Raw genomic sequence first — 108,694 nt, forward strand, 5'->3', positions numbered from 1 at the left:
ATTCATTATTTACACAGACACTTGATTTACTATCACTACGAATACTTAATATAACACGAAAACGCTTTCCCCTGATGTCTACTGAATACAATTTATGCCATAATCCAAGATCCATATATTATCAAAGGCACTTTTGAAATCAACAGAAACACCTTAATAGTTTCCTTGTGCAATGTCTGATAAAAACAGTTACGCTGTACAAAGAAAGATATTGTTTATTGTGGAATAGCAATTCCTAAATCTAGCTCGAATCTCGGATAGTAATTTATTATCAGCAAATAATTTGCACAGTCTTAAATATAACAAATGGTACTCGTTTTTTACCAAACACACCAACTCAAGTAACAGGTCTATAATTTGGCAAATTGGCTTTGTCACCTTTATTTTTCAACATTGGAACAATAACACCTTCTTTTTCAACCATTTGGTACAAAGCCAGTGTATAAGCACTTAACAGTGCAACGTACATGAACAAAACACTATTGAAGCGAGTAATGTTTCGGCCTTAATTATTTCACAACACGGGTTTATTTCATATAAAAACAAGAGAAAAAGCCATCTATAACAAACAAAAATATTTTTAACTGAGTGCCTGATAAATGAGATTTGGACGACGCGGGGCTGGGGTAGAGAATGGGGTCAAAATGAATTTGATATGCCTGAAAATAGGTACAACTACTTGTTACAAAACGGCAGCTGACCAAATCACAATTTCTATGTTAAAATTAAGGTTTAAATGAAATACATAAAAATATTTGTTAAAAATATAAATAAATATAAATAAAAGTTTCAATGAGTTTGATATCGCCTAGGCCTTCTGTGCAACTTTATTAGATCGGTATCGCAAATCCCTATGCATTTTAGTAAATATTTCCATATTTGAAACCGAAACTTTCGGAATCTAAGAGGTAAATTTAGAATGATCTAATTTGCATACAGAACGGATGGACGGACAGAAAAAGGGAATCATTGAATCCCCTGTCAGTGAAGCGTGTTCTAGATCATGTTCTAGATGAGAATCTTTCTCTGATGAATATCCGCCTTTGGTGAGATTGCAATGAATAATACCCCATTCCTGATCAGCCTTTTAAGATAAATAAATAAATAAATAAATAAATAAAGACGTTTTAAAGTATGTGTATGCTATTCGCCAGTATAGTTGGACTGAGATCGCTAGAACGATAAATAATAAGAGGTCTGTCTGTCTCTCTGTCTTTCACACACCCATATATATATATACATCGAAAATGAAAAATGGAATAATGAATATTAGACTATACAGCACATACTAACAGAGAATACACACATACAATTATGGCAGTAATCTCCTTCCATACAATTCTATTACGCAAGCTATCCCCGATTTGGTAGCCATTGATGCATATTTACGGTTCTGCCTGTTACTAAACGGGTGTTTACGACCGGTCTGTTTATATAAGGATCTACAGTGCTTTGCGTACATCATTTCGACATAGGTACGCGTGATAAGGCAAGTGAAGAATTATTTATATTGAAAACGCATTGAAGTTTTGCACAACTGCCAAGGATGTTTCGTGTACTTGGGATTGTGTTCGATGTATTCATATTTCTTACAGGTATGGTAGAATGTGCATAATTAATTGGCAGTGTAAATTAATCACTACTGAATAGTGATCTTCATTACAAGTAGTCTCCTGTTCGAGGTCCTAATAATGTATAGGCAATATTATCGGAACACTAAAATTTGTATAAAAGTGTTTAATTTAAATTGGTTAACTCAAACATTAACGACTGATAAGTATACAACTATAGAAAAATGACGAACTTAAAAATATCCATATATACTAAATTTTTCATCTCGTATTCGTCGCGTAAATTAAGCTGCATTTCATTTTTTGAACTATCATTTTCACTTTGAACCATTGTAGAGAAATGAAAACGTGGGGTAAAGCAATGTAAGTATTTTGCAATTTTAGTTGAATATTGATTTGTCCTCAACATGCCCAAACGTTTCAACTGTACGCAACGAACGGAAAGGATAGAAACGGTCATAGGTATTATGAGAAATTTAAATCTCGCACCTGTCATCAAATGAACATTTGTCGATGCATTATATTTATATTGTAGATTAGATATTAATTTTCACTTCTAGATACGAGCAAAGTCATAACCTTTCTCTTTCGTCGCTTTATAAGACTCAAACGTCACTCCTCGAGGTCTATACCAAACTTTTTGTCCCGCCAGAATTTTATTAAGCGAGCCTTAGTTTTCCGTACATACTTTTTATACGTGAAATTGTCATGGTCTGACATTACCTGTCACCCACATGGCGTTTTTTTTTTTTAACCACAAATTTTAAGAAGCGTTTATCGTATAAGACGGATTTATGATGAATTATGCAGCATATCTGCCAGAACGTTGTGGTCCACAGAGTTTCACGTGTGTTTACAAGTAACATTCTCTAGCCCCCCCCCCCCCCCAACAAGCCTGTTAAGCTCGTATATTAGACAATAAGGAAATGTATTAATTTAAGTTTTGCAAATTACACTTTGTATGTCTGTTCTACATTGATTATCACAGTTTCATTACAAATACACATCTGTTTACGACTCTAGAACGAATCCTAAAGAAGATATTATCAAATACTCTCTCTCTCTCTCTGTCTCTCTCTCTCTTGTTGACTTAAATCCCGTGCGCGCACGATGATATTGCATAGACCCAATGCACTATTCCCACTTGTGGTAAGATGACACCGCTTCAAAATTGATAATTTATTTCCATATAATTCAGGAAGATACAATTGGTTTCAGTTATATTAGAAAATGAATTAAATTCGAACTGGTGGCATAGATGGAGGATGCATATACAAGTAAATCTATTCCATAGTCTATACATCGTCTTCAAAACTCTCTAAATCTGGTACAGTTTGATTGGCGGACTTGTGAACAACCCTCATTATATAATTTTCTTTACTATGCCCACTGATTGTCTAAAACCCATATCTATATCTTCGTCTGCTATTTTGAGTTCCGCAACTATACCATTTACATCTGTCATTTGTGACAGAGTCCTACAAGGTTGGTTGTTCATCTTGTGTTTAGTATTAAATTTGTATGCAAGTGCTCAGGGCGCGCCATTATAATACAACCCACTGACCTACGAAAAGAGCGTTTATGTTATGTTATATATGCAAACGTTAACGGACAGGTAAATTAATCATTTGCTAGGTTGTACAGGAAACAAACCGCATCACGTTACCTAACGTAAAAATGTGCGGAAGAGTAGTCACTGTGTTCGATGTGCTGATATTTCTTACCGGTAAGTTGAAATTACTACCGCAAATTATTAATCACTTAAACAAGGTCTATATTTATTCATTCATATAGCGGGACGCCTATTATTTTTCCTCATGCTTTAAGTTCCATTTTACGATCACCAGACAGAATCAAAGAAAACGAAGGCCTTACAGGTAGACGGAAATATTTATAATTTTGTCGCATAAAGAGACTAGGATGGCCACGATTTGTCTTCTAAACACAATTGTGCGTATCACGGAATCTTTAAATTGTGTTTATTTTTCATTGCGTGATTTGGATTTTTTAATGTAGCTTTAACAATGTTTCAGTCATCTCGCGAAGAATCCTCCGAAGAAAAAGATTCTCCTATAATTTCACTTAGAATAATCTAACCTAAGAAAACTGACGTTTACGGATTCATTAGACTGGAACTTTTAATGTTCATTTCTATCATAAATAATGTAAAGTTATTCAGTAAGGGGCCATCCATTTAGTACGTACGCAAAAATCTGGCAAAGTTTGACCTTCCCCCTCCTGTACACATGCATACTTTTTTACACCCCCATCTGTGTATGTATGCTTGAAGCATCCTCCCCGAATTCTACAGAACTGCCTATTTAATCCACGCAGAAACCATACAGCATTAATAATATTAATGTGTTTAATAAAACAGATAGTCCACCGACGTTAAATGTATGGCTGCATCCAATAAATAAGCTGCGTAACTTTAAACAGTTTGTCTAGTGTCCGTTAAAATTTAAACGCTGACTGAACCCAGTCGAACAGGTTACGTATTAGACAAATTATTATCGCGGTTTCACCCCACCCACACCCCGTTTCCTATGCGTACGTACATTATCAATAGACCACCCCCATACGCAAGCCTTTTCATTTGGGTTACCCCCTCCCCATCCATGCGTACGTACTAAAGGGACGGCCCTTAGTGTATTCTGACGATCGACGTGGTCAAAAGGTCTTGTCTTTTTTTTTGTTTTTTTTTTTGTTTTTGTTTTTTTCTGAGCTTCCGGCCTTGTCTTTATATGTTCAAAGCACATATTATGTATATGTTATTGTCCTGATCTGTATAAGTCGGACCCAACTGCAAAATGTATAGACCAAGATTTGCCGTCACAAATGCACATGTAGATTTGAGTCCATGCTGTTTGTTAGGAGTAGTCAGTAAAGCAAATGTTCTACTTGATATGCAGAGGCATTATGGGATGGTCGATCAGGATGTTTGCTGTTGGACCCGACCTTTTTGCTGGTATATACGGTAACCATTTGCTCTAACAGTTTAATGCTTGTTATTTCGATAATACATATAAAACCAGTCCTCTAGGACATCAATCACCTAAAGTTTCTCTAACACACTCCTCTAGCATATCAACGATGCGTATTTTCTCTAGTAGTCATCTAGCATATCAACCACGTGTATTTTCTCTAGTAGTCATCTAGCATATTAACCACGTGTATTTTCTTTACCACATTCATATAGCATACTAACCATGTGTATTTTCATAAGTAGTCATCTAGCATATCAACCACGTGTATTTTCTCTAGTAGTCATCTAGCATATTAACCACGTGTATTTTCTCTAGTAGTCATCTAGCATATCAACCACGTGTATTTTCTCTAGTAGTCATCTAGCATATTAACCACGTGTATTTTCTTTACTACATTCATATAGCATATTAACCATGTGTATTTTCATAAGTAGTCCTCTAGCATATCAACACGTGTATTTTCTTTGGTAGTCCTCGACCATATCAACCACATGTATTTTCTCTAGTAGTCTTCTAGCATATCAACCATGTGTATTTTCTCTAGTAGTCCTCTAGCATATCAACCACGTGTATTTTCTCTAGCAGTCCTGTTGCATATCGACCACGTGTATGTTCTCCAGTAGTCCTCTTGCATATCAACCACGTGTATTTTCTCTAGAAGTCTTCTTGCATGTCAACCACGTGTATGTTTTCTAGCAGTCCTCTTGCATATCGACCATGTGTATGTTCTCCAGTAGTCCTCTTGCATATCAACCACGTGTATTTTCTATCCTACAGTCCTCTAGCATATCAACCATGTGTATTTTCTCTAGTAGTCCTCTAGCATATTAACTACGTGTATTTTCTCTAGCAGTCCTCTTGCATATCAACCATGTGTATTTTCTTTGGTAGTCTTCGAGCATATCAACCACGTGTACTTTATTTAGTAGTTCTCTAGCATATCAACCACGTATATCTTCTTTGGTAGTCCTCGAGCATATCAACCACGTGTACTTTATTAGTAGTTCTCTAGCATATCAACCACGTGTATTTTCTCTACTACAGACCTCTAGAATATCAACGACGTGTATTTTCTATAGCAGTCCTCTAGCATATCCACCACGTGTATTATTTCTAGTAGTCCTTTAGCATATCAAACACGTGTATTTTCTCTAGTAGTCCTCTAGCATATTAACTACGTGTATTTTCTCTAGTAGACCTCTAGCATATCAACCTCGTGTATTTTCTCAAGTAGACCTCTAGCATATCAACCTCGTGTATTTTCTCTACTATAGTCCTCTAGCATATCAACCACGTGTACTGTCTCAAGTAGTCCTCTAGCATATCAACCACGTGTAGTTCTCTACTACTGTCCTCTAGAATATCAACCACATGTATTTTCTTTACTATAGTCCTCTAGCGTATCAACCACGAGTATTTTCTCTAGTAGTCCTCTTGCATATCAACCACATATATTGTCTCAAGAAGTCCTTTAGCATATCAACCACGTGTATTTTCTCTAGTAGTCCTCTTGCATATCAACCACGTGTATTGTCTCAAATAGTCCTCTAGCATATCAACCACATGTATTGTCTCAAGAAGTCCTCTAGCATATCAACCACGCGTATTTTCTCTAGTAGTCTTCTAGCATATCAACCACGTGTATTTTCTCTACTATAGTCCTCTAGCATATCAACCACGTGTATTGTCTCCAGTAGTCCTCTAGCATATCAACCACGTTTATATTCTCTACCATAGTCCTCTAGCATATTAACCACGTCTATTGTCTCTAGTAGTCCTCTTACATATCAACCACGTTTATTTTCTCTAATACATTCATCTAGCATATCAACCATGTGTATTGTCTCTAGTAGTCCTTTAACATATCAACCACGTGTATTTTCTCTAGTAGTCTTCTAGCATATCAACCACGTGTATTTTCTCTAGTAGTCCTCGAGCATATCAACCACGTGTATTGTCTCAAATAGTCCTCTAGCATATCAACCACGTGTATTGTCTCAAGAAGTCCTCTAGCATATCAACCACGTGTATTTTCTCTAGTAGTCCTCGAGCATATCAACCACGTGTATTGTCTCAAGTAGTCCTCTAGCATATCAACCACGTGTATTGTCTCCAGTAGTCCTCTAGCATATCAACCACGTTTATGTTCTCTACCATAGTCCTCTAGCATATTAACCACGTCTATTGTCTCTAGTAGTCCTCTTACATATCAACCACGTTTATTTTCTCTAATACATTCATCTAGCACATCAACCACGTGTATTGTCTCTAGTAGTCCTTTAACATATCAACCACGTGTATTTTCTCTAGTAGTCTTCTAGCATATCATCAACGTGTATTTTCTCTAGTAAGGAGTTCAGACCCAGTCAAAGCTTTGTACTCATCTCGCCATGCGCACATCGTTTGTGTATGTGCCCTGGTTTTGGCCTTTTCTGGACCACCAAGACCCATCGAAAGCTTAGTCTCCGGTTCAGGGGACCACTCGGGAAGAATGTCACATGTATCATATCATTTGAGTAATTTAAGAACTATTTAAAAATAAAATCGAAATGAAAAATCAACAAAAATGAAAGAGCATTTTATGCATTTTTCTTACCTTTAACCTCCCCCAACGTGCATAGGATAACACAGGAACTTGATCAATCTAGTTGTTGAAACCATCTGTCATGACTTAGATAGTTTCTCAAAATTTCATAGTCATCTTGCCATTAACAGCAGGTACGGTTATTGGTTCAGTTGGCTTATTTTGCAAAAATAATTGAAATAATCTTAAAGATATAGCAGTTTGTTCATTATTTTAAAAGAAGTTAAACAGCATTCTTAACGCTCTCTGAAGTAGAAAATCAAAACATTCATCATCATTACAATTTTTTTGTGTAAACAAAAACTTAACCTATAAAAGGAAATAGAAACCAGAACATCCATCATTCTTACAGAAATTAACCTCTGATGAAATAGAAAACTGCGGTGGGAAAACTGTCAGCTCTATATGTATGCAAGAAAGTAGACTTACGGAAATACAATACATTGCAATACAATACAATACAATACAGTACAATACAATACAATACAATACAATACAATACAATACAATACAATACAATGTAATGCAATGCAAAACAATACAGTACAATGCAGTGCAATACAATAGAATGCAATGCAATGCTATGCAATGCAATACAATACAATACAATGCAATGCAATGCAATGCAATACAATACAATACAATACAATACAATATAAACACATTCACAAGCAGATTTGTGCTTAGGTAATCTGGCAAGTACACAATGAAACGTTTATAAGTCAATGGTGCTTATTACGACGAGAGGAATGAATAGGAAGAAGAGGACGATGATGAGGTTTTTGTGTGCCTTAAACCAAGTTTTGTTGAGGATTACAGCCAAAACATTATCCAATTTAAGATGTGAAAATCAAAGGTGATTTTTTTTTTCAATACTCGTGAGTGTTCCTTTCGCCATGATTGGAAATATCTGATAAGCATGTTGTACCTTTTTTTTACATCGTTGTTACTCAGATATACTATGGATATACTAACAAGAAGCAACTCCGGGCACTGCTCTACCATGGAGTACATGGCAAGGTTTACAGTATACGTGTACTAGAATTATGTTGCAGTCTTAAATTTTGTAAGAACACTAAATGCTTGCTACAGGCAGGAATCACGTGATTATTCAAGTACTCATTAACAACGATACAAGAGGTCACTCTTTCACATTGCAGACCTGGAATTACGTCGCTTAAAGCTCGTTAACGGGTGATTTCAGCCCATAGTTTTCTACACATATCAAAAATGAAAGTTTGTCAAGGATAGCTTCAATATTTATTGTAATATTTTCAGTTTCCGTATTAGCTGCCCTGCTGGCATTTGACCAATTAGGGATCAAGCCAACTGTCAATGGATTCTTCTGCCGAGACGTAAACCTAATGTATCCCTACAGATTAAGTTCTGTACCTGCGGAACTAGTAGCGTTTCTCTTTGTCTTGATACCCTTTGTTCTGGTTAGTATTCATTCTTTAAATTCTATGCTTGTTTTGGATCCGGGTGATGTGTTTCCCAAAGCTGATTTCTGCCATTATATTTTATTTAAGTCTCTGATATGACCATGACCGCTGAAAATACCAAGAAATATTATTTCTGGTGGGTTGGGTCGCGTAGAGGATGGGTGACAAAACTATACATATTTTTACAAAAAAGAGAGACAATGTGAAGAAAACATTGAAAATACACGTAGTAGTTAATGTCAAACTGACTGATTTTATCAAATATACGTATTTATCCATTGATATATGCATGGGAAAGAAATATAAAAACTAGTGACACGCCTTCCATATGTACCTATCGACATAACAAAATTATTTCTGGTAGATTAGGGTAGGGCAGAGTGTGGAGGCCAAAACTAAACATATTTTTAGAAAACATGAGAGAGGCAATTTGAAGAAAACATTAAAAATATATTTGTTAGTTAATGTCAAATTGAATGATTTTAGGAAATAGATGTATTTATCCATTGATACATGAATGGAAAAGAGAAAAAAATACTGATACGCCTTCTATATCTACCTAGTTATGTACGTATCTTCTCCATACATGCTTACATAAGGAGTAAGTAACATGGTTAAATACAAAGCTACATGTACAATTTAAAATGTGCATAAATAAATATACTTAGAGGCTGACAAAGTAAGATGAGTACTCACACTGTTCTTTTTCTGCTGTAACAGATTACAGTAATAGAAGCCATCCGCCACTACCACTTTAGACCAAAAGAAACTGGATGGAACTGCATTTGGTACTCGGACACCTGTTTCAAGACAGCAGGAGTGTTTTTGTTTGGGATGTCAGTTACAGTTCTTCTGGGAGAAATCACCAAATTGGCAGTTGGACGACTGAGGCCCCACTTTTTTGACGTATGCAAGCCTGATTATAACAAAACCAACTGCTCTAGTGACAATGTACCAGTTTACCTTGACGTTGGTGACCAACATTGCCAAGGCATTGAAGTATCTTTATTAGCTGATGCCAGGTATGAGTGTGTTTATATTGCAGAAGTCAAATGCATTGGATGCTTGATCAATTTACGCAATAGATAAGAAAGCATCCATCGTAATTATAGGGCTAAATCAAACCTTGAATAAATCGGTCCTTTTGTGCAAACTTTATTCCATATTGCGATAGTGGTTCGCATTAAAATAGATTTATACGTCTAAAATTGTCTTTTGGAAATTGATTTCGATTTGATCCCATCGAAACGTTTTTCCCAGGACAAATCAGATTTAATGAGTGACTCCTCGAGTTTTTTTAAATAAAAAAATCTTTTTAGAACTTTGCGTGAATACTATACAGATGATTGTGGCTTATTTCCAGATAATCCTAAATCTATCCTCATACTTGCTATGGAAGAAAACCTGTTTTCCAAAATGCATTTTTGTGGTAGTTCTTAGCAAGGTCTGCGTATAAACGTTTTTATAGCTCGAACATTTTCTTTGTGATGTTGTGAATCTCCCGTCATATAGTCAGTGTTGATGAATTCATATTAGAAGCGACGCATTTACATTTATTAATTTAATGATGGATTTGTCAAATGTTACATTGCAAAAACACCGACAATAGCAAAGACTAGAGTTCTATGTAAGGAAAACGATAACGAAAATGATTCACAGCTTACAACACGCTTCGTGAAATGAAATCCAATATCACCTGCTAGCCTCTTGGAAGAATAGGACGAATGCTTCGCCCACTAATTAGCAGAACCTTTGTTCGAAATTGGACAAGTTTGTCAATTAAAACAAACCTAATGATGATGAGCAAAAGACTTTGAAATGTGTGGTGAAAAGTTAGTAAACTTGGACGAGAAATTTAAAGTTAGAAAGATCTGAACTGTATATATTATAGAGCAGAAGATACAAAGGTGAGAAACTGGGCACCGTTTTAAAGACTTAAATGAGGCTAACACGTGGAATCTAGACGCGATTGATGTATATATGTAGGAAAGGATATATATATATATATATATATATATATATATATATATATATATATATATATATATATATATATATATATATATATAAAGATCTTCAGAATATATTTCGCATATTTGTTTCAGGAAGTCATTTCCCTCTATCCACGCAGCCATGGCTTTCTATGCAGTGGTATATCTTAACGTAAGCAATTGAAATATTGTCTACATATAGGATCCTTGAACGAAACAGATAAAGAGCCGATGTCCAAACCTGTCATTTAAGCAATATTGAGATAAATTTTGCAGACTCTCTAATTTATCTTAATCAGACAGTTGATATAAAATTGTAGGAAGCTATAAATATAATTATTTTATCAACGGAAACATTGAACGTAACTTGAAATAAATTCTGAAGCAATAAAACGTTACCAATTTAACAGTCAAATTAATTTTATTGACAGTACATTTACTAATTTCAAGAAAGCAACTAACATTGGGATCCGTTACAAAGCTGAATATTTAAAGTTAAATAGCTTGAAAGATTTCGTACCTGTTTCACATTTTCAAATTGTCTTCCGCCTCTGCCTCGCCGGAAACGATGAAGACGGACTTTCTCGAGAATATTTGCATCAGATGAAAGGGGGTTGTTAATTTGTTTTCAAGCTCCGAAGTCCATATAAATGTTTATTTCTCTGTTACATAACAGATCTATCTACAAGTTCGCTTGAAGTGGAGAAAAGTAATGCTGCTTCGACCAGCGATACAAGCCTTGTACATAGGTTTAGCAATCTACGTTGGGTGCTCAGGTGTTTCGGACCACAGACATTATTGGAGTGACGTAGTAGGTGGCGCTCTACTCGGTGCAGTTGTAGCCGTTTTGTCAGTACGTATCATCGGCTGCCTTTGGAAATCGTTGGCATTCTGTTTTCTTATCGAAGACAAGATTCTAGTGTTAATAACTTACATTCAGAGCGTTCTTAACTACACATAGTTTTGTGTATCACAATCTCGAAGGCGGGAAAATCAAATATCAAAGGAAAATAAAATAACTAGACCGGTAAGACTGAGGGTATTATTTCAAAAGTTATAAAAGGTCATAGACCTGTCATATTATTTTGCATCTTTATCTCGTTTTTGATACTAAAATAAAATTTAGAAAAATATAAATAAATACTGGATAACTCACACATTTATGTATCTTCATCTTGTTTAAGTGTACAAAAATATTTTGTAAAATGTGTTAAGATAACGGAGACAGACCGGTTTATGGATGTTTTAATCAAAATAAATAAAATTCACTTAACCACTAATAAGTTTGTATATCAGTATCATCATCTCGTATAGGGTCACGGGAACACTAAAATCAAACTACATAGGACCAATAAGTTTTGGGTGTGTTTTAAAATTTCTTTAAAACTCAGAGGACCAGCCAGGCTTTACATTATTTTAAAAATCATGAAAAAGAATTACTGAAATGGAGGTTTGAACCATAGTGAAATTTAAGTCAGACCTTGGGTTGTTTTGAAAGGAAAGAAAAAAGTACAAGACCAGCCAGACATGAAGTTATTTAGAAAATCGTAACAAATACTAATATCTGCTGCATAAACTAGTCAGGTACAAAACAGGAACACACATATTAAACGTCTCTGGACGAGCTGCTTAAATTGATACAGGCTTTGTCTTTGTCAGAGTTTACCATGAATTTTGTATGTATCCACAAATTGTACGTGATAAAAATGTGTGGTGGATAAGCTACATTTATATTCATGCTTCTGTAAGCATTTACTTGACATGAACAGCATTTATCCTCGTGCTTCTGTAATAATTTACTTGACATATACATCACCTATCTTCATGCTTCTGTAAGCATTTACTTGACATATACAGCATTTATCCTCATGCTTCTGTAAGCATTTACTTGACATGAACAGCATTTATCCTCGAGCCTCTGTAACCATTTACTTGACATATACAGCATTTATCCTCATGCCTCTGTAACCATTTACTTGACATCTACAGCATTTATCCTCATGCCTCTGTAATCATTTACTGGACATGAACAGCATTTATCCTCATGCTTCTGTAATCATTTACTTGACATGAACAGCATTTATCCTCATGCCTCTGTAATCATTTACTTGACATATACAGCATGTATCCTCATGCTTCTGTAATCATTTACTTGACATGAAGAGCATTTGTCCTCATGCTTCTGTAATCATTTACTTGACATGAACAGCATTTATCCTCATGCTTCTGTAATCATTTACTTGACATGAACAGCATTTATCCTCATGTCTCTGTAATAATTTACCTGACATGAACAGCATTTATCCTCATGCCTCTGTAACCATTTGCTTGACATATACAGCATTTATTCACATGCTTCTGTAATCATTTACTTGACATATACAACATTTATTCTCATGCCTCTGTAATCATTTACTTGATATGAACAGCATTTATCCTCATGTCTCTGTAACCATTTACTTGACATATACAGAATGTATCCCCATGCTTCTGTAATCATTTACTTGACATGAACAGCATTTATCCTTATGCCTCTGTAATCATTTACTTGACATATACAGCATTATTCCTCATGCTTCTGTAACTATTTACTTTACATATACAGCATTTTATGCCTTCCAAACAAATAAGTATTTTGTTGTGGTTCAGATTTCATTCTACCGCGAAACAGTGTAGTTCTTTTTCAGTTTCATTGATGTATGATATTGCTATGATTCGAGGAGAGACATACACAGTTTTGTCCAAATTAGTATTGATGATGCATACTGTTGTAAATCCCATCTATTAAGCCACTCTTAGTGATTGCAAATCAGCTACTCATTGTAAATTGTCGACTCATGTTCGAATGAAGACCCTCAGCCTATTCCGGACATCTGTCTATTTTGGACCCCTGCTTAATCTAGCAATTTGTAATGATTTTAAATTATATTTACGGTCTTACAATTTGTTCATTACAATTTGACAGAAATGACAAACATGACAAAGTTCCTCAGTCTGAAATGCTTGTGGAACAATATATTCTAGTAACTTTTCAGCTTTTCTTAAAATTTGAAACTTGTATTATTTATAGATTATCGATAAAAATTATCACCTTGTCTGATAATTATATTTTATCTGCAGGTGTGTTTTGTGACGACCCTTTTGGACAAGTGGATCAGACAAGACAAGCTTTGCAACATGCAGCATGATATTCAACGTAACACATACTACAGAGAGATAACCGTAGAGAATGACAATGCCAAACGCGTGCCCTTATTAGTATTTTAGTTGATTAATGCAGGTATCCCATTTGGTACCAGTGATTTGCACGAATGTGCAAAAGTGAAGAAATACTGTGACAAGTAGTGAATTTTCAAATGGTTTCGGTCAACATAAAACGTGATGCCAATTTAAATGCTAAAGATGTGCCAAAAGATGTTTAAATGAAAAAATATTTCAGATAAAACTGAAACAAGGAGAAAATTAGGTTACGTTTTAAATTCCGTATGGACTGTAAAACGATAGATAGATAGATAGATAGATAGATAGATAGATAGATAGACTGTGATGATTGTGCGTAAATAAGTAAATGTTCACCACGTGCATCTTTACTGCATGCAATTATATTGTAAACGTTTAATATCACACAGGTAAGAGCTTTTTTTTATAACACTGCGGCTTATCCTCGTGCAATACACAATCACGAAACTCGCACGCTTTTGTTAAAGATGTAAACTACAATTTGGTACAAGAGAAACCAACGTTTCAGTGTACCATTGGTACAACAGAAAGGACATTTTCAGTGTATCATTATGTTTCTGATAAAATGTTATCAGCATTTAATGTTATTAGAAAGAATTCAACTTGACGTTATGAAAGAAATGGATGAAAATTCTTAACAACTTTTATCTAGGTTGTAAACAGTATTTGTTTGCCCTACTCCCGTTTTCGGGGAATATTAACCGGTCCACATAACAGACTTGATAGTATGCACCGTTTGAGAGCAAAAGAGTGAAAAGGGAACAAGATATAGAAGATCTCAAATGCATAATGATTTAATACTGAATTTATGGCGCCAGTTGAGATTATTTTCATTATAGTTTTGGTTTGAATGCAAATAGTTCCGAGAGAAATGAAAGAACAAATAATTTCATTAACTCTGATTTAGTGCATTTTCATCTGTTGCGCGTAAACAAATAATCCCAGATGCAGTTCTATAACCAGTAACATTTAAAAGTAAGTATGCCTTTTGTACAATTTATAAAGCAAAGATCAACTGTACTTCCAAATAAATGAGTAATTTGACACAAACAATATCATTTTTCAACATTTTGAATCTATATATATAGTGTGCAGTTTCTTATGTTTGCTATTTTAACACGTGAATATATCGCTTTGTGTGATATTGATTGGTACAAATAAGCAAATTAAATTATTGTACAGTGATCTCTTTACTGATTGCCTGCGATCGTGGGAAAACCTTTTGACCCCACCTGCTGAAATTTTGTGTTTTTAATGAACATTTTGGAAGTCATTTTTCGATTCGAGGAATTGGAGAAAAATGGTATCGCCTGTCAGAATATGGCGCATTTCCCACCACAGGGTATCATCATCTCGTATAACATACCATAACATGAAAAATGGCCAAACCCCAAGACAAGAACAAAAACAAGAAGTAAAACCAAGGGTATTGCTTAGTTGATAGCGAGTGTGAGGTGGGGGGTGGAGAGGGGCGGTTAACCTTAACCTGTATCATGGAATCCACCTTATATACAAGCGTAGTTTAAACATTAACTTACAAAAGTAAACAAACTCACCGCTGTTCACATAAGAATGTGGACATAAACCGATCTGCAAACTGACAGAAGTGTATCCAGCCGCTGCATATTTACGTGGTAAATATATGATACAATTCCGATTCAAAATGAAATTTGCTTACATATTCTGTAGTCTACAGTTCCAAGTCAAACACTGCAACTATCCGGTCTCAAATATATTACAATGTAATGTTTAGTTGTGAAAGTGACATGTTAGGTTACGTAAACATGGATCGTCTAGTGCAGTTTAATGAGTGCTGCATCAAACAATGCGATATCACGCGCATTCGACATTCTGTGTTGAAAAATGATTTTGTCCGTGTAATATGTTTTGTTTATTCGGAAGTACGTTTGTTCTTTGACTTATAGTCTGCAGGAAAAGTAAAATCTACTTTTAAACGTTAATACTAGTTCAGTTTTGCTCAGTATTACTTTTCACGCACAACAAATGAAAGATGCAGTGTTTGTCAGATGAACGAAATCATTCATTTTTCTTTCTGTCTAAATAATTTCCATTGAAATAAAAACCATGTGATAAAAAAGCTCAAAGCTTGCAAAAGCTGGACATATATATATATATATATATATATATATATATATATATATATATATATATATATATATATATATATATATCAGAAGAGAGGGAAAATTATATAAATGAAAATGTTTGCAATATTTTATGCGATATAATTATTTATATATTGAAGATTTTGGAATTTATTCTAACAATTCTAAAGGAAGTCAGACCTGTGTCACGTAAAACCATGTGATAAAGTACGCTTGTTCTTTGACTCATTAGATACAATAGACTGTATAAACATTGTCATTTTTATATCTGAACAGGCAAGCTGGATTCATTTACGAACGTGGCTATTATTGTAATAATACTCTCGTAACGTTCTTGTCAAAATATGTATTGTATGAGGAAGGCAATTCATGTGCGCTCATACGTAATGCATATCATTGTATTCGTATTTAACGATCCTTCGTTTGCCTAAGGCTCAGCCATTGTATTTTAACCGTCTCATGGGAAAGGTTCCCTTGTGGCCGAGTTCAACTGGCTTCAAGTCTCTGCTCGGTCATCGTTGGTATGTGAACTTGCTATTAGCTTCTTCCCGTGGGTGAGTGATTCTTCCCGGGGTATTTCACATCGTTAAAACATTCTGTCCTCCACATATCAGCCTATCGTATGCTGAAAAATGGCGTTAAACCACCATAGCCCAAACTTAAAAGAAGGGAGAAAACAAATGTCATTAATAGTGGTATGATATGGATGCTTCTGTCAGTGGTGGCAATGGCTCGGAGACAGTATTTGTTTACTTGCAGTGAGATTTGGGACCAACGGATCTGCGTGGAAAACGGTTTATCAAAGGGTCCTTCAGCAGACTGAGAAGAGACGGTTATGCGTGGTTGCTTCTTGAACATCCGAGTAGAACCGTGGAACCGGAAATGCATAATGTTCTTTTACTGGGCGCAGCAAGACTGATATCATACGCCCATGTTTGAATGAATATAATTCAGTTTTGTTATATGAGTGAGAATTATTCATGGATCGTATTTGTCTACAAATCATGCATTGTTCGTATTTATTTCTAAATAATATACATCGATCATTGCTGATTGATCTATTTATCAGTCACATTTATTTATCAACTCTGTACAGTGATCATCCCTGATTGATCTATTTATCAGTCACATTTATTTATCAACTCTGTACAGTGATCATCCCTGATTGATCTATTTATCAGTCACATTTATTTATCAACTCTGTACAGTGATCATCCCTGATTGATCTATTTATCAGTCACATTTATTTATCAACTCTGTACAGTGATCATCCCTGATTGATCTATTTATCAGTCACATTTATTTATCAACTCTGTACAGTGATCATTCCTGTTGATATGTCCACATATCAATCCTTTTTATTTATTAATTCTCTACGTGGATTCTCGTTTGTTTGCACCGTAGAAGTACCATGTTCCGATTAGTTCAATTTCTGGAACGAAATTTTTTTTTTTATATCCGTTCTTGAACTCAAAGCGCATCATTCTGTTGAATCTGTTGCTGTACTTTATTTATATTGTCAAAGTCATCCATCGTTAAATTACATTATAAATAAACATCTCAATCAGGAAACTGTATTCAGTGTCTTCACTAGATCCAATCCCAATCGGGTTCATCCTGTTACATTGCGAAAACTGGACAGTGGCTCTCGCGTGTCGGTTCCTGTTTTGTTCTTCCTTCACAAAATATGCTGGCATCCATGCATAGCCTAGCATGTGCTGAAACACGCTATTTAAACCTCACAAAACAAAAATCACAAACTGTAACAGATACAAAAAAAAATATTGGGGAAAAACAGAATGTAGAAAAGATTTAACGTACTGATATGACAGATCTGTCAAAATCAAAGTCTGAGCATAAAAGCTTAAATTCAGTCCGGGAATCTGGAATCATAGCTGTTTGAGCTATTATTCTGACCATACCATAAAGAAATAAAGAAAACCAGGTCACAAGGCACTAATATGTTACGCTTACAAGGTCACATAACACAAGGCACTAATATGTTACGTTTACAAGGTCAAATAACACAAGTCACTAATATTTTACGTTTGCAAGATAACGAAGTTACTGCTGCAAACAAGACTGAGACACACACAACTATACTTTTATTGAGATGGAGGAATCGAGGTTACTGAACAGAAAAACTAACAAAACTGACAATAATATATAGTATTCACCACATTTCACAAAGATTACCATGCATAAAGACGTAATCGATAAGGTCGCATAATATTACTGAAACTTTTAAGACAATGTGAATGTCGACATTTACGTTTAAAAATGGTCTATATCAGTTGATATGGATAACAATTACCTAATGCAATTACAATTAACTAATGTAATTACAATTACCTAATGTAATTACAATTAACTAATGAATTTGAGATTGACAAACACTGACTTTCTCTTATCGAATTCCAAAGAAACGTAGCATCAATTAATGCTGATTAAAATAGTTTGAACATCGAGGAACTCAGCTTTGCATTATTTCAGTTGACGTTTGAGGTCTACGGTCGTCATACTACACGCGTTAAAAAGACTTTCAGTGTAGTAGAGTGAAATAATTTTTTTTAAAAACAATTATAGTGCTGGTTCATGCCAGTTAGTGTGCTGTTAACATTGAAATTTAGACTATTCGCCTTAACCAAGCTGAGACCTCTATCCTTGTTAAAGTGAGTTTATATGTACTTGGCAACTTGAGCCATATCTTTGTTGACTTTACCAAATTCATAATGAACTATATAAGGTGTTTGACACATGGTTCCTTAGCATTAGATTTATATCACCGCTGTCATGTTAAACATACATACATACATACATACATACCGATCAATGTGGGTATGTGAGAAAGCCTGCCAGTAGCTTCTCGTGGGTCGGTGGTTCTTTCCGGGGTTTTCCGGGATTCTTCCTCCACCATTAATACTGGCCGCCATGCATAGCCTATCGTGTGCTGAAAAATGGCGTTAAACTCCACAACAACAACAACATACATACCGATGGGTTTCGTTCCACGTACAGCGTTACTCACAGTGTATGGCTATAGCCCTGGCACTTTTGAAATATAGAATTTTTTCACTCGATGAAGTACGCACAAAGTGCTAGCAGTTGGGAGCCCGTTTAAACCGAGTTCACTAGCCGTGGATTTGACCACGCCCATAATAATCAGTGTTATTTTTCTTTATATAGTCACACTACAGATGAGACTTGTTTTGCTATCTGTTCTGCGTAATAAAATTAATTTAGTTCTACAAAGTCGGATTTATATCAGATAAAACCATTCTTCCGGACAGAATATAGTCCAACTCGGGTTAAAGATTTTATAAGTGAATATACATATTTAACCTAATTATTTCCCGAATGTAATAAGTGATGAGAAATGTTCTAGTGTTATCATCCATGGAGATTATTCTTGTCATATACAAACTTAGTTTTCATAATAATCATATTCAAGTGCATTTAGGTGAGGCATTTAAATATCAACTCTTAAATGATGATGATGATGATGATGATGATGATGATGATGATGAATAGGCCAATATTATTAACAACAACAACAACAACCCCATAAGTTCAGATAAAAATTTGCAACTACAGATAAAATCGCCCATTAAAAGTTAACAGATTTTAATCACGCAGTATTTTCTGCACCATAGACCTTTAACACTCGTACCTGCATCCAAAGAAAGCGTATGGCAGGCTTTATGAACAACTCTGCACTCGCAAGTTACTGAACTTTTGCTTCCACATGTTTCATCAGCTGTTATTCAATGTTAAGGTCGTGTGATTGTGTATACTTAAATGCATTACTGAAAGTTCTTGGGGGAATAAGGAAGATAATGTCTTATTTTAAAGCAACCTCTCCCCCATATTCACTAATTTCACTGTAAATACTGCAAAAAAAGGTTCAAGAATATGCGCCAAATTGTGAACATATATAACACATGACCTACCAGCTTGTGTAATTGCACGTCTTCATTATGTTCTTTAAACTGGTCTGTTGTTAACAGGTTTTCAGGTATATATATATATATATATATATATATATATATATATATATATATATATATATATATATATAATGGTCATTGCAAATGCACCATAAATGGATGAGGTCAGTTTATGGAGTCATTTCTCTTTCTCTATCGTGTCAGGTTTCCTACTGTGTTATAACTGATTGAGTTAACACACACACACACACACACACACACACACGAATAGAGCATTCCAAATGAATTCCAATGGTGTTTTCCAATGAATTGCAATCTTGAATGTACGTATGTACCAATAGCCAGAAATAGTGTTGATTCGCTAACAGTCTTAATGTATCATATGATATAATCCAAAATGTCTCTAAGTGATCTCACAATAACCACAAATAGTGATTTAGTTCGAAATACTTAACGAAGACTTTGTAATTCCAGTAAAAATTCCAGAAAAATTTCAGTAAATAAATTCTCTCAAATATTAACTGAACACATTTAAAGACTAATTCCACATCGTACGTTGAGATAGGAATGGGTATTTCTGTTTATCGCTACCTTTATATAAAAAACTAAAACACAATAACAGACCAAGATGAGGGACTTTTGTCCCATCAAAATCATTTCCAGAAGTTGTAAACAAGGTAAAGTCTCTTACTAAAAATTATTAAAGAACATATAAAAACATCGGAAGTTTTTTTTTTCTTCAAAGGGGAATACGGATCTCAGGAAAATAGATCCAAATAAACACGTTTACCTCCAACTAATAATGATCATAACATATAATCTATAAGCATGACAAGGATTAGGTGCGTTAATTTGTTGGTTACAACAGAAAAAGATACATTATTCAGATAGGTCCAAACTCATATCCCTAATTATCGACAAAGGTCAATCACACGATACAAATTAAATACACATAACAATTATCCTTGAAAATGTTGAAGTGCCAAATAAAATTGAACTAAACGCTTTAAAATATTGAATTGTTGTACTTTTTAGATTAGTTATTTTAGACTGTATGTTATTGATCTAGAACTAACACGAAAATAAGGACCTCCTCATACATGATACAAATGTAAACTAACACGAAAATAAGGACCTCCTCATACATGATACAAATGTAAACGCTAGCTTAAAGACTCGTTGTACAACAGAGCCAGCAATACGTACTCTACTCTGCAAATGATTAGAATAGACTCCAGTATTTTAGTAATTACTAAAATTGCCGTAGCGGTTATAAAATGGGAGATAAGAATGTAGTGTTTTTATCATCTTATGAAGAGTTAATTCCTCGATTGCAGGTAAATATATGTAGCATGTACTTGATGTTTTTTTATTCACCATGTGAGTATACTTTCAATCCGATTTTAGCATGCGTCTCACACACTGTTCTAGACAGCAATGTTCGAAAATCTTACAACAGGGTTAGCAATTACACGCTTGAAAGTCTCACTACCGAATCAGAAGCTACACGCTTAAAGGCCTCACAAACGAGACAGAAGCAGGGACGTCATTCAACTGTGTTGGGGGGGGGGGCGAAACTTGATTGGGTGGTAAACTTTGACGGGTTTGTTAATTTTCACTTATAGGCATTTGCAATTTTACATTTTATAGCACATGCAAATTCTTGGGGTTAGGGTATATGCCCCCACCCCCAATAACGTCCCTGGACAGAATTTACGTGTTTAAATGTCTTTATAGAGTAAAAAATGACACGATTGAAAGTCTTGCTACCGATTCAATGGGATTTCCTTGTCCCGGTGCAAACGCCAACACACACACACACACACACACACACACATATATATATATATATATATATATATATATATATATATATATAGCCACACATGCATACACATACATAAAAAAGAAATAAATGATAGGAGGATGCATGGGGGCGGTATTGGGACTTAAATTCCACCAATTATTTATCCTGAAAACGGGTTGCGTCTCTGTTTCACTTGTGGTTCAGTTGAAAATGACGCATGCCCCACCAACTGATTGGTGAATGAAGCCCATGTGACTGCTAAGGGGCTGTTCAGTTGGCCCTTTCGGGCTCAGTGCATTATCATAGCAGAGTAAGGTAAAAAGTCATTACATCACCCATAGATGTAGTTACCCAAGCAAAAGTAGTTTTATGGTTGAGTGTTTTTTTGCAGCACGTGGGAAAGCGAAATGGAGGAGACAGATAATTGAATTAAGAATGAAATTGCAAGGTGAGCGTCCATAGATTCCTTAATACATTCTTTATATTACTTAATATACTTAATAAAGCTAAATTGCTTGAAAAGTTGGGCTCCTACAGCCACAACAAAGAGAGGGCTTAGATACATCTAGCGCTCTCTGTGTGGCCCAAAACGAAGAAGACCCGCAGCAAGCAAGCAAAGCAAACCAGCAGGGAACGAAAAGAAAGAGGAATACTCAGATGCTGCCTAGCTGTGGACACCAATCCAGAAATGTTGGTATTCCATGCCACAGAACGCGACATGAAGAATGAAGTGTTGTAGGATGGTTACGTCTTCAGTGATCCCATATGAAGCAGAGTGCTCTTCAATGAACCAATGTGAAGTGGACTACCCGTATCACGTAGACGGCTCTGCCGGTCTGTGCACCCACTTGACTGGAAGAAGAAACATTGGATATGTGTAAAATGACCAAAGTCAGTACTGAATTACAAACTTGTAATTATATCGCTCAGGCATATATATTACTTAAGGGCATCTGACTACCACGTACCTAAGACCTGATCATGATTGTCTGATTGATCCTACTTAGCACTCTCTTTTGCTGCCCCAATCCAAACATTATGACTCTTGAATAATTGAGGATTAAAACCTCATAACAGGAGTGATGTGCGCAAGGCTTGGTTGATCTCCTGCCCATTTATGGGCAATCCCCCCCCCCCGGGGTAAGGATGAGTGGTCCCAAATGACAACCCCAAAGTTGTAAATATTAACGAAGCGCATGGACAAACCTTCCGACTCTATAAACAAAGAAGCCCTGTGGTTTGTCCCTGGAAATCTTGGCTATCCCAGAAAGTTATCCAGTCTTAATAGGTTGTTCCATGACGAAATGACAGGAGAGGTCTTGGCCAGTGGCGAGTGCTCAAAGGACTTTGACGTCTCGACCGGAGTAAAGCAGGGCTTGTATGCTTGCACCTGTGGTGCTCAACCTCTTCCTCGTCCAAGCCCTACTCCATGTAGTGAAGGATCCAGCCATTGGAGTCCACATCAAGTATCTGCTTGATGGATCCCTGTTTTACTTGCGTCGGCGCTCTGGAAAACAAAGACACTGGAAATAATACCTCTCGAAACTGTTTGCAGATGACTAGGGCACACAAGGAAAACCAACTACAGACAATAATCTGGACAAAACAGAGGTACCTCTTCAGCCAGCTCCTTACACAAACCCACCGCAACCCACTGGCATGATCGAGGAGAGACCATTGAAGAACGTGGTGAACTTCACATAACTGAGAAGCACAATGTCTTCAGATGGGTCGCTGAAGGATTAAATTAGAGTCAGGATCCAGAAAGCAAACAAAGCCCTAGGAAGACTTCGTGTCAGATTCCTGCAGGAAAAATACATTTGGTTGCCCACCAGAATCAAGGTGTATAAAGCTGTCGTCCCAACCTCCCTGCTCTACGGCTGTGAAACCTGGACAGTATACTGCAGGCGTGTGAAGCAGCTCGAGCAGTTCCACGTGCGCTCACTACGGTCAATCATACACATCCGATGACAAGACAGGACGCCCAACTTAGAAGTCCTCAACAGGGCCGCTGTTATTAGCAATGAAGTACTACTGCTGATAGACTCACTCAGATGGTCTTGTCACGTAGTGTGGATGGAGGAGACAAGAATAGTGAGACAGATTTTCGACGGTGAGCTCAAGTAGGGAAAGTGGAAACGAGGGCGTCAAGGAAAAGGTGTAAAGACAACCTTCAGTGTAACCTGAAACGGTGCGAAATCTAACCCAGCAAGCTGGAAGCCTAGGTCAATTACAGGTCTACCTGGCTTACGCTCATCGCAAAGCAAAGGTTGTTAAACTAACGGAGGATGGCCGGCGCCAACGCCTCACAGCCACGATAGAAAAATGGCACATGGCAGCACGTCTGAAGACGTCCGATGAACAAACTTTAACATCCTGTGTGCTTCCAGCTTTGGACTCAGGAGCCACATGCGTAATCATCGTGGGCCGCACAACTAGCGTCACCATCCGACATAATGGACAACCAAGGAAAAATATATCCCTATGTTGTCGCAACGAGACGATGGTTTGCAGCAAGACAAGCAAAACCATAATAAATTGTATACATGTATCCATATATGGGTGCATGGTCAGACGGAAGGACACACCGATGTATATATGTATGTGTCACAGATTAACGTTTTGACTTCTTAATTATTCCCTTAATGAACCTTATACAATCATCTATATATAAATCGTTGATAACATTCATTATCTAATATGGTTTTTAACGTGATAATGTTTCATATTGCTTGATACATGTATAATCCGTACAAATATTAGATGCAGATAATATTTTTTATTTGAGGACGACTATATACAGAAATGTTCTCTTTCCTCCAGTGATTGATATGACTTATCAGTAAATCACAGGTACAAAGTCCATAAACATTAACATCTTCAAGTGCACGTTCACGCGGGAATAGTTTCGTTTTGCGCATTTGCCATTCTACCATGTTATGTTGTTGTTATGGGGTTTAACGCAATTTTCAGCATTGAATAGACCAGTATAACTGGTGGAGGAAGAACCCGGGCAAACCCCGGGAAGAACCACCGACCCTCAAGAAGCTGCTGGCAAGCTTTCTCACGTACCCACATTAGCCTAGCACAAGACGCGAACGCACGCAGACAGAGGTTAGTTTACAGTGAAATTGAACGATGAGCGGCCTCTCGGGACCCCTCTACCATGTTATATCGAGTATGTCATTTTTTTTGTTGTCGTGAAGATATCTAGTCTTTATTTCGTATTGATATTACAGCGACGTTGCTAATACATTCTTCTTGGCTGAAAAAATGTTTAATTTGCTACTTTAACTGTTAATCAGATCAAAAGCTATTCTAAGAATATAGGGTTTTTCTAATATTTTTTGAAATCGATCTCTGCTACTTATATTATAAATATCGATGGCATATTGAACACTTGTCCAAGAGACCACGTATGCATTTAAAGAACACTGTCTCAGCCTGTAAGTTCATTGCTTAACATGCAAGTTCGTACTTCTCATTGTTTCTTTTTTAATTATTCATTACATATTTTTCTGTCTAAAAATATGTACCACGTATTTGCCATATCAAGTCATGCAATATATTTATCTTCAACATTGTAGTCTTGTGTCATTTATTTCGAACCCTGTGACGTACGTATGCACGTTTGTACACAAACATGAATGTACTTTTGTTTTAAATTCACACAAACTCCATGACACCATTAGGCTGTCTACAGAACACTTTCTCAAACTGTTGATATTATTTCATGCTTATATATTAAATCGAGGAAGTCATACCAAACGGTTAAAAATGATAATGGCATTTGAACAAGTGTGAATTATACACTTAAATAATGAAGAAGCACATCATACCATTAAGCCCAAAACGTTAAACATTTAGTTATAATTCCTATTAATATTCAGTTTAGATATACTATTGACTTTGTATAATTCCTATTAGTATTCAGTTTAGATATACTATTGACTTTGTATTATTCCTATTAGTATTCAGTTTAGATATACTATTGACTTTGTATTATTCCTATTAGTATTCAGTTTAGATATACTATTGACTTTGTATTATTTAGTTATAACGATTATACAGACGGTTTTATACTTTGTGCGCTAATTAAGGGAATGTAATGATAAACTGCAAAACATCATCAGTCAAATGTATACCACTCTACAAATTATTACCTTCACACAGTACTTCAGAAATTATTGCAGCTGCATGACCACTCTTCCAAAGAGTGACAAGTACATAGTGTTTTTTTATCACCGTATTAATATTTACATCCTGGATTGCAGGTAAATGTAGGGTCCGTGGAACATGCGCAAATATACCTATAACATACACTTAATGAGCGGTTTATATAATGCGTCCTATGCAGGTCATTGTTGTTTGTTGAGTTAAATGTGGGGGGTGCAATGTGATATGTGGGGTTTGTTTTGCAGCACGGCTGTGCTTGCGAGAGGGGACATTAGAATTATTCTTTCAATCATGGTCTCACTTGGTCTCGGGTGAGTTAATTCAAGCCAAAAGAGGCTCACACTTTTGACTGATATCAAAACAGTTTATGTTGGCTTGCCAGCTTAAAAATGATTACTGATTTCATTACATTTATTTATGTTATGTATATTTGATTTAATTTAATTGTTTGTTAGTTTTTAATTTTTTAAAATTCCATTGCATGCTATCGTAAAGTTCTCTCGTATAGAGTTTAGAGTTTTTTTCTATTTTTGACGTAAACAACTTTATAGAGACATTATATCTAATGTTGACCTAGTTCCTGACATTGATACAGAACAAGTGTAGGGTTCTTGCAAACTATGTTTTTAATATTTGTTTTAATTCTTTCCCAGCGTATACATCATTGGTTTTAGTCAAGGCCATACTGGAAGTACGTGATATTAGGCATGTAAAAAGCTTATATGTTGTTCTAGAAACATGATTATGTGACCCTCATACGGGGATCTGGTTTGCGTCTTAAATTGGTGTATAACTGTTTCCTATAGAGAATTTAGTTCTTCGGGATTTAAACCATTGTCACTTAAACGGATTTTGTTGTGACTAGTTTGAGTTGAATTTTTTAATTTTTCTTCATATTATTCGGATTTCAAGAGATTTTTTCCCCCCCCCGGTCATACTTGTGCTCTAAATTAATTCTTGTTCAAGGACAGTTATCAAAATGTACACAGAATTCAAACACTGGAATATTATTTTCTGTGATTCAACACAAATCTGTTGATATCAGTACGACCCTGACAGCAGCATACGGCATTCGCATTTCATTTCGGATTTCATCGGGATTCGAATTCAGTTTCATTTGGACATTTTATCACTAGGACTTCTATTTTTTCATTCTTGGATTATTCTGGGATTATGTTTAGATCTGATTCGTAAAACCGTAAGTTTTTTTCTCATTATTGCCTTGGGTTTCTAGGGAAAAAAGATTATTTGTTAAATCTGACAAAGCTTGTTGTCTTCACTAGCAGTAGGCAACAATTACCTAATGTTCGAAGAATCTTTCTCTTTTCGAATCTCCTTCTATTCCTATCTCCCTCCTAACTGCATTTATGTTTACATCAAAACTGTAATTTCTATATTCGTGATCCCATTTTAATTATAACTTCATGAGGTTATATTCGATTATGCGTGATGCTGATTTATGTTATGATGATCTAATGTCATTTTCGTTAGTTGACAAAGCTACGGCCAGAGCCTCTGTACAGATCATTTACATTGCATTTGTTATCATATGCAAATCCTCGATGATAAAGATACCAGTTAAATTGGTCTGGTGATTTAGAATCAGTTTGTGATTATACAACGTAATCAGTAAAATACTTTAATTTCAAATCTTTTTAGCATATTCATTTTTGGAATATTTTTTGATTTGTCGTGAATTACTTTATACTTTTGTAGTCATTCATAGGTTCCTATTATCATTAACTTAAGTGAATAATAAACTCCAGAATAAACTACAAATTAAGCTCGAATGTCGATATGATTCCATGTAAGCTGAATACACAAGGTTTAGTGTAGAACGATGGGGTACAGGTAATTTTAGTCGATTTTACAGGAATTATAATCCAAATAACTCACGATTATTTATTTTCTCCATTAACTATCCTAAACAGATTTAAAGGTAGATTACATGGCAACAGATCGTATTATATAACGTTACGGTGATTTTAATCATTCCAGTTTTGACTGTCTCTACATTGAATAATAGCTTCACAGCATACATACACTAGTAAGATTTATCGATACTATTTAAATTCATCAGTCTAAGAACATCAAAAGGGCAAAAAACAAACACTAAAAAGCCAATAAATGTGTACTGGATGCTTTGTAATCGATGGATATTTTGCTTTGGCCTCAGTTGCTCATATTACAGGTCTATCTAGTAGGTAGATAAAAATGAATGGTTATCAAACAACAAAGCAGATTCAAACATATTATCTATATTATCGTCAGTTATCATTGTATCGTCATCTAGTATCTCATGCTTAGATGACATCCCGTTGTTTTAGATATGCTATCACCGGAAACTTTGTATGTGTGTTTGACCAGTGACAATATTGTCTCATGCTTTTCGTGATAAGATATGTCAAACTAATCACCGGAAGGAACACCACATCTCTTTGAAGATCGTTATGGTCCAAACATTGTGGGCTGATGAAGTTTGGCCATCTACTGTTCATTGTATGTTCTCGTCGGAAGGCGGATGATAAGGTACTCTGCCCTATCGAATGAATTTACACATTACGATTTTGATATAGGGCATGCATTACTAAGAACAGTTTTCGTTTGGTCCATATATATTACTGAAATTGCCGCGGACAAGCGAATCGTAAGCATGGTATACAATATCACGTCAGACACTTCCAGGATTACCTCGTAAGCATGTGTGTTGGCCAAGTGGTAGCATTTTCTCTGCTCTTCGAGATCAGGTATGTCAAACTAATCACCGGAAGGAACACGATTTCTTTGAAGATCGTTATGGTCCAAACGTTGTGGGCTGATGGAAATTGACCGTCTACTGTTCATATTCGACAGAGGTCGTTTTCGAGCTTCGACGTGAATAGGTCGCTTATGTCCTAGCCGGCAGGCGGTCGAGAAAGTACTCTACCATATCGATTGAATTTCCACATTACGATTTTGATATAGGACGTGCATTGCTGAGAATAGTGCTGGTTTGGCCCATATATATTACTGAGACTGCCGCGGACAAGCGAATCGTAAGCATGTCATACACTATCACGTCCGACACTTCCAGGATTACCTATACAATTCAAATTAATCTAATCTGTAACGGTATCAGTGGCAGTTACGGTTCAGCTTCAGCTGCTGGAAGCATAGCCTACCTGTGTTAAATGCTGTTCGGAATCTCCCTGAATAAATTAGGTGATCTTGATGTCAACCACTCAATTACTGCCACAGCACCCGTATCTACAGCAATCCCCAGATGACTAATATTCGTTTTCCTCTCGTGGACCAGCATGGGCATGTAATGGAAACTGTTTGTGGAAACTTTAACGATACAACTGTACATTAGAGATGGACATATATATTTGATACGAGGACGGTTCTACGTAGACCTTTCAGATTATCGCGTGATGTCAAGGCAAGAAAAGCCGCTTATTCAACATATTACGGGACAGCCATGCCAACGTCGCCCGTGGATTATTCACAGGATCTTTAAATGTTCTCGCAGTCCTTGCTCCGGGCGCTACACAAATCACTTAACAAGCTGGAGTGCAATACGTTAATAGTATCAAATGCGCCACCGTAGATCGGTCAAAACATATGGGATTGCGCGCGGTCTAATCGGTTCGATATCGACTAGAACGATTATTGACTCGACAACCAAAGGCGGTCACACTTCCTTGGACTGGAAATCATGATGTTTGTCAATGACTCAGACAACCATGCAGATCTCACCCCGTGTTTTTCAGTCTGCTTGAATTTAATTTTTTTCTTAAATCTACAACTAGCTGGTATACATGCCAGCTATAGTATATGCGGCGGTCCTACACTGTTAAGCGCCAACAAGAACTTTAATCTTGGCTTTGCATTGCGACAAACCTTTATTTTCCACTCGTGGATAGTGTTTGCTAGATTCCATTCTCACAAACTTTTCGATTTTGCAATGTTATTTTCGTAGCCAAGCACACAGTCACGTTAACCCGAAAAGACAACGCCCATGGTAAAATAGAGTTATTTTTATTTACGCTTTGGATGCCCTCAGTAGGTCCCTCGTCACTCAGTGGTCACAGATAAACGTTAGACATGATTTATGGGGTATGCTAGGCCATCTAAAATTTCAGTCCTCACGATCTCTACAGACTAATACAAAAACACAGTACGAGGTGAATTCTCGTTTGAAATAAGATCCCCATCAAGTTTTCAGCGCACAACAGCACGCGTCTATGGAATTTCCCATCATGGATAATATAAACATCCAACTGTTACGTTTGATGATATTTTCAGTACTGGCAGTGACTGAGGTCTCGCATAGGTTAAGCTATCAGCAATAATCCACCTAGGACCTTTTACTCGACTTTCAAAACATTCAAGCCGTGTGCGTATATCATTGACTGTTGAAATACATGCACCGAGACCACAACATTTACCAAGGCTTACAAACCAAGGCGTGGAAATGTCCCAAAAGGACCTTACTACGGTGTGCCCGATTTATTACTTTTCTCTCGAGTGATTTGTCCTGAATAAGCAGCTCGTGGTGGACATGTACTTAAAACATGTATAGGTGAGGACACAAAGTATAGACGCAATGCCGTGATACTCTCCGGCAAGGAAATACGTGGCCTAAGAAGGGTTATTGATGCACGAGTAGAAAATTCGTATTTTGTACTTGAACATGTAAAGTTGCAAATAAAACGTCACATCTGCGTAAACCTGTCATGTTTAGTCGGCGTCAACTCGAAGATATTTCAATCGCGATGATGGAAACATGAGTTCGTTTGAAATTTTCCCCTGAAAAGATATCTGGCACCACCCCATTGATGTTGACACAGACGTTGACGCAAGTTTGAAGCAGAGTCGCCGTGATGAAGCACTACGGTGGATTATTTCCAATCTTTGCGGTCATTTCAGCATTCACGGGGTTCTAAAGAAGCTGCTTCAGGGGCCTTCAGATATTTGAGATGACTCGAAAAAGGCGTTGGTGGACACGTAGCCTCGCATAGACGCATACAAAAGAGGAAAATGTCTTCATCTATACAATTGAAGCCAACGTTTTTGGAGAAGATGCTGACTTCGGTTGTTGGAAGTTCGTCCATTAACCAGTTTTTGATTTACTCGCGATGAAGTCAGCTAAATATTTCTGAGGTGTCCTTATGTAGGATGAAATTGCGTGGATCATCCCTGTACTTGGGAAACTTGCATTGCTAACCTGGATTACATAACAGGACCTGTAACAATTTGAGTTGCATAGATGATAACACTTACACAGCTATTGTATTTTGACTCGCACGGGCTTCCATTGGCATGAGAAGTTAATGATTATATACCTGGTATGCTTTGCCACTCGACGACATAGTCATCTACCACTGCTGTTTTTTTTCAAGTCCAATTTTAGAAATATGGACGGACGGCTAAATGTGTGGACACCTTGTTGATGAAGCATTCCGTGCACTCACGCGTTAAGTCCGTCCTTCCTGGAGCAGAAAGATCACATCAAGAACCTGCGTAGCAGAACAGCAGAATATTGCTTAGGCACTGATAAAACGCGCCACTCATAATCTCAAATGTGTAAACGCCTCTAATCCTATACAGTCCTTTGTGCAAGACTTCAGTGACCGGATTTGTCTCACTAGGCATCTCAGTACACACCGCTTAGCAGATAGTTGTTGTTATAGTTCTGATCGACACCGACGGACAAACATTCACTACCACGATCACTTACTTATTTTTCTTGGTCACTTTGAAGCTATATATATCTGCTTTCTCAATATATATATATATATATATATATATATATATATATATATATATATATATATATATATATATATATATATATATATATATATATATCGCTTTTTGCTGCACATTAAACCACCTTTGTTCAATAAATCCTGCAAGGTTTCATCATCGGCTGAGCGACACCTTTTTGTGTAATACTAATGTAAACAAATTGACGTAGAGGATTTAACCTACAAGCGTCTTCATGACCCAGAAAGCATGGACATTTTGCAATTTAATGTTTTCGTTATACGATAAGCAAACGAAATGTTTGAAGAAATTTCATAAAGTTTTATGTGTACCCTATCATAATTATTACAGTTGCTAACTTTATCATATAAGTAACAGTCCATGCAAACAAGGAACTGTTTCTTTGGAATATCTTCTTGATTTTGGTCAACATCAAGGGGAGATAATTATGCTCTGGTGCCTGTCAGCTTACGGTTTCTTTTGCATCAAATCTCAGTCACACTAGTATATCTTTAAAATAGGAATAGTTTAAACTTACTCCGTAACTATTGTAGTAACATCAACCTGCGAGGGTACATGCAAGCCACTCTAATTGTTGCGGTCTGTTGCTGGTACTAAATCATACCTGAAAAAGACAACGGAATGTCAAAACTTTGGATGAATCAGATTAATAGATAACGAAAAAATAGAGATATAATTAAAATGGTAAAAGAAATGATAAAATGGGAAATACAACAAAATATTAACTTCCCCACTTTTTTTCAAAACAATTACAGAGAAACAAACTGCTCCGAAACCTGTTTCCATAATGCTATATAATATATAGCTAGATATAGCATTACAATCGTCTTCTTATTGACGTTGTTATACATTAAACACTGATTCTCTCTTACAGAAGCAGAACCTAAATTCCGGCAGAATATCAGGTTTGGTGGCATCGCTCCTCCTTTAGGTTGATAATTGCTTACACATATTGTCGGAGTAAGTCATAAATTTGATAGAAGACTGGGTAGGGAGTACCTTATCCCGGTATGGAGATAATCTTAAACTGAGCATTAGCTTGTATTTGTATTAATCGATCACAAAGGATTTTTAAAATTAAAATTTACATTAACGACAAGTAGAAATTCAGTTTCAGCGTGAAGTTCAGATTTTTTAAAAATATTCTTGCCTAGATCTTACCTTAGAATCTTAAACAATTGGATTAGATTTATAAAGTGGTTTAGATGGTGATGGAATGCTTCCAAGCCTTATTTATGTCACTCTGTGTTGATATAAACATATTCTCGTATTAGTTCACCAGGCCATTAATATCAACCCATGCATATATGGCGGCAAAGGAACCAGAACTTCGAGTTAGTTAGCAAGGTAATGTCGGGGAGGGAAAAGTTCAACTGGAGATTTCATCTTAAGCGAAAAACCCTTTGCATCCAAAAGAAAATTGGAATTCAGTAACACGGGCAACGTCATCGAGCTCTGGGTTCTTAAGTTTCGAAGAGAAAAAGGTAACTGTTGTGGACACTACAGGCTTTTATGACAATACAATGCCAATGTTTCAGACAGCACTAGAGGTTCACCAATCTCTAATTCATGTAAAACTAGGTCATCATCATGCATTTTTACTTGTGATAAAGTGTACGTATGGGAATCTCCATGGTTTGGGGCACAACAATTAGAAAGCTATTTGCCCTGGAAAATACAAACCATGTGGCAGAACTTGCCATTATGAGTACCGTGAAAAAAGACACACGCAAGTATTACATGTTGATCTGTAGGCACGACCCGCCTTAAGTGTGACAGCGAAGTCAAATCACCTAATCTCCTTTGTCTGTCTTGTGGATCTGTTCGTGAGTAGTCTAAAGCACACAAAATTAAATCAAACTCACAAAGTCCTGTGGCTGCCCAAATACAGGTACAACAACAAAAAAGATTAAAGAGATCGCAATTTTTGATCCTGATAAAATACCAAAATAAAACAAATCATTGACAAAATTTTCTAATTAGAAAGATGCTTTACCCTCCCCTTAGTACAAACATGATGACTGAACCACGTCTAAAACAGCTCGCACGGCATCATGGTATGTATATAAAAAAAGTAATATGAGAAAAACAGACATATGGAAATTACTGAGACCCATATTACCATTGAATCAACCACCACCAACGGTTGCCACTGCGGTAAGAACACTAACAAGAATTACAAATACAACTATTATAAAATAACAAAGACGATTTCCACGTGAACATAATATCCCAAGATTTAAGGAAAACCGACATCCCTGAGAGACAAACCCGTCGTTGTAGTCTCGTATCTGCTATCGCTACTGAAGTGGCAGAGCATATTCGTGCAAAATGACAACAATTACAAGAACCATAATTCAAATTTCGTAAACATTATGGTGAATTGGAAATTCATCTGATAAGTATGGCATCCAGATACACACAATGCAAACACACAAGGCAACTATTGACAATTGTTATTCCAGTAATCGTAACGGTGTTACAAACCTTTTGGTCACACAGGTGTTAAAGCAGGCATCGTCCTTAGTGCGCATCTGGTTATGCCACTTAGTCGTGACAATAATGGATTTAAAACTACTACGCGGTAGATTTAGTGATGCCCTCGTAATCCTGAACCGCAAAAACAGCAGCACCATTAATGATGAAACTGTCAGAAACATAGGAAACGTTGAAAAAAATATTCAAATGTAGGATCGGGATGGACTCTTGAAAGATGTATGGATGTCGAGGTCCATCTCACGCCGTATCAGCCATTTGGTGGATTCAGGTACGTAGTAACACTAAATTGGGTACCGCCAAGATTAGATACAAACGTAGATAATTTGATAACAGGTGAATTGAATTGAATAGGCAATTTTGTCGGCGCTATACCCGGTCAATGACAATAAAGACTTGCCCCGAAAATATCAGCAACACCGGAGTAGACTCAACTTTGAATTACCTGTGCAAGTTATCAAGCTACACTGAACAAATCTGAAACACTTATCGCTGTTAATTTGTTTTCTTGTGACAAAGCCTTTAGCCGCTGCCATTATCTCCCACTGAACTGAACAGGAGAGCTCAAATTGATTTGTTGTTGCAGAGTGAAATGAAAGTATCAGAATCGACATCGCTCTACTTATGGATAAAGAATATAGTTCGGTTACTTAACCGACAGAGTAAGTACAAGTGTAAACAAATATCCATGAAGGCATTGCATGCAAGTATTGAAGACTCAATCAGTGCTCAACAGCCATGCCTTTTACTGCGGTGGTGTCAGTGAAAATTCACAGCACACAGCCATGCCAGAGCATGGCAAAAAAAAACCTGTCAAATTTACTGCAGTTCAACGCAAGATGAAAGTCCCGTATATCATCTACGCGGAATTTGAATGCCTGAATGATTCAGTAAAAATTCTGCGTTTACAGACGCTACTGCGTCCAGGGACCATAATAAAGACACAAATGCGTCTGATATCGATTGAATTATGAATGTCGCTGAGCAAATTCCATGCGAGTTCTGTTAATTAGTGATATAATGTAATGGAAAAACAGAGCAGCCAGTCGGTTATCGTGTCCACGATACATCAGACACAGTTGATGTGTTTTCGTAAGTCAATCGAAGTTACGGGAAAAGATTCGACAGCATCTCTACTCACCTGCATCCATAATTATGACTTGTTAAAGCTTTCATGAGTGTTCTGCAGTTACTCACTGCTGGATTTAAGAAACGCTCTCACTGAAGAGCAATGCCCTGGTTCCAATGCTGGTGATTATTATCATATCACTGATGTGTCCAGATGTGCTACACATACCAAATGATGTAATTTGTGGCTGAGAATTTATTACAACGAAACCAAAATCCCTGTGGTGCTTCATAACCTGCGTGGGTATGATGGCCACTTAATAATGCAAATAGTAGCCACAGCATCAAAACCGCGGTGTGTCGGTCGCGTTTAACAAAGACTTTGTTGATACTGGTAATATTGCAACAAAACTAAGATAGATAGATAGATAGATAGATAGATAGATAGATAGATAGATAGATAGATAGATAGATAGATAGATAGATAGCATGCCCACACCACCACGTGTGCTAACTTTATGGCTGAAAATTGTAGGATTCTTAGTCAAAGAAGGGTAGAAAATATGACTTACACATAGAAGATAGCCGACTTCTTTTAACTGTTATTGATGGAAATAGTTTTGTTCAAGTAAAACACATCTTAAAGGTTTGCAAGTCTCACTCATGCTTGTTGATCGTAACTGGAACTAAAACTGAGTGGAGGAGATTAATAGTTAAAAAATGATCTCTCGCATCTTCGTTACGAGACACCAACATCAGGGCGCATTTCTGAACCAAACTATATTAAAGAATATCACACAGTTTCATATTCAGAACTGTAACAGAATTGAAACCGAGATATTCACAAATTGAAAAACGAAAATATGATTCATGTAAACTTACGTATGGAAAGTGAGATTCAAATAATCTCAAGGAATTCAAATATGTTTCAAATAATATTATGCGCTGTGAGATTCACATAATCTCCAATATTATGCAATGTAACTGAGATTCACATAATCTCCAGGAATACAAATAAGATTCAAAATAATCTCATGTAATTGAAAATGTACTCAGTTGAAACATAAATTGGAACAAACATATGGCTCTTGACACTTGCACAGTCGTATGATTCATAAACTGACGAACCGCACAATTTCACCAAATCCTTTGGTTGGCCCACACTTTTATCGGCCGCTCACACCCTTTACGGATCCACCACATGTACAGACATATGTATACACATTCGTACAGAGAGCATACAGCACCCTTGTATTGGCTACGCCTACATTCGTGGCTCCACCACGTGTACAGACACATGTATACACATACGTATAGACAGCACGCAGCACTAAACAGCTACAGTCAGCCCTACACAGCTACAGTCAGCCCTAAAAAGCTACCATCAGCCCTAAGTGGCTACCGTCAGCACTAAACAGCTACAATAAAACCAAACTGGTCAGAATAACGGGTTCTGAAAAATCTTTAGATATATGCTAATAAATTAAACTCTAATAGCAACTTGTAATTCAAAGTTCAGAACGTTTCAAATCTGCGTAGTAGTAAATGCATCATTAAACGATATGACATTAAAACGTGAATAAGCTTCTGATATCAAAATAAAATATAAATTTAACACTTACCCCTATAGCTGGAGAACACAATGGAGAACGTTCACTCCTTGACAAGATCCAAAACGACCAGTGTATCGGTTAGAAATGGAATCTACCTTAAATCCTTAGGAGAGTGAGTAATAGTCAGGGTAAAATACCCATGTATACCGTGCTTTTAGTGTCTCCCGCCGCAAGTAATTTTTGACGAGATACATGCTAGTACAGTCGCTTCCCTGGAAAAACAATTATTCACCCTAGGTAACGTTGTTCGTTTGTACAACGGAAAATAGTCAAATCGTTCTAAGATAGAAACAAGTTATTTCTTGCCTTATTCTGTGGTAAGTTTCATATTCAGCATCATTAGTTGTTGGAGATGAAATTCAATTTGATGGAATCAACATTTTTCTTGACGGGTACTTGAGGGTAAGGTAGATTTTATCATTGTGTATGGGTAATGGAATCTGACCGAGGACATTGGGTTGCTGGATTACCACAGATGGGGTGTTGGGCAAACTGATAGCGGAAGTTAACATCGATAATAATTTTGTTCCACTTGTCGAGGAATATATGCTTCAAAGTGATGTTACCAAACCCTCGTATGCACTCAGATTTATTATTGTTAAGGGTCAAGTAGAAATTGGTAACATGAACCACCTTGATGTACTACAACCATATCGAGGTCAGCTTGGGAGTCAACGCACGTGCACATGAAAACTCTCAAGCATTAACTTCAGCACCAGGTTTTTAGAACACTCCAGGATTGTTTCTACAATGGTAAAGTGACATTCACCGATGTATCCACCCCGGTCGTGCAATTAAAATACATTGCATTATTATTAGAAAAACTAACAGACCCTCAGTCTTACGGAAGTGAAAAAAATAATCGAAGCTGAACAAGAGTTGCAATATGAAATTACCAAGTGAACCGCGCTGATCATAGATGCCATTTGCGGCCTTCATCGGACACCGACTGCTGATCTTGGTGTGATTTGTATCACGACCACATCAACCACTGAGGTGCACGAAAGGATATTATTATCCCAGCTATATTGATAGCAATGGGTATCTCTGGTGGTGAGATAAAAATTAAATTCATTGCCACTGCAATACCGAGTACGCACCTATTCCTAATTGACTGCGGCCACATAAAGCAGTCTCAATACGATCATTAAACTGTATTTAGTTGCAATCAAGGATAAAATAATCAGCGCGGCTGAGTTTGCAACAGTTCTGACAGAACTAGAAAATAACAGACAGCTACGAGCACAATAAAAATCAGTACGGATTTAAAGGAAGAAAAAATCAACAAATAAAAGCCCACGTATTGATGGAAAACACATTAACTCCTAACCAGTAAATTCATTTGCCTGGATATACTAATAGCTTTTATTGATCGCTACCATAGGCTTGCCTGAAATAAGTACGCTCTGCGGGATATCTTTTCTTCAATAACAGCAAAGTAGTAAGAAATGATTTGCTATTGCTCTTTTTAGGAACCCTTAGAGGCACTGCCATCCATCCGAAACTCTACACCAGTGACTGGCTCACGTGTGTACAAAATTAAAATTGCTAAACATGCATGAGTCTCTTGTCGGCTTAGTATGTCATCATCGGGGTAGAGACAAGGTCGAGGGGCAGTGAACGAAAGGGGATAAAAATAGGCAAAATCTTTACTTTCATACTACTTTTTCTGTTTTGTGATGTTATGTCTGTGACTTACCTTCCTACAAACTTCCTAAACAGGGGGAGATGTTGCGTTTAACTATACGGCTGATTTATTTGCAATCCGATGGCCAACTGTCAACTTCACAGACTTGAGCTGACTAAAAATGTTTTCCATAACTAAAGAGTACCTATCTGTAAACATAGATAAACATGGGTATCATTAGTTTAAACATATTGTGTTTTAAAGAATGTACTATACATGACAGAGTGATTTGGAACAAGTCTGACATGTGGGCATGAAAGACTTAAAAAGACACTTTAAGCCAGAAACATCAGTTTACTGGATTTTTTACCAAATAATAAAACCAAAATAATAATTAACTTTAACACACGTACATTCGTGTGTACAACCACCATTACAGGACTTGAAAAAAAAATAGACGTAGCGCACGAGTTAAGTTAGAATGGATAAAATGCGTGTTTTATTCACTAAATGGCTTGTATTATTGGCCAGTTCAACTTTAAACCTCTCTCCGTTACGGATCAGTGCCATCTCACCTGTCTTCGCCGGTTCGAGTCTCGGATTCAGCCAGTGTGGGTATGTGAGAAAGCTTGCCGGTAGCTTCTCGTTGGTCGGTGGTTCTTTCCAGGGTTTTCCCCGGGTTCTTCCTCTACCATTAATACTGGCTGCCATTCATAGCCCATCGTGTGCTGAAAATTGGCGTTAAACCCCACAACAACAACAACCACCCGTCCCGTTTTGTTTATGCCAAAGATATCCAATATACCGATGTATCTTTTGACTCTAAGTAAGTGCTGCCGAGGCTTTATGCTTTTCTTGTACTGTAACTCATTGCAAAGGCCGTATGCTTTCTTCGTAATGTAACTCATTGCAAAGGTTGTATGCTTTCCTCGTACTGTAACTCGTTGCAAAGGCTCTTACATTCACAATAAAGTTTATACGTTTAAACGACCGCTGAATCACGAAACAATTCCGTGTAAACATATAATCCACTTCTACGCCAAAGCCGTCATGTTTGTAACGGATGTGAATTGTTTTCATTAGCAATATTGATAGGAAAATAATATCTTGTTAATTATGTCAAAACATTATTTGTTTTGTTGTTGTAAACATGTGTTAATGTCATTTTTTAGCAATATGGGATTGGACACGAGTTGTCCCACACATCTAGTCTTTTCCCATAATAATTCAGATTACATCATTAAACACTGTTGCCCTGGTTTACCTAGTGGTCTAAAGCACTCGCCTTTACCTGTCACTGCCATCGCACCTCTGTCCGTGAGTTCGAGTCTCAGGGTCGGCAAATATGATGAATATGAGAAAGCTGCCAGCAGCTTCCTGTGGGTCGGTGGTTCTTACCAGAGTTTTTCCAGGTGCCTCCTCCAGAATTTTATACTGGCATCCATGTATACCATATCGTTCTCTGAGAAATGGTGTTATACTCAAAACAACATTAATCATTATTTACCAGATGACCTAAGCAATACAGAACAAATTCTGCTACATGCTTTAATGATTCCATAAAATACAATAATGTTATCAAGATTAAATCAAGAAACCAATTTCCCCCTCCATATCAATTTAAATCTATTTGATTACAAATGTTCTTAAACAGTGGTTGTAAATGTACACTAAAAGTTATAAAATGAATATTCGATCAATACAAAGTTAACAATTACCTATCCTAGAATTTTTTTACCTCATAGACAATATGCAGAAACGTACAAATTCAGTCACAGAAATTTTACACACAAAAAAAATTTCAGACATTTTCTTAATAGTAACTTTCACTATTCCTAAACGCTTTGGATACATGGAAGTCAGTAAGCATTAGCGCCTTTGCATCGTGTTGTACCACCTGCATAATTAGCTCCTTGGCTCTCGCGCCAAGGACTGGGGTCATCTTAAAAGTTATTCGTAGCCTTACTGCATACCAAACAAAACTTATATAAAACTTCGGAGTTTTACTGGCATTTTGTATAAGGAGTTTAATTCAGCACAAAGTCTTTTGAATATCTCGCCCTGAACTATACCAAACGGTAAACGCATTCGTGATTAGTTTTTCAATATATAGTTATCACTTAACTTTCAGACATAATAAAATGAACATGTACATAAATCAAAGGAATGACAGAAAACACAGGCATATAAATGAAAGCACTGACGGAAGTCAAATGCACATAAATGAAATGACGGACGGAATACACATGTACTTAAAATAAAATGGCTGATGGAAGACGCACGTGTACATCAACAAAAGGACCGACGGAAGATACACATACACATAAAAGACTGACGGAAGACATGCATGTACATACATGAAAAGACCGACGGAAGACACATCTGTGAATCCAATGTCGCTACATATGTGGCTCAGCCCAGAAATGTTTGGTACTGTTGCACATCTGCTTGCTCTTACATTTCTAAATGCGGTTTCCAGGTAATGGTGTTTGCTTTAATAATATTGATGGTGATTATTTGATTTGAATCTTGTTGGATTTATTTAGGTTATAGATTTGTAATGGTATTTTGTTTCTTATCGGTACACCTTTAGTAAAGAAGCCGTTTTAGTAATTTAGCTATGTTTAGCTGGCTATTATAGAAACATTCTAAATTGATGTTTCATTTTTATGCAGCACCACGTATTTTCACACACACACACACACACACACACACACACACACACATATATATATATATATATATATATATATATATATATATATATATATATATATATATATATATATATATATATATATATATATATATATATATATATATATATATATATATATATATATATATATATATATATATATATATATATATATATATATATATATATATATATATATATATATATATATATATATATATATATATATATATATATATATATATATATATATATATATATATTGTTACGTATATCTGATTTAATTCATATTTAATTTAATTTAACTGTTTGTCAGTTTAAAATTTTTATGCTATTATATGCTATTATAATGTAAATTTATTCAATGGAGATGATATTTTTCCAGAAAATCGGTTGGCCTGAATCATTCTTTTTGTAAACACCAGGTATTGACCTAGATCCTGACCTTGACTCAAAATTAGTAGCATCCATTGTAAACAAGTTCTGTCTTTGTTTTAAAATGATTGCTTGTTGTCAAGGTCGTGATGGGATTACATTTAAGAAGTAAGAAAATTCTTTAAATCTTTTATTTCTTAGAGAAAATGATTGGTTTCCTCAGGGTCATTTCTGGAGTACGTGACATAAACACGATCACATGACCCCCCCCCCCCCTTTGATTTCGCAATTCTGGTTGTTCCAGACCTACGCATTTGTTAGTTTTAATAGAGATGTATAGAGAGAGATTTCTCAGTTTTTGGGGCTTTTTACACAGATGTCAAGTTATTTTGTTCTAGCCAGATTTTTAAGTTAATTATCTTCAGATCATTTTTACTCTGGGAATATTTTGAGGAGTGCTCACACAGAAATTTTGGAAAGATATTGCTTACAAATTCAATTTGGATTTCCAACACTTTAGTGTCATTATTTGTATTTCTACAAGGAAATGTAGATAAGCACAGTACTGACTACAGCATACGTCATCGTCATCCATCTTGGATTCTTCGTCGGGTTTCGAACTTGAAATTATTATAACATTTTATTATTAGGAGTTTTGCAATTTAATTCGTGGATTATTCTTGAACTATTTTTGGATTTGATTCTTGAAACTGTAAGTAATTTTTTCATTTTTACAGAATTTATCCAGGGAAATAAACTATTTATTAAATTTTAAAAAGCTTGTTGTTTTCACTTTTTCTGGGTTACTGTTTATTCGAGCCTATATATACGACATTAATTCGGAGTCCTTTGCTCTAGCCATTTCCATCTTGCAAGACAGTATCAGGACGGAGCTTAAAAGGTAGCGACGTTCAATATCGAGAAGCATTGCATGTTTTATGTATTATTTCACTGCAGCGTCTATGTTAACCTATATTATACAGCCTGTAGATTCTCTATAGTGATTACGTTTTCGTTTGTTTTTTTTTTCTTTCTTTTTCTTCATTCGCTGTGTAATCGTCTAATATGGATTTGCGCCTTGATAAAGGAAAGCACTTGCTTGTTTCATACCAGTTTTGTGCTGTTTGTGAGTGATTATCTATCTATATATCAGTGTGTGTGTCTGTGTGTGTTTACTGTTATAGGTATAAAGCTATTTAATATGAAAGTGTGTATATGCATGTAAGAGTGTTACATGGGAATATGTAATGTTTACTAAGATGTGACATATTGTTTTATCAAACGTGCCACCATCCATTTCTGTAACAAAGCTATTGTGTATACTTGCTGGTGACTAATTGGCTAATGCAAACAAAGAATCTTGAATATTACTCCAGGCAATCGTGTGACACCCAGTCCAAATTTGTTGTTGTTTTGTTTGTCTTTTTCTTTCTTTTTTTTCTTTTTTACTTTTGTTTTTTAACATGAATAGAAAACACAAATAATGTAAAATGTATTAATAGCCATACATACGCACTGAAGCAATATAAACTAATGTATAATGAAACACGTGCTAAAAATAATATTGACCTTTATGTTTCTGCGTTGGGACAGTCACACTTAAACCACGGGTGTTGCTCTGTCAAGAGTCCCAAGAATCTATGTACCGGTATATGAAGTAAGGCAAAAGTAGAACAGGTAGAAGATTGATAATAGGAACGGTACAAATAAGTTGAAGAGTGACAATCAATATACCCTCTCGTTCTTTAACACTCAGATGGGTTCGGCTACCGTGGCGGCAAAGAGAAAAATGTACCTCAACGGCACAGCATTGAGAATCATTAGAACTTAGTTCTAGTTGACGATTGCAAATGAAAGTGATGGCGGAAAGCACCTGCTTGTGAGATAGAAATAAGAGCTTCTGCAACTGTTGTCGGTACTGTTTTCCGTGTTCCTGTGGTGCGTGGAAAGTCGCTGAACTTTATAGAGCTTGTCGCTGCGGACATATTGTTGAACTTTCTGGTATGATTTCCCTGGTTTTGCTAGATCAGTGGTTCCCAACACCAAGGTCAAGCCCCAAATGAGGGTTGCCAGGATTTGTTTTTTGAGAGTGGCAAAACTTATCAAAATGTGGAAACGCGGTCGTGAGACTCAGAAATAACTACTTTATTGGTCGCGGCCAAAAATGGTTGGAAACATCTGGACTAGAAGCTAGAGTTTGACCTTTATCCGGTATTGCAAGCTGAACTATCAAACACCTGAATATTTTTGATCGCTAGGAATGTATCTGTATGAAATTGGTGGGAGGGGGAGAGGGGAGATTTGCATCGTGTCTTATTAATGTTGGTCTTTAAATTCATAGTTCGGGTTAACCACGAAATTCACGAAAATTGTACCCCAGGAAAAAAATGTATACATTTACCTTCAAATATATGTTATATATATATATATATATATATATATATATATATATATATATATATATATATATATATATATATATATATATATATATATATATATATATATATATATATATATATATATTGCCAGCAGGGCCGCTTCCTCGAAATTTATTTTGATACCTACAGTGGTGGGTGAGAGGGTAAGTTTTCTTTAGTAAGCAATAAAGAGTCAAGTATTGGACATCTATATAGAATTACATAGGACGAAGGAATGGGGGTCTTCAGGGTGATCTCAACATGATTTAATTTAAAGATGGATATTATTTTTTTGCTCGTGATCTCTGTGTGCTTTTTGGCTTCTAATTTATGACTTCATAATAGACTGCCCTTACGATCATTCTTGTTTCCTGTATAACTGCGATATTTATGACCTATTTTTATACACATTAATGTACATTAGCTCGCATCAACACTGGAGGTAGATATTTATTTATTGCTCAGGCGAGGCGAACGTAGTTATAACCCGCTGTGATACAGAATAAATAGGTGACGAATGTGTTTTCAAAAACATAAAGCGAATACCTCTGTTGTCAAAGTGGACTTAATATGTAAATTTGTTTCATTTTACTTCCAGATGACTTGACCAAAAATCTCGACATAAATGAACCATCTCTGGCGTGATAGCTAAAGGTGTCGTGCAATATACCTCTTCCACTGTCATCACAAGCATCATCGTCATATTTATTCGAACTTATCGCCAATTCGGTACCTTCGAGAATGTACTTTCAAATGGACACAGTTACAGAAAAGGTATACCGCATTAATAATTGATGACCACTTGAGTGAAACGAGCATACCACCTAGAAAAGTTGGGAAGCCAACAACAACAAAAACAAAATGGACATGCTAGAGATTGCTGTAACTTGTCTCCTAGTACTTCCGGTCGTGATTATTATAGCAAGATGGATGCTCAAAAAGCGATATTCAAATTTGCCGCCTGGCCCGGCGTTTTCTCTGTTCTCCATCTTATCAGTCGTTTTACAAGAACTTCATCCCACACGAGTACATCTTACACTGGAGAAATGGGCTGAGGAATATGGCCCCGTTTTGCACTTTCAAATATTGTGGAAACATTTTATTGTACTTAGTTCAGCAAAACTGGTTAGAAAAGCGCTTGTCAGTGAGGAATACAGGGACTTCACGAATTCAAGAAAGACTTGCTTTCGTGGTGTTTATTTCATGTGGAACCATGACGTTATTCTTCAAGGTAACCTAAACCTTCTCCCTTATTTGCTCTCTCATACATACTCTCATGTATACTCTCGTTCATATTATCATGCATACTCTCACCCATACTATCATGCATACTTTCACTCATACTCTCATGCATACTTTCACCCATACTATCATGCATACTCTCACCCATACTATCATGCATACTCTCACCCATACTAGCATGAATTTCCTCACCCATATTATCATGCATACTCTCACCCATACTATCATGCATACTTTCACTCATACTCTCATGCATACTTTCACCCATACTATCATGCATACTCTCACCCATACTAGCATGAATTTCCTCACCCATAGTATCATGCATACTCTCACCCATACTACCATACATACTCTCACCCATACTATCATGCACTCTCACCCATACTATCATGCATACTCTCACCCATGCTATCATGCATGCTTTCACTCAGACTATCATGCATACTTTCACTAATACTCTCATGCATACTTTCACCCATACTATCATGCATACTCTCACCCATACTATCATGCATACTCTCACCCATACTATCATGCATACTTTCACCCATACTATCATACTTTCACTCAGACTATCATGCATACTTTCACCCATACTATCATGCATACTCTCACCCATACTATCATGCATGCTTTCACTAATACTCTCGTGCATACTTTCACTTATCCTCTCATGCATAATCTTACTCATACTATCATGCATACTTTCACTCATACTCTCATATATATAATCTTATTCATACTCGAGAGCATACTCTCACCCATACTATCATGCATACATTGCTCATTTTCTCATGCATGCTGTCACGCATATCATGCATACTCTCACGCATATTAGCATGCATAGTCTCACGCATACTCTCGCTCATAAAATTATGCATACTTTCGCTCATTCTTTCATGCATACTCTCACGCATAGTATCATGCATACTCACACGCATACTATCATGCATACTAAAATACATAATATTATGCATACTCTTACCCATACTATCATCCATACTCTCACACAAGGGTTGAAATACATGTGCAGTTGATGTAATAAACATGAAAAAGCCCTATTACATGTTCATGTTTTAATAATTTTTCCTTTCCTCTCTTCAATTATTATTATTATTATTATTATTATTATTATTATTATTATTATTATTATTATTATTATTTAAAATACATTTTAAGAAGTAGAGGTTTAACAGGTACTAGGACAAAATGGTAGCGGACAAAATGGTACGGACAAAATGGGATGGACAAAATGTTAGGTGGACATAATGGTATTGGATAAATTGGTGCGGACAAAATGGTACGGATAAAATGGTATGGGACAAAATGAAACAAAGATTAATTGGTATAGACAAAATGGTATGGTTAAAATGTTGCAGACAAAATGGTATGGGACAAAACGGGATAAAATGGTAGATATATTATAATTGCGATTTCTAATGAAAATAATAATTACCTAAAATCATAATAATATTTAATTTTTATACACATATTAATATTCACCCATCCATAAAAACTAACTTCAAAAGATACCAATACAAATGACTTTTAATGAATTCGTGTAACTCCGGTATTTGTTAATTGTATTTTAGTTTTAAAAATAAAGTGAAACTGTAAATAACTTAGCCGAATCTACAAATTGCAATGATACCAAATAGTAAATCAATGCAATTCTAATGACTGTTTTTCTTTTACATACACTTAATTTTGGTGTCCCGTCCTTTGCGCTCATGTCAAAAACGCGGCAACAATATATTGCAGCAATTGTGACATTTGCGATTAGCGGAAAAGTGACACCCTAGAAAGCCTGGTAAGACTTACGAGACTGTGTATATTGCGTATATTTAGTGACTGTCTACCGTGTACAATTTTCACAACTCGTACGAGTGACATTTTCCGAACAGCGCAAGTTGAATCTAAATTATAGCCAATCTGGCGTCAGACAAACCTGACAGTTTAGAGTAGAATAAACTAAACTGTGGTCCGAGTTACGACAGTATTGTACGGCATATAGAATTTATCGGTCAAAGTATCAAAGTGAACTGCGCGCTAACGTCTGAGGTGCCTTAATTTTTGTAGTTTGAATATAAAACTGAAAACAGTTGCATTTCAGTTTCAGAGGACTTTATTGTCAGCGTCGTTAAATGGAATAGTGAACAACAACCGAAAAGAAGAAGAAAACATATGTTCGCATCAACAAAGCACTTCACACCATAGTGGTCGATTACAATAACCGAGATCCGGTTACATATTTGGGCGATATTGCTAGAGTGCTCATTATAAATGTTTTTTGACTGCGACCAAGTTAAAATGTTTGACCTCATATATGATAAATTGTATTTGAGGATGCCTTGGATGTGTGACATTTTTTAGTTTATTTTTTCTTTTTCTAAAATATTTTATAGCAGTCAGAGGTTTTGTGCTTGTGTTTTGTCATGTAGCTTTATGGTATGCGCTTTATTTTTCTTGAATTGCATTTTTATTTTAAAATTGTTTGTATAGGTAATTATTTTAAATCATCCATGGCCAGTTCACAATAGCAGCCTATTAGTGAAATTCAGTAAAGACTTGTCTGTTTCTTTTTACATTTCGTATTAATAAAATTGTAGTCGTACCATTTTGTCTGTACCATTTAGTGGCCCCGAGTGGCCGAGTGGTCTAAAGCGCTCTCCGTTACGGATCACTGCCATCTCACCTCTGTCTGCGTAGGTTCGAGTCTCGGATTCGGCCAATGTGGATATGTAAAAAAGTTTGCCAGTAGCTTCTCGAGGGTCGGTGGTTCTTTCCGGGGTTTTCCCGGGTTCTTCCTCCACCATTAATACTGGCCGCCATGTATAGCCTATCGTGTGCTGAAAAATGGCGTTAAACCCAACAACAACAACTGTACCATTTAATCCTAGTACCATTTTGTCCGATACCATTTTGTCCGTACCATTTTGTCCGCACCGTTTTATCCATACCACTTTGTCCAATACCATTATGTCCACTTAACATTTTGTCATACCATTTTGTCCGGCTACGATTTTGTCCGGCCACCGTTTAACATAGTCATGCATATTCTCAACAGCCAAATTTGACCTCATTCAGGCGCAAGTCATAAACCTGTCATTTATTACAGATACATTGGACACTGTCGATGTATCACGGACAGGGATGACGTAATTAAGAGGAAGATAGTTTGCTTGTTGTTGTTTACAAAATAAAGCATTCAAATAAAACGATTCAACGTTTTTGTTACGAGACTTGACCAGTCAGTTTGAGAGAAACTTCGGACATGCTGTTGGCTCACATGTACTGTATAGTACATTTTGCAAAACGCACACACACACACAGAGATTATTCAGTCGATCTGTCTTCCGATTGTAACAATGACTTTAAAAAAAGTGGGATATGTGTGGTACTTTAATATAGTTTACTCAGCAACAAAAGGAAAGTCTCCAAATGTACTATAAACTATACTTAACAATAAATATATCTGTCCAAAAGGAAACGATAAAGGTAAGAAATATGGAAACAAACCTCTAGCTAGACAGTTTAAAGCGATGGGTGCCGTAACCCGTGGATTAGGATTCACTTCTGAATAGGTGACGAATGAAAACTGGTCCAGCCTGTATGATGGCATTCTACATCCATACATAATTTAACTTCGTATTATCACGAATCCAGAGATAGCAATTTCCGCTGTTTTTATCTTTATATGTTAAGCTCATGACATTCTGGGGACTCCTGAGTGACTGTGTATTTACGTGAAAGTTCATTACCCGGTCAACATTAGAATGTGCAGGATTTGATCATGCAGTCAAGGTGGTGGGTGGTGGGTTAAGTAAACCTCTTATCCGGGTTCGATTTTCAGTAGCGGACGAATAAAAGATTCTAAAACTTTTATGATAGCATTATTTATCATTATATAATTTAATATCATATTAACACACACTATTCTTTAGCATCAAAGAATAGCACTTTAGCCTCTCCATGGTGTATTTTGGTAGTGTTATTTATTGTTATGTGTTTTTAATTTGCATTGCTTGTTTGAAATATTTTTTATTACATGATATGCTGTGGGTTGTGTGGAATTGTATTTTTGTATCTGACCTTGTCCAAATTAGTGACAGATTTGTAAACAACATTGTTTACCTTTATATGACTCAAGGGTAAGTAATAGGATTATTATCTTGGTCTGATTCAAGGACATTGTGTTTACCATGTTCTTTATTATAGTTTTAGTAATAGACCCAATTATTGCTAAGATTTTATCTTGTAAACATTTGAAACATTTCATAAAAAGATAGTTTTTTTTTCTTAAGAAAAAACTAATTGTGACCTAGGTCAGGTAGAAGAGAATAAAATCTTGTTTAAGGGAAAATTATTCAAACCTGCAATAACATCTTAACCAGAAATCAGGCTTGTTTTTTATCTGTGTCCAGTATTTCATTGGGGAAGGAATTTATTTATTCAAATTATTTATTCACTGGAAATATAAAGTGCTCATTACAAATAACGTTATGGTAAATTTAGAATTTGATTTATAGTGAAAGTCAAATAAATATATCTTATTGTGATTCAACAAAAGAATGTTGGCACATCACTGCCACACAGGCCATCACAGACACGTCAACACTTCCAGCGTTGGATTTATTTTGGAATGCCACTAAAGTTTATTCAGAACTTTAATCATTAGGAATTGTGATTCAAATTCTATGATTATTTGGGATTTTGTCGCAAAACCGTAAGCTACTTTTTTACATTTCACATTATATTTTAAACAAATAAATTGTTTGTTGAATTTTACAAAGCTTGCTGCTTTCGCTCATTCCGGTCACTTTGTACCTGGTAGCTCACATGGCAGGGGTAATGAATGTTTCTTCGGATTTTTCAATTAGGAAGCAAGAACTTGAGTGTGCATTTACAAATTTGTTTCAAGAGTCGATAGATTTTATATCTGTTAAAATAAAAGATAATCCTAAAGTCGATAGGCAATTTTTAGATATCATATGTTTAAGTAGTTTAATTCTTGAGAATAATACATTATATATTCATACCTATTACAGGATGAAAGTAATGCAAAATATCGTTGAAAAGTATTTCTTACTGGAAAACAAGATCATTGGTTTATTTAGTGACAAAATGTAATTCATGTTATAAATTCTGTGAAGTTTTTTTAATCATTTTAATATTTTTCTGCATTTTGTTTGTTTATGCATTGGTGATGATTTTAGTAGCAGATAAAAAAGAGAGTCTGCCAGCCACTCCCTAGAACATGAATCGATTCTCTGAAGATACATTTTTTCAACTAATTTTTTAATTGTCATAAACACCAAAAAATTATATTAGTATCCATTTACAGGTTATATATTATTCTTAAATGATTGATGAATTTTCACGAATAAGTTCAATCGTATGAAGAATTTTTTATATAAAAAAATGTATTGATCACCTGTAGTGAAATATAATTAATTTATGTGAGGGCAAGTGTTAATTGGTTTGTAAATAGTGGCATTTAGTCGGTCAGGGTCAGAGGCTTAGTCGGTCAGGGTCCTATTCTTTGTTCGAAATTGCTACATGCCCCGCGGTCCGACACCATTAACAAGTTTGAAGAATTTTACTCGTTGTTTTAATATAACAAGAAAGTCCAACAGGAGAGAGAGAGAGAGAGAGTACTTAACAGACCACATATATTAACATAAACACATCGTTAAATTAAAACAGTCAAGCTAGCATGTATCCTTAGTGTATATTTTTCATCGTTACATCGATGCAGATGGATAAATTGTAAATAAGTTAATTAATCAAACGAAGCTGACGACAACGATAATAATGATTATCATCATCATAGTCGTTACAATCATCATTATTAAACTTGAGGACTTTATGATTATTGTAACTGTCATTTTATTAAAGTAACCATGCAATAGAAAAAATACGAAAATTTTAAAATTTGTTTTTCTGCGTGATTTGGATTTTTAACGTAGCTTTAGCAATGTTTCAGTCATATTGCTACGATGTCTGCAGTGTGACAGTTTATAGTGATGTCTAGCACTGGGGCATCATGCCGCAGACATGTAGCATGATGTCCCACCCAGTCACATTATCCTGACACCAGGCCGACCAGTCCTAACACTAACCTCTTTATGCCGAGCGCCAAGCGCCAAGCGAGGCAGCTGTTAGTACCATTTTTGTAAGTCTTTGATATGACTCGGCCAGGGATCGAACCCACGACCTCCCGCATCCGAGGCGGACGCTCTAACCACTAGGCCACCGGAGCGGTGTTTTTCTACCTGCGAACTTATTTTAACCACATGATAAAATCATTCCTATGAGAAACTGAAATATGTTCTTGACTTGTCATTGCTAACATTAAGATTTGGGAGAGAGACGGGGAGGGTACCTGCAAATTCGTGTATATGCGTTCAACAAGAACTTGCAGCGGTGTTCTATGGTGTCAAGAATTTTGCCAGGAATATTGCAAAAACTTATGATTGGTTGCCTTTTCCTCTTTGAATTCGAGCCAAGTGCGCGTGTTATGTAAAGATGGAAAGACCGGTCACATTAAAAATATTCAAATATGTGTAGTTGAAACATAAGGCGTTAAGGACGTTATGCATAGACCAACAGTATTAATAGGAATTTAGTTTCAAAAGTAAACTCTCTACCTCCTCCATAATATCCCTATCATCCTTATTAAAGAAAACTTCAATCCCATTCACACAGGGCAGGATTTAAAAGAGGAGGCAGAAATATAGAATTTAAAGCCACTATAAATAAAAATACAATCCCTATGTATTTAACACCTTATAATCTTCATTATAACCAAAGTAAAATCTCTACCTCTATATAACGTCCATACACTCTACTCTTATAAAAAATAAAACTGTCAATCATTTTACAATTCTCATAATCTCAAGACGTTTACCAGCGGAGCGTAAGACGAAATAAGGAGAATCCGCCATTTTTGCGTGATTATAGGAAAAGGAGAAACTAACAGTGAGGTTACCCATTTTTATGTGTTTCTGTCGACAAGTCAATGTCCAATATTAAAAATGTTCATAGGTTTTAAACTTTAATAAATCCTCTGTGTAGTTCAAGTAGTGGGCGGGGTGTGACGAGTTTTATATATTTAGCAATCTTAAATTTTACAATTCTCGCCGGGAGCCAAGTGTATTTTTTAGAAGCAAGACATTTTTCAGTGATCAATTTCTAAAACATATGTGTTATATTGAAACATTGTCGAATGAACGCAAAAATGAGTGTTATATTGAAACATTGTCGAATGAACGCAGTTACTCTGTTAGCGTGCATTGTATGTAATCTAGGCCGACAAAGGCATCTGTCAAAACATTAAAATGTTACAACTCCTACCATGGTCTGTGGTTTTATCGAGTATTTACGTTCACATTTTTAATACCCTTTCGTTTGTATCCTACCTCGTTTGAATGGGATGGTATTTTTATTTAAAATAGGAGAGTCGGGTAACGAGGGCTTTTTTACTTTTTGTATGAGATCCTAGAGTGATATAACGCTTTTACAGTTATTACACAATAGGCCAGATTGCGAATCAATGCTTTTTCTTTAATTTTTTTAATATAATTTCTAGATTGCGAATCAATGCTTTTTCTTTAATTTTTTTAATATAATTTCTAGATTGCGAATCAATGCTTTTTCTTTAATTTTTTTAATATAATTTCTAGATTGCGAATCAATGCTTTTTCTTTAATTTTTTAAATATAATTTCTAGATTGCGAATCAATGCTTTTTCTTTAATTTTTTTAATATAATTTCTAGATTGCGAATCAATGCTTTTTCTTTATTTTTTTTAATATAATTTCTAGATTGCGAATCAATGCTTTTTCTTTAATTTTTGTAATATAATTTCTAGATTGCGAATCAATGCTTTTTCTTTAATTTTTTTAATATAATTTCTAGATTGCGAATCAATGCTTTTTCTTTAATTTTTTTAATATAATTTCTAGATTGCGAATCAATGCTTTTTCTTTAATTTTTTTAATATAATTTTTAGATTGCGAATCAATGCTTTTTCTTATAATTTTTTAAAAAAATTTATGTAACATTCCTACCAATTTTTAGTGTGTGCATTCAATACATTGCCTCAATATTCTCTAGACTGTCATTCTCATGTTAACTTCTCGTCTGAGTCCTTAGTGCCATTCCAGTTTTAAATTCTCGCTTGAGGCTATGTACGTTTAACCTGTAGTGGAATCTATGTACGTGTTACCTGGGTTGGTGTCTGTGTACGTTTCGCCTGTGTATTCGAATCTATGTACGTTTTACCTGTGCTGTAGTCTATTACGTTTTACCTGTGTTGGAGTCAGTGTACGTTTTACCTATGTTGGAGGCTACGTACGTTTTACCTGTGTTGGAGTCTAGCAGCAGAGAGGGTGAACAGACCACTTACTTGAAAGTCCATTTTAGAAAAATAAAACCTCATACGAAGAAAAATGAAAAATTTTAAGGTCAATAACGTCAAACCAAAGCCCCTAACTAAAGCGAGAGTTTCTCTAATTGGGTTAGTTTTTGTTTGTCGTTTGTGTTTTTCAAAAATTTGTTTACCCACCGTGACACTTATTTGTGCTCGCATCCTCTATGCTGCTATAAATGTGTGAGTAATTAAATCATTATTATATCAATAATGGAATCATACACTAGCATATTATTAGCTCGAGAAAGATTAATAGCAATTAGAAGATATAAGCCTGTTCGTGATGCTCTCAAACTAAAACTGCAAGAACGCCAGGAAGCACAAGTTGAATATGCAGAAGGTACAGACAATTATATAAACCTGTTACTAAGGTTACTGAAAGAGTTGCACAAGCCACTGAAGGTCTTCCTCCAGCGTTTAAACAAACGGCTGAACAAACTGAAAAGATAGCAAGAAGAACCAAACAGACAAGAAAGATTTTAAGAGATCTTCCAGCTGGAATAGCTGCCGGTCAGCCTGAAGAAGAACTTGAAGGCGCTGTTGGAGGAGAACCAATTACAAAAAAAAAAGAAAAGAAAGAAAGGCAAGAAGAAAAAAATAATTATTTAGCAGATTTACCCAAAGACTATTGATAAAATAGAGGGATATCTAAAAATAGACAATTTAGCTGCATTTGCCGCTGCTAGTTAGTGTAAAAGAGATAGATATTTAAAACCTAAGTATGCTCGTAACCCTGTGTCAAAAGATACGTGGTACAAGAGAATATATCGAATAAATCAAGGAGGTGATCAAGTCAGAGATAAAGGTAATGCTAATTATATTGCATACAGAGATACAATGGATAAATATTTTTCAGATGTGCAAGAATACGTTAAATCTAAAAGACAAAAACAACCTGAAGATCAATCTCCTCAGCAACCATTATATAAATTTGGGGGTAAATTTTAAGTTAAGGATTTACAAGCTGTGGAGTGTGCGAATTATGACCAACTACTAGATATTGTTAGAAATTATGATAAAATTGTAAAATATGGAAGAAAACAAAGATGCTAAATCTTGGACAAAAGAAGATTGGATTGAAAATGTATATCTTGGCAAATATAATCAAATTTCTACTACCATTGATGATGCGAATTTTTAACATTTAGGAATTATGTAATGCAACAAGAAGAAACACAATCTCCTCTTCTTCAACCACAATGTACTTCTCCTCAGCTACATGTTACCCCTTCTCAATCACAATCTACTCATCCTCACTAACAATCTCCTAAATCTAGAAATAAACAAAAACTTCTTTCTGAAAAATAGATTGAAGATGCTATTAACAATGAATTTACGCCTAATGCTTTAGAAATAATTGATCATATAAAACATTTTGATGATTTAATAAATATTGCTGTAAAATATAATGAAAGAGATAAATGCTTAAAAGGTGCATAAAAATCTTTGAAAGTGAATGGATTAGAAATTTACTTATCGCCAAATATGGTTATAAAGTTATTAATGATTCAATTATGACTAAAATACATGCAGATAGCATAACAAAAAGAAAACAGGAATTACAACAAGAAAACAAGAAGATTTACTTGCTGAATTATTTAAAGAGACGCAAAGCTCTGAACCAAAAACCGGAAGTGGTTTAGGAATTTGTCCTGACAGTGTTCTTGCCGATGTTGACCTATTAGAAATTCTGATCGGATGAAAACGTGCAGGAAATAATTCTGCAGAAATTATTAATGAAATATCTGATATTTGTCGAAGATTATTTACAGGCGGTGTTATGGATCGTAACATTTATCACTCACTCTCATTCATGAATGAAATTGCTGATGATATTGCAGCGACTGAAAACAGTTTATCAACTTGGAATTAAAAAAAATATTATACACAATGCTCAACGTGGACCTGCAATTGTGAGGGTAGTAAATTAACGATTGCGAACGTATAAAACGATCTACGGAGATGGACTTAGTGATGTCGTTATGGGTTTTTTTTCTTCAGAAGTATGGCTCCAAAAGCAGTACCGATCGCAAAACAATAAGGATGAAAGCTATTGAACCTATTCGAGATAAAGCAATAAGTTATGTCAGTAATCTTGCCGGTAAAGCAGTTTCATCAATCAAAGAAAGATTAGTACGAAGAAACCCACAGCCAGTAAAATTACCCATCACTGAAATTATGCCTGCGAATATCAGTAAAATAATAAATCAAGCTGCCAATCAAAAACTAGCAGAGTTGGCTGTTATTGAAGTCGTTCCTACAAAATTGACTAATGTAATTATGCCGGCAAATACAAGTTTTATTTTAGGAAATGGTCATCGTATTAGACGTAGATAGTTATAATGAAATGTTTAAGCGCATATCCCATCCAGCGTGTGATATGGACGCAGCAGTTCTTAAAGATGAATCTATACGCGATTATCAATAGCATTCTTATGACGCACGTGTACCACCAGATCAACGTGGTCGAATCGAATTACAGGTTCAAGATACAATCAGATATCTCCTACCTGCTGAAGCATTTATTAAAGTAGAAGGAGAAATTAAAAAAAGATACGATACACTACATGTAGCTGCTGATAAAGTTGGTTTTGTTAATAATGGTATTATGGCGTTGTTTGACAGCGCAACGTACATGACTGACGGAAGAAATATTGAAACAATTAAAAAAAAGACGTTGATGTTGCCACAACGATATTAAGTTTGGCAAGATATTCAGATGATTAGAAAAAAAGCTGGACCGACAATGACATTTGTCAAGGATAACACTAACCATCCTGAACATATATACGTAACAATGAATGCAGCTGGAACTGAAGTTGCGTCAATGAATAACAATTACAATCTATGATTTGCTATACGTAGATTAATGTTGAAAGTTGATCGTAGAATATTTTCATGTGCAATTCCACTGTCACATATCTTTGGATTTTGTAGAAATATCAGAAACGTTATCTTTGGGGCTAAACATACAATTGTACTTGTTAGAAAAGCTCCTGATGATGATGCACTTTGGCATGCTGAAAAAGCTAATTCTGCTGAAACTGCAGCACTCCATGGAAACGTAACACTGATGAAACATTCGTTGTGGATCCCAGTAATGACTCCAACAAATTAATGGAGTAACTGAAAATAGCATAGGTGTGTTTGACAATAATGAAAAAATTTATTTAAAAAGTCGGTGATGCAATGACTGGTTCTCTCACTATGACAAATAATAAAATTACTGGTCTTGGAGAACAAAAATCATATAATGATGCCGTAACAAAAAAATACATCCTTCCAATGATGAACTCAGTTTAATTTAATAATGAAATGAACTTATTTAGAACTGATTATGCTACTCATATGAACACATATTTTAGGTGTTGTAAATGAATAAATGGGATTGTTGATGACCTTTTTTTGAAAACCAACAGCCATCAATATTAATCTCTCCGACATAAAAAAATAAAACATTACCGACAACGTAGTATATACAGTAGCGTCTCAACAACCATTATGGTCACCACTTCATAAATCCATTAAACATCGCGCTGAGGTTACCCGTTTATACAGGCTCTTAATACTAGTCGTTATTACATTTACAATATCTACCACAGTTTCATGGAATTATCCACTCCTCACTCCGTCAGGTGGATCTCCTGGATTTATGTTAAAGATGTTGGAGCAAAACGACGTGGAAACATCGCCTCACCACAGGAGACACCAAGCGCCTCCACAGATACCAAGGATGGGTTTTGCGATGAGTTAAATTCGCTCATCGACAAAATTGCCAAGGACGAGAACTTGATTTTTGCTGGGCGACTTCAATGCTAGTGTGGATGCCGACAATGACTCTTGGCCCCCCTGTCTTGAAAAGTTTAGCGTTGGGAAGATGAATGAGAATGGGCAGCGCCTTCTAGAGATGTGCTCGTACCACGACCTCAGCATCACCAATTCATTCTTTCTGACAAAGGCAAAGCACAAAGTGTCTTGGAGGCATCCCTGGTCTAAACACTGGCACCAGCTGGACTTGATCATTACAAGACAGTCAGCCATGAAGGGTGTGCTTCTTACCCGTACCTTCCACGGTGCTGTCTGCAACACCGGCCACTCGCTGGTGTGCTGCAAAATGAAGCTTCAGCCGAAGAAGATCCACCACTCTAGGCAAGAGGGTAAACCACGCATTGATGTGAGCAAAACATCATATCCAGACAAGGCTGAGGAATTCATCTATGCTCTTTCCAAGATGTTTGATTCAGAACCCCTCAAGGGCAGTGCCAAAGAAAGATGGGATCATATCAGAGAGACTGTAAAGCACAGCCACACGGATCTTTATTAAAGAAAAATGACTGGTTTGAGGCTAACTCCGCCACACTCATGACAGCCATAGAAGAGCGTTGCAGTGCTCACCTGCAATAAAAGCGATCCCCCTACCAGAAGACACTACAGGCATACAGGTCTGCCAGAAGCCAAGTGCAGAGATTAGCACGGCAGTGTGCCAATGAATACTGGCTTCAGCTCTGTCAGAGCATCCAGTCAGCAGCAGATATCGGAAACATCACAGGCATGTACGGTGGCATAAAGAAAGCAATGGGTCCCACGAAGAAAGTGACAGCACCACTGAAGTCTGCCACAGGCGATACCATCCACAACAAGAGCAAGCAGATGGAGCGTTGGGTGGAATACTATTCTGAACTGTACTCCAGAGAGAACCACGTGACCAATGATGCCCTTAACGCCATTGAAAACCTCCCTCTCATGGCCGAACTGGACGAGAAACCTAATGTAGTCGAACTAAAGAAGGCCTTAGAGAAACTGTCCTTAGGTAAACCCCAAGGGAAGGATGGCATCCTAGTAGAAGTTATCAAGTGCGTATGCAGCGTGCTACTCACACACCTGCACGACCTCCTCTGCTAGTGCTGATACGAGGGTGCATTGTGTCAGGACATGAGATCCGCCAACATCATAACCCTGTACAAGAACAAGGGCGACAGAAGCGACTCCAACAACTACAGGGGCATATCACTTTTCAGCATCGTGGGTAAAGTTTTCGCACGCGTCATCCTGAACAGACTGCAGACGCTTGCTGACAGAGTGTATCCAGAGTCACATTGTGGGCTCCGCAACGAGGTCCACAATGGACATGATCTTCTCCGTCAGGCAACTGCAGGAAAATGCAGAGAACAACACAGACCCCTCTTCCTGGCCTTTATAGACCTCACCAAGGCGTTCGATCTGGTAAGCAGAGACGGACTCTTCACAATCCTGGCGAAAACTGGATGCTCTCCAAAGCTGCCAAGCATGATCCAGTCCTTCCACGATGACATGAAAGGAACAGAGCAGTACGATGGCTCAACACCCGACCCCTTTTGACATCCGTAATGGAGTTAAACAGGGCTGCGTCCTTGCCCCTGTGCTCTTCGGCATATTCTTCGCAGTCCTGCTCAAGCATGCCTTTGGGGCGTCCACAGAAGGGATTTACCTGCACACGCGATCAGACGGCAGACTGTTCAACCTGGCACGACTGAAGGAAAATAGCAAAGTGCGTGAAGTCACCATGAGGGACATGCTCTTCGCAGACGATGTTGCTCTAGCCACCCACATAGAAGCTGAGCTTCAGTGCATGATAGACAAAATTCGACGTTGATATACCAGGATCGTCGGAGAAACAACATCTTGTACTAAATGATATTGTTTAAGTTCCTGTCAATGTTGTTGAGAGCGCTTTAACTATGGACAAAACTCCATGGACGCTAGGATACGCAGTGACGATTCATTCATCACAAGGATTAACCATCTCTGATACAAATATTTGGATCGTCGATGATCATATCGAATGGTCAAACTTAGTTTATCTCGCAGTGTCTCGAGTCAGAAGAATATCTCAGTTGCGGAGAATTGTCATCGACCTCTCAGAAACTGCTGTTAATAGCAATGCCATTGATAATGATATAATAATAAAAAAATTAGTTACAAACAATGTGACCAAAACAAAAATAAGCGCGACTTTGATCTCGGTGATGAATTTATTATGACATTAAGACAACGACAGAATAATCATTGTCCGAGCTGTAACACAGTAGTGTTGTGTCAATATTCGAATAATAATCCAAACCGCAGATAGAATTAATAGTAGTCTTGGTCTCACACTCGAAAATGTGATGCTGACCTGTCTTGAATGTAATCGACGTCGAGATGCTAGTTCACAAACGTGAATGCGGTGGTAATTGTGTGTCTTCAGGAATTACTTGTAATTGCTCGCGTACAAATCCACGTTGAGGAGCAGTTGAATCTAGTCTGTAGATTGCAGGTCTACCCGTGTATCTTAACACGCTAGAAATTGTATGTGTGTGTCGTAATACTACAAATATGATCACTTTTTTTTGCCACCTTCAAACTCACCAGGATCATAAAAATATCTTACAGTCACATTACCTAGTACTGACTGTTTTGAAAAATCATGTCGTTGTATTGGTATGTGTTTATTTTTTAAATCGCCTTGGTGGGTTTCATGGCAGCTGTTCGAGTAATTTCATTATTTAACGCAGCTATCACACTTGCTAATCTTGCAACCCATTCGCGAGATCTCGTATCTTTCTGAATTATTTCTTTTGTATATTGATATCAAAACAATCTCTCAGTATGTGTTCGATTAAATTGTTCAACAATTGCTTGATCACGATGAATTTAAGTATGTCCTCGTCTGATTTTGACATTATCTTTTTTATCAGAGATGATACTGCACCAAGAAATTCCTTGCCAGGATCAACTTCTAGTAACTGTGGCCATCGCAAAGGTCCTCGTTGATAAATTCGTTCAAAAGCAGATACAACTTCAGCTGCTGTTTTAGTTGATAACGGCTCTTCTTCCTTATATCTACTTGCAACGTCAAACACAGTCAACGCGTATCTGTATGTACGTGATTGACGTCTACCAATTTTAATAGCATCGTGTAGTAAAAATAAAATATCTGCTTGCTGAACTTCATTAGGAGTGCTGACATCAAAATGTGTATGATGAATTTCTTTTAGGTGGTGGTAGCTAAATTATCCATACTGCCTGTTGTCTAACCATTTTTCAGCAGCAGAACGTATAACATTTGCTGCATCAGCAAGTTTACTAATCGCTACTCTACCTTTCAAATATCCTCTTGGGTTATAATAAATCGATTCCATTGTTTTAATAATCTGATGAATATTTACCACCCCCGAGCACTAGTTTACCTTTCATCGCAGATCTTATCAACCAATTAGCTAATGATTCTCTGAATGATTTCTTTTTTATGGAATTTAACGAGTGGATCAATTTCACATCTGCAATATGTCGTTGTTGTAAATCTTTACTTTTATAAGCTACATCATGAACATGACATGCTTGATCAACTGCATTTATTGGATACTCTCCATGGTTTGGCTGAGCTCGCTCTGCCAGTCGGATATAAGTTGGGTTCCAGGACCACAATAATTTTATGCTGGACGATGTTTTTCTCCTGGGTATTTAGCCCGTGGAGTTCCTGGTAATTTTCCTAATGAAGTAGCGATATCACCACCGATTTTATTATTATAAATAAATTTATATTAGTTTTGTACCACATTTCACACACTTGTCCGTGTTTTTACAAAACTTGCATGCTTTTTATTTTTCGTTATTATTGTTCTTAATCCATTTATGGGGGGGAGTGTGGATGTTCTACATCGAACACAATAAAAATCCATATTATTTATTATATTTGTATAACACGGATGTCATTGACTTCTCAGCGACACGAAAACAAGATCCAGTCAAACATATCTCATCATTACCGATTTCCATCGGAATGATAATAATAGGTCCATCCGGATCGGGTAAAACACAATTACTGCTTAATTTGATAATGAGATAGCTCAAGTGGGATAAGTTGTATTTAGTAGCTCCGTCAGTTAATGATCAGAAAAGTTACGATCTACTTAAAGAAGTTTATGAAAATGCAAAATTGTTGGACGAGGATGGTAATGATAATATTGATTCTATCACCGATATTGATGTAGCCCCATTTGTAGATGACCTCGATGGATTTATTAATAATTTATTAGCATATGACGACGAAATGCTGGATAAACAATCAAATCCAGCAATAATATTTTCTCGAGACAGACACAAAAACAAAGACGTGATTTATGTTACTCAACGATATACACAAATACCTAAAGTGATCAGAGATAACTGCAATATTTTAGTTGTGTTTAATGGTGTCGATACACATGCTCTGCGAAATATTCATTAGACTTGGTGTCCAGGAGATATGGATATGATTAGGTTCAAAAAATTCTCTTGAAAAGCACAATTTACTCCACACAGATTTATAACAATAAATTTACATGATCCTCGATCGCGATATTGTATAGGTCTTGATAAAATATTTGGTTGAGAGATAATATGATAATGTTTAATTACTTTACTTACACAATACAGAGGCAAAGAGGGTGTGACCACAATTGATTGTCACGGTGGGTAAACAAAAGTTTGAAAAACACGAACGACAATGATACAGTAGCAAAACAACTAACCCAATCAGAGAAAATCTCGGTGAGTTACAGGCTTCGGTTTGACGTTATTGACCTTATATTTTTCGTGTTTTTCGTATGAGGATTTATTATCATAAATGGACTTTCAAGCACGTGGTCTGTTCACCATCTCTGCTGCCAGGCTCAAGTACTGCGCTCTACTGTTTACGTACATAAATACGTGAGGTATCTTAAAAGTGCTGAATAGTGTGCTATAACTTGTCTGTTTCTTTGAACTTGTAAATAAATTTAACGCCAATCTATAGACAAAGAATGTTCTGTAAAATGAACCAAAGGTGCACGTGCAGCACGCCAGATGCCTTTAGATGTATGCGTGCTTATATGTAACATAACTAAATGACATTGACGGAAAACTGTCCGAGAAAGAGAACAATTCTGCTCCTGCGCAAAGACCACACTGTAAAAATGTTCAGGACCTCTTATGGTGTTCTCCGACTGATATCAAGGCCGACTCTTAAAGTGTTCTTTGACTAATATCAAAGCCGACTCTCGTTGTACTCTTCGAGTTATGTCAATGTCGACTTTTAGGGTACTCACTCACTGATATCAAGGCCAACTCTTAGGGTACTCTCTGACTGATATGAAGGCCGACTCTTGGGATACTCTCTTACTTATATCGAGGCCGACTTGGATAAAGTTACAGATTGATATCAAGGCCGACTTGGATAAAGTTACAGTTGTAACTCTCTGTCATGTCCTAAAAGTCTGAGATGGTTTCATCGTTTTAAAGATGGTCGCTAATCCATGGAAAATGACCCAAGTTCTGCATGACCATTGTCTTCGATCGGTTAGCTGGAAATGGCTGCCATCAAGGAAGCAATATTGGATTCGATTCCCATAACCGACGACATTTTTCCTCTCCTTGCTTTGCCTTTACTTCTTTCCACTTAATAAAGATGGTAACCCTTAAAAATGCTATTTTCTATATTGATATGGAAAAAAAAATCTTAATAGTCACCACTTATGAATTTTATTTTCTTGTAAATAATTATACCACTGAGTAAAGATAGTACATTTAGTAATTGTATTTTCCAGATTGGTATAAACAATATTAATAGTCACCACTATTTTAATTTTAGTCAACGCTGATTTGTTTATTTATTTATTTATAAATAAATGTACATAGAAACAGACGTATTATAGTTACGTGTTTTATTCTGCAGCATTGTATTAGAAGATGAAGTTTGAAAAATTACTAGTAAGGACATCGCGTGACTTATCGAAGGAAAACAAAACCTTAGAAAGTTTGGTAACTGTTACCTCAAAATTGAATTTCTTCATAGAAATATAGGACAGAAAAGAACAACTTGTTACAAGTACAAGTGCTGGATAACTGTATATAGACTGCAATACAGTCACGAAATATATTTCACGTCACTAAATAAAATTAACCATTGAATTGAACATTCCAATTAATAAATTACACCTGGGACTCCAGTATCGATTGACGAAGAATAAAATGATCACTACTTCCAAGAAATTCCATTCTGATTTTCTTTTTTTCCTTTTGTTATCTTTTTTTTTTTATTTGCAAGTGCACGATAAGTTTCTGATGTAAACACTTATTAGTTACTAACATTTTATTATAATATTGTATTTACAACTTATTTATATAATACCTCATTAGCATGTTTCTATGTTTGAAATATTGTGCCTTCGTTATCCACATCAGTCACATTATTAAAATTAAATATAGCACCAATTAAACTTATGATTGGTATCAGGGGCGCCCACAGAACTATTTTCGGGGTAGGGGTGGGGTGAGGGCAAACATTTAGTGCTCGGCTATTAAGTTTTATGGATGTAGGCCAAAACATGTTTAGAAGTGAAGTCGCTTGCCCCCACCCCATTGTCCCTATGTAAGGGGTCCCATGCTTGCTGCTCGATCATCCATATCTCTTGTTCAATTTGATGTACATTCTACGATGATATTTTGGGTAAATAAATAATGTTTAAACCAAGAATAACAGAAGCCCAATACAACTCATTCACAAATATATCCTTATCTTCAATTATTAAACAATACTAGTTAAAAAGTCACATCATAGCCTTCAGATAATAAATTTGACAGACGGACAATTTACCAAACTATCCCCTGCCACGAAGGGGTCGTCTTTAGATGGCCTTTGTGGATTGGGTCATACTGACCAGGACGTTAATAATGCCTTTCTTAGTTCTTCAAACATTTGGAAACGAAGGTTATTCATGTGTTCTATTATACGGCTCCATTTGCTTAACTGTTTACATATTGATCAAGTACAATACCCAACTACTATTATAATCAAGAGCTCTACGGCGATAGTGTCTTTCATTCACATTCGTGATCTTTTAAGGGCCGGTTCGATAGTACTCTCCAGTAAACCAGCCAGGCAAAGGCTCAAGTACCTATACTTCGCGTAACTAAACATGTTTGAAACGATACGAGTACAACTGTAATTTATTTGTTAAAGAAAGGAGCTATGATGAAACAAAAGAATGAAAGACGCGTTTATATAAAGGACTCCGATTGATTTTGTTTTAAAAAGACACAAGGCTTTAATAATGCACCAGTGTCGGCTTCAGAAAGAATTACATTTATTAAAACCGTGCAAGGTCGGATTTCGCATGGAGATAGATTAGTCCAGACGTTCTCTGTAACTGGATATGGGAGGCTAAATTATCTTGAACGAAAGAAAGAAGCAGAAAATGGGAAAGTTAAGGAGTAAGGACTTCGAGTTTTTTTCAGACTTTTAATAGAATTTCTGGTGTCTATGGGTTAGAGGTTATGGTCTTTTCACACACAAGAAATGCTCTTTGTTGTTGTTTGTCTTCATTCTTTATTTTCATCCTTTTTTATTGCATACATGCTAATTGTTCTTCAGAAGAAAAGAAAAGAAAAGAAATAAATAAACATATATATATATATATATATATATATATATATATATATATATATATATATAACAAAAAGTAAAATAAATAAAAAAAATTATATTGAGCTCTGTGATTTGTTTAGCCTACCACCTTTTGTCACATACAGTTATTTAATGTAGCCTGTAAAGAATTTAAGAAATATAAATAAAGCGCAAAAATCTTAAAGACTATGAAAGTTCTTTTATAGAATTTCAGAAATATTAATGTAGTGACCAGTGATTCTAACTTATGTGTACCGCTCTTTGTTATATATAAGTGGCTTGCATAGAATCTGTTCACTTTTAATACATGCGTCATTATCTTAATGTCTGAGAGAGAGAGAGAGAGAGAGAGAATGATTACGCCGCGAAACTGACATATTTCTTTAAATTATTGTAAACTTATCATACATGATTTTTTTAAAAAGTATTTTATCTTTAATTTTTGCGGCCCCGAATGGCATTACTGCAATCTCACCTCTGTCTGCGTTGATTCGAGCCTCAGGTACGGCCAATGTGGGTATGTGAGAAAGCTTGTCAGTAGCTTCTCGTGGGTCGGTGGTTCTTTCCGGGGTTTTCCAGGGTTCTTCTTCCACCATTTATACTGGCCACCATGTATAGCCTATCCTGTGCTGAAAAAAATGGCGATAAACCCTACAACAACTTTAAATTTATTATACTTCTTGCCTGGCTTGTATTAAGACGGGAAGATTTATTTCCCTTGGCGACTACCGATAATTTGAAAACTCAATAACAATGCAAAATTTTACTAGTTTTGTAAATAAAACTAAAACCGGTCATTGCTTTCTTGTTTGTTTGTTTGTTCGTGCGCTTTATTTTTTTTTAATTGTACACATATATCCCGGGTATCTGAGGTGTTTTGTGGTAGTCTTAGGTGTTTTGGAGTGGTCTAGGGGTGTTTTGTCGTCATTAGACCGACCGCATTGAAACTAGTCGGAATTATATACTAAGCGAAATGACGAACCAACAAGAAGAAAACATTTAAATTTATTTGTATTTGATCTGAATCATCTATGCTTTATTTTACATTAACCATAAAACTGAACAAAATTGTTTTTGTCCTGTATCTGTCTCTTTCTGGTTCCCGTTGGTCAGTTTGTAAGTTTACCATCATTCATGTAAGTTTTACCATCGTTCATTAACTTTTACCATCATTCATATGTCCAGAGGCTTTGTTGCATGACAGGCAAAAACTCCACAAAGCTATCTTTTCACGTACTTTCGCCCTTAGTTTAGATGATGAGAGAGAGAGAGAGAGAGAGAGAGAGAGTCACTCTGTGGAAAAACTGACATGCTCACTAACACACACACACATACACACACACACATAGCTTGGTGCGCTGAGGGTTTGGAGAGATTTACTATTAGACTATTATGGTTGTTTTTGTATTGTCCATTCCTTTGTTTCTCTTTTGATCGATTAACCTGCTGCCTTACCAAGAACAGAGAGAGAGAGAGAGAGAGTCTGCTTTCAGAACCGTATTATAGTTTTTTTTTAAAAAAAATATCATAAAATAGATTGCAGAATGTATGTGTCTCCTCACCAAGAAATTTACCGTTCAGTCTCGACAGTCTATTCCAATTTTGTATCATTCATATTGTGAACACTGTAGATAAATTACATGGAAAGTGTACATATTCTTATGTTACGTGTTTAGGCTCGAAATAAACAATAACACAAGAAAGAGTGAAAACAACAAGCTTTGAAAAATATAACAAATAATATATTTCCCTGGAAAAATAGTGTAAAAATAAAACAATTAAGAACTTACGGTTTTAAGAATCAAATCCAAAATTAATCCAAGAATAATCCACGAATACAATTTTAGAAGTCCTAATAATGAAATGTTCTACTGAATTCAAGTTCGAATCCCACGAAAAATCCAAGATGGAAGGCGATGACGTATGATGTATCCGGTACAGTGATGTTGTCTACAGTTCCTTGTAAAAATACAAGAAATAAGATTCCGGTGTTGGAAATCCGAATAAAAGTTTCAAGAAATGTCTTTGTTCAAGAATTCTCTATGAGCACACAAATATTTCCAGAGAAACGAATTAATCTTTTAGAATCCAAATAATCTGAATAAACATTAAAATAATTCCAAACTGACACAACAAAAGAACACCTTGACATCAAGTGTTTTAAGCCCAGACTGATCTCTCTCTCTCTCTCTCTCTCTCTCTCTCTCTCTCTCTCTCTCTCTCTCTCTCTCTCTCAGCATCACTATTATAACTATCTGATGAGCAACACAGATGCCCGGATGAGGATCAATTTTCTAGAATCCTACAGAAGCATTCACGCCTAAAAGCAAGTAGTTCCAGTATGAATTTGACTAAAACCAATCATTTTACTGTAAGAATAAGATTTAAGAAACGCTGTTTACTTCTCTCAGTTATTTTCTGAATTAAGTGGGGAACTAGGTCAACATATGATACAATGTTTGGTGTTTACGATCAAACTCTAAGGTCAAATTAATTTCTGGAAAATATCAAATTCCTAGTAAACAAATCTACATTATTTTCACAAGTAATGAAATTAAAAATAAAAAGTTTTTTAAACTTACAAACAATTAAATTAAGTCAGTTATAAATTAAATCCAATACACGTAACAATATATCGCGAGGATCTTGAACGTTATATGGTGTAATTTCAGTTTGAAAGTTTTCTTCCAGTTCAAATTCTTTTTTCTCTCTCTCACTCCACATATTTTCATGTATTCTTTTCCCTTATGTATGCAGTGATACAAAGTTGCAATAGCCTCTCTAGATTGTACGGTAAATGTTTTAGTTACGATGCACAAACATACAGTAATGATACAAAGTTGCAATATCCTGCCTATCGATATATATATCTATCTATCTATATCTATATCTATATATATATATATATACACACACACACACACACACACACACACACACACACACATTCAGGTTTACTCCAACACAAATGCCACTTTGCACGGTCAGTGATATCGGCTGCTAGCATTTGTATAATCGATGAAAATAAAGTTGATGTCAACGCTGGTTAACGATGGAGAGCGTAGTTGAACGTCCTTTGGGTGAGCAAACGGGTGATTTCTATCAAGAAAATTGTTTAATTATGCTGTACTGAAAATCTGGAGATTTTTGCACATATTTATTTTTGATGGTTTGCCTTTGATTGGCGAATGTGTTCTATCTTTAATTAAATTGTATTTTGTGGCTTAATATATGTTTTGGTTTTTTGCAGACTCGTGTAAGAATGATTTACATTTTTAATATATATTCAACTGTAACGTTCTCATTTACGAGAGAGAGAGAGAGAGAGAGAGAGAGAGAGAGAGAGCATTTTGTACCCACTCTAAATTAGACCATGACCGTTTAAATTGACAGTCCCATTCTTATGAACGTTTCATTACTGGAATACAGTTTCATGCATTGTGACCCACGTCATTCACCGGTGCACCATTAGCCTTCTGAATTATCCTGCAATAAATATATAACATGTCTGACCTTGTATGCAACATGTGATGAATTTAACCTTCCGATTTATCCTTCCTAAACATATTACGTGTCTAACATTGTAAGCAACGTGTGATGAATTTTGCTTGGTTGAAAGCTACATAGTAAACCAATTAAAAATAACTAATTACAATTGCCCCCCCCCCCCTTAACAAATTGCGCTTTTTCGAAACCTTGCTCTGTGAACGTTTTAGCCGTCCATCCTTAGGGTTGTCTCTTGTCCCCTGGATAGATGTGGACACAGTCTGATAAGACGTCACTAATGTAAACATAAGACATGGATCATCTGTAACGTTGACGACGGACGTACAGACGGATGAACAAACGAACTTATATCTGACGTACCGACATTGCGACTGCTGTGTAACATTCCTTGCGAGGGAGACGAAAAAATGGTGTATAACGTTTTAGACAAACGGTTATTTTGAGGGCATATTTTGAGGACATTAAATTTTTTTTCCCTTTTTGAAAAACCCGAAGAAGCTATCATAAAATGTTTTTAATAATAATAATAATAATAATAATAATAATAATATTTCATCTAAAGCAAAATAAAAACGATTATATAAAGTCAGTTTTCAGATTTACAGAAAGTAACGGTAGCATTTGAGCAATTTAATAATTTGATGAAATTGTTCCACAGATATTGTCTTGCTTTGTAGGAAAGTACGGTGAGGGATACATCAAACTGCGAAATTACTTATCTCAAGGTTTGACAGCATATGGACATGGCGTCCCAATGTACGAGAAAGACTCCGAAGCTAACGTCCGCTGGTTGGTTCAGAAAATAAAGAACAACAAGAGGAAAGATTTTGATCCCAAACCCATCATTAAAGAAGTCATGGCTAACTTTATATCTATCCTCGTAAGTAGCAAATACAAACTAAGGATATACACTCTAAACATGCGCGTAAGAACAAATCTAAGCAGTTCTGTTACTTTATAAAGTAGGATGATTGACATCATTTGGAAGAGCGTCTTTAAATGTGTTTGTTTGTTTTGTTTTTTTCTCTCTCTTAAAGCATTGCAAAAGTACTCAGATTATATGTGCGTGTATTTTGGGTTTTTAAGGTAGCTTTAACAATTTTTCAGTCATATCGCTACGATGTCTGCAGTGTAGCAGTTTACAGCGATGTCTAGCACTGTTGGGCCTGGTGTCAGGATAATGTGATTGGGTGGAAAATCATGCTGTGTCTGCGGCATTAATGTCACACCCAGTCACATTATCCTGACACCAGGCCGACCAGTCCTAACATTAAGCTCTTAATGCTGAGCTCCTAGCGAGGCAGCTGTTAGTACCATTCTTGTAAGTCTTTGGTATGATTCGGCGATGGTTAGAACCTGCGACCTCCTGTATCCGAGGTGGACGCCCTAACCACTAGGCCACAGAAGCGGTCTCTCAGATTCTAATTTCAGCCCTCTCTCTCTCTCTCTCTCTCTCTCTCTCTCTGGCATAAATGAATCCATTCTCCATATTACTCAAGATGGCAATATTTTTGTGCGGTGTATTGTTTTTATACATATCTCAATTTTACGATATAGCACATATTTGGGTCGATTATAACAATATCTTTTTTGTGTACACGCTTAGGCCAATGGGAAATTAATTATTTCACAGCTGCATCACTTAAAATTGCAGTTTATTTCTTTGGTATAGTGCTCTTATATACCTCTCTAATTCGGTCAAATATACATCTGAGCCTATCATGCCAGCTTCGTCTGGTTTAAATGACCTTTTTAAAAATCAGTCTGGAAATTGAGTGAAATGACGTTTTAGCACTACTGGTCATAGAAAGGAAGACCTTTTGGGATGGTCTGTTGTCCGTCGTCCGACGTCCGTAAGTGTACGTTTGTTATCGCTTCTCATCCTAAACTACTTGCAGGACTGACATGAAAGTTTACGCTAGGTATAAATGTTGCTGTCCGCACATCCAATATGGCTAATAAAGCGGCCATTTCGAAAACCTAATTATTGCCACTGATCATGAATAAATGGTCATATCTACATGGGTGTTTTACTAAAAACCTTAGGTGGTATTAAATGAAAATGATGCTGATCTATGGTCCAGCATGGTCACGGCAGCCATCTAGAAAATCTTGTTCTCACCACTCCTCCTGACTGGATGGTCATACCATCATGTTGTTTTCACTAAAAGACTGCATGTGATGTCTTCTTTCTTCAAAATGAAAATGGTCCTAAACTGACATCCAATATGTCCGCTATCGCAGCTAATTTGAAAATTTTGTTATCGCAGAAGAATCTTCGAAATGGTTTAACGCAGGGAAGTTACATGAAAGAAATGATTCTTATCTTAAATTCTTGGAAATTCTTTTGTGCGCTGTAGAGCGTCCGTTCCTTCAAGTGGTTCGATTGTTCATTCGAAAATGGTATTTCTCTTTGACTCATGTTTTACAAATGTTTTCCATTTAGATGCCATAATTAAATGATGCAAGAACGGCCTTAGCAAACGATTTGGATCATTTTGGCGGGCCCCCTAAATTTACGCTTGGGGACCCCTGTGATCGCTGCATTTGCAAATAAACGTTTAAACTAGTTTTATATGACATTCAACTTAAATTTTTCTTCCATCGCTTTAAAATTATTTTCTCGCTATGGGTATATGTTTAAACATTACTATCGCGCGGGGCACCTGTGAGCACCGGGATTGATTTGGCCAAATCGGTGCCATTGGCTTAAGGCCGGTCCTGGATGGATGGAGGGAGAGATGGATGGATGGATAGATTGATAAATGAATGGATGCACGTAAGCACGCATGTATGTACGCATGAAAATAGGTAGGTGGGTAAATAAGTGGCTGGGTAGGCTGATGGATCGATGGGTATATGCTGTACGTACGCATGGACGTTCGACTGTATTGTACTGGATTGCGATGCATTGCAATGTATCACATCGCATCGCATCCCATCTCATCCCTTCGCATTGGACTGTATTGTATTGTATTGTATTGCATTGCATTGCATTGCATTGTATTGCATTGCACTGCACTGCATTGCTTTGTTTTGTACTGTATTGTATTGTATTGCATTGTATTGTATTGTATTGTATTGTATTGTATTGTATTGTATTGTATTGTATTGTATTGTATTGTATTGTTATTTCTCTAATTGCCATTGTATTTTTGAAGCTGACCGGTGACTTTTCTGTGGAGAAATCAGAACAAATACAAGACTTCCTGGATACTGTTCTTGAGACCGTAGAACCCAGCTTCGAGACCTGCATGGACCTCTTTCCCTTTCTGCGATTTATCCCAGGCACCAGATCAAATAATCTTTGTAAAAAGTTCCAACAAATCAAAGACAAAGTTTCCTCTACTTTCTACGATAAATCTAAGGTAAAACAAAAGAGTAGAAATGTATGTCTTTTATTTCAGGACTGATTCAAAATCTTGAATTACGTTACTGTTAAACTAGAGTCTCTAGCCTATATTGCGCATTCTCGAGTACGAATCGAATTATATGGATCGTATCTGCTGGCTTTGTGCTAATGTTCACGGAAGCAAAGTTTGAAAGTTTTTATATTGTTCTTCAGAGAATGTCTGAACACTGAAAACCGTGCATAATCGCTCATCATTTACTGAGTACATACCACTGTCATGATATGTATATAATGGTTTGATTTGGTGCTTTACGGCACAGCAACTCATGTAGGCTATTTATTGTCGAGACAATCGCCAGTGCCTTGCCCAAGGGATACGCCAAAGTGGCTGATACAGTCTGGTCTAATGGCAGGATTCAAACCCGAACCCTTTAGGCTGCAAGTCAGGCACGCTAACCGTTGAACCAACGAGGCTCCTATCTTACAAAATGGACTTACCTAAAGATGAACTGTATTCAGGATGCACGTGAAGATGTGACATGTATGTTTGTTGTAAAAAAAAAAAATCACACATGTCAAACAAGATAAAACCGACCTAATACGTAAGAAAATAACAGGTTTTATAATATCAAACGAAGTTTTAGTCAGTGATGTTTGAGGTGAAAGAAATCTGAGAGGTTTGTGAAGTGACAGAAACCTCAGAGGTCTTAAAGGTGAAAGAAATCTGAATGGTCTGCGAAGTGAAAGAAATCTGAGAATCCTGGAAAAATACTGATTATTGTCTTAAGTATTAACGTCAAATCCGTTGTTTAAGTAGTTTGTTATGCAAAATTTCATTTCAATAATTCAAACGTATTGTTCAATATGTTCTGTATCATATTTTATCGTAAATAAGAGTTTAAACTTTATAGCTAAAGCTATTGCTTAGCAGCAGAGGGGGTGAACAAATCACATGCTGGAAGGTCCATTTTTAAAAAATAAAGCTTTCTACAAACAAGGCAAATAAAAAGTCAATAACGTCAAACCGAAGCCTCTAAAAAAAAAAACTAGAGTTTCTCTAATTGGGTTAGTTTATTTTGTTCCTCTATCTTTGTCGTTTGTGTTTTTCAAAACCTGTGTGAGTTTTGTTTACCCACCGTGACACTCATTTGTGTTCGCACCCTCTCTGCTGTTGTATTGTGTGAGTAATTAAATCATTATTATATCAATAATGGAATCTTACACTAGTAGATTAGCTCGAGAAAGATTAGAAGCGATTAGAAGATATCTTCCTGTTCGCGATGCTCTTAAACCAAAACTGCAAGAACGCCAGAAAGCACAAGTTGAATATGCAGAAGATAAAGAACAATTTTTTTTTAAAACCTGTTACAAAGTTTACTGAAAAAGTTGCAGAAGCTACTGAGGGTCTTCTTCCCGCGTTAAACGAAACTGCTGAATAAACTGAAAAGATAGCAAGAAGAACCAAACAGACAAAACAAATTTTAAGAGAAATAGTTGCCGCTCAATTTCCTGGTAGAGAAAAAGAAATATTTGAAGGTATTGGTGAAATAAAAAAGATCTTTCACCACAGCCCAAAGTAAAACAAGAAAATATTGAATTGATTAATAAATTTAGAAAAGGTGTTATTGAAGAACCTACTAATCAAGAAATTGTTACAGAGAAAAAATTACATAGTACTGCAGCGTTAAGTTTTCTTCGAAAGTCCGAAATTTTAAAGCCTGTTTATGCTGGCGTAAATGTTGATACATTTTTTAAATGGGTATATCGTATATATTACAACAAAAAACAGGCTAGAAATTATGATCCACAATATGGAGAATATATTGAAAAAGTAAATAATTTTTCTGCGGATTTTCGTAAACAAAAATCTCAACCTGAGCCACAAATTCCTCAACCTGAACCAGAAAAACCAAACATTCCTGAGCCACCAATTTCTCAACCTGAGCCACAAAAATAAGAAATTCCTGGGCCACAAATTTCTCAACCTGATCCACAAATTTTTAAAGCACAAAAAGTTCAAAAACAACCTCAACTACAATATTTTAAACCACAATCTTTTAAACTACATCACAATTTGTATTAAGTGATATTAAAAATAAATTTACAACTGGTGGTTTAGACAATAACATGAAATCAGAATACATAGACGCAGTAGATATTGCCGCACAGGGATACAATAAAGCAGAAAAATATACAAAAGCTAAATATGTTGGATCTTGGAAAACAAAAAATAATTGGGTTAAAGATGTATATTCCATATATACTAATAAACTTGCTGAAGATGACGACACGAATTTTAATCAATTCAGAAAGGACGTAAGACAAAGTGAATCTGGCACACATCCTGGTGCTACTGGAAGTGGTTTTGTTACTCGAGGAATTTGTCCGAACAATCTTCCCTCCGATGTTGAATGATTAGAATTTCTGATCGGAGAAAAACAAACAGGAAATAATTCTCCGGTAATTATTAATGAAATATCTGATATTTACCGAAGATTATTTACAGGCGGTATTATGGATATTAATGTTTATAGATCTCTTATTGATGAAATCACTGATGACTATTACAGCGACTGAAGCTTCTATCGTTTGAGGTTATCAATTGTTCAAATGACAATAAAATAAAAAATGATAATACTTAATGCTCAACGTGGACCTGTAATAGTTAGAGTAGTGAATTCGCGATTACCAACATACAAAGCGATCTACGGAGACGGACTCGGTAGTCTTATTCTAGGTTTGTTTAGAAGGATAGCTCCAAAAGCAATGCCGATTGCAATACAATTAGAAATGAAAGCTATTGAAGATGTTCGAGATAAAGGCATCAGTGCTGCAGGTAATGTTGCCGGTAAAGCATTTTCAGTAATCAAAGACAGATTAGCTCGATTAGTACGCAGACAGCAAAAGCTACAGCCAGTAAAACTGCAGGAAGTTAAACTTCCTAGTTCTGAAATGAAGCCTGCAAAAATAAGTAAAAAATAAATCAAACTGCAATTGAAAAATTAGCAGAGTTAGCGGCTAATGAAGTCGTTCCTGCAAGTGAAGGAAACAAAAAATATAACACGAAGTTTAATTGAAATAAGTGCCATTTCCCGAAGTGGTCATCGTGTTAGACGATAACGATGGTAATAAAAATGTTTCGACGTATATCCGATCCAGAATTTAATGTGGACGCACCGATTCTTAAAGATGAATCTACACGCGATTATCAGTGTCATTTTTACAACGCACGTTTACCAGACATAAATTTATTGCTTTACAAAATGATGCACGAGTAAATTCACAAGTACGTACTCATATGATATTTGACAACCTTGGAGTTAGTGAAGTTTCATTAAGGATAAAAGGACATCAAGACCCACCTGAATATATATTGTTAAATTATACTCAAAATCATGTAGATACTGGTTTGCAAATATCATAGTTCGATTTTACAAAGCTGTATCCGATTTATTACTTTTCAATGGAACATATAAAGTTATTTAAATAATCTGCTGTCGATATTCATTTTCGAGCTCGTGTGAATAAGGGAGTTATTGTCAATTACAGTTTTACTCAGCGATAAAGCAATGTTACTTGAAGCTACTGGTGGACGAATGAGAGTTATTGACGCACAGGTAGAAAATATGTAATTAAATCGCTCACGATATTTATAATATCATATCATCATGTTAGTGTCAGTCTGACTCCTGGTGAGATTAAAAAGCTTCAATCAAATTCAGCAAAGAACTGTGGAATAAAAATATCAGTAAAAAAGATCAGATCACAGGTGGTCAAAATAAACTATTATTGCCAGAACGTCAACTCAGGCATTTCAATGATGCCAAACAACCAAAATACGGGCGTTAAATTCAATCTTTCCGCAAGCGCCATTAAATATTCAATCAAGACTGGTATATTTCCACTTCTTGCAGCAATACCAGCTTTTTAGCCACTGAAGCCCCAGCTGTTGCAAAAGCAGCTGCACTTGTGATGCTGGAGCTGCTGATTTATTAGCAGCAACAAAATAATAACAGGAAAAGGAATAAAAAAGGGAGAGAGGCCTAAGACTTCCAGGAATTCCTTATCGATACGGAAAAGGTCTGAGACTTCCAGAAACAATTCGTTAATTTTTCGTACGTCAAATTTTGCTTAACTTGATCCTTCTAAAAAATTATATAACAAATTTCAGAGGTGTTTCTATGCGTGATCAATTACCAAAACAACCGCACAATATTGAGACTGGTATTATCAATCTTGATAAAAGTTCCGGTCCCGGTACTCTCTGGGTGGCATAAACAATTGATCCACGTGGAATTATTTATTTTGATTCGTATGGATTAGCACCACCAAATGAAATATGTGAGTACAATGCAAAATATTCCGATTTGATATTTAACATTACCAAAACAAACCATAACCGATCCGCCAACATGCGGCCGTAAAGTAATTGCTGTACTCGACGTTGTCATCATTAACATTACCACCTCATAAAGTCGTACTCGATTATACAAGTAGAATCGTCGTTTTAAACAGATCTTAAAGTATAATGGTTGATATTTACGGAAGATTTTCTTTAAAACAACAACAAAAAACCGACGGAATAACCCATGAAAATGTGAGTAAACAGATTAGTGATGAAATATCTGAATTATTAAATCTTGCAAATATAGATCCAAACGAAGTGGTTGTATTTCAAGCTAAGCAAGGAAAATTAAAAGCAAGCAATCTTCAGTTGAAAGATATTATCGTTAAAATTAACGTAATAACTGAAAATAGCATAGAAGTGTTTAATCGTAATGGAAAATTGAACCCGATGTTATTATGTCAATGATATTAGATAATATTCGTCGTTCTCTCAATATGTCTAATAATAAAATTACTGATCTTGGAGAACTAGAATCAGACAATAACGCTGTAACGAAGAAATACATCGATAATAAGAACCGTCCAATGATGAACTCGTTAGTTTCAGCTAATAATGGAAAAACGTAATTTAGAACTGATTATTATAATCATGAACAATTGTTTATGAGTTTTCGTAGGAAAATAAATAGATCCATTAATGAATCTTTTGGAAGTCCACCAGCCATCGATATTAAACTCTCCGACATAAAAACAATACCGACAGTGTAGTTTATACTGTATCGTCTGGACAAGCATTATGGTCACCACTTAACAAATCTAGTAAACATCGCGCTGAGGTTACCGGTATATACAGGCCCTCAGTACTTGGCGTTACAACATTTACGATATCTACCATAATTTCACGGCGTTATCCACTAACTGTATCCTTTGGATCTATATTAGTGATGTTGGAACAAAATGACGAGGAAACATTTACTGTGGAACCCGAAAAAAAAAACGGCTTGATTTACTATTGGTGTTTTGGATTAGTAGCTAAATTCCCACCTAATTGAAATATAATGAACATTCCGATCAGCGTTCAGCGTTTTAAATACAATCAGGCCCGTGAATAGCAAAACAAACTATAAATATTCGTTGATAGTTATACAGTAAAAGTCAAAATATATCGCATACGTGTTGTTGTTGTTGACATAATTGTGTATTCAATATCTGCTGTTATTGCTTGAACCAGCGTATTGTTATTAACAATAACAATATCATCACCAGCAGTTGTAAAAGTTCGTGTTTCAGCTGCAAGAACAATTGCTGGCCTTCTTAATATTATTGCACAAAAAATGTATATGCAGAAATGCAAAATTGCATGAGTATATAATACAGCTATACACAGCATACTCCAAATTATCATCGTTAATATTATCAAGCCTCAGATGGAAAAATATCAGATTTTGAGTACACGGAGATGATTAAAATTTACAAGGAAGTAATGACTGTGATATAATCCAAGCCTGATTTAGAAAATCAGGATTCAGAAAATAATAATAATGTCAACACCGAACGAGCTACTTCAGCAAATTGTCGTTAATACAACTCCGTTGAAAACTACGATTATATCACTGAACTCAACTAATCCTGAATTTAGCGTTAACCTTCCAACTGCAATTCCAGCGAAAGAAATAGCACAGGCACGATTACGAGTATATTACAGTTGGCCAAATATCAGATCAAAATCATTCGGAGGATTGCCAGCAAATATTTCACTTGTATTTTCATATAAAAATAAAGACGATGGAACTCCTGATTGGCAAGTTGTCAGAATTCCCACAGGTAATTATCAAATCCAACAAATCAACGATGGAGTTCAGCGCATAATTATATCAAAAATCCAGAATAGCTATCACTGTTCACGAACCAACTTTATCAGCTGCGATAGAAATAAATTTTCTAGATTATGCTGAAGATATATATATCAAACGTCAATCCGAAGTGTTTTAGGATAGCCAAAAATAGTACCAGAATATAAAGGACTACCAGAACCAAAACGCGACGAATTCCTTACGAATGAACCTTTTTCTTAATATAATATTGAAAAAGAAATCCATGGCGTACTAGAGGAAAACCAATTCCAGATCCTTTATCTTCTCCTGGAGTGAATAGCTATACCATATCTACCATATCTGATGGAACAAAACCTGTTAAATTATTATCGTCAATATCTAGAAGAGATGATAGAATTTATAATTCATATATCGATGAACAAGTTATCAAAGTATCTCCTGGGCCCATTAAAAGTCTGAATACACACGCGTATTTGAAAATCTATGAAATTTGTTTTCCAATATCACACAATCCTATAATAACGATGTAAAACAACAGATCATTGAAACAATAAAATATTTAAATCAGGTTATATCCAATCTTGAGTTTACCAACTGGGTTATAATTGAAAAAGTGCAATCAGACGAATTAGTATCAGCACACAAAAGCGGAATAGTAGAAACTCAATACAGACTTTTTAAAAAAGTGTTTATCGATCATTATAAAATAACTGAAGCAGAATTACCAACATTTGTAATATCAGGATATGAAACCGACGAACTAAAAAAAATCAGCGATCTTATCAGTAAAAACTTTCCGAAAATTGTTGAGTCAGGAAGAAAAATGACCTCACCAGCAACAATTTTTAAATAAAACAATGATCCATATAGTGGCAGCAGACATATTTCACCTGGAATTGTAAATATCACATCAACTATTGCAGTTAATCTTGTATGTGATGCAATTGATGGCAGCTACCAAGTAGATCTTGAAGAATCCAGTCAGGCCCAGCAAGGATATATTTTATATACAGTTATACCTCAAGTATCTAATGGATACTTGATCGTAAAAGAACCCATTAATCTGGTTTATCTGCTTTCTCATAATCGTTATTATCAAGAATACATTTCAAACTCACTGATCAGAACGTCACCTTCTTGATTTAAGACAAGCAATTCTGAGTATAAATTTATACGTAAGATCATAGATCTTCACGTTCGTGATTGATTTTCAATCGGGGAAATACAATATATTACAACATAATTTTTTTTTTCCTGATTCTCGTCCAGATTTCAGGTAATAGATACACAAAATAATCAAAATCAGAAGATGTAAGTATCCTTTAACTAATTTGAACTATTACAAAATTATCTTACTTCAATAATACCAATTGTCACACATGTGGTTAAATTATTGTATAATTGTACATGATTAGATACGATGACAAAATACTAATGTGGTCGATTACGAAGTAACACGCGAGATAACTACTTAATTACACTACCAGAGACAGCTTCGCTTGCCAGTTATCTCCCTTCAACAATAATAAAATACTATTTTTTGTTTCTATGTCATCGAAAAAGCCGAACTGACAATATTATCTGAAATATCGAAATATTTACCAGCTGCGTTCATTGATTGACTTATTATTTTTTCTTCAGTCTCTGGTTTTACAGCTTTAACCAACCTCCTTGCAAAATTTCTACTTCTGCCAGTATATCCACATGCAGAATTCTGACTTTAGGTAATGGCTCGTAAATTACCCAAGGAAGTATTCAGTTTTTGGACATTAATATGATCGATCACACGATCCTTCTCGATTAATCCGTTGAAGCATTCGTCAATAAATTCAAGACAGAGACAATTTTTTATTTCCCCTTGTATTGAATAAGAGATAACCAGTATTATTAACATTACCAACTGGTTTTTAGTCGACAATTTCTAATCACACCATCACGAGATACTTCATAATTCTTGTTGATGCGATGTTTTTCAAGCTCTGTTTGCTCCATTTATATAATATTATTTGTCTAAATGATTATTTTAAAAGTCTTGCGAGATAATCTTTAGCTCTTTTTGTGAAATGGTTATTTTTATCAGTCTTGTTTTTTTATCATAATATATTTTCAGCTCTCTGTCCTGTTTACCAACACCACATTTCAAACACGGTTTAGGTCCTAAGCTCCTTCTACGAACACTTTGTAAGTTAAATCCACAGAATTCGTTAACACAGGCTTTGTTACAGGGAGTTGTAGAACCTATCATAAGCCATTTGCATTTACTCTTTGTTTAAATCATTATACATATACATATATATATATATATATATATATATATATATATATATATATATATATATATATATATATATGTCTTAATTATAATGAATGAGTTAAAGATATTATTAGCCATTAAAATTAAACTTTCTGAATATAGATTCGATCTTGATATAAGAACCTATGACCCAAGAAGACGAGCTCTGGTTGATCCGACGGGAACTCTGATCGAAAGTATTCGTAATGCTAAGAAAGAATTTCGCGACAATTGTGCATCTCATGCGTGGTCAACATTCAAACTCATACGCAACATTGTTATCAATGCTACAATGAACGACCAACGAGCGGCGACGATTATTAATTATCTCGACAATCAAAAATATCTTTTCAGGGTAAATTTTATTAAGGAAGTAGACGATACTTGGATTATCGTTGACAAACGTGACCCTGTCCTTCATCATGAAATAATCGCTGTATTAAGCAAAATTTCCAAACCAGGAATGTTGACTGGTATCCACAAACCGTATTATGAAAGAGCATATCCTGTAACCGCGGTTATTTATGCTTACCTCCTACCGCAGAACAACTCGATAACTATCTGCGTTCATTGCTTGACAAACATGCCGCAGCTACCAAGTGCAGAGTATCAATTCAAAAGTGTTCTCCATGGTATAGCAGTGTTAAGGACCAGCTTCGCACTGCTAAAAGAGACCACCGTAAAGCTGAGAGGCTCTGGCTTTCCACCAGACTCACTATTCATAAGCAAATCTATGAAGTCGCTAAAAAGAATGTCACAAATATAGTCAATGCAGCGAAATCAGCCCATTACACTACTAATATCATGGAAAGTTCCAGCTGTAAAGAGCTCTTCGAGATTACTAACAAGCTGATGTCAAAGAACAAATCTACACCACTTCCAACTACCTTCTCTCCAGTCGACCTTCCAGGCATGTTTGCAAATTTCTTCCGCGACCATGTACAAACCATTAGAGATAAGCTTGACAACACAATTGCAATTGACTCACCATACAGTTGGGATACAGAATTTGAGCGGCAACCATTAGCAGCATTTGAACCTGTCTTTATGGATTTCGTACGTACAATCCTGCTGAAGAGTGCACCAAAGTCATGTGAACTTGATCCAATTCCAACATCACTGCTGCTTGAGTGCTCGGATCCAGTATTGCCGTCACTAACCGATGTTATTAATACCTCTCTTTCATCCGGGAAATTCCCATCATTTTTCAAAACTGCCATTGTAAAGCCTCTGCTGAAAAAACCATCACTACAATTTACAGAACTACCGCCTAGTTTCTAATCTCCCATTCATATCAAAAATCTTAGAAACGTTGTTCTATCCCAGCTTGTATCTCATCTAAATTCAAACAGTCTTTTTAGCAATGTACAATCTGCATATCGCCCTTGCCACAGTACTGAAACTACTCTTCTCAAAGTAGTTAATGACATTCTCTCTGCGTTGGATAGCGGAAAGATTAGTCCTCACCCTATTTGATTTGTTTCCAGCATTTGACACAAAGACCATGATATATTACTTCACCGTCTCCAGCATGCATTTGGCATTCAGGATACAGCCTTACTGTGGTTCAAGTCCTACTTGGTCAACAGGACACGAGTTGTATATGCAAATGGAATACACTCCAGCCCAGTTGATCAATGGTGTGGTGTTCCATAGGGGTCTGTTCTTGGTCCTATTCTCTTCATTCTGTACACTCAGTGGCTCTCAAGTGTCATAGATCATCATTCAGTATCTCATCAATTGTACGCTGATGACACGCAAATATACAAATCTAGCCACCCAACTGAAGTTGATGCAACCATCCAAGGTGTGGAGAGGTGCATTTCTGATGTGAAATCATGGATGACTTGTAACAAGCTGCAGATGAATGATGATAAAACTCAGGCCATTCTGATCACAACACAAAGACTTTCTCATTCACATCCTTTACCTCAAACAATAAATATCAGTAACACCAACATTAAATTCACACAATCAGTACGAAACCTAGGTGTTACTCTGGACAGTACTCTCACATTGCACCAACATGTCATGAACATATGCAAGGCTGCATATCTTGAGCTGAGACGCATCAGCTCAATTCGCAAATATCTTTCAGTTGATGCCACTAGAACACTTGTGTGTTCATTAGTACTTTCACGACTGGACTATTGTAACTCAATTCTGTCTGGTTCATCTCAATATCTACTCCAGAAACTTCAAAAACTTCTAAACACAACTGCTCGGATCATACTAAGAGTATCACGATCAGACCACACCTCCCCGCTGATCTGTACCCTACAATGGCTATCCATTCGATCCAGAATCAAACACGAAATTTGTTCTCCGTGCTACGTTTCACTGTCGCACTCTAGTCCAACATACCTATCCGACCTCACTCATGTGTACACACCAGCAACATACTTACGCTCCTCTTCTGACAATAGTATACTCATTATTCCCACTATGAAAACAAAGTTATATGGACAGCGTTCTTTTGCATACCAGGGCCCAGCAACGTGAAATGAATTGCCCACTGAACTTAGACACAAAGAAACAGTGATCACATTCAAGAGGGCTCTCAAAACTCACTTATTTCGACTGCAGGAACAAACGTAAGGACATAATAATGTTTCCTACCTGAAATATTCTCAGCATGTTTTTTACTTTTTAATGTTTTTCTAATTTCATGGTGTTTATTTTTGTAATAATATTATTATATGTTTTTTATGTTATAGGTGTTGTCTAATGTTGTAAAGCGCTTAGAGCTTCTAAAGATTAGGCGCTATACAAAGTCCTCATTATTATTATTATTGTTATTATTATTATTATTATTATTATTATTATTATTATTATTATTATTATTATTATATATTCGCTGAATGATAAACCCAGCATTCATTATATAAAACCGATGAAGTCGTTAAGGCTAAATTGTGTAGCCGAACGAGTAACGGATCATTTTTCAATTTCGACTCTCGGAAATGGTTTAACGGACAAAAGACGTAAAATAATAAATGATTGGACAGAATAGTTAAAAGATACCGGAGCGTCTATCAGAGACGTCGCTGAGCTAGGAAAGAAATTAAAATTTCCAGTAAGGGTAAAATTGATAACCGAATAGATTTTGTACGGATCAAAGTATAAATCGAAAGGAGCTTCGATTGAAATTATTGATCAAATGCGCATGCTTGGACTAAGGCAGTAACAATATTTCCATGAAATCGAATTGTTAAATTTTACCAAGGAGATATATTTGATATTATTATCGAAATAAGTAAGAACCATCCTGTATCGGTATGGTTATTTCAGAGTTCGGATGATGGAAACTATTATCAGTTTCTACGACCTAATGTTGATATTTATCGCACAGAATCTCTCCAAGAAGAAATGAAAGATATTGCATCAAAATACACCCATAACGATGTCATGGATGAAAAGTTGCTCAGTAATTGTTTTACGATTCCATCAGTGGCGGCTCATTTTCTAGAGAGAAAAATTCGTGGAAGTCTAAGAGGTTTGATTTTTTTAATCATATAATATCGAGTGGTGTCGAATACGGACACGGTGGATTATGTTATACCAGATACGATTATGAGGATGTTATCTCGGTTAATTATGGTTGCATGTTATCCGGGAAGTTTTCTTGGAATGGGAGAGTGTTCTAAGTATTTTGAGCGATTGGGACACCTAACACACGTGATGACCAGAGTATCGATTAAATGGACCATTACCAGATTTTGACCTTACTGGATTCGCTTGAATCGATTCATTTATGTTTGCCGAAGATCTTCATCCGATTTGTTATTACTGGTTTGGCAAACATTTCTCAGAAAAAATGTGGGCACCAACAGTATTATTACGGCATATGCTCGATGTACAAATACTGATATCGTTGATTGTAAGTGAAGCAATTATATCATATCGTCCGCAGAAAGAAGTTTCGTTACCACAGCAAAAGAAATATTATGATGATGAAAATCCTTATATATGACTAATTTCGAGAATAAAATCGCAAAAGATCTTGGCCGAAAAATCAGCAAATTCACCAAAGGCGGATCATATGATCATAAACGACATTCTACAAGATTAATTATTGATGATGATGAACTAGATTTTATAATTACTGATACAAGGAATAGAAACACATTTATAAGTCGAAAAAATGTTAATTTATCAGACGGAACTAAATTAGATACAATTATATTGATGGTGAGTCACCGCAGTTTACTCATTTAAGATCTTCAATTCTCGCGTACGTTTCGATAAATCTATTATAGATGATAAGTAGAGTTTCTGAGTTTGCTATCAGAGTAGCTACGGATTCATTTTATATCCATAAAAAAATACAGGATGACTATAACAACTACATATCGGAACTTATGCATCATGGGGTGAATGGAGAATTAAACAAGAAAATATACTTAATTATTCTGAATCAGCCGCCGTTGAAATTAAGGATATTGATTGTCAAAAAGTTCAAATATTAAAATTGTCATCTGCGCCATAGCTATATGATCAATTGGCCAGAAATAAGACTGTTTATCTCAATGGACGTGGTTCTGGTAAAACAACTCGTTTAATTGAATTATTTCGGAATTTTGATATAGTTGTATTAACACCTACACACAGACGCACAAGAGAAATGAAAGAAAGAAATATTAAAACATGCACTGATCACAAATTCTTTCGATGGAAGGGAGATAAATGGACTCATGAACGAATGGACGAGAAATATATTCCAAGGATTATTGTTTGGGATGAAATATGCACCATTTCATTAGAAATGTTAAAACTATTTCTTGATTGGTTATTTACAAAACATATTGCTGTAATAATAAGTGGCAATTATGGTCAACTCAAGTCGAGTTCCAGGACCACAATAATTATATCATGGAAGGTGTTTTTCTCCTTGGTACTTAGCCCATGGAATTCCTGGTAATTCTCCTAATGAAGCAGCGATATCACCAACTGTCTTCATATGAGACGAAATAAATTTATATTTATTTGTACCATATTTCGCACATTTACCTGTAAGTGCAGATCTTTTATTTTTTGTCATTGTTGTTGTTAATCCACTTGTGAGAGTGAATGCTCTACATCGAACACAATATAAATCCATATTATTTATTATATTTGTATAACATGGATGTCATTGATTTCTTAGCAACACGAAAACAAGAGCTAATCAAACATCTTCCAGCGCTCCAAATCATACCAGCGCAATTAGCATAGGTCCATCTGGGTCTCGTAATACGCAATTATTACTTAATCTGATAATGAGATGGCTTAAGTGGGATAAGTTGTATTAAGTAGCTCCGTCAGTTGATGATAAGAGATGTTACAATGTGCTTAAAGATTATTATTAAAATGCAAAATTGTTGGACGAGGATGGTAATGATATTATTGATTTTATCACCGATATTGATGAAACCCCATCTGTCAATGACCTCGACAGATTTATTAATAATCTCGTAGTATACGATGATGTAATGCCGGACAAACAATCAAATCCACCTCGGATATTTTCTCGAGGAAGACATAAAAGCAAAGATGTGATTTATGTTACTCAGCGATATACACAAATACCTAAAGAGATCAGAGATAATTGTAATATTTTAATTGTGTTTAATGGAGCTGATACACGTACTCTGCGAAATATTCATCAGACTTGGTGTTCAGGGATATCAACACGACTAAGTTCAAAAACTTCTTTTCAAAAGCACAATTTACTCCACACAGATTTATAACAATAAATTTACATGATCCTCGATCACGATATCGTATAGGTCTTGATAAAATCTTTGGTTGAGAGATTGATATAATAATGATTTAATTAATCACACAATACAGCAGCAGAGAGGGTGCGAACACAAATGAGTGTCACGGTGAGTAAACAAAACACACACAAATTTTGAAAACACAAACGACAAAGGTAGAGTAACAAAATAAATAAACCCAATTAGAGAAACTCTCGGTTTTTGTTAGAGGCTTCGGTTTTACGTTATTGACTTTTTATTTTCATTTTTCGTAGAAGCTTTATTTTTCAAAAAAGGACCTTCCAGCAAGTGATCTGTTCAACCCCTCTGCTGCTTGCTTCCACAAGTCGTAGCATCGTGAACGGAAAACAAGATGGAATTGCGAAATAAAGGGAAACTATTTACAGTGAATATAATATAATTATTTTACCGCATGTTTCAGAGTTCATTTCACGCAGATAAAACCAGGGGCTTAGTAGATGCTTTACTAAGGTTACAGATAGATGACAGTTCTGGTGGTGAATCCAAATTATCGGACAATCAAATTAAAGGAATAATATTGGATGCGATTAGTGGAGGTAATTTTTGTTCTCTCGTTTTCGTTTTTATCGATTTATTACGACTTTATGGTAATAATTTACAGTATGGTGAATGAAATCCTACGGTTCTAAATGTTCTATCAATTCCAGAAGTATCGAGTAATCAGAATGGCATTCTGAACGATGCCTCTATCTTACTGACGTATCGAAGAATCACTGTGATATAATCCCATGCTGTCTTTAAATGAATTCAAAGTAATTACATGACAGCTGTTACCGTCTATACTCGCGTATAAGCCCGTTCGTGTATAAGCCGAAGCCCAAACTGTGCAGGTATAAACACTTAAAAGTGCATGACCCGGGCATATGCCGACTTACAACTCCGAGGCATATCAAAATGCACGAGGTAAGTTCTAAAAGCATTTATTTAAGCAAACTTGTATTTAAAAAAATTACATGAATATTTATCTCGAGGTTGTCATGCAGGATTATTAAAAAGAAATAGTATAAACTTGTTTGAAAAGTAATTTAATTTTCTGTTTTCTTTTTGTTTCTGCCTAATTTAGATTTGTGTATAATTTGATAGAACGATGACAAGAATTTAGCAATTGCAAGTTCCTGTAACACCACCTCTCCCGTTTGACTCGATTATTGTTTGTTTATGCATTATTGCATTGGACATTTCATATCAGTGCACTGGTAATTACGGTTTTACTTTGCTTTGAAATTGTAAATACCTAAGCTCATTAAAATGTAATCCCAGTATGACAACACAACGAACAAACAATACGGTTCGATTCAACGCTCGCAATTAGGCTACTGAACGTATTTACATAATGGCACCACCGCATGTACATTGTAGGTTTGATTGCGCTCTGAATTAAGTACTTCCCTTGGAGTCGAACCATGAGAACCATTGCGCTCAGCTTTTATGATATCTCCAAAATACAATAATAAAGTTTCGGAAATAATGCTTCGAAAATTACGCTAATACCGTAAAAGCTGAGTTGTAGTTTGCTTTGATGTAAGCGACCTTACACCATACCTGTCAACTTTCATGCCGGAAGGAAAGAAACAAAACTCACGATTTTTGGGGTCGCTCCACACCCACTCCCTAGTTCAAAATATATTCTGATTTTTGCAGAGAACTCCTGATTATTACATCATGTCTTCGATTTTCATTTCTTCTAAACAAGAAAAGTCCTACATGTTATGTTGTATCACCTGTGAATTATTGATGTGACGAAATGATTATCTTAGTATAAAGAATTCGCTTCTTCACTAAATAGAATGTTAAGTTTAAACATTATTTACGTAAATTAATGATTTTTTAACCTCTACAATAAACAAAAATAAAAAATAAACCAGAACAACAACAACAAAAAAAAACACAACAATAAAATCGTCCACAATTAATTTCAATCCCAAGAATGATCACTATGGATGCTGTAACTCCATATGCTAGAAACTTACACGAGTGTAACACCTGGCATTTTTGTACCGTGTATACCAGTGTTAAACTGGTATAGTTACCGGTCAAAATTCCCTCTTATCACAAGCCAGTTTCAGGGTTTTTATGATTAACTGACCTGTAATGCTGTCACAAAACGAAATTCGCCGACTATCAACATAGGAGACACCGAAACATCAAGCTTTCCATTGTGTGGAAGGTTATGTTTGTTCAGCTAAAATACAAAACTAAAATTGATTGATGTTGATCTTAGTTGATCTATATAAGAATTTTAGCGTTTATTATTACCACTCTTCGTAATCGTGTAAATTGTGATGGTTATGTGCCTTGTACAAATAAACGTGCGTACCTTTTTAAAAATATTACCTCAATTCGTGGGATCGCTTATATCATTGAAAATGAGTAACTCGTGAGCGCATGACTCAACGTAAATGAAACAGCTATTAAGGACTAGCTGAAATGTTATCTGGAAGAATGCAATATGGTCGAAACAATGAATAAAGCAAAATCTACATCTATGTTTGGGAATAAGTAAGGATTTAAGTGACGCTATGCACGCTTTGCACTGTGTAAGTACTGTACATTATAGTTCAGCATGGTCTCCCTGGTGAACTCAACCAGCCCGCGAATTATGAAGTCTATATTTACCGTTATTTTGACTTCGTGTTGGAGAATTCAGAAAATGTGCACATGCAAGATACTAACAAAATCAATCATAGTACTTTATAGCAGTTTAATAATTGTCGGGTTACCAAAAGTTACTTTTTTTACATCCCTATGTCTTAGGACACGGAAAAAATTATTGTTTCTTGTCCCTAGACTTACAGCCATTACAGTAGTCAACAAAAAGACCTAAAACTGTCAGGTTTACACATTGGCCCGCGGATAAGACGACCCCCCCCCCTTCTTCCAGGCCTTTATTTTTGCCCCTAAATTATTCGTCTTATACGCGGGTATATACGGCAAATATCCATAAAGGCTTTAAATGAATTCATGGTAATTCCGTGTCAGCTATTTAAAATCCAAAATGTCTTTAAATGAATTCACAGTAATTCCGTGACAGTTATGAAATATCCATATAATCTTTAAATGAATTCACTGTGTTTCCGTGACAGCTATTATTCCAATAATCTGAAATAATTTTAGCACGGTAATTTAAATCAATGATTAAATAAAATAAATGAATTCTCTCAATATAACTGAATAACCTCCAATACTGGCAGCACTGAAAACAATGCCTACTAATTCTCTTATAGACCAAACACAATCGAAGTTTCAGAAACAAATTATAGACGCATTTTCCCTTTATAATTATTTCCACTAGTAAACAATATCAAATATTAACCAAACATAAATTAGGTAAGGCTAGCCTTTTTCATGAACTCATGTACTTGTCTGATCACGCGATGTTTACTTCAGCAATAGTGCAACTCAGCCTTAGAGGCTTATGAAATGAATGAAAATATGCCCTTGATACATGACTCATCTTACAGTACGAACTAACGATTGATAAGAAATTTAGTGTTTAAATAGTATTATCTAAATAGCCCTATCAACTATAATTATAAATGAAAATACCATCATATAAATGTATGTAACAGAATGCAATAACAAAATTAGGGTTAAACGATCTTATTTACCGCACAATTGCAAGTTGCGATTGAGTACTCAAATATATCAATGTGCAAACTAATACTTTGCCATATATATAAATGAAGCGAGTTCATTCACTCGGTCAATACACAGTTGGTAAAGTCAGCCTTAGCTCCGTTCAAATCGCTATTATGTTTATTTGTATGTGATATAAATAAAATATATGTATACTATCTACTCTGTATCAATGACATACCACTCGTTCTATAAATTTTTCATTATATATATTACAGCTCTTCTTACCTCTACGTACGGGTGTCTGGCTGCCATTGCCAGTATAATGAACCATGAAAAATGTTTGGCTACCATGGGAAAGGAGATAGATGAAAACATTGGATCAGGCCGGTTACCTTGTTCTGGGGATCTAGATAAATTGCATTACACACACGCTGTCATACTTGAAACTTTACGCTATTCATCTCACATCGCAACTCAACCAATGAAATGGTAAATTCTGATTTCCTACCGTTCTGTACATTATGTTGATATAAAAGTATACAATGATATATTAGTGATATTAGTGCCGCGAATGTGTTAGTGTACACGGTTTTCCACAAAGTCCATTATTATTTAAACTTCACGCATAGCATTGTAATGCTTGTCATCCTACAAAGGTACAAAACAAGGCTCTTTTCTGTTGCAAATACTGAGCTTTCTTTTATAGTTAAAAGTTACGTGGTTCGTTTTCTTACCGATGACTTTATATTTAAAATTGATGATATATAATTTGGCTTATTACTTTCCAATATCAGTTTTATTTATTAGGACGCAGCTAAACCGCAGCCAATATGTATAAAGCCAGCTCAGTAATGACCTATGCAAAATTATGTTGGTTTAAAATGTTTCATACATTGTTCAGTTGAAGTTCCCTGGGCAATTACGGAACATTTCATTGACATTTCAGCACAACAAAGGATATAGAATTTGATGGCTACACAATTCCAGCGGAAGCAGGGGTGCGTATTTTCTAATAGTCTCATTACATTTGTCCTTAAAAGATCATAAGACAGATGGACCGTGGTTCAGTGGTCATTACACGAATATATGTAGGGTGGCTGCATACATCTGTTCTTACCTTTCCAGTTGTTTTAAATTTATAACCGGTGTACGAATACTCGTGTCTTAATTTGAAGATGACTTTTCCAATATGTCATTTTCCAAATTTTTAATTCTTCACTTCATATCTTACTATTTGTTTAGGGGGTAGATTTTGTTTGAAATTGAAAGACTTAGGATTACTATAACTGCGAATTTTATTCAATGGGTTGGCGCAATACCAGTTGTGTACCAGTATATATATATATATATATATATATATATATATATATATATATATATATATATATATATATATATATATATATATATATATATATATAATTAAATACCAGATAACTCTTCCTTCAGATTCTGGTGAACGTATGGAGTGCTCACCATGACCCAGATGTATGGAGTGACCCTTGGATGTTCCAGCCGGAAAGATTTTTGGACACAAATGGACACATCCTGCCACCAACGCATAAATTAAGACAATTGTAAGATATACAGAATGGAACCAAATGTATCATGGCTTGATGTCATGAAGACCTTGGTGAAGTAAAACAAAAACGTATTATTATTGTAAAGCATGAATCCCTACATGGGTTTCAGCTTTGCTCTCAGATTATAGTATAGGAGGAACCCCTAAATGGGCTTCCACTTTACTATCAGGGTATAGAAGAGTAAGAGCCCCTAAATGGGCTTCTGTTTTACTATCAGATTATAGTAGGTACCCATAAATGGGCTTCCATTTTACTATCAGATTATAGTAGAAAAAGAGCCCTAAATGGGTTTTCACATTACTGTCAGATTATATTATAGTAGGAGCCCCTAAATGAGTTACCACTTTACTGTCAGATTATAGTATGTTAGGAGTGCCTTAAATGGGCTTCCACGTTACTGTCAGGATATGGTAGAGTAGGAGCACCTAAGTTGGCTTCCTCTTTACTGCCAGATTATAGTAGGGTCGGAGTCATAATTGGGATTCCGCTTTACTGTCAGAGCCTAAATAGGCTTCCAATTCACTCTGAGATTATAGTAGAGTAGGAACCCCTAAATGGGTTTACGCTTTGCTGTCCGAGCTTGTTCCCTAAATTATGTAGGATTTATTGCAAATCCATAATCACTGTTGGGAGTACAGTTTTGACACTTTAAATGTTTTGGAAACTGTATAAAAGCCAGACTAAGAAACTCTGTTTGAGACAATTGTAAGGTCCCTTACACGAATGTATTTTGATTTTTTATTGTGCTCTCTTTTTTTCGTTTGCTAAATTTCACCAGAACTCAGTCGCCCGAGAGCAAATGAACACAGAATGCCGTCCTTCTAAACTGCAGTAAATATTATTGCATGAATGAGCGTCATGAACAAAAAATGAAGTTGGTGGGACATAATATAAAGATTATGGCTAAAAGTTTAAATTTTTGTATCACCTTACATAATAGTACTGCTATGAGGCTAGTCTATATATCATACAATCAGCTGATTTTAGTCACACAGAGTATCCATTTTGAGATGTCCATTTTTACATTTTTACCCATTTGTCAATGCAAGATTGTCAAAGAACATTTCCTACATAAACAGTCAACGACTACGTCAATAAATTCTGGTACGATTGTCATTAGCGATCATATCTTCTGTTATTGTGTGAATTAAGGGATTTGAAGCATGACATTGTGTTTGTATTACATTCGTGAGGTCACGTTTCAACAATCATGGTCGAGTTGGATTGGTCAATCGATTGCAATGCCCACGAATTCGTACTTTGTTTACCAGGATACACATGCCAAATTTGAATGTAAAAGAGGGTCGGCGTTCAAATTTCGGAGATAGTAGAGATGGTACATAGAGAGTGGAGGAAAGATAGAGGAGGACTTGTAAAGATGGAGCCCTTCGAATAGAGAATGAGAGATTGAAAATGAGAGCTATAATGATCGAAAGATTTGAAAAGGAAATTTTATGTACGAAGTTTTGGTGGCAAATAGTTCGTAGGTTATAAAATTTGGAACAACTAATTCGAACTCTTACTTCTTAATACATAAACAGACGAAATTTTTTACAATCGCATTTCGGTTTAGATATTGGTACTAAGCAATGAAAACTACTTTTTTTCAAGCTATAAAAATTGCCCATATATTGTTTACTAACATAATGAAGCTATGTGGGAAATAAGAATTTACGTAACTGTTTAAATAATGGAGTAAACACCCGACATGTTTGTATTTATACGGTTGTTTTGCACTTAAAATGAATATGTTAATTAGCAAAGAGAATAATTCTTTTTGTTTCATCCTGACATAACAAGTATGAGAAAAATATTGAAAGAATTTATCCTGATTTTTATCTTCTTTTGGGTAAAGTTTTTTATCTCCACTGTTAGAATCCGTCGAACCCCTTGTAGCTTCAAGTTCTGGGAAATCCAAACCTCTGACTAATTTTCCAGACCAGGGTGGTTACAGTACGAATACTTATTGTGATCATTAGTTACAAATATTGCAAACTATTAGAACTGAGTAGGCACTGCCAAACCTTCCTGAAAATGAATGGACTGAAATTAACTTTCTTTACTACTAGAGTATTCAGTTTATTAGAGGATGTAGTTTTTCAGATAATATTTAATGGCGTTATGGAATTTGTGTGGATATATATATATATATATATATATATATATATATATATATATATATATATATATATATATATATATATATATATATATGCGTGTGTAATAGGTGAATATATATAGGCTATATAACCTTTCATGTTCTTTGTTACTATGCTAATGATTCAAGGTACTAATATTCCAATTGTCCTACCTTAGTGTGAATACTGAATCAAGAAAACATTGTTTGGATCAAAAGAAGAGCATGTAGTAGCAAGAACTATTGTTTACAATATGGCATGGGGCAAAAACAAAATGAAATGCCTTTACAGCTTATAATGAGTCGGATTAAACTTTATTAATATATTTTTTATGAATGTTTTGAAATTTTCTTTGCTTACAAGAATGTTGTATGAGGAGTCTAAATGTAAACATTTTTCACAGTTTTAAATATCAAATATTGATAATTTATGTACATTTGAAATAGATTTTCTTAACTCAGTAGATAAGGATCTCTACCCTATTGGATCTAGTTTGGTAAATTATTTCTGTAACTAACGAGATCACTAATTACTTTTTTATTTTGCTTTCGTCATTTTTGTTCAGCTTGTAACTTAATCACATCTTCTTAGATTTGATCTTAATAGGTACTAGTTAACTGATAGATCAGATATAATGATAATTATATCAAAAGAAAAATGTGCTGACAAGGTGTTTTATCTATGCCGGTAACTGAAACACGGTGATGAGTAAATTACTGGAAAAAGATTATAAATTAAGCAATTATGTTGCCCACCCCACCCCACCCGCATGGATTGAAGCCTGCAAGCTGCTTTGTACTGCCCCATCTCTTTCAACAGCGCCATCACGATTAATGGCGTTACAATACCAGAATCAGTGGGTTATTGTTAGCTCAACTGGCTATAGACCAGAAGAGTTTATGAGATGGTCTCTTGTCCGTCAGCCATCTGTTCCTTGTGAACACGTTTTTGTTTTTTTAATCGCTGCCTCTCCTAAACTACGACGGGGATTGCCTTGAAACTATACACGCATACATTCGCTCCATGATCTAGTTTGTTCTCTACGAAAACTGTGTTGCTCAGAAATCCAATATGGCCATCACAGTGGACATTTTGAAAAATGTTGTCGTTACTCCTCCTACATGGATGGTCATATCAACATGTGGTTTTCAGTAAAAGATTTCTTGTGAACCTAGTTGTCCCTCCAAGACAACGTTACTGATCTGCTGTCCAATATGGCCGCCGCAGCATCCATTTTCGAATAGTTTTATATTGCTCTTCCAGCATATCAGCATAGATTATTCGTTAAAAAAAATAATATTTTTTTTCCTTTTTTAAATCCTAAATCACAATGGTGCTGATCCGACATCCAGTATGTGGACACCTTGAAAATCTTGTTTTCGCTACTCCTTTTAAAAGGAAAATCGTTTTGATATGTGGTTTTCATCAGAAGAGTTCTATTGTTGTCTACCTGCTCATTAGTGAAAATGACCCACGCTCAATTGGCCAGCATGGTTGTTATCTCGATAATGGTGTGATCCGTCCTCCTTCCAAATGGATGGCTTTATCAGCATCTGTCCTCCTTCCAAATGGATGGCTTTATCAGCATCTGTCCTCCTTCCAAATGGATGACTTTATCAGCATCTGTTCTCCTGACAAATTGATGACTTTATCATCATAAAGTTTCCGCCAATAGAATGCTTAGGACATGTAATGGTTCCTGAATCAAAATGGTGGTAGTCTTATAGCCAATATTGCTGCCATGACGACTGATGTCTTTACTCCCCCTGTATGGATGATCATTATGATATGGGGTTTGGGGGGTTTTCACCAAAAGATTATTAATGATGTCTACTTTGTCCTAAATTAAAATGGTGCTAATCTGACATCCAAAATATGTACAAGGGCAGTTAATTTGAAAATCTTGTTATGGCTGAAGAATAAGAGAGATGAATTTCAACACCTGATAGCTAAAAGGAAGCAATCTTCCTATTCCTGTACATATATTTTGCCCAATACAATGTTAGTTCCTTCAAGGGACTCCTGTTTCAAGTGTACTGTTTTGTTTTTCAGAATCCTGAGTTTCGGTATTGGACCAAGATACTGCCTAGGTAAATCCTTAGGGGTGTCATGGATATTTTTGACCCTGGCAACTTTGATTCAACAGTTTGACCTTTTGCCCCCAAGTGATGGGACTCTGGTCTCAGATGACCTCCGTAGCTATGAGGGAAAAGGAATTATTGGCCCACCAAAGTTTATGATTACGGCTAAATTTCGGGATAGTTTCTCATCGTAAGGAAAAACTATATAGAGCCTTTTCCGAATGAAGATATGACAGACATATTTTAGTACGTCCAACACATTGCGTTGGCAAATATGTAGAAAGTATTAAAATTGAAACGAAATTAATTCTAAAATAAATATAAAGCCCTCATGACTGGAAAAGGAAACAAAATGGGAATAGAGTAGGGTTCCGTCAATATCAGTGTCATTGATTTTCATACCTGTGTAATTCATTCAAAGTTTTTGACTTTGGTCGATGTGTAAGTGACCGCCTGCAAGAATGAAATAAAATTAGAAGGAAAACAAACTTTGGCATTAAAACGGCAAATCACAGCTGGTGACACTGCGGTGCAGAGTCGGCACGGAAGACACGAATCTCGGCTTATAACTTACAAAACTTAAGCAAACATAGAAAAGACTGAAAATATGCCAAATATATGCGTATAAAGGAAATTTGTTTTATAAAAGCTAAAATAAAAATAGATTGTTGTTTATTTTAATTTAAGTTCACCTAAAATGCATCATTTGTTTTTATAAAGTGATAGAGAGTCACACTTTCGTATATATCTATACGAAATCATATTCTTTTTAGTTTAAGCTGTACCAATATGCTGCCATATTGATAATTATATTGTTTTTCACTTATGATCACCAAAGTTACATTTTATGTAGAAAAGGTTTTAAACAATGCGAATGTCAAACCTTATCAAAGCAAGTATCCGATCATGTTTCTCAAAGATATATGAATGACTTATTTAACTAATTTATTTACTTCAGCACTAATTATCTGTATGATTATTGCTGCGTACTTACTGATTGCCAAATTTTGCAATGTTTTATATATCTGATTTTCATCAAACAGAATTCATGTTTTGCTAAGTAGTGAATTATGGCTGTGAAATCAATATCCTTTGTTCAAATTAGCATTGGTATTCTTTAGTTTACATGTTAGAACTCCTGCGAAGTAGTTTTCATTTCTTACTACGCTGCCTCGCATCTCTATTCTATATACTGTATGTTGTTCTTGCCGTATTTAAAATAAAACAAACAACATATTTTGACGTGCATTGGGCCCATAATATATCAATATATCCATATGTGGAAGATATACTTGGTGCAGAAAAAATAAAAAATAGGGTAGATGACAATGTTTTTCTTTTTCATAATGTCTGAAAAATTTTGTGCATGACGTGCAAATTATAATAGGTTGCAGTACAGATGTCTAGTATTATCATCAAATTACGATGTAATAACTTTGCACACGGACATTTAAAAAGTATTTTTAAGGATCCATATTAATCCACACAAGTAATATATGCAATAAGACAATAGACAATAATCATTATTAACTGAAAAGGTTGCTTTCTTGCTCTGGATAATTCATGATCATTGGCAATTTCCCATACTCAGAGCTTACATATCTTAAGCATTCGACATTTTAGGCAATATCACGCTGCCTTCATCGTTGACTAATGTTCATCACGTGACTGATAATGGTCACGTGATGCTAGGAGACTTGGTATAGATGGGTGGTAATTCAAGCCCCTTGTCCCTGTTTAGTGTTGGCCTCAGCTGTCATATATCGATCGGTCTCCTTCGCATTCCTTTTCCTTTTTTTGTGTCATCTGATGTGATGACCTTGATCTGATTGGGAACGATGGAAGGTCCCATTTTGCTGCCATGTTGATGTATGACCCACGACTCTAATGATGCTTTTGATTCCTTAATCCTTGTTTATAACACTCTGCCTGATGTAATAATTCTGACAATGATTATATTTGGTATAATTTTTCAGCTTTTCTATTTTCCGATGTCGGTTCTATTTAGGCTTATCCTGGTTTCGTGTAGTGTTTGTTTTTTCTTTTTTTTGGGGGGGGGGGGGGTCGCTTTTCTAGAAGTTTGAAACTCCACTCTGGATAGCCATTTACCCTTAGTGCTGATTTCACATGCATTGCTTACTCCACTGGATCTGTCTCATCGCTAGTGGCTGAAGAAGGCAGTATCATATTGCCGAAAATTTCGAATTCTTAAGATTTTTATGCTCTGAATATGGGAAATTACTATTGATCATACATTAACATGTTTATAATCTTGATGAATAAATGCTGTAAGTGTGGCACATATTCAGTTTACTAGTAATAATGGTCTTTTAATAGACGTTCTACCAATAAAAATAAGGACACAACCGTCTGATTTGCAATTCTAAAAAGACGAGAAGAAAAGGAACATTGCTCTAGTTAATATTATTAACGAGCTAGAGTAATAATTTTTGCAAATAGCACATAAATTAAAGAAACAAGAACTGAGCTACCAAATTTAAAGACAAAAAGGATCTACTACAAAGGAATGCTATTTGAAGCAGGGCACAGTGGAGCGCCAAAAAGATGGAAAACCATGGAAATATGTTGTGCATTAAAAACGCGAAACTTTATAAATAAAACCGTTACTTGTATAAAAAAAACTTCAAATTCGATCAAAAACAAATTGTTAATGACATTAATATTTCTACATTTACCTTTATTTAGAATCAAAAGACGTATTAAATGTAGACTGTAACCAATTACGAATGTAATGGCCCCAAAGCAAACTAAACAGTAACCAGATTCTCTGAAAGGAGTTTTATGAACTTGGTCCTAAATTAAGTAACAGAAAGAAACTTAAACCAGTAGTTTAATTAAAATCTTATTTACAACAAACAATCGTGGACAAAAGTTAGCTATGTAAACAGCCTATTTACAATGAAATTATCTTAAATAAAAATCACGAACAACAGTTAAGCACGCAATACGCAACAGAAGTAAAAATAGATGGACTACTTACTGCACAACATAAGACAAATGAAAACATAACAACTCTCCAGGATCTACTTGCTTTACTATGGATTTTAAAAACATTTTTCTTAAATAACTTAAAATACTTTATCTCGTAATCAATTATGAAACGTACGACAAAAGGACAGTTTTCGTGTCAGCCAGAACTAATGTATTATTTTTTGTTTTCGGAAAGGAGATAAACTAAGAAAGTTTTAAACATACTGGCATCCTATTATACTTTAAAAGGTAGTCTATAAATCAGAATGAGGATGTATAGTTCAGAGAGTAAAAAAGACGTGAAGACAATGATATCAGAATCACTAACTGGGCTTATTCAAGGCAGATACATTGATAAACCATTACGGTAATATTTGATTGTGTACATACTTCAAAAACTTGCCAGCTAGCTCGTATTTATTTGGACGAGAACCATTTCATACTGTATGATGGATTATTCTAGAAAATGTCATGGCTTATTTTAATTTTGGTAATTCTATACAAAAATGAATTAATATGTTTATAATAATCATCAAAAGTTGTAATAGAGATATCAATGGTACAGTAGTCAATAATAATTAAAAAAAAAAACAGTTTCACAGGTTGTAAAAGACCCATACCAGTCCTTGGCAGTTCTTACCTTTCTATTCCACTCTGAATCTCTTACAAGTTTTTGCTTCAATGTCAGGTTTCGGAGTAAATCAACATAATAATGATAGGAAGTAAAATATTTAGTTAAGCTATATACCATCATGCTAGTTGTAAATTTGTTTTGGAGGGTGACCAGTTTAGTCTTTAAGGTGTAGAGTTTTTGGTGAGTTAAGAAGAAATGTAGGTATTATATACCACAAATACATCTTATTACAGAAAACAAATACATCTTATTACTTATAACAAATAATCTCCAAAGTTCAATCATTACTTGATCGATGGTGAAAAATATTGACTTATGTTGGAAGGTTAACATTAAGTTAAACGTTAGCCATCTCAAAACTTAAGCAGCCCACCTGATACTAATGTAAAATAAAATTAAAATTCGTTTTAGAAATGTATTTGGTGGGGCAAAAGCTAAGATAAAGAATGGAAAAAAACTGTATAAAACTATGCGACTGGTGAACTAAATATAATGATTTTTTTATACAAAATTAATTAATTCATGTACTGAAAAGGACTTTGATTAAAAGAGTAATTAAATCAAATAATGGTTGGAACGATATCTTTGTGAAACTACTTGTGTAAATTCAACATGCTGCAGCTCTTGGGATGCAGCATAAAAGAAACTAAGAAAAAGATACAATATTTTTGAAGGTACGTCCTCAGCGCTTGGATTGATGTTTACTTAAAAATAAAATTTTGATCCTTCGAAAGAACGATTAAATCTGTCTATCTGGGAAAATGAAAATGTTAGGGCTGCAGTTTAAAACTGTAGTTTTTATAATAAAGAAGTTAGATTTATAAGCAAAAAGACTGAAATGAGAAATTCTTTTAAATGCTAGCCCAGAAACGTGCAGCATTAATTTACAGGGCCCTGGTTCACTGCAATCAGTATGTTTAAGGTCCTAGTCCATGACAGGTGCTATACTTACAGTCCTAGTTCATGACAATCATTATGTTTAAGGCCCTAGTTCATGACCATCATGCTTAAGGCCCAAGTTCATGTCAGACATGTTTACAGTCCTAGTTCATGGCAATTATTATCTTTAAGGCCCTAGTTCGTACAAGGCGTTACGTTTAAGGCCTTATTTCATGGCAATAATTATCTTTAAATCGCTAGATCATGAAATCCGTATGTTTAAGGCCGTCATAAGTTTAGGGCTCCTGTTCATGATAATCCTTGTTTAAGGCCCTAGGCCATGATAATCATTATGTTTAAATCCCTAGTTCATGGCAATAATTATGTTTAAGACCCTAGTTCATGATAATCATTTTATTTCATGGCAATCATTACTTTTAAGGCTCTATAGTTCATGATAATTATTAAGTTTAAGGCCCTAGTTCAGGGCAATCACTGCCTATCCTCTCCAATTTCAATTTCTGTCATTTAGTCGGGCTTTTCTGCAGTGACACAACCAAAATTGAAAAAATACAAGACCGTGCTCTGAGATTTGTTTATGATACCTTCACTATTGTAAACTCTAACTTACGGCAAAATGCCAACCTAAAGTTGCGCAGACTTCGAATAATTGGTCTTGAGATTTTCAAAAGACACTGGATACGCGTGCTCCCAAATGTTTGGATGATTTGCTATGTTTAAAACAATTAAATACAATTCTAGACATTCGACTACTTTAGATATCTCAAGAATTAAAACCTCAACATTTAAACGAAAATCTTTTACATCTGCAGCGACCATTTTCTTGAAAGATCTATCAAATCACTTGAGAGAGCAATCCAATTTAATTAATTTAGATCTTTATTTCTATGCTATTATGGTAAATACTGTAAATGTAATCTTTGAAAATAAAAACATAGGCCGCCATGATGACGACAGTTAACGTTTGTGTTAGTGTTTTTTGCTTATCTCTCCTTGTCTTATGTACTAGCAGGTGCCCTATTGTTAGCTCCTTTCTTTGTAAGTAAGGAAGCTGCATCGCAACATATTGTTTCCTAATTCATTCTGCATCTAATTTTAAGTTTTAATTTTTACCAATAATGATTTTTAAAAATTATCCTAAATTGAGGTTTTAATTTATTCATATAATAAATTCACTTTCAAACATCAAACATTGCCTTTTAAAAATGCTGTGTTTTTGCTCATGTTTCATGCGCTATGTGTTTTGTCCAGCTGTATCTTTGTATTATGTTGTTTTTGTATGTCTTGCAAATCATACTTGTTTTAATGACTCGTTTGATTTATGTAATGGCCTAGTGGTTAGAGTGTCCACCTCGGATGCGGCAGGTCGCGGGTTCAAGCCCCGGCTGAGTCATACCAAAGATTTGTAAAAATGATACTTGCAGCTGCATTGCTAGGCGCTCAGCATTAAAAGATTAGTGCTAGGACTGGTCGGACTGGTGTCAGGATAATGCCACATAGTGGGACGAGATGCTACATGTCTGCGGCATGATGACCCAGTGCAAGACATCACTATAAACTGTTACACTGCACACATAGTAGGGATATGACTGAAACATTGTTAAAACTACGTTAAAAATCCAAATCACACACACACACACACACACACACACACACACACACACAAGCATGTAATGTCACTAAAGAGCTTATTAGAGCTTAAGTTGAATTGCTGTTTTAAATGAGGGTGACGTTGAACCAGTCTTATCTTATCTTTAAGAACATAGCTCAGAAAAATGTATCTCACCTGCTAAATTAAATATTTGAAATATACAGCAGCATTTATTATACGAGTCCAACGTCATTGGTTAAGTTCATGAAACATAAAAGAATGGTCTTGTTCAAATGAAGTTAGGGGGGGGGGGGGATTGGGGGAAAAAGTCACAGACCGTCAACATCTCCAACATGGCAGACTTCCGCAAATGAAACGAACAAAATCGGATATGGACAACGTCACCATCTTCTTCAATTGTGTTCGTTAAATACAAATGTATTAAGAAAAGTAGCAGCGCTGTTCAAGCAGATTCTGAATTGAAGACTGTATACATTTAATGTTAGTTTCAATGTCACCTCAGCGACAACTTTACTGTAAATACAATTATATAATTAAAAAAAAAACTAAACTAATATATATCCGTTAGTGCCTTAAATATTAGTGTCATTAAAATGAACATGCGTTTTATTTCTTAAAATATACAAACATGAAAATTTCACAGTCTTCAAACATTTAAATTTGTGGAAACTTCTTCGTGATCAATATGAAAGAAGCTATAAGAGTAGATAAAGGTAGTGAAGCGCATTGTAAAACATGGTATCATGATTTTCAAAAATGAAATTTTTAAAAATGTTATTCAATTTACCAGAATTTAATATTTTATTTTAGAAGAGCGTTTCAATCAGTTTTGGATTTTTTGTGCCTGGACAGAGATTTATAGAAATCCTCAGCGACCTAAAGCCACATAATGATTATGGTGTCTCTTTCTTGAATTAGGCTTTACCAATTTTACAATTTTACTGAAGCTGTTTCTCTTACCTTTTTATAGTTTACAGCCAGTTTGTTAAAATATTGGAGTAAGGATATCTGTTTGTCAAGTGTAACTATTAGGACAGAATTTTTTAGTATAAGTATTAAGATTCAAATTTTCTCTAAATTGTATTAAAAGTATGTTTTGATTAAATTATATTGAAAGTAATTTTCTATTAAAATATATTGAAATTAAATCCATTTATTTCTATATTACAATTATATACTATTTAACAACGATTGCGCCCTTGTGATCAAATACAAACCCGTCTTATACATACATTTCCCCTGTATCTCAAAGTCAGCACAAAGTATATTCGGTAGGTTACGTAAGTAGATGAACTAGACGAATTCAAACGATTTTTTCCTACACCAGTAAATGAGCTGATCTTGCAGTATTACCTACGTAATAACGTACATAGACCCAGACGATAGTCTGTAAGAGACTACGAAGCCTCACATTGAGATTCTGGCGAACACAAGAGCTAGGCACATGTCCATATTTGGCTTTGACCTAAGAAACTGATATAAAAAGGCCCCAACCCTAGGGCACGCCAGTTTGCTCGCCAGAAACTCAAATAGGCTTCCGTCTTTACAGGTAAGATTACTATGTACAATTTTTCATATGGTATAAGGATTTTCAGTGTTATAAGAATTTTTAGTGTTAAGATGTTAATCTAACATCAGTATGTTTCAACATTATATTATTTTAATATTTCCTTACTATTCTTTAATATAATATATTGGAAAGTTTATTTGTTTGAAGAACTTGTATTTACTTGTAATTATATTATTGATTATAGTAAAATGCAACGTTCGCTACCAACTTCATACTCAGTAATAGTTAATTTAGAAATAAAATACTCTTTAAATAATAGAGTTTAATATATTGACATTTTAGAATAAATTCAGTAACATATATTTCAATTATGGTATTAGTATGAAATATTGAATTTTAGATTATTTTGCTATCGTGAATTTATTGGATATTTAATTATCTTTATTATATTCTAAAAGGCAAAAAATATACAATGTATGCTGTTGGTAAGTGAAGGAATATCGTAGCTTTATATGTATCTCTTATATCTGTAATTTAAGCTTATGTAATTTGATATTGGAATGGTATCTTAAATGTTGAGCATTTCAATAAAGTTTGTTCGCCAGAAACTCAAACAGTCTTCTGTCTTTACATCGCGGTCCCTTACCCTCGCAAGCCAAATTCCCCAGATGTACCACATCTTCATCGTCACGTGACACCTCTTTCAAGAGGATTGAACTTCGTCTTTCCTTCTCTCTCTCTCTCTCTCTCTCTCTCTCTCTCTCTCTCTCTCTCTCTCTATTGGGTCATTAAGACAGCTTGACCAAGAGTTTACGAGAAAATCCGTCTCATAAATGCTGATGGACAATCCTTTCTCGTAAAGGCCTATGGATAAATCGTGTCTGACGGATAAATCCTTGTTTCATAAAAGCTGGTGGATAAAACTTTTTCTCAAAAAATAAATGTTAGATGTTTCATAAAACAATATACACTGCATAACTCATTGCCGTTTTCATGATGATAGATTTCATATACTTAGAAACCTTTAACATTTTAATGTAGTATTTAGTGACTTTTACGTATGTCCTATAGTTAAAGAGGTGAGCATAATGTACCTCGCAAATCTCAATACAGGCGTGAAAAAGGTTGCTCTGATCTCCATGTTTGAGGAGATCGTATTTATATTCCTCATGGTTTCGAAAAATTCATCAAGACTGTGTAAGCTTGTCTTTTTGTGCGTGCACTCATGCATCCATGTTTCCAGATCATCATACACTATGATGATAGCAATTTCAGACCTTCGGAAAAGATCTGAGATATTTACACGTGTGCAGATCCGTCCAAGAATTTTAATCGACCTTTTGGAAACGAGGCTAATTGATCCACCAGTTTAATGAACGGCACTGTATATACTGAGAAAGATTTTTTCTGCTGCGTTGCTAAGAGACATTAACAATTATAATGCTACCATTGCGTACAAAATACGTCTCCTCAGCAAGAGAAATGGGTTGACACTTCATACATTGACTCTGGAAGTCTGAGCTCCTTTAAGTTCGCCTAGTTAAAGTATTGATCGATAACCTGAAGCCGGGTTTAGAAAATTCTGAGACTCTCTCTATGTATGTGGATGCAAATGTATACATTATCACGCAACTATACCTTATTATTTTGGAAAATAGATCAACAAGCAAACAAAAAAGCAAACAAACAAACAAAAACACTTAAAAAAAATTAATATGTAATTTTATTCAGAGTTAATCAGTTTTCTTAACAGAGCAAAACATGATATATGCCTGTTAATACTATTTCACTGAATCATACGCTGTCTAAAACCATAGAACGTAAGGCCCCAATGTCGCTGGTTTTTATAAATTTGACCATTCTTCCAATATAACTCAAGTTTGGAAGTAAAGGAATGATTTGTTTAAAAAAAATAAACTAGCTACATTAACCTGTCATTGAAGTAATCAATATGTTATTTTTAAACGACGTTCAAGTATTCAGTTTCTAATTAAGAGGTGGCGCCTCTGAATTCAGTCACCGAATTTGCTCAATTCCGATCTTTTTCGGGAGCGCCCTAAACGTATTGATGTGATACATCAACAAATTCCGTTAGTAACGAATCTAATAACAAACATATTTGCACTTGGCGTATAAATTGATTCGAGAGGAAACGAAGAGAGGCAGGACCACTTTTTAAAGGCAGATTTTAGAAGAAACAGCGTGCATTAGATAAAAATAAGACTCGGGTGAATATTTGTGATCGGCTGGGGCACTTGAGCACTTTGAAGGGCGAACGTGAGCTGAAGATAAAGAAAGCTGTTTCGCATTCCAATGTTAATTGGTAAGCATACGACAGGCCTTGCAAAAAATAACCTACGTCAGTTATTCCTTTAAAGAAAAAATGCTAACTTATGCTAGTCCAAGTACAACATCATTTCATACACAAAATCAGAATAGCGTATCATATAAGGATCACCTACCATATCCGACATAGCTTGGTGTTGGCTTCTAATATTTACAACAATGACGTCATAAAATCTTGCGTTCCAGCTTTCGACTGAAATCGATTGTGCAAAATGCGTAAAATGGCCGGGTTTCTCGGTTCAAATGAGAAATTACATGGCTCATAATATGATGAAACGTCGATATTATCTGGTTTTAATGGAACCCAATGATGTTAGGACCAATATATTTCAAGAATGAGTATTATTCAGATAATTTGGCAAATCCGACGTTTTGTACGTAACATCGACATTAGGGTCGGAAGGCTAAAATGTGCTTCTAAACTTTTTAAAGAATGTTGCTTGGCACATTGCAATCCCACGCTTGTTTCCTTTCACTTTGGATCAGGTTTATACGTGCTGCACAAAGTATTCTTATGATTATGCAGGACAATGAGTACAGCGAAACAAAGTACACTTGTTATTTCAGTTTCATTTTCGTTATCCAAAAAAATATTTTGACCTAACTTTTCTTTAAAAAATAAAAAAAAAAACATGTATTGAATATTATTTATACGTCTGACACATTTAAGTGGCAAACAGTCTATCATGTTAGTCTTCAAAAATAGGTTCACCGTAACTGATGTTTTTAAATGTCAATTTATGTGATGATCTAGTACATAAAATCAGCTTTACGTCGTGCTGATATTTTTGAATTTTAATAATAATAATAATAATAATAATATATTTTTCGTAATCACCGTTAAGTCCAATGACAAAACTGTTATTATCATTGGCTGTTAGTTCATTATTATCATCATTATTATTATTAGTAGTAGTAGTAGTAGTAGTAGTAGTATTCATTGTGTTATTAATTTACGTTGTGTTTTTGTTTGTTAATAATGATAATAATAATAATAGTGCTTCTTTGCAATATAGGCCGCTGGTCCATGGTACACATCATGCTGTACAAAATGATGTTATTGTGCGTAACAAAAGAACATGGTATTTATAAGAAGTAATATAGATGAAAGTAATTATTGCTTTTTTCGTATATAGGTGAAATACAAATATATACTGCACAGTAATCAAACAACGAATTTAAACGTAACCCTAAAACTTGTGAGGAGCAAGATTTGTGTTATTGATCTGAAGTCTTATGTAGCAGGAGTCGTTGATAAAACGATTTCTCTAATCTTTAAGGCTTTAATAATAAACATTGCAAAATTTGTCATCAGAATTTTTCTAGTATCGTTATGTACAAAAGGACCTACATTTCTCTAAAGCTGGATTTTATATACAAAGGTGGGTAAGTACATTCTTCGTATTTCTCCATATAGCGGACAAGCAGTAATAAAATGGAATTCATTTTCGATGTTAACGTTACAAAATTGACACAGTCTTTCCTCATAGCGGATACTTTCACATCTCCCGTATTAACTTTGATTGACAAGTTCCCCGCTCTAAGCATAGTGATTATATAATAAAGGTAGTTTCTCCCAACAATTCTAGATATTTTTTGACAAGTAATTTATTTCTCCTAATGACCTATAGAAGCGCAGTCTTTCCATCGACTTAATCTGATCCCGCAGCTTTTGCCTAAAAAGATCTTCACATCTCTGGCTGAACAATCTAAGAAATATATTTTCATCATTTACGCCCTGAGTACACCAAACGTTGTCAAATCCAACTGTAAATAGAAGCTTTTTAACATAGATAGCCCAACAATCACAACCCCAACCCCCCGGCCATCTTAACTGTAATTCGTACCGTTGTTTAGGATATGTCTTCTGGCATTTTTAGAAATCTTAGCCAATATTTCAAAATACTGTTACGAATTGTACATGAATACAAATATACTAGTTTCATGTCCAGATGGGTATTTTGTGACTATATTAAGTAAGATGTTTTGCCAAAGAATGTTCTGTATCATTTATATTATGCACAACGTTCGATGCATTTTAGGATGTCCGCCATCTTTGATTTGGAGGCAATTTATGTATTGGAGGCACCTCCAGTGTGTCACATATTTATTTACATTGTTTCAATGATGTATATTACACATATAATAGTTTCATGTAAGATGGATATCCTCAGACTATGTTAAGTTCGATGTATTGCAAAACAAATGTTCTGTATGATTGATATTATGTACAACGTTCAATGTATTTCACGATGTCCACCTTTGTTTTGGAGGCAATTTATGTATTGGAGACACCTCAGATTTCCACTACGCGGTGTATACAAACATTATTGAACACCATTACACCGTTGATATAACTAGCTTTTACGTAGAATAAGTTATGCTCAACAATAAAATAATGCACTTACCGTCTCCTGCAAGGATAACGGATCCGGATAGTGCATGTTCTAATTTTCCCGCACCAAACACTTGTTTGGAGGCCAATGTTTACTGTTTATACGGGATCAGGGTCAAAAACGGACTAGTGCATAAAAAGGCCCAGTCCAAACAGGCCCGACCCAAAACTGCCCATTTATGTATCAATTACAAATTACTAGTTACTAGTATCATGTGTACTAAAAGTAACTAATATTTAAATATCAAATCCATGTTTTGCTGTGAAATATCTATATAAATAATGTGCAGAAGAGAATCATTGTGCAGTATGTCACAGTCGTACATGAGTGATCATTAAATTAATTGCGACACACTACTACTTGTTCTTTACAAAATGAACAAAGAAGAAAACAATACAAGTTACTGAATGTGAGAAAGTTCAAATAAGGCAAACACTAATTGTGAAAGAAACATTGGAAGTAAAGCGAATCAATAATATCTTTGTTACAATATTGAACACCAGTTAGTGTAACACACGTGTGACTTGTGCATGCCAGCTTTTTCATGGCAATGCCTTAATTAAGTAAGGACGATTCCATATTGATGGATAAATATTTTCATTTGCGAAAACTATTTACTCTTTCCCTATTTCACATACATTCAATATTTCGGCGTTTCTAGTAACCGCATTCAATATCGTTAATACATGTGTATGCGTAGTTTATTTGTATTGATATAAGTTTGGCATTAAATAGACGTTTGCTATAT

General features: G+C 35.4%; 2 protein-coding genes across 4 annotated transcripts; both read left to right on the plus strand.

Moving 5' to 3' along the window:
- The first annotated feature begins 1,473 nt into the window (after positions 1-1,473).
- Positions 1,474-17,506, plus strand: LOC149790146 (phospholipid phosphatase 1-like). Of its 3 annotated transcripts, none has more exons than XM_089972131.1 (7): positions 1,474-1,595; positions 8,421-8,581; positions 9,305-9,606; positions 10,690-10,747; positions 11,252-11,428; positions 13,696-13,771; positions 16,701-17,506. In XM_089972131.1, exons 1-7 carry the CDS (start codon positions 1,547-1,549, stop codon positions 16,793-16,795), a joined length of 918 nt encoding a protein of 305 aa, XP_089828257.1. In that variant the 5' UTR covers positions 1,474-1,546; the 3' UTR covers positions 16,796-17,506. The 3 variants fall into 3 exon arrangements, with proteins under 3 accessions (XP_089828257.1, XP_089828259.1, XP_089828256.1); XM_089972133.1 differs by lacking the exon at positions 1,474-1,595 and adding an exon at positions 3,209-3,297 and having other exon boundaries at positions 13,696-13,855; XM_089972130.1 differs by lacking the exon at positions 1,474-1,595 and adding an exon at positions 3,209-3,297.
- A 26,908-nt stretch (positions 17,507-44,414) lies between these two features.
- LOC149790147 (uncharacterized) lies at positions 44,415-103,818 on the plus strand. The gene is made up of 8 exons (XM_089972134.1): positions 44,415-45,171; positions 69,247-69,449; positions 71,731-71,937; positions 86,577-86,712; positions 90,031-90,244; positions 90,702-90,753; positions 91,205-91,332; positions 95,529-103,818. Exons 1-8 carry the CDS (start codon positions 44,802-44,804, stop codon positions 95,749-95,751), a joined length of 1,533 nt encoding a protein of 510 aa, XP_089828260.1. The 5' UTR covers positions 44,415-44,801; the 3' UTR covers positions 95,752-103,818.
- The last annotated feature ends 4,876 nt before the right edge of the window (positions 103,819-108,694 follow it).

Source organism: Sinohyriopsis cumingii, chromosome 10 (genome assembly GCF_028554795.1).
Source record: "Sinohyriopsis cumingii isolate HCF-2022 chromosome 10, ASM2855479v2, whole genome shotgun sequence".
NCBI lineage: Eukaryota > Metazoa > Mollusca > Bivalvia > Unionida > Unionidae > Sinohyriopsis > Sinohyriopsis cumingii.

Coding starts and splice junctions, on each gene's coding strand:
- LOC149790147 (XM_089972134.1), top strand. CDS start 44,802: ATGGACATGCTAGAGATTGCTGTAACTTGTCTCCTAGTACTTCCGGTC. Junction 69,450..71,730: donor CTAACTTTATATCTATCCTC/GTAAGTAGCAAA, acceptor GTATTTTTGAAG/CTGACCGGTGACTTTTCTGT. Junction 90,754..91,204: donor CAATTCCAGCGGAAGCAGGG/GTGCGTATTTTC, acceptor CTCTTCCTTCAG/ATTCTGGTGAACGTATGGAG.
- LOC149790146 (XM_089972131.1), top strand. CDS start 1,547: ATGTTTCGTGTACTTGGGATTGTGTTCGATGTATTCATATTTCTTACA. Junction 8,582..9,304: donor TCTTGATACCCTTTGTTCTG/GTTAGTATTCAT, acceptor CTGCTGTAACAG/ATTACAGTAATAGAAGCCAT. Junction 13,772..16,700: donor CATGCAGCATGATATTCAAC/GTAACACATACT, acceptor GTTTACTTGCAG/TGAGATTTGGGACCAACGGA.